This window comes from Lacerta agilis, chromosome 8 (assembly GCF_009819535.1).
Source record: "Lacerta agilis isolate rLacAgi1 chromosome 8, rLacAgi1.pri, whole genome shotgun sequence".
Taxonomy (NCBI): domain Eukaryota; kingdom Metazoa; phylum Chordata; class Lepidosauria; order Squamata; family Lacertidae; genus Lacerta; species Lacerta agilis.
This window is the reverse complement of record NC_046319.1, coordinates 70,147,902-70,259,573: the sequence shown is the minus strand read 5'-3', so window position 1 is coordinate 70,259,573 and position 111,672 is coordinate 70,147,902. Positions and strand designations below refer to the sequence as shown.

At 44.2% G+C, this 111,672-nt stretch overlaps 2 protein-coding genes and 5 long non-coding RNA genes across 8 annotated transcripts; 5 read left to right on the top strand and 2 right to left on the bottom strand.

The window, feature by feature from the left end:
• Positions 1–12,324: 12,324 nt before the first annotated feature.
• On the bottom strand, positions 12,325–34,062 carry USF2 (upstream transcription factor 2, c-fos interacting). Of its 2 annotated transcripts, none has more exons than XM_033158191.1 (10): positions 33,699–34,062; positions 24,378–24,424; positions 22,491–22,663; positions 21,072–21,191; positions 17,570–17,723; positions 16,357–16,444; positions 15,635–15,693; positions 14,102–14,196; positions 13,698–13,826; positions 12,325–12,713 (listed from the first exon to the last, which is right to left on the bottom strand). In XM_033158191.1, exons 1-10 carry the CDS (start codon positions 33,749–33,751, stop codon positions 12,624–12,626), a joined length of 1,008 nt encoding a protein of 335 aa, XP_033014082.1. In that variant the 5' UTR covers positions 33,752–34,062; the 3' UTR covers positions 12,325–12,623. The 2 variants fall into 2 exon arrangements, with proteins under 2 accessions (XP_033014082.1, XP_033014083.1); XM_033158192.1 differs by having other exon boundaries at positions 22,548–22,663.
• Positions 34,063–39,310: 5,248 nt separating this feature from the next.
• LOC117051626 lies at positions 39,311–42,324 on the bottom strand. The gene is made up of 2 exons (XM_033158190.1): positions 42,230–42,324; positions 39,311–40,318 (listed from the first exon to the last, which is right to left on the bottom strand). The coding sequence occupies exons 1-2, from the start codon at positions 42,276–42,278 to the stop codon at positions 39,483–39,485; spliced, it is 885 nt and encodes a 294-aa protein (XP_033014081.1). The 5' UTR covers positions 42,279–42,324; the 3' UTR covers positions 39,311–39,482.
• An 8,827-nt stretch (positions 42,325–51,151) lies between these two features.
• LOC117050586 lies at positions 51,152–52,069 on the top strand. Its single transcript, XR_004427107.1, has 3 exons — positions 51,152–51,182; positions 51,403–51,459; positions 52,047–52,069. It is a non-coding gene; the product is annotated as an uncharacterized LOC117050586 (long non-coding RNA).
• A 2,832-nt stretch (positions 52,070–54,901) lies between these two features.
• Positions 54,902–57,080, top strand: LOC117051102. Its single transcript, XR_004427149.1, has 3 exons — positions 54,902–54,958; positions 55,697–55,729; positions 57,004–57,080. It is a non-coding gene; the product is annotated as an uncharacterized LOC117051102 (long non-coding RNA).
• Positions 57,081–57,486: 406 nt separating this feature from the next.
• On the top strand, positions 57,487–70,543 carry LOC117052351. Its single transcript, XR_004427249.1, has 12 exons — positions 57,487–57,535; positions 58,230–58,256; positions 59,209–59,232; positions 60,340–60,369; positions 61,466–61,498; positions 62,488–62,514; positions 64,032–64,058; positions 65,644–65,667; positions 67,193–67,213; positions 68,809–68,832; positions 69,501–69,524; positions 70,501–70,543. It is a non-coding gene; the product is annotated as an uncharacterized LOC117052351 (long non-coding RNA).
• Positions 70,544–73,143: 2,600 nt separating this feature from the next.
• LOC117051625 lies at positions 73,144–74,272 on the top strand. The gene is made up of 4 exons (XR_004427198.1): positions 73,144–73,170; positions 73,942–73,992; positions 74,078–74,116; positions 74,194–74,272. It is a non-coding gene; the product is annotated as an uncharacterized LOC117051625 (long non-coding RNA).
• Positions 74,273–107,763: 33,491 nt separating this feature from the next.
• LOC117051624 lies at positions 107,764–110,333 on the top strand. The gene is made up of 3 exons (XR_004427197.1): positions 107,764–107,907; positions 108,619–108,636; positions 110,316–110,333. It is a non-coding gene; the product is annotated as an uncharacterized LOC117051624 (long non-coding RNA).
• The last annotated feature ends 1,339 nt before the right edge of the window (positions 110,334–111,672 follow it).

The following is a 111,672-nucleotide window of genomic DNA, read 5'->3' as shown; positions in this document are numbered from 1 at the left end:
ATAACAGACATAGGAAGAACACAATTTGGATTCAGATTTCTAAAGTCGATGCACCTTGACAGATTTCAATGCAAATTGATTTCAGCTCAATGAACTAGCAGTTGGTGTCAATCTATTTAAGATCCGTTGCGGCTTACGGTACAATTGTGAAGTCGGATCCAATTCATTGAGTGTCATCTACAATTATTAATTGGGCTGTGAATTCTCAGAAATTAAAGAAAGAAGTGAACAATGACATTTTAAAATTATTAGCTGCACCTTTACTTCTGGATAATTTTGTGCCACCCTAGGAGATAATGTGTTTGCTATTTTGAATCACAGGGGTTTGAAACAAACAAACAAACAAATAAATAAATAATCATCTTCCCCCCTTTTTTAGTTAATGAAAACAACCTATTAGCTGCCAGTGAAGGAAGAAAGGAACAGTGAAAGTGCAAGACATGAGTGTAAAAACTATTTAATTAAAAGTATCAAAATCCCAGCAATTTTGAATGGATTTGGGAAAATCTGAGGAAATCTTTAAAAAAAGCAAACAGTAAAATAAAATAAAATAAAATAAAATAAAATAAAATAAAATAAAATAAAATAAAATAAAATAAAATAAAATAACAACAACAACAACAACAACACATGGCTATAGTGTGTTCACATACCATTTCAGAGTCTTTGAGTTTGTCCATGTTCCAAAGGTTGCAAAGCCCTCATAACTTATAGGAACTGGAAATCAAATAATCTGTTGTTTCAAATCCAGTCAGAATGAGAATTAAAATGCATAGGTTTTATGATACACATCAAGGATCTCCCTGTGAGCCAAACAAAATTTGCAGGGGGACATTCCCAAGTAAATGATCTCAGCTTGCATTTGTTTGCATCATATTCATAGTTTATACTCCCCCTCCTCAGTCTTCCTAACAATTAATTATTAATATTTTAATAACTGTTTTTATAGTGCCCCTCAATCATATTCCCAGTACAGTTTACAAAAAGAAAATAATAATTATAATTGTGGTTCTGCTGCTGCTGCTGCTACTACCACCACTACAACTACAAGGAGGAGAAATAAATCTGCAAGAGATTCTCAATTAGAAGTTTTGTTTTATTTTTAAAAGAAGCAAATATTGGGTTTAGTAAGGCAGTAATTTACTGCATTAGAATTCACCCATGCAAGCTTTTCTTTTTTCTTTTTAAGGTATTAATCAAAGCTGAATTTCAAATGCTAAATCTGCAAACACTCAAAATTTCAGAGATCAGATATGAACCCCAGGACTGTGCAAATTTTAAATGGGTAGAAAATTTCCCTTTCAACTCTTTATTCAGACAACCTCTGTAAATGTGTCCTGTTAGTTTGATGCCTGCTTCATAAATTGAAACTCGTCAACAGATTAAAAGATTCTAGTTCATTGACAATCTTAGTCATTCCATTTGTTAAATTTATATATATCTGCAGATTGCTCAAACCGCAATGTCTGTGTCTTCTTGAGGTACTGAAAAAAAGACAACAATTTAATAAATAAGACTTACTGTTTATAGTGAAAAGTAAAGGGCAACTTTGCTGTTCCCTTTTGCACTAAACAAAACCAAAAAAGCAAGATATAGAGAAGCATGCACTTAATTTGCAACTCCAAATAATCAGCTACAGCTTCAGTTGGCTAATAATATTGCTAATTATTGTCACCATATACAGCACAACCCATTCTGAAATCTTGTCTAGCATTCATAAATTCTGTCTGTTCATTTTAATGTCATGATTCTGTTGAGTTCTGTTACAAGACCGATGCCAGTGTGGTGTAGCGGTTAAGAGCGGTGGACTTGTAATCTGGTGAACCGGATTCGCGTCTCCGCTCCTCCACATGCAGCTACTGGGTGACCTTGGGCTAGTCACACTTCTCTGAAGTCTCAGCCCCACTCACCTCACAGAGTGTTTGTTGTGGGGGAGGAAGGGAAAGGAGAATGTTAGCCGCTTTGAGACTCCTTCAAGTAGTGATAAAGTGGGATATCAAATCCAAACTCCTCCTCCTCTTCTTCTTCTTTAGAACTGATTTAACTTCAGTCACTAAATATTTCTTGTGTTGTTGTTTTTAATCCATACAAAAATCAGCGCAGGTAGTTGTAGTTTTTTTTTATTTTGAGTTTCTAAATAATAAATAGTAGAAGTAGAAATGAATCAGTTTGTTCTGAGCTCAGGCAAGCTTTTATGGATTTAGTAAATTATATAAATGGGGTTTTCAATTTATTTGGGTCCCAGAACAAAATGCTGAAGCAATAATTATTTAGATAACACGAACTAAATTTATTAATACTCATTTATTTTGGTGTTGTAAATATGCTGATCATAAGTTTAAGTTGTTCCATGTTTATTCTCAGAATCTTTTTATATGTAATATTTTCATTCCTTCTGAGGTTTTTTTTCTGAATAAGATTTGTTACTTTTAAAAAGCATTATCCCTGAATCTGAAGGATTCTACTGAATCCTTCAGATGCTACTGAAGGATTTTTTAATTTTTTATTTTGTAAGAGGTCTGAATATCATTATGACGGTACGCTTCACTGGTTGCTGGGTTCATAATTGACAGATATTAAAAATCATGTATTTCCTTCTTTCTTATTTTTTTGAAAATGTAAATTGAAAATGAAGCCAAATTAAACAGCTACAAAAGGTGAGTTATTAATACAGCAGGCTTAAAGCAGCTCAATAGCGCGCGCGCGCGCAAGAAAGAGATGAATTTCAGAGCTGGAATATGTATGTAATAGGGTTTCCTTACTATGTTTATCTTTATAAGATTTTAAATCAATATAAAGAAAAAAATCCTGATTAAAAATAATGTAAAGAAATTTTTTTTTAATGGTTTAGGCAGAGCAATACAAACTATGGGGACCTGGCATAAGTTGTGCCTGCCAGATATATGCTAGTTTAAAATACACTATCCAAATTCTCTCCAGCCTGGTGTTTCTGGGGTTTGGATTTAAAAAAGTATAGGTTCTCAGGAGGTTAGTGAAAACAACTGAATGGCATTCCTTTCTTATGTATTGATTTAAAAACAAAAGAAATGGATACTTTTTTATGGAATACAAAGGCTGAATTAGTATTTAAATTATAATAAAATATTTGTCCCTTCCAGTATTCATCCTGGACCCATTGAAAAATAATGGACGTGTCTAACTTGGGTCAATTCACTTCAGTGCTTCTGCTCTGGGTGTTACTTACAGATACAACCCTTAGCTATTACGAGATTTTCATGTAAATGATAAAATGTGGATCAAGTTTGGCTACCACTGATTTATTATATGAACTCGAATATGAATCTGGTTATATTTTTGCAACGGGCACAACTTATATCTGTCCCATTTCTGAATGTGCAGGTTGTTGCAAACTGTTTATTAACTATGTCCTTTATTGACTGAGGCTGTACCGACTTACCCACAGAATTCAGAGTGAGCTATTTCTGCAAATACATGCATTGGATTGTACTATTAGAAACTGTTGCTGCTGTTGTTTAATTAGTGCTTAAAAAAAAACTCTTAGGAGGTGGAATCTGTGCATTTAGAATTTATTTACTGCATTAATCAGTACTGCAAAACCTCCCAAATTCCATCAATTTCAGAATGATATATAAAAATAATAATAGCAAAGCATTCTTTATTAAATTATTTTTCAAGAAGCTATCATAGAAATTGAATTAATCAATTTATTCAGTTAGGGTTTGTAAATTATTAAAACAATAATTATTTAGATAAGGCATAACTATATGTTTAATTGGCATCTCCTGATTTACCCATTTATTTTTGGTGTTATCAGTATGCTGATCATGTTTTAAGTTTTCTCATATTCATTCTCTGTATATTATATGTAATATTTTCATAAACACACACACACACACCCCTATTATAGTTGCTCTGGAAGCTACATTTTAACATTCTTCAAAAATAAATCAGCCAACTTGCCTCTTAGAGCAATTAGTAAAATTGTTCACAAAGATAAACAGGTAAACTGATTTGAGCCTGTGATGGGGTTTATTTTCAAATGCACTTCATTTATGTGTTTAAAAACACAAATCTGAAAAGCTCCATATGGGTAACATCAATATATTAGAAAAGCAGAATCATAACCAAAAATACTTCCATCTAGCAATTTGGAAACTTCCATTTAGGATTTGAGAATGTAAATCTAGGGCACTTTGATGAGCTTTCAATGGAATTTAATTCAGGCTAGTTTGTAACAATGCTGCTGCTGCTGCTGCTGTTGTTGCTGCTGCTATGTTATGCTTTAATATTTCATCTGGATTATCTGCTAAATGCAAACTGCCTTGAATATCATTCATTTATATAAAAATGAATGGGAAAAAATTGTACAAACAGGCATATGTATATTGCTAAAAATGACATACAAAAAAGCCATTATATTAGGCAAGTTTGCTTTGCAAAAATGTGCACATTAGGCAAAACTGCACACCAAAAATATTTATGTTTAGGATAAATTCAATGAACTGTCATGAGAACTTTGAAAAATTGCAAACAGATGTGAAATATAGGGAGCTGAACTTAAGACTGGAAACTTGAAATTGACAGATTCACCTGTTGCCGTTTTTCAGCTACTGAAAAATCCATACACAGATGAGTTTGCTGTTAGTGCGCACAATGACAAGAACCGATGTGCTATCTGCATGTGTGTTAACGGGGAAAAAATATCCCCCCCCCCCGGCCTTGGTGCTCTGAGTTCAGTGACAGACGTTCCCCTTCCAGGCAGAGAGAGGGGTCTGCTTTGCGCCGAGGTGCCACCCTCTTGGCTGAACGTGTTTGCTCAGAGCCCAGAGGAGACAAGTTTGTTTGCCATTTCTCCACTTTGCTTGCATCCCTAGTGGGATTTGGCTGGGCTCCAGCCGACCTGGCTCCTCTGCGTCGGCCAAGTGCAGACCCAAAGGCGCCAGGCAGCACACCTTCCTTTCCACGCAGTTTGCCCAGGACCAGCGGCCTTGGGAACAATGCTTCCCAGCAGCCCTCTCTGAGCTGAGGACAAGGGAAAGGGCCACAGTCAGAGTTCAGGAGATGTTTATGCCGCACTTGAGCTCCTGGGATAAAAATGAAACGTGCCTCCCATCTACTAATGCATACCCTCCAACATTTCTCTGATGAAAACAGGGACATCCTACTCTATAATAATATATTGCTTTCTTTTTTACTATTTATACCCCACCCATCTGACTGGGTTGCCACTCTGGGCAGCTTCCAACATATATAAAATCATTGTTGTTGTTGTTGTTGTTGTTCAGTTGTTCAGTCGTGTCCGACTCTTCGTGACCCCATGGACCAGAGCACGCCAGGCACGCCTATCCTTCACTGCCTCCCGCAGTTTGGCCAAACTCATGTTAGTAGCTTCAAGAACACTGTCCAACCATCTCATCCTCTGTCGTCCCCTTCTCCTTGTGCCCTCCATCTTTCCCAACATCAGGGTCTTTTCCAGGGAGTCTTCTCTTCTCATGAGGTGGCCAAAGTACTGGAGCCTCAACTTCAGGATCTGTCCTTCTAGTGAGCACTCAGGGCCGATTCCCTTGAGAATGGATAGGTTTGATCTTCTTGCAGTCCATGGGACTCTCAAGAGTCTCCTCCCTATACAGATGACTCAGGGTCAGATAACTCCATACTCTCCAACATTTCTCCGATGAAAATAGGACATTTCTCCGATGAAAATAGGAAAAGCAGGACATTCTGGTATCAAATCAGAAACTGGGACGGCTTCTGTAAATCTGGGACACCCCTGGAAAATAGGGACACTTGGAGTGTCTGCTAATATCCAACTTATTATCAGAGCGTGCATCTTGTAGCCAAAAATGGCACAACCTGTGCATAAGAGCAGAGTTTAGGGACCCGCATAAAGTTTTGTGGAGGTACTATTGTTTTGGGGAAAAGAACCCACTAAGTTGGTGGCAGGACTCTAAAACAGCCCAGTGAGGACTGAGCATGCACAGTGACCACAGATGATGAATGTGATGTCCACTACTATGTGCAAATGTTGTCAACAAGGGACCTGCCAGCAGGCTTCCACCCTAACTCCATCCTAACAAAAACAAGCCTGTGATGGGTGTCCTGTTCATAACCTAATTTATTAATTGTGGAAATCTATGCATTCCTACTCAGAACTGAGTCCCAGTTGAGCCCAATAGTACTTACTTCCAGGGGGTGGCTGAAAATGTTGATTTCAGTTTCTCTCAGTTTCTCATTTTCCTAATCTTAAATCTGGTTCTTCGGATTTCTACATGGCTTTGTATTTTCCCCCCTTTTTTAAGTCCTGAAAATTCACCAGGGTTTAGTGTGAATGTATCGCAGAAGGAAAGCAGTGCCCAACCTGGAGGTAACAGAATAAACGATGCAAGGAGGGAGCTGCAGCTCAAGATAGGAAGAGAGGTGGTAAGGAAATGCCTGGATACTTAAAAGGAATTCAAATCTACAGGACCTGATGAGCCCCATCCAAGAGTACTAAAGGAGCTTGCAACTTCAGAGTCTCTGTCTATATTTTTTGAGATGTTTTGGAGAACAAGCACAAAACTAAGCTGGATGGACCAACGGTAAGACACCTTGAAGTCAGGGAGGCATCCCCCACAGAGGACGGCCCCTCATGTCCAAATTCCCCCCCCCCCCCAATCTAGAGCCAAAAAGCAAAATTGCCTCGTCTTCAGATCACACGGCTGTGAAGGATGTGCGAGGAAACTGGCTATTCTTATTTGGTGCACTTGCTTTTCTGTCACTGTCATTTCCCCCAATTTCTGCAAACCCCAAGTCTCAATATAAGCAATGCTTTCCTTTCCTTCTGTTCCTTCTCTTCTTAGGGATCATCAGTTACGTGCACCATTCCCTCCAGACTGTCAGGTGTTTTGCAGGTGCGATTCATAGCACTTACACGGAAATTCTGGCTGCAAACACACCACACATTTCTAAAGTGTGTCCTCTTCCAAATAATCCAGGGAGCTGTAGTTTTTTTGCTGGAAGCCTCCCAGAGTTGCTGGGGCAACCCAGTCAGATGGGCTGGGTACAAATACTATTATGATTATTGAAATTGTAGCTCTGTGAGGGGCAAGCACAACCTTGAGCCTGTGCAATCGAAGCAGATTAAAGGGTGCTGCCACCCGAGCACAATAAATCCACTTTTTTTAAAGGGCTTTTGACAGCTAGGAAAGTGATGGAAAAATGCACTGAATAATGCAGAATGAACGAATGATTGACAAGAAGACATCTAATCACCCTGCAAGGAAATCAGGATGGATTCTCACTGTCACATGACCTCCCTGCAAACCAATGTATAGGGAGTTGTAGCTGTTAGCATGTTGGACCAAGTTGAAATCTCCACTAGGCCAGGAAGCTCACCAGGTGACCTAGTCCCTTCCTCTTAAGTCCAACTTCACAGGGGATGGGATACCATGTACCCCACCTTGAGGCCCTTGGAGGAAAAGGTGAGTTATAAATGCAAAGAACAAATAAAGCAAATAAAATCAGAAAAAATGCCCAAGACCAGATATAACCTGATCTCTACAAAAGCTTTGCGTCAGCAAATGAGGATGATGCTCAGCAAATAAATAGGTCATGTGGAGGAGCCTTTAGAATTTTTTTTTGGGGGGGGGCGCACATTGTAGGTAGCGGTGAGGCTGTATGCCCAAGTCCCTTTTACCGTATTTACTTGAGCCTAATGCACCATCGAATCTAATACACGCCTCAATTTCAGAACTTTGAAACCAAAAAAAGGATTTGCTAGCGGGTGTCAATTGTGCCATCGAATCTAATGCGCACCTTAATTTTCACAATGTAAATTGATCAAAAAAGGGTAAGCATTAGGTTTGAGGAGATACGGTAATTCCTGGATCCAGCAAGGATTCGGTTATTGGAATAGCCAGGCCAGTGTCTTGGTAATGGCCTAATTACAGTGGTACCTCTGGTTAAGTACTTAATTCGTTCCGGAGGTCCGTTTTTAACCTGAAGCACCACTTTAGCTAATGGGACCTCCCGCTGCCGCTGAGCCGCCAGAGCACGATTTCTGTTCTTATCCTTGAAGCAAAGTTCTTAACCTGAAGCGTTATTTCTGGGTTAGCGGAGTATGTAACCTGAAGCATATGTAACCTGAGGTACCACTGTATGGGTTGTTAGGGTATCAAAGGAAGTGGCTATGTGCCAGACGGAAAACAGTTGGTGCAGTCTCCCTCAACTGGCTGGTAGTTAGGAGGAGAAATGCAAGAGTTGAAAGTTGTGTGTGAGCTGAGCTAGGAGCAGGCTGCAGGCAGAAGCCTGAGAGGGAGAGACATGCTTGATTTCTGCTTGAATCCAAGGCTGTGGCTATGGGAGAGGCAAGACCTTTTTGGGGTGCTCGTGCTGTGAGCCCCTTCATCGTGGGCTCAGGTTGTACATATGCGTAAATAAGCTATAGATCTTAAAGTCTCCGCTGTCCTTCATCCCGAGGAAACTGAACTCTGGGAAAGTGCCCTCGCAGACTGCTTATTCCAAACCCTGCGGGCTGACAGGATTCTTTTTGCCTCTCACTTTTTGGCCATCTTGGGGAGACTTGGCCTAGGTACCCCCATTCAACTGCAGCTGATCCCTGCACTGTGGGATCCTTTGGAGCATCTTCTCTAGGGACCCAGATCTAAAACCATTTGCCAAGTTGCAGGTCAGAGGACACCACTGCATGATGCTCAATCTGCAAACAAGCCAGAGAGCATTGCAACATAACCCTGTTTGCCCTCCTGGCATCTCCCTCTCCCTCTCCCCCCTCCTGCCCCTAAATTCTGGGACATGGACAGCAACAGCCAAGATCACAGGTTACGAGTGGCGACAGGCACAGAAACGGACAGGCGACAGGCAGGCTGGCCAAGCGGCTTGCAAGCCCCACCGTTCCCCTGGGCAAGCTGTCCTGTTGCACCCTGCGCAGGGCAGGGCTGTCAACAAAGTTGTTGTCAGAGCAGCTCAAGGACGCTGCTACTACAGGCTGGGGCTGGCGTCCAGGAAGGAGGGGGTCGACAAGGGAGGGCAAATGCAGAGGGATTGGAGGAAAACAGAAGTCCACCTCCACCCCATTTCACGGGAACTCTTTGAGGGTGCAGGTTTTTAAATAAATAAAAAAAATACTAAAGTGCCTCAAGGAAGTGCTAATGCGGTTCTGAGCCAAAACACTCCATTCCAGAAGACCTCAATGGTCCATCCCTGTTGAGGATTGGCCTTCGGTACACACTGGGCTGGTGGCTTTTCAGTAGCCTGCTTTTAACATCCAGAGAAGCCACTGGACCCATGGATTGTTGGGGGTTTAACCAGGTTGGAATGCCACCATCTTCAGTATGAATGCACCAATGCAAGATTTTAAATTTCCACCGCATAGCTAGGTAATTTAGACTAGAGACATGGAAGCTGTGGTCCTCCTGATGTTGTGGCACTCCATCTCCCATTTTGGCTAAACATTGGCCACGTTGGCTGCGGTCGAAGGGGTGATGTTCTCCAAGGAATGCTAGACTGGAAGATCCCAAGGTCCTTTCCAACTTGAGGATTCTAGTTTTGTATTAAGAGGGAGACATGCTATTTTTATCCAGCTGTTCTAGGGCAGAGTTGGGCAGCCTGATGCCCTCTAGACATTGTTGGACTCCCACAGTACCATCTCCTCCAACCAGAGGATGCCCATAAATCAGGGATTCTAGGACTTGTGATCCAACAGCAATTGCAGGGAGACAGGTTTCCCAACCTTATCTAGGAGCAAAGACAGGCTTGTCCGGGGGGCGAGTCGGGGTCCACATCTATGCAAACTGGATTGGGTCCCAAACTAGATCACAGGGGCCAGGCACAGCCCTAGCCTATGTGCCAGCCTGGGGGAACGTGTGGTCCTTCAGCTATTTTTGGACTCAAGACTCCCATCAACCCCAGCCAGCATGGTCAGGGGTCCTGTGCGTCCCAGGAATGGGATGCCAGCTCTCTCCCCTTGCTGGGGCTTCAAAGGAGTAGACTCCTTTGAAAGTAACGGCTCCATTTAGCAGGATACAACTTTGCATCTTCTACCCAAGGCACAGGACTGATGCCATGTTTGCCTTCATAACAGCGGCGCAAATATCTCAAACTTCTGAACTTACACAGCGGCAATGCTTCTGAATGCCAGTTGCTGGAAACCACAGGAGAAGAGACTGTGCTTGTGCTCTTAATTCTGCTTACTGGGTTTCTTGCAGGCACCTGGCTGGCCGACTAGGATAGGAGGATGCTCACACATATGTGCCACTGGCCTGATCCAGCAGGCTGCTCTTAAGGTAATCTCCTGTTGGAGATACAGGGTACCACAAACTCTGGACAGGAAGTTGTGGGGATTTGTCTCAATGAGCCTGCAGCTGGAAAAAGGCCTAATGGACCAAGGCTATAACTGTAGGCAGGTCTAAGGGGCACTAGCAGACCGAGTGTGTCTTCCATCAACTGCTCACAATGATTATGTGGCATAGAGGCACTAGGACTGTGGGAAGCCATCTCATTTGCTGGGCGACCCTGGGCCAGCTGCATTCTCTCGGCTTAACCTATCGCACAGAGTTCTTGTGGCAGAAGGTGATGCCATCCCCTCAGAGATTCTTGGGAGGAAGCCTTGGGATTGGGAGACAGTGTGGTGTAGTGGTGAGTGTTTTAGGCCGAGACCTGGGAGATCGGAGTTCCTGCCCCAACTCGGCCACGAAGTGACTTTGGGGTCAGTCCCTCTCTCACGGGGTTGTTGTGAGGATGGAATAGGGAGAGGTAGACCTATGTAAAGCACCTTGCACGCCCCCTGCAAGAAAGGTGGGATATAAATGCAACAAATAAACAACATATTAAGATCTGGGGAGCTCCCCACCCCACCCCACGGTTGCTACTGCAACTGAGCTGAAAACCCCTGGTTGTCAAAGTGGGGTCTTTGGGTTTAAGAAAAGGGAACCGCCAAACAATTTTGTTCTATCCCCGCAGGTAGCCACAAACGCCGTCAAAGCACAAAATGATTTGATACAATATTATTTCTGTGCAGGTTTTTCTTTTTTGCTTTTATATATAAACAGAATTTCTTCCTACTTTCCAACGATCAAACTCTGCAAGCCAACTCCCCCCCTTTTTTGATATACCATTTGTTTCCCCCAACCCCCTCGATTTAACCCCTCTTCATCTCTTCCTCCTCACATTCATAGAGGGTTGGAGCAAGACTGATATTTGGGTACAAATATTACCACAAATCCAGTTACAATCCTGGATATATGTATTTTTTCTTTCTCCAGGAGGGCTGGTATATAGAGATATAAAATTAAACAAAAAAAAAATCAAACCTAAGGAACTTGCTATTACAATAATAATATTTTATAATTTTTAGGAACCATTTATCTTCTTTTCTTAAAAAAAAATCTGTGTGAAAGCAGGGGGCGGGGTAGGAAACCCAAAATATAGGAGATTGCTTCTTTTCTTTAAAAAAAAAATCCATCTCCTGATTATTATTATTTTCTTAACCTGAAATCTAAAACACTGCTGAAGTTTAATTAAAAAATTATATAATATCAAAAAACACACACAAAAGCAACCCTGTTGTCAATTCAATCCACCACTAAAAAAACCTCTTTCTAATGGCCTGGGTTTCAGCTATCATACAAACACCGTACCTCTATACAAACGCGCTTGGGAACTAATAAAATAAGAGATTACTTACAAGAAGGAAAGAAGGAAGGAAAGAAAGAAAGAAAGAGAAGGAAGGAAAGGAAGGAAGGAAATAAAGGGAAGGAGGGAAAGAAGGAGACAGTACTAAGATTTAGGAATGAACTCCGCTGTGCCTTAAACATTATTATTATACAAGTTTTGGAGTGGTGGGAAAACAGAGGGGTAGAGTTAGTGGAAATAGCCGGAGAGGCAAAACTGAACTGCAACCTCCCCCTGGCTCATGGCACAAGGCTTACTCCATAAAATAATCTATTGGCCTGATTGCAAGTCAAATTCCAACTGAACTGCTGAGTTTCACCTGAAGAGCATTCATTTCAGGGCACCTCAAAAGCAGGGGTGGGGTGTCAACTTAACCTGCGGATCGTGTCCAAACCGCGTGTGTGTGTGGGGGGGGTCAACCTCACCCACTCGGGCTAGCAGCCAAATCTGAGAAACCCAATCCCCTACTCCCCCCCCCCCGGCCAAATCAAAACGACGGGTTCGCCCTCGAACCGGCAAGACGGTCAGAAGAAAGAAGATGGAATCTGATAGCTTTTGAAACAGCCCATCTCAGAGGAGGGGGAAATGTCCCCACCCCACAGATCCAGCGGAGGAGAAAAGGGGAGGCAATTGGAAACTGGCTAACCTGTGTTAAAAATCTACTATAAAAAAATGCATGTTTTGTCTGTTTAATCTTAACGTATCCTAAGGAGAGGAAAGAAGTCGGGAGGGGAAGACAAGAGGAAGTGAGGTTGGGGGGGGGGGGAGAAGGCTGGCGTGGCTGGGCTGACGAGCCCCTCTTCCATCCCCACTCCCTGGATTTTTTTGCCGCTCCCCTCGGTTTACCCCCAACACGAGGGGAAGGGAGGCAACGTTCGTTCAGAGTAGAGGGGGTTCTCTATACAAAAGGATGAGTAGAACTGGAGGCTGAGATCCTGTGTAAAGAGGCAGTGGCAAAGTGGGCAACTGGGGGGCTACTGCCCAGAGGCATCTCCCACAATCTCGATCCCATGTTGCTGCAGCTGTGCTCTGAGAAGGGCGTTTTCGTTCTTCAGCTCCTCAATCTGTGGGGCGGGAGAGATAAGAGAGGTAATTGTTTTTTTAAAAAAATATATTTATACAGTGGTACCTTAGTTCTCAAATGCTTTGGTACTCAACTTGGAACCCAAACAAAAAAAAGGGAGGTCGGCGGTTCAAATCCCCATGACAGGGTGAGCTCCCATTTTTCAGTCCCTGCTCCTGCCCACCTAGCAGTTCGAAAGCACATCAAAGTGCAAGTAGATAAATAGGTACCGCTCCGGCGGGAAGGTAAACGGCATTTCCGTGTCCTGCTCTGGTTCGCCAGAAGCGGCTTAGTCATGCTGGCCACATGACCCGGAAGCTGTCTGCGGACAAACGCCGGCTCCCTTGGCCTATAGAGCGAGATGAACGCAGCAACCACCGAGTTGTCCGCGACTGGACCTAACGGTCAGGGTACCTTTACCTTTGTTCTCAAATGCCTTGGTACTCAAATTGGAATCCAAACACTGCAAACCCAGAAGTGTCCTGGTTTGCAAACTTTCTTCAGAAGCCGAACGTGCTCCGTTTTGAGTGCCACACTTCCGTTTTGAATGTTAAGCTGATGTCTGTCTGTTTTTGCTATTTATTTTGCATTTTTGCTGTGGTTTTTGTTTTGTTTTTGTGGCTGTGTGGAACCCAGTTCAGCTACTGATTGTGTGACTGCAGTGTTTATTGCTTTCATTTTATGGATCAATGGTTTCGTTAGATAGTAAAATTCATGTTAAACTGCTGTTTTAGGGGTTGTTTTTAAAAGTCTGGAACGGATTAATCCATTTTGCATTACTTTCTATGGGAAAGCACACTTTGGTTTTGGAACGCTTTGGTATTCGAACGGACTTTTGGAACAGATTAAGTTTGAGAACCACTTTATACCACTTTCCCCCTCCAAGGAGGTCATGTCAAAGTGGTGTGCATCGCGTCTCCCATTTCATCATCACAACAACCCTGAGTCTGTTATTGGGGAGGGCAGGTTTGGAGGGCTCAGGTACCTGCTGCCGTAGCAAGTCGTTGTCCATCTGCAGCCGCTCGGCTTCTTTGAAAGTCTCTTGCATGTGCTGGTTTGTCTGCCGCAGTTCGCGGATGTAGTCGCAGGCTTTAGACAGAATGCCTCCTTTGCTCTGTAGGACACACAGAACACATTTCCTAAATGCCATGCCATGCTCAGAACAGGTAAAATTGCCCGCTGCAATAGAATAATCTGACAGCCGGGGGGTGGGGGACGTTACACCCCTCAAACAGCCAATTCCCAATATAAACTGTCCCAAGAAGAACGAGGCAACTCAGCCTCCTTCGGAAGAATGAGCCAAGCCTGCCAACCGCAGCAGCAGTCAGCAACTCCTCCCAAACCCACAACCCTCCCGGCATTCATGTCCTGCCCAGAAGTTGCCCTCACCGCCCCCGTCTTGCTGTTGTCTGTATTGCAGTCTGGAATGATTTTTGACAGCTGGACAATCCAGTTGTTGATTTTGTCCCGCCTCCTCCGTTCAACTAGAGAGGGGGAGGCAAAGAGAAAACAGGGAACTGATTAGACAAGGGAATTTTTTCTAAAAAACAAACAAACAGTGGGTACCTTGGCACTCAAACAACTTGGCAAACACTGCAAACCCGGAACTGTTCTGGTTTGTGAAATTTCTTCGGAAGCCGAACGTGCTCCGTTTTGAGTGTTACGCTTCCATTTTGAGTGCCATGCTTCTGTTTTGAGTGTTACGCTGAGATCTGTTTTTGCTATTTCTTTTGCTTTTTTTGTGTGACTCTGTGGAACCCAGTTCAGCTACTGATTGATTGATTGATTGATTGTGTGACTGCAGTACATTGTTTATTGCTTTCATTTTATGGAGCAATGGTCTCGTTAGATAGTAAAATTCATGTTAAATTTCTGTTTTAGGGGTTGTATTTTAAAACGTCTGGAACGGATTAATCCATTTTGCATTACTTTCTATGGGAAAGTGCGCCTTGGTTTTGGAACGATTTGGTTTTGGAACAGACTACCGGAATGGATTGAGTTTGAGAACCAAGGTACCACTGTACCTTTTTGGGACCATTGCCACCCCCTTCCCCACCCCCAAAAATCAGGGGCCACAGCAAATCACCCGACCCAATCTGCTCATTCAAAGGAGAAGAGAGCTTTGGAAGTGCACCTCGGCGCAGCTGAAATCCAACCTTTCAACACATCCAAAATTATTTTAATTATTAAGCCACAAGCCACAGCTGGGCTGCCGGCTACAAGGTTCCCCACTGCTGGGTGAAACACCTGAGCAATCTCCCCCAAGCTGCGGATGATGTTGGCATACTGTGTCGATCATTCCTGACCCTCGGGCATATTGGTAGGGGCTGGCAAAAGTTGCAGACCAAAGCCTATGGAGGGTACCAGCTTGGTTGGGGTGTTTGGGTGGGAATGACACCTCCATGAAGAACTGAGCTAACTCAAATCCACCACAGTTATTAGCAGGTGCTTGTGAAGAGCGTCAGCCCCTGGTAATTAAGGAAGGGTGGGCAAAGAGGGGCACAGCTTTGATGGGAAGTGAGAAAAACAGGGAGCCCCCCCCCAAGCACCCTGCAGCAAAAAAAAAAAGAGCTTTAAACATTCCAGGAGACGCTCAGGAAAGGCAGCCAGCAGTGTGGGTGTCCCTGCAAGCATGAAACAGAGGCTTATTTGACATGGAGGTTGCCAGAGCAGATCACTCCATGCCGGCAGGGCGCCTGACATTTTATTGATCTTGAGAGACCACCTTCACACACACACACCCCACACCCAATAAACAGGTACAGGGGCAGCAGTAACATCGCAGCTAGAAGAGTGGAGGGAGAGGAGAGTAAAAACCCCTCTCCTGGGGTTCTGTGGCCCCAGAGGGCAAGAAAACCCAGAACGAACTGAATGTGTTGTTTTTTAAAGGGATGCTTCAGGCTGTTTGCCAGTTCTGCGCACCTTCGTTGTGCTGGGCTCGTCTCCTCTCGTCCCGTGGCGTCCGCGTCCCGTCCATTTTCCTAGGTTTTCAAAGCAAAGGCATGGGGGGGAAATCAGGAGGTGGGCAGGGAAGGGTGCACAGACCCTGCTCACGTCTTGGAAGCAGCGGTGCCATGATGTGAATATGAAAGGGGCAAGGAAAATGTTCCAAATCTCCCTTCCCATCGGCAGAGCGAGGGCCACGGGAACAATGCACCGCCCCCCGCCCTTTAAAAGGGGTGCAAACATTCTTTCTGGGGTCTGTTAAGCAGAGCTGCATCCCAAACTGTAGATCAGCAGAAAGTCCCAGCTTCAATCCTCAGAATCTCCAGTTAAGGCTGGGAGAGACTGTTGCCCCAAACCCGACAGCAGTGCTTCTCAAACTTGGGTCCACGGCTGGTGGTGGACTACAACTCCCATCATCCACTGCTACCTGGGGATGATGGGAGTTGTAGTCCAGTAACAGATGGACTACAGTTTGAGAAGCACTGCCTGCCTAGTGCAGGCAGTACTGTGCTGGATGGGCTGACTCAGCACTCTGACTCAGCGTAACACAGCTTCCAATTCTCATAGTTCGGCTTCCTGGCTCCCCGCTTCCTTGGCCCTTCGGGAACAGCCACCATTGGGGGTCAGGGAACTAGACAGCCGTGCTCCTGACTCATCAACCCTCCCTCTCTTTGATCTCTTCCCGGAGCCATACATACGGGGAATAGGGGTGGGTTCGAGGGGCGATGGTACGTTGTGTCCCTGTCTGCAGCACGTCCTGTGGGGTCATCATCACGTAGAATTGGCCTATGGGGAGCAACACAGAAGAGAAAATAAGTTTGCTATTTTGAAAGGAACAGCAAGAGGGAGGGAGAGCCAGCTGGTGGCGGAGAAACCCTAGCCACCCAGGCGCCTTCAATTTTAGGACTGGGATGAGCCAGGATCAACTCTCCACTCACATATACATGAACCGTGTGCTGGATGCCTTTGGGCCAGTCACTCCCTCCACCTGACCTACCTTACAGGGCTGTTGTAGAATCACAGAATCATAGAGTTGGAAGAGACCACAAGGGCCATCCAGTCCAACCTCCTGCCAAGCAGGAAACCAACAGGAGCAGTGGAAGGGCACCCAGCATATGCTGCCTTGAGCTCAATGCAAGGAAAGTGTAGTGGTTCAGTGTTGGACTAGGGGCCTGGGACATCTGGGTTCAAATCCCAACTCAGCCATGAAGCTCACTGGGTAACCTTAGGCAAGTCACATTCTCTCGGCCTAACCTACCTCACAGGGTCATAGAATCGGGAGAGTTGGAAGGGACCCCGAGGGTCCTCTATTCCAACCCCTTGCAATGCAGGAATCTCAACTAAAGCGTCCATGACAGAGGACCACCCAACCTCTGTTTAAAATCCCCCCACTGTCGAACAGCTCTTCCTGTGTTTAGTTGGAATCGCCTTCCTTGTAACACGAAGCCATTGGTTCAGGCCCTGCCCTCCTCCAGAGCAGGAGAAAACAAGCTTGCTCCATCTCCCGTGTGATATTTGAAGATGGCTCCAAATACAGTCATGGCAAGGATAAAGTGATGAGAGGGAGAACCTTGTACGACCACCTCGAAAGGTGTTGGGAGTTGTAGGGCGACCCCTATTCTCCTCAGAGCTACATTTCCTGGGACTGTTAAACCGCTCTGGGAATTCTAGCTCGGGGGGGGGGGATAGAGGTCCTCCTAAAAACTTCTCAGCACCTTTCACAAACCAGAGTCTTTGTGGGAAGCCATGGCTGTTAAAAGTGGTACAATCCTGCTTTAAATGTATGGTGTGGCAGGTCCTGAGTCTGTGGAGATGGCCCCCTGTGCAAATTGCCCCCTGCGGACCAGACTTCAGGATTCCGCTCCAGAATGAAGAGGCGGAGAGGTGGCTCGGCCCTTCTCACTTTCCTACCTCCGGCCTGCGTCAGAGACTGATCTGTCGTCTGCACCGACACCGCTGTGGCGTCCCCCACCGTGGAGGCAGGGAAGTACGCAAACCGGGCCTCGCCACTGACAGCGTCTGCGGCCGGGCTCCCGCCATTGCTGAAGGGATTCTGTATCACAGCCTGGAAACAAGAGACAGAAGAAAACTAAAACCATTTGTCTACCGCCCCTTCATCCGAAGAGTGTGGGGTAGGCCGCAGAAAAAAAACACCCAGCCACATAGGTAATAAAAGCAAGGACAAGAACCAAACAAAACACACACCCCTCTCACAACACATTCAACAAGGCCTTGGATGTCAATGAGGCAAAGGCCTGGTTACAGAGGAACAGTTTCACCTGGCACCTACAAGTGTACACACACACACACACACACACACACACACAACTACTCTCTATTCCAAATGGAGAGCGTAACGCTGGTGGTGAACAAAAGAGGTTTAAAGTCTGTCTTAAGGTAAATCTTAAAAAAAAAAATGTAGTATAACCACCAACAACTGGGAAACATTGGCCTGCGAGAGCTCCAGCTGGAGAACAGCCTTTACCAAAGGTGTAATGGACTTTGAAGACACTCGAACTCCGGACACAAGGGAGAAACGTGCTAAGAGGAAGGCACGCTTGGCAAATCCACACCATGATCAACTCCCACCCGGGAACCAATGTCCCCAGTGTGGAAGGATGTGTGGGTCCAGAATTGGCCTCCACAGTCACTTACGAACTCCTTGTTAAAATCGTGTTTATGGATCGCCAAAGAAGAAGAAGAAGGCAGGTGTATAAGTAAGGCACCAGGTGAACCTCCCCGGGGAGAGCATTCCACTAACAGGGAGCCACCACAGAAAAGGCCCATTCTCGTGTTACCACCCTCTAAACCTCACATGGAGGAGGCACACGAAGAGGGCCCCAAAAGATGATCTCAGGGTCTGGGTAGGTTCATATGGAGAGAGGCGGTCCTTGAGCCATTTAAGGCTTTTTAGGTCAAAACCAGCACTCTTTGACTGTGGTTCTTTCTTTCTTTCTTTCTTTCTTTCTTTCTTTCTTTCTTTCTTTCTCTTTCCAATTATTTTTATTGATTTCCCAATTTTAACCCAATTATACCAATTATTTCCAAATTATCACAACTTCGTTTAATTGTTTTCCCGCGTGCCATTCTCGATGCTTCCTTATCATCTTATATTACTGCGTTTCATATTCTTATTTACTTCTACAGTAGTTTCATTCCATATTACAAAATCATCACTTAGTCAACAGCTGCACTCTTAATGATTGCTATTCGTGTTATCCTATTATTTAACCTTTCATAAAACTTGTAAGTGAGGAACAACAGATAGCTCTTTTCTTTTCAGCCTGGATTTATTAGACCTTGACGCACATTGTTTTAAAAAGAAGGTGTACATTTTTGGGGTGATCATTTGAATGTCACTTTTTTATTTTATTTTTGTTAGCTGCTTAGATGTTTTCTCTATGACCAAGAGGTATATACGGGTTATGAGATAAATAAGAAATAATACAAATGCTTTCATAGATGAAAAAAAAAGAACAAATACATTTATACTCTATGGTTGCAATCTGCCCCACCCTCCGCCAAGAAACCCGCTCCACGCTCCTCTTAATACATACAAGCTCTTTGGAATCTTCTGTATGCAAAGTACACGTTATACAACAGATCTAACTTAGAACCATAGAAAGCTGCCATATACCACACTGGCCATTGGTTTATGTAGGTCAATATTTCTGTACTAACTGGCAGAAGCACTGCTGACTCGGCCCAGTATACCTGAAGGAGCATCTCGACCCCCAACGTCCAGCCCAGACACTGAGGTCCAGCTCCGAGGGCCTTCTGGCAGTTCCCTCACTGCGAGAAGTGAGGTTATAGGGAAGCAGGCAGAGGGCCTTCTCGGTAGTGGGGCCCGCCCTGTGGAACGCCCTCGCATCAGATGTCAAGGAAATAAACAACTACCTGTCTGTGGGGCACAAAGCCACCAAGAATATCACTACATAAAATGCAACTCCCAACAAAGGAAGGCGGCTTTGGGCTCCCAAATCTGGAATCATACCACCAGGCTTACTTGCTGAGTCAGACTAATTATTGGAGAGCTAGCAAGAATCCCATTTGGGCTTCTCTCGAATATAGTTTCTTTGAATCTCTTGTAGGGTGTCAAGGAAATAAACAACTACCTGACTTTTAGAAGACATCTGAAGGCAGCCCTGTTTAGGAAAGTTTTAAATGTTTGATGTTTTATTGTGCTTTTAATATTCTGTTGGGAACCGCCCAGAGTGGCTGGGGAGGCCCGGCCAGATGGGCGGGGTAGATGTAATAAAATTATTGCTTATTATTATTATGGTCTCTCTCATCCCAACCTGGAGATGCCGGGGATTGAACCAGGAAAGCAAAGCAGATGTTCTACCACTAAGCCCTGCTAACAATTTCTAGTTGCACTATTTTAAAGTGCTGATGAGCCACTGAGCACATTCCTTAGGGTAATGGGCCAAGGCAGGTGGCTACAGATTTCTGTATAAAAACACAGGCGTGCAGGAAAGGTTTTTTGGTTTGGGGCACTGGGGAGAGTAGTTGCGTCCTGCCACCAGTTGCCGAACTATATCCTAATGCAAATGGGACAGAGTGCACAGTCCTCTTGGGACAAAGCTGGCACATGAACCAAAAAATCTCAATGCCAGAGTGCAATCTGAGAAAGTCAGAAAGCCGCAGAGCGAGGTTTCACTGGGATGCTCCAGGTTCGCACTGCCCTCTTGTGGTCAATGAGTGGGAAATCCTTTCAAAATAGTAAAAAGTAGGCCAGTCCTGGAGAGGCTAAAAGGAATTTCGATTATTTGAGGCAAGTGATAAGGGATGTCACGTTAAATCTTCACCCAGCAAAGCTAAACACAAGACATAGGGAGTCATGGGGCTGAGGAGGAGGGAGATGGAAACATTGGAATGAACAGAGGAGCAGAAGGATGTGTGAGAAGGAGAAGTATCACGCGAGAGATCAGTTCTCTGGAGAGGAGAGATCTATTCCTACCCCAGGAACCCACTGCACAGGGAGGAAAAGGGGAAAACACTTGCTCACTTTTGTCTCCCCACCCCCGTACAAGTGCAACCTTCAAGAAATCCCCCCCCCCCCGAAGAAACATGGACCTCAACGGACGTCAGTTATCCTTTTGTAGCCAAAATGGAGGCATGCAGTCACGAGAACAGAGGTTATCAGCTGGCAGGTGAGGAACCCACGGTTTACAGAAGAACAGCAAAAAATGCAACGATGCAACGTAACAAAGCACTCCTACCTGCTAATGAGAAATTTGATCATCTGTGTCCTATTTTAATGTGCTATCTGATGCACGCCGTTCTTATTGTGAAGTCTGCTGACTAGAGCAACAACTTGATTGATGGACTGAATTGGACGGAAGGAGTACGCATCACTAAAAAGCAAGGCAACTGGTGTCACCTCTGGGGCCCAATAAACCTTCTCTCTCACCTGAGCAACAGCTTGCTGGCCACTGGTGAAAGCTGCCGTGGAGACCACGCTGACTGCCCCCGTCGCATCTGCCTGTCCATCCAGCTGACTGTCCGTCACCTGAACGACTCTGTATGTCACCTGGCAGCAGCAAGGAAGCAAAATAGAAGTCAGTCTTTCAGCAGAATTTTGACAAGGAGGAAGACAGTCCCACAGAGAAGTCAAATCAAAGCATGTCTGTATTGTGACCATTCCTGGTGTGAAACGAGGGTCCTCAGCTGGCGAAACAGTAAGATGGAGAATGGCACAGAATATAGCATCCCAGAGTATTTCAGTGGTCGATATCCAACGAACAAATCCTGCCAGCGCAAGGATTTATGCTTGTGCCACGGAACATCCTCCCCGCTTCCGCCACCGTGCCCCCTAAGTCTGTTCTGGGTTTCCCCCAGCCCTCCAGAGTAGACTTGAGGAGGGTGTGACGTGTGAGGTGGGGTAGAAGTTCTGCTGTTCCAGTGGAAATCCTTGCGCTGTTGGGACACATAAGTTGGACACTGGCCAAACTGAATGACAGCAAAAAACAACAACACACAAATACAACGTTCTAGTTCTTAAGGTTATGGCAACATCTGCGAAAATCTCTGGAAGCCAGAGGAGATTTACTCAGAGGAGAGAAGAAACACACTGCTACAAGCCCTCCAGGGATTCTCCCGGGTGATAATAAATGAAGAAGACCAACCGTTTCCTCACGTGAAAACAAGCACAGAATTCTGCATACAGAAAGTTAGCATGTCAGGGAAAGTAGAACCATTGCTTGAGAGCTACCGGGGGGGGGGTCCCCTCCTTTTGTGATGCGTGTTTGTCCCCCATCTTTCGTAATGGTTCTTGGAATGTTCCCGAGGCATATTATTGAGACACTTTCATTTCCCAAAATGTGGAAGAGGCAACAAGGGGATCATCTATCTTGGGCTTGATCTTCACCAACAGGGAGGAACTGATTGGGGAAGTACTGGGAACCTTGGGAGGAAGTGATCATGTCCTTCTGGTCCTCACGATACAGAGGCAAGGGGTGGCTGTCTGTCATGGATGCTTTAGCCGAGATTCCTGCATTGGACTAGATGACTGTCGGGGTCCCTTCCAACTCTGCAATTTTACGAGTCTGTGATTTGGCTAAACTGGAGTGGGGGGGGGGTTTTGAGAATAAACGGTTGGAGCTTGTGGATTTTATAAGGACCTCCCACCCCACCTCCAATAATGTGAGCAATGCTGCAACTAGACATTTGGGGAATATATTCAATCATGCAATGACACGCGCAAACACCCCCGATCATGAAATGGTGCGGTCCCACAAGCGCCACACCATGTGACTCCTCGGAACGTGACTGGCCAGTCGGCAGCAGGAAGCCGCCCAGGGGCCAATGCCCTTGCGCCTTAAGCTCTTACCCCTTCCGCCGTACCCACGCAGTTAAAAGCCAAGCTCCCTGACGAGGGTTCTGCTACCTGTCCTCCATTGTTCTCTGTGCGGAACTGGTACTGGATATTATGGTCTGTGAAGGCTGCTTGCTGGACGCTGGCGATGGCCACTGCAGTCTGCTCATCCGCATTTGTGCCGTCTCCTGGGAGAGAGAGAAAGGAAATCGATTACTGCCAGCTTTGGGCACACCAGCCTCATCGACACAGGTGTTGTTGTTGTTGTTGTTGCTGCTGCTGCAGGGGTTTGCCAGCCTTTTGGGGGCTAACAGGCACATTTGCGACCTGGAATGGGCCTTTTCAGTGGTGGCTCCCCAACTGCGAAATGCTGTCCCCTGGCAACATCAGGATTAACCTTTAAGTGCCAAAGGTGTTCCCGTTTACCCAAACGTAATTGGGGTCACAGGGTATGATGATATCCCAGCGTGCATCGGTGCTAATCATTTAGTAGGGTGGGTCCTTTTTATGCTATTGAGAGATAAACACTTTCAGTCGGTTCAATTAAGGTTCTTTTATTTTTCTGGTGCCGTTTAAATCTTCTATAGTGTACGGTTTTTGTAATCATTGCTTCGAGACATTTTTGTGGTAAGCGACAAATCACAGAGTTGGGTGGGACCACAAGGGTCATTTAGTCCAAACCATGAATCTTTTTTCCCAATGTGGGGCTCAAACTCCCAACCCTGAGATTAAGAGTCTTATGCTCTACTGACTGAGCTATCCCAGACTTCCTGATAATAATAATGATATTAACAACATCAGCTGTTGTGGGCATCAACTCTCACACCACAGCCTATTCCCCTGGCTATAATCAATGCCTTTTTCGAACTGAACTTGGTGGAGGTGTCACTCTGGCGACTGCGGCTCTGCTTGGTTACCGGGGTGCCCTCCCACAGGGGAACCCACCGGATTTGGGAGAGGGGGGGTGCAACAGTCCAGGCCACACAACACACTCTTGAACTCAGTCACGTAGTGGGTTTATTTATACAACCTGCCACTCCGGAATTTAAAACCCTGAACTACCTTCAACCTCTCATTCATTTACGTAGTTCTAGAAACCTTCATCCTGTCTGCTAAATGTGCCTTAGTGCAGACTGCTACTTAGCACACGGTCACTACCTTGTGGAAAGGACAGCTATTTTGATAAAATTAAATATCCACCAAAGTCCGAGGAGTCTAAACTGTGGAGAATACAAAGGAGCAAAGAGTATGTAGAGGCTGGGCTCATACAACTTCTATGAAGTGACCTCAGGCCACCCACCCTCTCAACCGAACCTACCTCACAGGGTTGTTGTGATGACAAAAGTGTGTTTGTCTGTGCAAAAGGGAGAGGGGGAGGGAGGGGGAGAGAGAGATAGAGAGAGAGGAACCCCTGTGTATGCTTCCCTGAACATCTTGAAGGAAAAGGAGAGAAATAACAGCAAGGTGGTGGTTGACTGAAACCTCTCTGGGGCAGGGACCTTTATTTCTTGCTAGCAAAACGCTGTAAAGAGCAAATGCACAAGGACGAATCCTGACGTACGAATGACAGCAAAGGGTTTGCTTGCTTCCCTCCTCTTTCCCTCGTCACACATCTTGTGCATGATGCGTCTGAGTGAAGGACAAGATGCTACAGGGGCTCTAGAGCTGTGTGTGTCTGCAGGGGGTCGGGGAGCTTTGGGGTTCCAGCTGCCAACACACTGCCCCCGTGGGATCCAGACAGGAGGAGGCCAGAGATTCAGCTTTGTTCACAGACAGACATTTCGTACGCCTTACTTATCGGGCGGTGCCCTGGCGGTAGAAATCCCTCCCCGAGCGGGGGCTACAACTTGCTCACGCAGGTTGGCTGGGCATTTTCTGGGCCAGCCCAGGACCCCTCCTCACCTTCCTGCAGCTCGACTCCCTCTTCACCTTCTTGACCTTTCTCGTGGCTATAACACAAAAGGGTGGGTGGGGGGAGAGAGAGAGAAAAGAAAAGAACCGTCAGCCGAGATGGAATCTAAGCCTGCAGAGGTCAGCTCTTGGCCTTGTTCCCTTCCGAAAGCTCATTCGGAGGAACTGTAGTCCACATTCACACCATACCTTTATAGCACTATGACAGTACTTTGAACAATCATGGCTTTCCCCAAATAAATAATGGGGAGCATAGTTTAATAAGGGTGTTTTTAGGAGACCTCTATTCCCTTTGCAGAGCTACCCGTCCCAGAGTAGTTGAAAAATCAACCCCTCTTCGCGGGGTACTCTGAGAATGTTAGCTCTGTGGTTGGGGGATGCATGACACCTCCTTAGGATTATTTGGAGAGAGTTGTGATAGTTTAAAGTTGCATGGTGCTGCTTTAAATGTCAAGCACAGATGGGAGCAGAGGAAAAAGTAGGAGCAAGAATTGTGCTTTTATTCCCGCAAGATTGAATATAATGCCTTTGGCTGTACTCGGGGGGATGATTCCAAAAAATTCCACTCGAAAAACGGTTATGTCCCCTGTGGAGATGGCAGCACTGAATCGGTGGCGCACGTCCTTCTGGCCTGTACTCTTTATAAAGATTTGAGGAGTGAGGTTATCACCCCTCTATTATTGTCCACTCCGGGTTGCCCAACCACTGTTACAGTGTCCTTTATCTTTGCAGATAAAGATGAGCAGGTGACAGCAAAGGTTGCAAGGGTTTTAGCCAGGGCAATCAGAACAAGATCCATTATTTGACTAGTGACCCAAACCCCCAATATGCATTTTATATAACTGACTTTTTATCTTTATCCTCTGTATACTGCATTTTGATTATTGCTATGGCTGGTGGCTGATGCAAATAAAGATTCATTCATTCATTCCCAATTGCAGAATAGAATTGCATAAAATAAAAGGAACAGAATTACATAAATTAAGAGGAATTCTGTGCCGACGAGACCAACTTTCATTTGCACAAGACGCTCCAGAATTCCACTGCCCTCCGCAACAAAATACCCCTAAAAGGTCCCCTGCCAAGCTCTTCTCCCACTGATTTAACAGCCCCTGCTTTGCCCGATACAAACCTCTCACTGTGCAGAGCCTAGAGAAACCCAGCCCCGTTCCCTGGAGTGGGCAGCAACACAGCCTCACTTCCTGCTCGCTATCAGTGACAAGGAACCTTGATATTCAGCCCGCGCATTCCTGAAAGCCAGAGATCCCTGCGCTGATGTCTGCCACGAGGGTTCGGCATTAATATCCTCTTATTGCTTTGTCGGAGACAGGATAAAGGAAGGCACACACCGCCCGGCCTTGCAGCTATGGAGGCGCTGTGAAGCATTTGGCTATCTTAATTCTTCGCGCTGGCAGAGGGAGATAAGGCTCGTATCTCGGCAGGACGTTGGCGCAGAGCAGGAACGGCACCGAGACACCAAGGGAAGGTGCCCAACGCAGAGGAGAAAGGCTGAGTTAAAGAGCTCAGAAGCTTTTCAGAGGATGCCACCTCCATATCCTTCTTAAGGGTTAGGGTTGTGTTGTAGGTATACCATGGACGTGGTCCAGGGAGGTGCTTAGGGGCCAGTGACTCCCAGACCATTGAATGCCAGGACATGGTGTTGTTTTTCCTAGACTCCACCTCCCATCAGTCCCAGTCAGCATGGGCAATGCTCATTGGAATGTGGAAACTCAACGCTTGAAACGAAAAGGGTCTACAGAACGGCAGACACGAGATGGAAGTGTGTGGTGGGCCTTCCTAGGAAGGGAGTGCGAAAACAGTAGCCTAGTATGGAACCTGCAACCCTGCCCAGATCCCATCATCCCCAACCACAGGGATGATCATGACTGCCAGGATCTTGTTGGGATGCCAGAGGGGGCCTTCTCTATGGCAGAGTCTAGGCCAGGACTAGCCAACAGGGCGCCCTTTAGACAACAACTTCCACCAGTTGTGAAGGACAATGAAGTTGAAGACCAACAACACCTGGAGGGTCAAGTTTGCAGGACCCAAACTAGCAGGTCCAATGTTCAGGGATAATGGGAACTGTAGTCCCAAAACAGTTGGAGATCCAAGTTTGGGAAACTCTGCTCTAAAGCCTGGATGAAGGGTAGCAAATGTGGTACCTTCCAGATGTTGTGGACTACAGCTCCCATCATCCCTGGGCCACTGGTCAGGCTGGCCGGGGCAGATGGGAGATGGATTCTGCAATGCCTGGAAACCACCATGGTAGCTAGTCCCAGCCCAGACTCTGCCATGGAGAAGGTCCTTTCTGGCAGCCCAGGAATGCAGCTCAGATGGACAACCAAGGAGATTCTCAAGGAGCAGATGGTACTCTGGCCTTGCCTTCCTTGCTCTCAGATCCCAAGATGCTCTTAGAATGATAGAATTGTGGGGTTGGAAGGGACCCGAGGGTCATCTAGTATGACTCCCTGCAATGCAGGAATTCCGCTCACAACCATCCCATGGTGGGGTCAAATATCAACCTTCTGGTTAACAGTCAAACACACTGACCCACTGTGCCACAGAGGGGGCACCAGCAGAGCTGGGCAAGGGCAACAGTTACCGTAAATCCCCTTCCTCCTGGGTGAGCCATAATCACCAGGCACCCAGCTATTGTAAGCTGCTTGTAGAGAAAGCCCAAGACCCCAGGCAAAATGGGTAGGAGATGTTTTCTCCACTTGTTTGGTGAGAAACTAGCCTAGCAGCTCATGCCTTTCAGTGTTTCTAGCCAATGAACAAAGCCACACCAACTACTGATGTTTTATGAAAAGGAGATCTAGACAATAAAGAGGAGTGACATATCCATTGCATGGAACTTCTTGGTTCATTCAAAAATCTTATATTTTGGTTCTTCGCCACTGGAGAAGTGATTTGCTACTAACCATCTCCCTGCCACCCCAAAACTCCAACTATTATGATATCCAGGAATTCATTGTAGGTGTTGCAGTGTACCCACATAAACACAATGGGTAGCAGGAAAGGCAGGAGTTATTTTTAATTCTAATTTCCCCACCTGAGCAGGATGCTGGAACACTCACCTGGTCCAGCACGCTCTTTACCTGTCCCCCAACTGGCATCCCTCCGCATGTTGCTGGACCATAACTCCCATCACCCCCGACCACGCCTGCAAGGGCTGTTGGGAACTGAGAGTTCAAAATGTTTGGCAGCCACCATCCTGGAGAAGCTGTCCTGCATTGCAGGGGGTTGGACTAGAGGATCCCTGGAGTCCCTCTTCCAACTCTACAATTCTATGATTCATTTGAGCTTCACTGAGACATCATGGAACCTGGGCCTCTATTCCGTCACCCACCCCTACCCCTGGGGGCCCCTGCCTTTCCACTTCATCCCATCCCCAATATGCTCAGCTGAAAGCATGTAGGGCACACTAGACACAAAGGTGTTTTTTAAAATAATAAAAAAGGATTCCATAATAGATGGAGCACTTCATTTTATTACTGCCTAGTACACAAAAGGGTTCTAATTATTCTCACCTCCTGTGGGGATAGCAGCTGAGTTTGAGGAGGCGGTGGCGGGTGGGGTGGGGTGGGGTGGGGTGGGGTGGGATAAGCAATGTCTGGGGATAAGATGTGGGAACTCGAGTACAGAAAAGAGAAAGGCAGTTCCAGTTTATGGGAGGTCTCAATAAAATTGGGTTTATGTGACTGGCATGCACTTCTGGGAAGACCATTGATGCAGAGCTGACAATGATGTCAATCTTGACTAGCCATGGAAACTCAGAGACCAGATGTTGGGGGCAAACCACAGGGATTGTTCTCTTTCTGCCCTGCATCAGGGCTGACCCTCTAGATGCCCCCTGGACTGCAGCTCAAAGCTGCCTGGCACTGTCCAGGGCTGTAGCTAGGGGGTTGTGAGGTGGGCCCCCGCCAGGGACGCAGGTGATGGGGGGGGACCCAAACTTGGCTAAAATATGTCCATAAATATATATATTGATTATTGCCTCATAAGAAATGGTTTTAAATAGAGGGTGAACTGAATGGGTGGAGGGGCGGGGTTCAAGGAGAGGCTGAAAGAAGAGCTAATTTGTCCGTGGCTAGGGGGCGCAATCTGGACAGTTCTGCCAGGGGCGCAAGATCACCTATCTACGGCTCTGGCACTGTCTATAGAGTATGCTCGTCTGGGCCTACAGGGGGGTCCATCAGGTAAGATTTTGCCCAGAGCCCCCCTCCCCAAACTTGGCCAACCCCTCCCCAATACACTGAGCACTAGAACTCGTAAGACTCTTCATCCCCACCTCCCTTTATTGCCTCCTCGATCTCATAAGAGCAGTCCCTCTCCTTGCTTTCACGCCGTATGGCCTTTTCTGGGAAAGGTCACAGGTCAGTGGTAGAGCACATATTTTCCATGCAAACGGTGCCAAGCTCAATCCCTGGCCTCCCCAGATAGTTTTAAGGGGAGAGAATGCCTGCCTAAAACCCGAGAGAGCTGCTGCCAGTCAGTGTGGAACAGATATGCTTCTCAGATGCATTCCACTCTCTATGCACCATTCCAGGCACGAAAGAGGCATCACTGGATCCCAAGGACCCATTCCTTGGGTAAGAACACCCACAGAGGGTGCAAAGCAGGGCTCGTGAGGAGGGTGGCATCCTGGGGAGAATCCCGAAGAGGGCTGGAAGGAGGCATTTCCCCTCCCCACCAAGGCCTGAGGCTTCCCCACCCCTGACACTACATAAGCAGAGCGCAAGGCAGCTTCCAATGGTTCTCCTGGCATCACCAACAATCACATGAGATAACTCTGGCATCTGTTCCCCGTCAAGTCATACTCCTCTCTGTTCGCAACAGGGCCCACCCCTGCCTAGGAGGTTTCTCTCTCCTTATTTAAACCCCAGTAAATGCCCCCAATCAATTCCAGGAGTTTAAGAAATGTACCGGCAAAGATGGGAAGGGGAGGAAGAAGAATCTGGGGTAGCAACCCCTATTGCGTTTTCTCTTATGTCTCACCGACAGGGCTAAGTAAGCCTCACCTCTGTTGACAGCATATTAGAGATGCCCGCCTGTCTGTTCACCTTCCACTGCCGCCAAGAGCTGAGGAAGCACAGAGGTGGCTCACCTGGGTCCCTCCAGGTAATGGTGGGAGTCTCAAATCCCAGCAGCCTCAGCCGACATGACCAGTGGTCAAGGGTGATGGGAGCTGGGCCTGAGCAACATCTGCACAAATCTGCCAACACTCAGGTCTAGGAGTGGCTAACACTGTGATTTTTGAGCCTGAAAGTCAGTATGTATATACATAAAGGTAAAGGTAAAGGGACCCCTGACCACCAGGTCCAGTCGTGTCCGACTCTGGGGTTGCGGCGCTCATCTCGCTCTATAGGCCGAGGGAGCCGGCGTTTGTCCGCAGACAGCTTCCAGGTCATGTGGCCAGCATGACAAAGCCGCTTCTGGCGAACCAGAGCATCGCACGGAAACACCGTTTACCTTCCCGCTGGAGCGGTCCCTATTTATCTACTTGCACTTTGACGTGCTTTCAAACTGCTAGGTGGGCAGGAGCTGGGACCGAGCAACGGGAGCTCACCCCGTGGCAGGGATTCGAACCGCCGACCTTCTGATCAGCAAGCCCTAGACTCTGTGGTTTAACCCACAGCGCCACATGTACACACGCAATAAGCCTTATAAATAACATCACAAAAATGACAAATCTGCAAGCACACACGCCTGACACGGGAGCAAGAAGCACCCTGCCCCTCTTTCTCCAGCCCAACTATTCACTTGCATGGAGTTCCATGGATCACCTACGTGCAATTCCTGGTCACCTATGGCAACCAGCCTAGTATTTGGCTGAATTAATTTGTGTTGTGGCTTTAAAAAAAATCTTACTCTTCCTTCAGGGCTTAGGGAAGTTAATGCAGTCCTTCCCCACTCCACTCTTACTCTCTTCACCGTGCCTTGGGGTAGATTGAGTAGACCAGGGGTCCCCAAACTAAGGCACGGGGGCCCAATCGCCTTCTAAATCTGGCCCGCAGACGGTCTGGGAATCAGCGTGTTTTTACATGAGTAGAATGTGTCCTTTTATTTAAAATGCATCTCTGGGTTATTTGTGGGGCACAAGAATTCGTTCATATTTTTTTTCCAAAATATAGTTCGGCCCCCCACAAGGTCTGGGGGACAGTGGACCGGCCCCCTGCTGAAAAAGTTTGCTGACCCCTGGAGTAGACCAAAAGGGACTGGCCCAAAGGTCACTCAGTGAATTTCGAGACTGAGCGATGATCTGAGCCCAGGTATCTCTCCAGGTCCAGTCTAATGTCCTGAACAACAAACCGAGAAAAAGCCGCTTTTCCTCAAGGAAGCTGTTATCCTGCCAGCCTCTGTGGATCTTTCTCCCAGTGTTCCCCCACCCACCCCGACGCAATATTCTCGGAACGCACATGATGCAGCAAATATTGCTGAAGGCCTGTGCTTGGATGGGAGAAAGGTCCAGGAAACTCTATAAAGAGAGAGAGAGAGACAGACAGAAAGAGATCTACTGAAGGAAAGCTCTCTAGGAAGAAGTCATGGGTGTTATCAAGCGAATGAACACATTACATCAGGGATAGTGAGGTGAAGAATATCAACCAATCTATACAGGTCAATTATAAAGCAAGATGTTGAGCACCTCCCCGCCCCCCGAAAAAAAAATGTTTTGGTGCTTTTCTTGGATTTACTAAGCATTAAAAATACTAATAATAATCGCCCTACTTGCCATACGTCCGGGTTTTTCTGGACATGTTGCCGTTTCAGCAAAACTCCGCCCAGATGCCATTCTGCAGCCCGATTCCCAGATGTGTCTGGAAAAACCTGGATATATGATGGCAGCCCTAGATAAGGCTGATCTGCATGTGCAGTAGATCAGCAAAGAATTCCAACTCCCAATGGTTTAACAATTGCAACAACAAAAAAACTAGGCAGCTGAAATGAAGAGAGCTTGGATTCCCAGGGTTCATTTGATGGACCACTCCTTTCCATATGAACCCTCTCCTCACACAGTCCCAATAATCATCTAGGGACTCTACCTTTTTACCCTCCCAAATGCGTTCACCCAGGAGGCAAATTCCAGGATGCTAATGTAACCACCCATGCTTCTCCATGAAACAACTCAGTCTTGCAAATCAATTCACAAATGTTACTGCCTAGATGCGGGTGGTGCTGTGGGTTAAACCACAGAGCCTGGGGCTTGCCGATCAGAAGGTCGGCGGTTCGAATCCCCACGACGGGGTGAGCTCCCATTGCTGGGTCCCAGCTCCTGCCAACCTAGCAGTTCGAAAGCATGTCAAAGTGCAAGTAGATAAATAGGTAACGCTCCAGCGGGAAGGTAAACGGCGTTTCCGTGCGCTGCTCTGGTTCACCAGAAGCGGCTTAGTCATGCTGGCCACATGACCTGGAAGTTGTACGCCGGCTCCCTCGGCCAGTAAAGTGAGATGAGTGCCGCAACCCTAGAGTCGTATGCGACTGGACCTAATGGTCAGGGGTCCCTTTACCTTTACCTTTACAGTAGCTCTTACCAGCCTAACACATAGCTCATGTTAGTCATTTGTGGCATACCCATGGTTAAGCCCTCTCTCTTCTAAATTATGGAACTTTCACTGCCTGGTCACCCAGAGTCCAGTTTTGCTCACCATAGGCGAACGGAGCCCTTTACGAGCCCAGGGAGAGGAGTGCCAAGGCACAGCACAATTCTGCACTGGCTGTTCTGCCCAACTGCCACAGAGTAGACGGCTCTCCTTGAAGCAGCACTGCAACCAGGAAGGAAACAAAGACTATTCCTAGGGTGGCCGTCCTCAACCTGGTGCCTTCCAGATGTTTAGGACTACAACTCCCATCAGCACCAGGCAGCATGGTCATTGCTCGGGGAGGATGGCAGCTGCAGTCCCACAAGCGCAGGAGGTCACCAGGTTGGGGAAGGTTGTCCCAATACAGACCGCATTGCACTACGGTCTGTATTGGGACAACCAGGTGTGCATCTTTCTCAAGGAAACGCAGCAGCCAATCCCAGTTCTCCAATAATGTATGCACCATGCACAATGGCCACAACGGCATGTTGTACGTGCTCACTTGATGAACGTTAGGTGTTCACACAACACCCTCAAGAAACAGCAACGGGTGAAGAGGTGTTTGGTCCTCTGCTTGCAGTGAAGGAACCATGTTGCTAAGCCCGCCAGGCCCTTTTCTTACTTTGTTCACCCTTCTACTGAGGCAAGGCTGGGGAACATCTGACCCTTGGGCTGCTGTGATTGACAACTCCCAGCACCCCTCTCTCCAGCAGCCACAGTCCCATTAGCCCTGTCAGCTGGCTGTGCTCGCTGGGGATGATGGGTGCTGCAGCCCAAAGGCTACACATTCCCCATGCCTGCACCAAGGAGCTTGGGGAGAAGAATGAGGAATGCAATGTGTACTCCCCCCCCCAACATTTTAATCCTACCAACAAACCTGTGGTGTAGGGTTAGGCAGCAAGAGCATGCATGGGGGTGTCACTCCAGAACATTCAGGGCAACGTAGGGATTTAACCCTGAGTCTCTCACCACTACAACACGCTGCTGAGTCCACTTAACACCCTCTCCTCACCCCTCATCACCTTAACACCCTCTCCTCACCCCCATCACTCCCTCTCCTTTGCAGCCCCACAATCGCACCCCCACTTTTTCTGATCACCCTGGCAGCCTCCTCCCTGCACAGTCACTTACCCTCGTTCCCAGCCCTTGCCTGCCAATCAGTGTTTTGTGTCCTCCCCCCCCCAAAAAAAAACATTGAAAGCTTTCCCCAACCCCCACCCCTCTCCAAATGCACACAAACCCAAGATTTATCTTCCCCTTCCCCAGCCCTCCTGACAATGCATTTCAGATCTTGGACAGTGCATGTGCGAGTGTGAGTTTTTGTTTTTTGTTTTGGTGGTGGTGGTGGGGGGTGTCCCGTTGCTTCTCACCCTACAATGACACGGAGTCCTCCTGATCACAACCTCTCCTTTCTCCCCCCCCCTACACTTTCCCTTTTATTCCAGACACCCAGTTCTCAGCCCCAGGTCACGTCCCCTGGAATTGCCGTGTCCCCCCACCCTCGTCCAACTTCCTCCGTCCCGGAGAGCCTAAGCTCTGCCTTGTCCTCCATTTTGTTCTCCCCCACTCTCTCTGCGCCGCCGCCGCTGCTGCCGCCGCAGGAGGATCATGGCTGGTTCCCTCTCCCCTCCCCCACCCTCGCTAGGCCCGAGGAGAGAGAGAAGGCTGGGTGCCGTAGGGCCCCCCCCCCCACTCTGCTAAATGGGGGTGTCGTGGGATCTTTCCCCCTTACCTGGATGCAGCGGAGGCGGTGGCTGTGTCCAGGCCGGGATCCAGCATGTCCATGGGGGGAGAAGGGAAGGGGGGGAAGGGAGGGGGGAGGGAGGGAGAGGGGGTGGGGGAAAGACCCCCGCAGCACCAGGGGGAGAAGGGGGCGGGAGGGGAGGAGGGAGGGGACGAAGTTTAAATCTCACGCCGGATGGAGGTAGAGGGGACGCGGAGGAGACACGGGAGCCGAGGCGCTGATCACGGGGACAAACACTCGGGTCATGTGAGGAGGAAAGAGAGCGAGAGATTCTCTCTCTCCCCTCCTTCCCCAGCTGGGAGCCCGGGACACGTGAGGGGGGAAGAGACGGGAGAGCTTGGAAGCCGGAGCCGGAGGATGCGGATTGAAAGAAAGGGGGAAAGGGCGGAAAAGGGGAGCTGCTGCTGCTGCTGGCTGCCGATCGAACGTCCGCGGCCTGCTTTGGAACGTCGGCGAGCAAGCAGCGGATGGAACGTTGCAACGATCTGGAGAGGGAGAGGGAGGAGGGGGAGGGGATAGAACGCTGCGACGATCCGGGGCGGGGGAAGAAAGAGGCGGCGGCGGCGGTGGAGGAGGGGTGGAATAGAACGTTGCAAACAAGCGGCCGCGGCGGATAGAACGTTGCGGGCTTCGATCGAACGTTGCGGCAGCGTGGGAGGGCGGTGCGGTGTGTGTGTGGAAGCGTTCTTTGTTTTAGAACGTTGGGTGATTGCGGGGGGAATCTTGCAACGGCGGAGCTGCAAGAAAGGGATCGCGCGCGGTGGTGGTGGTGGGGGTAAAACGGCATCTACGCGCGATCGGATACTTTTAAGATCGTAACCCCCCAGCTATTGCGGTCCCCAGGGCGCATGCGTACATACTCAAGGCTAGAGGCAGCTGGGGTGTGCTTGGGACGGGAGTGGTGACAGCTCAAACGGTAGAAGGAGCTCCCTGAATACTGTACTACTTGACTGGCGGGGCGGATGTGGGGCGGGAGAGAGCAGATAGGAGCCCGGTTCGATGAACCGCTTAGCTCGGCGCAACAACTCGAAGCTGCGCCTGCAAGGCTGCCATCTCAAGCGCGGTTTGCTAAGAAGCAAGGGCCATTGTACTCGGTAGGACTTAAGGAGTAAACAAGCGAAGGCTCCGGCTCCCCTCCCACCCTTTCCTGCTGCCACTGAGCATGCTCTACGGAGAATATTTGCTTGAGCTGCCAGCCTGTGGACGCTTAATCTGGGCGCGGGCCCCGCTGGGCAGAGTCGGAGTTGCTTCCGAGTTAGCAACCGTGGGGTGGCGGGCTCTGTGCGTGTATACTCGGAAAAGCAGCGTCCACTGCGTTAGGTGCGGGCTTGCTCCAACCCGCCATCCATGACTAGCTCCTGGGATCTGGTACCCAGACGCTGTTTTAGTCTACTAAAATGGAATTATCAGCGGAAAAGCCGTGTCTTGACCTACTTTCCACAAATTAATACGCTGTTACGTCGCGTGAGCCGTCAGCAAAACTCTTTTGTCCCAGATCGGAGTAGGGAGAGATCTCCCCAGATACTCTTGAAGGGTTGCAGGTTCCCCGTCCCTAATTTAAGGCCAGAGAGCGAGCATGATCCCATTCCACTAAAAAGCTCGCGCGGGTTGTTTGTGTGTGTGTGTGAATGACGCAGAGAGGCGAGGCTTGCTTCTTTTTTGCATGTTTACTTAGCAGTCGATTCTGTTAAATTGTAATACAGTAAGTCCCTTTCCTAAGGAAGCGGGCAGGCGGGCGGGCGTGCCTGCCTTGTTAGGATTGCAGCTTTCCTTCGAGCGATCTCAGGCGGCTCAGCTAGTAGATCCTGTAGCTTGACATCCAAAAAGCCTGGTTTTATTTTTTTCTTTGGTGAAGCGGGCGGTGCAGTTGTCAAAGGGCTACAAACCAACCAGCGAGGGGGGGGGGGAAAGGCCTCTCTTGAGCCGTGGTAGGCCAGAAGAAGTCACGCGATTAAGACGCATTAACCAATAAAGGCTTCCGGGGGCGGGCTTACTCTAGTGGCAGGAGGAAGGAATTCTTGTTTGCTTGTTTTCAGGCATGGTGAGAGCCAAATTGTGAGCGGAGTGAGGAGGGAAACTCCATGCAAAACTGCATGTCAATCACGCGGGGCTGCGACGGAAATGAGCAAACAGCCAACCAACAGCCCTGCTAACAGGAGATTGATGGAGAGGCTGGGGCCACCGTGTGGATATTCTGTTTAGCTGTGCCAATCCTTGATGCCAGAGTGAAACCTCATAATAGCTTGTTGCAAAGTAGACCAAAAGCTTGTTTTAGGTCACACATTGTTGCAGTGCACGGTTAAACTGTGCAACTTTCTCCTGCAGGAGGCAGTAATGGTCACGAACTTGGACAACTTTAAAAGAGGACTGGGCAAATTGCATAGGGGGGGCTGGTTGTTAGGCACATTAACCACTCAATTTACGCTATTGTTTATTTATTTTTACCCCAGAGGGAGCGAGTCTGGCTTCTCCAGGGAGGGAGTTCCAGAGTCTGGGAGCAGGCACTGATTACCCCATACTGTATAGATAAACAAGTGTTTACATTATTTTTCTTCAGTGGAACTTGAGGCAAGGTACATAGAATATGCAGGTAGTTTTCTTCCAGGCACAAACCCAACTCCGGCCGTGCTTAGCTTAAGCAACCTTAGTGTAGGATTGGAGTGGGGAACATTAGGCCAGCGGGGGTGGGGGTGGGGGTGGGGGTGGGGAAATGTGACCTTCCAGGTCTCTTACCTGGCTCAAGCCACGTCCCTTGTTGGCTGTGCTCTGCTCCCTTATTGAGTGCTCTTGCTAGGCTGGAATGTGTTATTGAACTCTGATCCTTTCTAAGAGTTAACTATTGGGGGAGCTTCTTAATTATTTTTCTCTGTTATTGCATGGTTATTATGGGAAGCTGTCTTACTGAGTCAGACCATTAGTCCCTTCTGACCCCTGGTCCTGTAAGCTAGGGATGATGGGAGTTGTAGTCCAATAAAAGTCGAACTAGTTGAGAAACACTGCTCTGGGTCAATATTGTCCACACTGACTGGAAGCAGCTCTTTGGAGACATTCACACCTTTACCTGGAGATGCCAGGGATTGAACCTGGGACCTTTGAGACGCTCTACCGCTAAGCTACAGTGCCAGTGGGTCAAGACTGGCAGCCTTGTGACATCATCTGCTCTTTTTGGCCTAGTAGATTTGCATATCCTAATCTGCTCATGTGACTTCACATTTCCTTGGTTCCATAGTAGTTCTGACTTTCAGGTCCCTCATGAGACCAGCTCCAAAGTGATTGCTTTGAATAATGTTTAGATCAGGGATGGAGACCATGTAGCTTTCCAGGTGTTGAACTGCAGCTCCATTCATCCCTGACTATTGGCCAAGCTTTGGGAGGTGATGGGAGTTGTAGTCCCAAAGTCTGGGTGGGTCCCAGGCTGCAGAAGGCTGCCGTACATTGTAGAAACAATTGCAGCAAATTAAAATAACTTCCCTTTCCGTCACTGTGTCTCCTGTCAGGAGTAAGCCAGCAGTAAATCACAGTGGCAAGTTGGAGTTAACTCTTTACAGGTCTTAGCAAAAACATGATCTGCACAGGAGTGTCAGGCCTAATGAGCACAACAACACATCTGGTGCAGGTCTTGCTCTCCACAAAGCAGTTGCTGAGACTGAAGGTGCCCACCTTCCCATAGGTGCCTAAGTCCGCCTCTTCTCTTCCCCAAGCAATTGGAGACTATATATGTGCGTCACCAATATCTCCTCTGCCCTTTTCATGCCTCTCCGGGTTCTGGGAGACCAAAGGGGAGGGAGGTTTGTTGAAGCAAACCCATCTCTGCCTCTTGGCCTCTCTCCTGCCTGCTTCCCTGCTTCAGCTTCTGCCCCTCATTCTGGACTGCTCTCTGCCAAAGACTCCCCCCTGCTCACTAAGCCCTGTTACCCCTTCAGCTTCTGACAACTCCTCTTCCCAATCTTCTCTCTCTTCTCCCTCTGACCACTCATTGCTGTCCCACCACTACTTCCCGGGCTCTGAGCCTTCTTCCCTTGGTGGTTCCCCAGCCGGTTCCTCCCACTGATCCTTTGCATCCAACCCGTCTTTGACGCCATCCAGTTTTCCCAAGCAGAGCTTGTCTTGGGCTGTAACATCTTATTCCAAAGACGAAAGCATTCTCTGCAGCCCATGCTGACCACTTTGCCAAACATTGTGGGAATCAGATCACTCCCATCTGCTACAGCTTGGAATCCACAGTGCAAATCTAGAAGGGATGTCTAACTTTAGTGGATACATTTAATCAGTTGTGTGACGATAAGGACTGAAGAACAAAGAGGATCTACTTACCTGCCCACCCACCCTCAAAGCACTTCTGAATTTTTAAATTTATTTTAAATGTTTGTTAGTTGCTTTTCTACAAAGCACTCATGGTGATGTGCAACAAAGCTAAACAAAAATGACCTATGAAAGAAAGAGAAAACCATTTACAAAAAAACAAAATCCAGCACAGCAAGGAAATTATTGATAAGAGCTGGAGCTAAAACAACAACAAACAAGCAAACACAAATCAACAGGCACTTAGTCTGTGGAGGGGCTGGAAAACAGGATTGTCTTCATCTTCTGGTAAAACATGAATAGTAAAGAGAACAAGTGCTCTTCTCTGGGAAGATTCTTCCATAATATAGGTTCTACCACGAGAAGACCCCCCACCATTCAATGAAGCCACACACTTCAGAGAGAAGATTGAGAAGCAGGAGGGGGGAGGGGTAACGGGGTATATGAAGATTTAAAAAGTTGGTATATGTATTAGATGATTTACCTGTCAGTTATGTTTTGTTTTGTAAGTTATGTTTTAAGTTAAGTCCTGTTAACTTATTTTGTGTTTTGTAATAATATGAAAAATTAATAAAGTTTTCTATTTAAAAAAAAAAAATGAAGCCACACACTTTCCTAAAGGTTGTTACAGTTGCTCAGGTTTCATAGAATTGTAGAGTTTGAGGGGACTCGAAGGGTCATCTAGGTGACAGGACCATCCAAGCTCTGCTTAAAAGCCTCAAATGAAGGAGAGTCCATAACCTCCTAAGGGCGACTCTTCCACTGTCCCTGGACCTGAGAGCAAGGGTAGGAAGAAGTGGGAGGATGTTCTCCCTAAGGCATGCTGGGCTCAAAACTGCTTAGGGTTTAAAGGTAATTACAACCACCTTGAATTGGGTCCAGTAGCTTGGTGGCATCCTGGACAGCTGTGGCAATACAAATACCTTCTTTTTGTCGTCTTTTCTGTTGGAACAATCAGGCCACAAAATCCTATACCAGCTGCCCGTCTTCAAGGGCAGCCCCGGCGTAGAGCACATTGCAGTAGTCCAGTCTACAGATTGGTGCATAAGTATTTTTAATTAGAAAGCAAGTGACTATTGGACAGCGCCTGCCCCATCCCAATGATCTCAACACCAAAGCTCTACGGAGTAGAAGAAAGAAAGCTTTTTTTATTAACGTCCTCTCTAGGGAGTCGGACTCGGGTTGCAAGGTATGCGAAGTTTAGCAGCTCAGCTGGTAGCCTCAGTTAGATGGTCAGAGCACCAATGCTGGGAAGAGCTGGGATGAAGGTGTTGGGTCTTTTTTTAAAGAGCCTTAAAAATACATCCTGCTTGGGGACTATTGCTAACATCTGGAATAGTGGTGGCCAACATGATGCCCTGCAGATGTTTCCATCACCCCTGACTAATATCCAAGCTGCAAGGGCTGATGGGAGCTCAAAACCTGGAGAGCATCAGGTTGCCTTCCTTTGATCTAGAATGTCCAAGAGGACTAAAACTGCCCATGGTGCGTGGGGCTCATGAACTGAAGGTTGATCGACTGCATTGGTGCTGAACTTGGGATAGCTATTGGGGCAGGTTGGATGTTCCTGTGGCCTTTGCCGTCCTGCAGGAGGAAAGGCGGCTCGCCGGGAGCCGCCGCAGCAGCCACGCACGGCATGCTGGTGATGACCATGATGTCCGGCCGCAAGGTGGGACTCGTTTCTTGCGGCGTGGGCAGCCCAGGAGCGCCGGTGAGGGACGCTTTGCTGGCGTAACTGAGAGCTAGTTGCTCCAAACGCCTCTTCTTGAAGAATGCCTGGGTGGTGGCATGCAGCGGCTGGAGGAGGTGAGGGACCGGTTGCCCTGGGTGCAGGAAGAAATCGAAGCCAGAGCAGTCCGATGGGTCGTACGCCAGCTGCCGGGACGCCTCACCCTTGCTGGGCCAGGCGAAAGGGAACGGGAGGGTGAAATCTTCAGTGAGCACCCGGATCGCAAAGTCATCCTCTTTGCCAAACTCTTTGTAGGCTCTCTGGATGCTGCGGAAATGGTCCTCCCACCTCTTCATGTCTCCGTCGTAGATATCAGGGAAGGAGCCCGGGAGAGTTTGGACCAGCCTCGGGGGTGATGAGGTCATTGCTGCGGTGGAGCCCGGCAGGCTGTAGACAACTCCGGTAGAGGTGTTGTGCGGAGCCGCCTGGCTAAAGAGATGGGGCGGTGGCAGAAGAGGTGGAGGAAGCAGGAAGTCTTGCGAGGTGTTCCCTCCCCCAGGCTTGGTACCACTTCCTGCAATGGGGAGTGGCTTGCCCTGTTGCAGCGGGGCAGGGAGACCTGGGATCCCTTCATCACCTGTGAGTGTACAACCCAAAGGATTAGGATCAAATGGCAGCAAATCCACTCATTCGCTTGCTGGAGACAAGTTGCTCTTGAGTCTCTGGTGAGCAGGATGCCCAAGATACTACAGATAATCACCCCGGCGATCTCATTGGTGCTGTGATTTGGAGTAGGTAAGAAACAGCGGAGAGCCCCCTTTGAACAGTGGGAGAGATTCTCACTTTTGCTGACTTTCTCCATACCCTAGCACAAATGAGATAAGCCCCCCCCCCCAGTGGTGTAGGGAGCCGCTTTGCCGCCCGGAGCGGCAAATGTGGGGGCACCCCCCGGGGGTGGGGTGCTGCTCCCTAGCGTGCGCCCTGACGGCACAACGCATGTGCAGCATCTAGGGTGGAGTGTGCATGTGCGGACATGCGCACTCCACCCAAGATGCCGAGCGTGAGCGGCCAGCACCCCTTCCGTGTGGGCACAGCCTTCAAAGTTGCCCCCACCACACAGGAGGGGTGCCGAGAGGCGACTTGGGAGGGGGGGGTGGCGCCAAGTGTCACCCTCCCTCCAGGCTGGCACCTGGGGCGCTCCACCCCCATCGCCCCCCCCCAGTACGCCACTGCCCCCCCAACTCTCCCCCCTAAGTCCAGGGGACTTGGTGACAACCCAAGAGAATGACTGTCACAACGGAACACCCTGACGAGTTCCAGAGTGCATGGAAGTGCCAATTACCTTCCCGCCACAGCAGTACCTATTTATCTACTCGCACTGGTGTGCTTTCGAACTGCTAGGTTGGCAGGAGCTGGGGCAGAGCAACTGAAGCTCACTCCATCGTGGGGATTCGTACCGCCGAGCTTCCGATCAGCAAGCCCAAGAGGCTCAGTGGTTTAGACTAACTAGTAAGCTAAACTTATCACCTGTAGACCTCCAGCTAGATTTGGCAGTAGTTTTTCAAAAGAGAAAAAGGAAGATCCACACATAGGTTTTTCAATAGTGGCACCTATTCTACCCAACAGTTATTACTCCCCACCTTTCCAATAAAATTTACTGATAGGTCCAAGACCTTTTCATTTACCAAGGCCTTTTAAAGGTGAACTGGATGAATGATGGGCTTTTTCTTACTGCTTTTCTTCTTGTGCTTTATCCTTGAATTATTTGGGGTGTGGGTTTTTTTTAATAGCAGGGTGATTTTTTTTGGAGGGTTGCATTGGTGTGTATAAGCTGGGGTTGGTCCTATTGGGCAAAGCAGCTCTCTAAGGGTACTAATAAGCCAGCCAATAAGCTGGTTTCATTCAACCGTGACCTCAAGAGAGTCAGGATGTGTAAGCCTGGAAGTCGATTTGGCAAATGAAAGTGGGGGGAAAGATGATGACTGTCAAAAATAAAGGGATGGATGGATAAAGGAACTGAGAGGATGTGACAGATGGAGAGTGACTGATAGGCAGCAAATAAGCTGATGAGAAAGGTGAAAAACTTTGATAGTGTACATGGGTCCAGTTTTCTTATGAGTGGCATTGATTTGTGGAGTCCATCAGCCTTTGCAGGCCTGGACCATTCCAGATGTTTTGGACTGGCACTGGAGCTGCTGGGAGTTGTTGAACAAACCATCTGCAAAGCTCCAGATTGGCAAAAGTGGGTCTCCATCATTCCACACTATACTTCATTTCAGCTACTAGTTCTCCATGAAGATCACATAGTGTTCAACCAGGCCCCTCCTTCTCAAAGTGCTCCACCAAGGGCTTCCATTTTGAGAGCCGCCACACGTTCCTCTGGGTTGTCAGTTTAGGGTCAGCCAGCACAATTTAGGAGGCTGAATTGGGCCATGGAACTCCCGGTTCCCGGTCTCAACTCTGCACCCTTCCTTTTCGTTTTTCCTAGAACTAGTTAGGCTCTTGCTTTCCCTCCCAGACCCCGCAGTATGCTTCCCAGATCCATCACCTGAAGGCTGAGGTGGGTTATCCAAAGTCTCTGGTACTAAGGAAGCCATTGTAACTTATGAGAGGTGGATACGGAACGGGGTTGGGGGAACAATTGTTGACTATTGTCACCTAGGAAACTACAATGGCTCTATGATGACATCACAACAGATGAATGGGGGTGAAGGGGGCAGCATAGTGATGCAAACAATGAGTGCTGAATAGGGGGAAATGGCTCTTTGTTTTATTATGGTGGGGGGGAAATAAATAAAAAATAATGAGGACTGTTGATGTGTGTGTGGGGGGGGGGTGTACGGGTGGAGGAATTAACGAAGGGGTGCACGCAAGCGTTAATTTTATTATATTATTTAATTTATAACAATTTTTATTAATCACCAACTCATAAAAAATAACACGGCTGGGCACCATGAAAGCACTAAAACATCTTAAAATAAAGAACAAATGGCCAGCACTGAACTGGATTTATTATCTTAATTGTATATATAAACAATAATGAATATTATCTCTGCAGTCTTCCTCAACCTAGTACTCTCAAGATGTTTGGACTAGAACTCCCAGCACCCCAGACTGGGGGCACCGGCATGAGAGTGTGGGGCATATTTTAATTGTTCTCTAGCTGGAGGGGAAGAAAAGGGTGTAGGAAGTGGAATAAGATACAGGATATTTCCAAGCCCTTATCAATATCCTACAGTCAGCTAAAGACAACCAAACATGCCCTGCCCTCCGCCCCAACCTCCCTCACTGCCAAGGGAAAATAAAAAAATGAATAGAAAGAGAACCTACCCAAGTGATGCTGACACAAAAACCTCCCACATACACTAAGTAAAATAAAACGTTTACTATCCCCCTCTCCCCCCACCTCTCTTCTCCATAAACCTTATACAGTACGGTATACATCATTGTAATCTCACCTGGCATCACCATGACCTGTGCCTGACAGCATAACATGTCCTTTTCACAGTTAAAGATAAAGGACCCCTGGATGGCAAAGCCTTATTCCACCTGCCTTGCCCCACCCCCTGGCCCTGGGTCTCTTCATAAGGGAGCTGTTCCTGAAGGAAGAACTGTGAGGGGAGAGACTCCATCAGGCAAGGCCTCCTTCCACCTGCCTTGCTCCACCCTCTACTCTTTGCTTCTCAATTTGTATTGTATTATTTTATGTACTGTGGCTTGCCGTTATTTTATTGATTGGTTTAGAAATTGTTTATTGTAAATGCTGAGTGGATTTCTGTTTAACTTTTATATGTTGATATTATTTTATATTACTCTAATAATTGTTGAATGTTACTTTTTGATGTAGGTTGCTTATTTTAAAGTTTTGTTTTATTATCACATTTTTGTATTGCATTAGATTGTTATAAGATGTACATTTTTTGTTTCTTCTGCTTGTAAACCGCCTTGAGTATCATAAGATAGAACAGTGTTTTTCAACCACTGTTCCGCGGCACACTAGTGTGCCGCGAGATGTTGCCTGGTGTGCCGTGGGAAAAATTTGTTTATTTGATTCCTATTCAAGAGAATTACTTTATATATAGTCAATATAGGCACAGAGTTAATTTTTTTAACATTTTCTAATGGTGGTGTGCCTCATGATTTTTTTCATGAAACAAGTGTGCCTTTGCCCAAAAAAGGTTGAAAAGCACTGAGATAGAAAGGCAGTATACAAATAAAAAATTATTATTATTATTATTATTATTATTATTATTATTATTATTATTATTAAGTCCAGTCACAGGCGACTATGGGGTTGCGGCGCTCATCTTGCTTTCAGGCTGAGGGAGACGGCTTTTGTCCACAGACAGCTTTCCGGGTCATGTGGCCAGCATGACTAAACTGCCTCTGGCGCAATGGGACACCGTGATGGAAACCAGAGCACACAGAAACATCGTTTACCTTCCCACCGCACCTGTACCTATTTACTTGCACTGGCATGCTTTCAAACTGCTAGGTTGGCAGGAGCTGGGACAGAGCAACAGGAGCTCACCCCGTTGTGCGGATTCGAACCGCCAACCTTCCGCAAACAAGATGAATTTTAACAGGGAGAAATGTAAAGTACTACACTTGGGCAAAAAAATTGAAAGGCACAAATACAGGATTGGTGACACCTGGCTTGAGAGCAGTAAATGTGAAAAGGATCTAGGAATCTTGGTAGACCATAAACTTGACATGAGTCAACAGTGTGATGCAGCAGCTAAAAAAGCCAATGCAATTCTGGGCTGCATCAATAGGAGTATAGCATCTAGATCAAGGGAAGTAATAGTACCACTATATTCCGCTCTGGTCAGACCTCACCTGGAATACTGTGTCCAGTTCTGGGCACCACAGTTCAAGAAGGATACTGACAAGCTGGAACGTGTCCAGAGGAGGGCAACCAAAATTGTCAAAGGCCTGGAAACGATGCCTTATGAGGAATAGCTTAGGGAGCTGGGTATGTTTAGCCTGGAGAAGAGAAGGTTAAGGGGTGATATGATAGCCATGTTCAAATATATCAAAGGATGTCATATAGAGGAGGGAGAAAGGTTGTTTTCTGCTGCTCCAGAGAAGCGGACACAGGGCAATGGATTCAAACTACAAGAAAGAAGATTCCACCTAAAGTCCTAAACATTAGGAAGAACTTCCTGACAGTAAGAGCTGTTAGACAGTGGAATTTGCTGCCAAGGAGTGTGGTGGAGTCTCCTTCTTTGGAGGTCTTTAAGCGGAGGCTTGACAGCCATCTGTCAGGAATGCTTTGATGGTGTTTCCTGCTTGGCAGGGGGTTGGACTGGATGGGCCTTGTGGTCTCTTCCAACTCTGATTCTATGATTCCAATTGGCAAGCCCAAGAGGCTCAGTGGTTTAGACTGCAGCGACACTTGCATCCCAACTGCTTTTCACGGAGGTTGAGTTAAACTGATCCTGTAGAACGGAGATACTTTTCTGGCTCAGGCATAGCCTTTAGTTCCATCATTTAACATGGGACCCAGCTTTAATTTTTTTTTAATAATAAGTGTGCCTTTTCTCTCTAATTTTTCTCCCTTTAGGAGTTAGAGCACCTGCTTTGCATGCTAAAGAGCCCAGGTAAAACCTCTGGCATCTCCAACCTCTGGAAAGAGTTTTATCCAAAACCTTTTAAAGTTGCTGGTTGGGCCAGTGGTCTGACTCAGTTTATGCCAGCTCCTCAGGTTCCCTTCCTTGCCTGCTGTGGACACTGCACAAGCACGTTGCTGTGCAGTTGTAGACCCTTTCACCCTGAAATTTTCATGCCTCCTTTTCTTGATTACATCTCTGAACCCTAAAAAATAAAAATAAAACGTCAATTGAAGACCAATGACTTAGAAGAACAAGTAGCATCTTGCCAATCTATCCACTAGGTGGCAGTCATAGACCTCTATTTTGCCTCTCCTTTGGGAGTCTTCGATTTATAAAGTGAGTCTGACAGCTCCGTTGTCCAAATATGAGACATCTATTTAAATTTGCTCTGTTTCCCAAGCAAAAAGGCGATGTAAAGAAAACTGTTCCTTCTCTTCTAAATCAGACTTTGATTTCTGGTGGGAAAAGTCATTAAAAAAAAATCCCATGTAACATAAATTTAAGCACAACCCGCTGTTTGCCTCACACTGGGGCAGCATACGGCCAAGTGTGACTTACAGGAGATAGGAGATGAGGCTGGGATGGTGGTTTCCAGCAACTCTTGAGATGCCCAGGGTGGCTTGAGCCGTGTCCTGCTGCTGCCTGGCCATGGTTTAGATCAGCAGTTGCTAAAGTGGGCAGTACCACCCCCTGGGGTGCACTAAAAGGACAAGGGGTGGAAAACTTGAGAGAACAGCTGCTGCCAACAGGGTTCTCAAAATTTAGCAGGCAGAGGCGTGGTGCTGTGGTGTAAACCACTGAGCCTCTTGGACTTGCCAGTCAGGTTGGCGGTTCAAATCCCCATGATAGGGTGAGCTCCCGTTGCTCTGTCCCAGCTCCTGCCAACCTAGCAGTTTGAAAGCATGTCAGTGCAAGTAGATAAATAGGTACCACTGTGGCAGGAATGTAAACAGAGTTTCTATGCGCCATTGGGATGAGAAAGTTTGGACTTGGCGGGTTCTTGGTTGGGCGTTTCTGGCTGAGCCAGGGCTACGCCAGCAAAAGCCCCTCTCCTTGGCTGAGCCAGAGATCTGCTGGCATAACTCCCTCATCCTGCATCAGAACAGAAGCCGGTATAAGTCCCCAAAGGGGGCATCCTGGCATGTGTGGTGGAGGTGGCCCAAGGACAGGAGAAACTTACACCTGTTCCAACCCTACCAGCTTGGTTATGTGATCTGCCAAACCAGAGAAATGATGCAGGTGAAAAGGGCAGTGTAAATCAAGCTCCTCGTGAACGGAGTTTGGAAGTGGAGTAAGTTAACCCAACATGACACAGCAGCAGCAAAAGTTGTGGCAGCTTTCTATTGTTAGGATTGTTCTGTGAATGTTTAAAGGAATGTATTTGGCCTGGCTTTTTGCTGATGGTGGCATTGTGTGAACACTGCTGGGGGACGGGGACGGGACCTGTGTACATGAGTACAGTCGTACCTTGGTTCACGAATGCCTTGCGACTCAAACGTTTTGGCACAATCGAATCACACCTGAAGCACCCTTAGCCTTCAAGAAACCACAAGACCCCATTGCACCAACTTCCAGATGATGGACACTAGCTTTTAATTTAACTAACTAACTAACTAACTAAATAAATAAATAAATAGATACTGCAAATCTTAAAGCTGCTCATCCCTGGATTAGATTAGACTAGGCCTGTGAGTTACTTTGTTAGCTGTTAGCTAATAAATGAGCACAGTTGTGCAGGCATGTGTGCAAATTTTTTGGCCGGTTTTGTAGTTCTTTTGAATGGGTCCAGTATTAAGAGTTTCCAATCTGGAACCAATCCCAGGTGGTGTCCTTTTAAAAGAAGATTGCTTTTCAAGTCTTGGTGGGTGATAAGGTCTAGTTTCATTCCAGGAAGAAAAGTCACTGCTGATTTGTGCAGATGACATCTATGATAAGCACATACAAGGCCAGTTACCCAGATTCCACCCCTGCTCAGTTGGCACGGCTATCTAGATTCCGCTGAAGCAATCAGCATTCAGTGGAACAGGCCCTGTTAACAGGTGTCACATAATACTTTCCCTGCTTTTGTAAAGAAATAATAGAATCATGGAATCAAAGAATTGTAGAGTTGGAAGGGACCCTGAGGATCATTTAGTCCAACCCCCTGTAATGCAGGTGCCACTGTGGTCTAAACCAATGAGCCGCTTGGGCTTGCCAATCAGAAGGTTGGCAGTTCGAATCCCCGCAACAGATTGAGCTCCTGTTTTTCAATCCCAGCTCCTGCTAACCTAGCAGTTCAAAAGCATGCCAGTGCAAGTAGGTAAATAGGTACTGCTGCAGCGGGAAGGTAAATGGTGTTTCCATGCACTCTGGTTTCCACCATGGTGTTCCATTGTGCCAGAAGCGATTTATTCATGCTGGCCACATGACCTGGAAAGCTGTCTGCAGACAAACGCCGTCTCCCTCAGCCTGAAAGTGAGATGAGTGCCCAACCCCAGTCACCTTTGACTGGACCTAACCGTCCAGGGGTCCTTTACCTTTTTTACCTATGTAGCAATGCAGGAATATGCAGCTGTCTCATATGGGGGATCAAACCTGCAACTGATCTTTCTGTGTGGCAGCACCTAATTCATACTATGATAATCATAGAATCATAGAGTTGGACAGGACCAAGAGGATCAGCTAGATCAAACCCTTGCAATGAGGAGTTTTTGCCCAATATGTGGCTCAAACCCACGATCCTGAGATTAAGAGCCTCATGCTCTACCAAAACAATACAAGACATCCTTTGAAACTCACTTTTCTCTGAATAAACTCATGTGGAGCGTGGAATCTCAGCCAGCTTGGATTAATCTCACATTTCTTTATAGAGAATCAAATTTCTGTTAGTTATGTATGAAGTCGGCTTTCCTTCTTTTTCTTTGTCTTCAGACTGCCAGTCTGTGTGCAATAGGGATTCCAGGGCATACCGGAAAGTTACTTTTGCACAATTAAAGTGCGTTACAGCACTCTGTTACCCTAGCACAAGAAATCCACTTCAAAACAAAACAAAAACCCTGTCATTTTATGGTAAGGAAAGCGAGTAGTGTGGACTAAACAAAGGATTTGCAGGAAGATGTATAAGATCCACACAAGCAAAGTATTGTAGTATTGCCCCGCAAGCAAATGAGAATGAATTCTCAAGGAAGACCAAACATAACAGGGGCAGCATTTCCTGTTTCACCACTTGAAGTGGAACAGGAAGTGCCATCCCACCCTGTCGCTATCACACTTCCTGTGCCACTGCCTCCACCACTGTTGACGGTGGTGTCGGCATTGGTGCCAATTTCCGATTTCACAAAATCTCATGAGACCTTGCCAAACTCTCATGAGATATTGTGGAGTGCATGAGATCTCACAAGATCTTGGTGAGATCTTGCTGGAAATCAGTGTGGCTTTTCTGCGAGTGGTAGAGGAGGCAGGGTGTGTTGTGCCTTGGGCGTCCTGCTTTGGGGGCTTCCAATGCCCATAGCGGCTGCTTCACCCCATTTCATGGGTGGGCCAGCCCTGTGACATAGTGTAAGCTTTGTGCAAGTTTCCATACAGAATTCAAAGTGCTGGCTATGACCTATAAAGCCCTATATGGCTTGGGCCCAGGCTGCCGAAAAGAATCCTAAATTCTGAGTGGAATGTCCATAATAAAGGGTATCCAAAAATCCTTAAAGTTTCTGTCTGGGGTTTTCAGCAAATTAACAACTTCACCAAACTAAGTCGTTTATCTTGCTAATCATAAGCTTGGTTGAGTTTCCAGTTTTTATGCCGTTGCAAGTATTAGGTAAGGTAAAAGTAAATGACCCCTGGATGGTTAAGTCCAGTCAAAGGTGACTATTGGGTGCAGTGCCCACCTCGCTTCAGGCCAAGGGAGCCGGCATTTGTCCACAGACAGCTTTCCGGGTCATGTGGCTAGCATGACTAAGCTGCTTCTGGTGCAACGGAACACCGTGACGGAAACCAGAGCGCACGGAAAAACTGTTTTCCTTCCTGCCACAGTGGTACCTGTTTATCTACTTGAACTGGCATGCTTTCGAACTGCTAGATTGGCAGGAGCTGGGACAGAACAATGGCAGCTCACCCCGTCTCAGGGATTTGAACCACTGATCTTCTGATTGGCAAGCCCAAGAGACTCTGTGGTTTACACCACAGTGCCACCTGCATCCCTTTTGCAGGTATTAACTATGCTATGGTTAAAACGCTTAAAACACGGTCTTGAAAATCAACAAAATGTATCTGTCCCACATAATGAATTCAAAATATTAATATTTCATTACAGAGGTGTTTAAGAGTCCACGTAGCTGTTGGCTCTGGAAGCAGAGTGTCCTTTCTGCAATAGTGTCCCTGTGATGAATCAGTTCCTCTGACCTTTCCTTCCAGATAAGGTAATTTGGCGACACTCTCAATGGATGCTTTAAGTTTGGGCAGTGTGGCTTGTGGAGATGGGTCAATAAATAGCAGCTTCCGAGCCAGCACTTAACACCTTTGAACGATTTCGCACCCGGGACGGAAGCCTGATCCCAGGCTAAAATGAAGCTCTTGGTTGTAGCCGCCGTTCTTTTAATCTCTGCACTTTGTGCAAGAGAAACGGATGCACAGGTGAGATGGAAACGGACTTCTAGGAGAAATGCAGCACCAGCTTTTAATTGGATGCTAGTTGGAGTGGGGTGGGGTGGGAAACTTAAACCAATGTGAATCAAAAGTGTCATGTTCTTTATTGTCCAGAAGCCCCGTACCCAGCACTGCTCGGGAATTATTAAAAAATAAAAATTGAAACTAGTGGTTAAAATCAGGACAGTTTTTAAAGGTTCCGTTTGCCTTCTTGATTAAAAATGTCATCTGGTCCAAAAATAGATGAAAACCTGCTCCTTTACCTCAGGCACCATCATGCAAGATTTAGTTATGGTAGCTTAAGAATTTTCCAAATGCACAGCGAACAAACATTTTTCCAAAATAATTTGTAGATACCTGTGCCTTCCTTCAGAGATGGAAGTCAAGGCACTGTTTATAAAAAAACCAGAGAGTTTTGAGAGGGCATCTTGCCTGTAAGAAGAAGCAGGGGAGGCCAGTGTGGTAACAGCAGCCCCATCCCATTGCTGTGTTAGTTGACTTATCTCAGTTTCTCATTTCTCTTTAGCACAGTTCTCCACGTAGATTGCATTAAAGAAAAAGTAATTCTGAAAATTCATCAGCATTTCAGTACGAATTTCTCCTAAGTTTTATTTGTTTGCATGCAATTTCCCCTAATATACACATTTCTGCAAGGCAGTACCCATTAATGTAATACATTTTGTATGCTATTTTCACTAATGCTCACACTTTACTTTACCCTGGTATTGCGCATGCATGTTTGTACACATTACCTGGCTGGTAATTTGGAAAGGTGGCTGCAATTCAGTTTGCACATTGTTTCGGAAAGGGCAGATTAGGATAGTTCACTTTTAAATACAACCGAGTTGAACTTCTTCCCCACTCCTTGCAACATGGAAGGTGACTGTCTGAAGTGGGGAGCTTTGGGTTAAAACCTTGCTTTCCCGTACTGTATGTTCATGTCTCCCAACTGCGGACAGGGCTTGAGTCCATATACAGTGCTTCCAGAGAACGCAACAAACCCTTTCATACTCGGATATAAGAGAGTGACTAAGGCAGAACTCCTATGCACACTTACCAGGGCGTAAGTCCCATTGAACTCAATGGAAGTTACTTCTGACTCTGAATAGGAATGAATAGGATTGTACTGTGAATCCTGCTTGCAAATAATGGCTTATGTCACAGAGTCTATTTCAAATTAAATTCATGGAAGCTAACAGCATCGTTTCAATTGTCTGTGTTTTTTAATCGCAGTGGAATCCCAGCGGTGCTGGTTTTGGTGCCTCCGTAAGTATGATACATTTTGTCCATCTGCTTTTGTTAAGGGCTTTTCCTGGAATGATCAGTTTGTGTGCCACATGGAGGCAGCCAAGGGCTATAGATAGGGATGGAATTTCCTGCAAATCTCAACAGCAAGCCTATCCACACTGATTTTTGGTTTTGTTGTGAGGATGTGAGATGGGCAAGAAAAAGGACTGAACCACCTTTGTGTCTTGATCTTTTACAGGTTAGTTATTCGGGCCCAAATGTACCTCCTCCACCTCCGCCTCAGCCTCCTCCTCCAGTAAGTAGGAGAAAGTTTTCTTTGGATCATTGTGACTCTGTGCTATGGGGTATTAAGCTACATAGCTCAATATAGCAATTGGTAGTATAATTATTCAGGGGAGGGTGTTTATCAGAGGGTGCAGCTGGAGCAAGGTCCGAGGTGGTCTCTGTCTTCATTCTGCTCTTTGTTCTCTTAGGTTGCTTATACACCATGCATATAAAGCAAATTTAAAGCTCACACAACCCCCAAACCTTGGGAATTGCAGTATGTTATGGGTGCTGGGAATTGTAGCTCAGTGAAGGGTAAATTACAGTTCCCAGGGTTCTTGGGTGGTGTTGGGGAATGTATGTTTATGCAGCCTTAATTTTTTAATGTTGAGGGTGTATGCAGCAAAATTTTTTTTGAATAATATTTGAACAGGGAGGGCATTCTGGGACAGGGAGCCACCACCGAAAAGGCTCTCTCTCTCTCTCTCTCTCTCTCTCTCTCTCTCTCTCTCTCTCTCTCTCTCTGGTCTTCACTTGGTGGTTCTGCTTGGCATCATTGTAATTTCATTGTGAAGATGTGAGCGTGGCAAATAAGCTATGCATCTCAATCTTTTTCAGGGTTCTTACGATGGCCAAAATTCAGTAAGTATGAGAAACACTTCTTTGGACGATTCAGAGTATGGGGTATCAGACAATTTCGCTCGATTTATGCACCCTCTGATAGCTACTGAAAAGGTTTTCTCTCTGACCTCCTGGAGAACGACCTTTTCCAAGCCCTGCTTAGGGTTGGCATACGTCCAGAATTTCTCGGACATAATTGGAATACTGCAGTCAGAAGCAGTGCCTCTGCGGAAATTGGATAAAATGTCCTGGAAAATCCAGATGCATGGCAACCCATGTCGGCAGTGTTGTTTTTGCCTAATTTCCTTAAAAATAGCTAAAATATGTCAAAAACTTTTTTGGCGATTTTGCCAGAAAAACTCAACAAATCTAAAAAAAATGCTCAGCAACTGTGCCCCCCTCAACAACTCTTGTATCTGGATTTTCACTTTTTGAAATATGGCAACCCTATGCCTGGTTTAACTTTGACCAGAGCCAGCCTCAGTCAGGGCCGGCCCACTCATAAGGCAAGTTGAGGCAACTGCCTTGGGCAGAAGAATCCATGGGGGCAGCAGATCCAGGACCAAGGAACACACATCCTGCTGCCACTGCTGTGGCCGGCTCCTTGGAGGCTGGATTTTCTGCCTCCACAGCAGCACCCCTAATGCCACCTCTACAGTAGTCTCTCTGTGACTAGGAAATGCTGCTAGTCTCCTCCCACCCCTAGGATGATGGGGGTTGCCCTCTGCATCTCCCCAGCATGATTCAGAACCGGCTCCTTTCCTCCCTGCGACAGCCTTTGATTCCCAATTCTACCATCGGGCAAGGTTGATTTGATTCCCCACCTCGTTCCCAATCTTTATTCCCCTCTTGTTCCTGATGTAGATCTTTATTTCTCCCTTGCTTGTGATGTTGATCTTCACCCACCCCTTCTTCCCTGGTAGGGCAGGTGGGCCATTTTGTGGTTTGGCTCAGGTGGCAAAATGTCTTGGGCCGACCCTGGCTCCAGAGCACACATAATGCTGAATTATAGCTGTTTGTGGCTCCCTGCCATTGCATGGATGTGCCAGTACTGACAGTGGCTGGCCCTAGTTTTTTAAGGACCTGGACTTGGCTCGTCAATATGTGCTGTGGTTCTGCTTGGTTTCCATTGTGCTTCTGTAGTGGTGATGTCTGGTGGGCAAGAGACAGGACTCAGCAACTTGCTTACGTATCTTGGTCTTTTTCAGGCTTATCTCGGTGTCCAAGCCCAACCTTGGCAGCCTCCACCTCCCTCAGTAAGTATGAGAGACTCTTCTTTGGATGATTCTAGGTTCTTTGATATGGGGCGTTAGACTAGGCAGCTTGGTTTAGATATCACTTAGTAGTACATGGCTCAGAAACTGAGCATTGAGAAATCAGTTGGAGCAGACTCTGAGGCAGCCTTCACTTGTATCCCTCTCTTTGCTCTCTTAGTTCTTCAGAGTTTTGGGTAATAATGGTAATGAAGGCACCAGGAGGACCTCCCTGGAGAAGGCAGGGAGTCACCATCAAAAAGGTTCTTTCTCTGGTCTACATCCAGGGGATGGAGGGATTGTCCAGAGAAACGTCTTAAGGTGACAATCTCAGTTGATACAAGAGAAGGCAGGCAAGCAGGTATTTGGGTTAGTGCTTTTAAGGATAAGAAAAGCACTTTGAATTAAGCTTGGAAACTCATTTTAAATGGAGCGGAAATATGTAAGGATGCTTAAAACAGAGTTCACAGACCTTTTTGCGTGTGAGGGCCACATTCCCTGTTTATCAGCCCTATGAGGGCCACATGCCAGTGGTGGGCGTGGCCAAAATGAAACCCACACAGGTGCTCCAGATTTCCTTGCTTATTTGGTTTATTTATATTGTATCCAAGGCACTGATACCCCCAGCTTTTATTCAAAAAGAGTGACATGCAGAAATCTCCTTCAAAGGCAGTCCCTGCTCCCAGACTCACAATCTAAAAAGACATGGCACGTGAGGAAAGAGGACTGGGGAGGGAGGAGGTAAAAGCAAGCTGAAGCACTAGTTCTTCAAGTTACAGTTTGTATAGTTCTGCCCATGATGCTATCTCAGATGCACCAGTAAAGACAGATGTCACATTTCCTCCGTATAGTGTTGTTTCATTTATTTAACAACCAGAGGATGGTTTTCATATTTATTTAAACACAGCCCTGTTCTGTGCTAGCTGCCTCACGCACAACTCACACATGCAGTCTGCTTCTAGCTGAGCAACAGCCTCCTGCATATACCGCACGACAGGTTTTCCTCTGAAATATAAGAAACCTCTTAAAGGACTAACACCACACTCCCTAGGCGCAGAGTCTATCTGTCTAGAAGAGCACCAATTCCTCTCCGAGGTCCCTAACAAGAAGACCCTGTGAAGAGCCTGCTGGATCAGGCCCATCTAGTCCAACATCCTGTTCTCACCAGATTCCTGTGGGAAACCTGCAAGCAGGATTTGAGCTCAAGAGCTCTCTCCATTCCTGTAGTTTCCGGGAATTGGTATTCAGGAGCAGTTTATGGTGATGATGTGTGTCGGGCCAGAACTGAGTAACCTGTGCATCTTGATCTTTTCCAGAATTACAGTGGTGGCCCAAAGGGTTGCCATCTTGTGGTTTGGCTCAGGTGGCAAAATGTCTTGGGCCAACCCTGACTCCAGAGCACACATAATGCTGAATTATAGCTGTTTGTGGCTCCCTGCCATTGCATGGATGTGCCAGTACTGACAGTGGCTGGCCCCAGTTTTTTAAGGACCTGGACTTGGCTCGTCAATACGTGCTGTGGTTCTGCTTGGTTTCCATTGTGCTTCTGTAGTGGTGATGTCTGGTGGGCAAGAGACAGGACTCAGCAACTTGCTTATGTATCTTGGTCTTTTTCAGGGTTATCAAGCCCCACCTTGGCAGCCTCCACCTTCTGCAGTAAGTATGAGAAACTCACCTAAGTTCTTTGATACGGGGCATCAGATTACATGGCCCAGTTTAGTAGTTCATGGTTTGGGGTGGTCAGGAAATGTGGGTGCAGGTGGTCTTCCCCTCTCTTTGCTGTTAGTTCTCAAATGCATTTGCATGTCTCCTGTATGATATTAATAATGGTGCCAGGTGAGCCCCCCCCCCTTTAAAATGTGCTGGGGAGGGGAGATTATTGGGTTGCTCTTGTTTTATTTTGATTATGTGTTTTGTTTTTTTATATTGTGATTTTATGTTGAGAAACGCCCTGGGACCTGCAAGCATATGGTGGCATATAAATAATAATAATAATAATAATAATAATAATAATAATAATAATAATAATAATGGTATTCCAAGGTGAGGAGCTGCCACTGAGGCCTCCAGTAACAGTATTGGATCCAGGCCATGAGACTGTTCTTTCAACGGAGAACAAGCCTACAGGGTCTCCCTCTTCTCAGGATTCAGCTTCACCCTGTTGTTTGTCATCTAGCCCAAAACTAAACCCAGGACACCAGTCCAGGGTTTGACCTGTGGACCTCATCCCTACCATATATATTTATTTTTATTTCACAACGTTTATGGGACTCTTTTGATTGTCGTAAAACCTCTAGGCAGCTTGCAAACCTTAGGGAAGGCTTGTCCATATATTCAGTTCTGATTGCTGTGGTGGAAAGCAGGACCAGTGAATTTATGTTTTATTTTCCATAGCAGGTGGGCTTGTATGTTGGCTCCCCTGGCCCGGTGAGTATGACCACGTCTTTGGCCTCCTTGTGCAATATCCCCCTTTTAACTTATCTCAGCTGGGTGGATACACTCACGAGATCTTGCTCAATTTTCTTGGGAGCTAGAGCTTTCTGACTGTCTTTAACAATTTCCCCTCCCCCCCCCCAAGTCCAGAAGAATCTGCTTGAGACTATATTCCTTGTGCAGGAATGAAATTTGTGCAGCGGGAATCGGGAATCGGTGTGACCCAGCACCTCCGTTGAAATGCCTAGATTCGTGAAAACACCACACAAAATACATTCTGTTAAGCAAAATTGTACGCAGATGTGTACATCCAGAGGACTAGCACTAACATACTGATTCATTTCCATGAGGACTTTTTTCGGAAATTGCAAATGTTCAGAACTGAAGTTTCAAAAAATGACAAGCTGATATTGACAGATTTGCCTATCCCGAACTACAAATCCTCCCTAACATGAATAGGGGCTGGGTTATTTATTTATCATCCAAAACATTTATACCCTGCTTTTCCTGATTGGATAAACTCAAAAGCTGGGCTTGGGAAGGGAAATGTGTTGGCAACGTCAGGGGACGTTCAGGTTGGCCGTGGTCAACGGCAAAGCCAGGCGTCTCCCAGCCTTGCTGCCTTCCCTCGTCTCACCCCACCCAACAAGGCCACTGCCTTCACCCCACCTCTCACAAGCCACTTCTGCATGCTGGCTTGGGCTGATGGGAGTTGGAGTCAAACAACATCTGGAGGTCGCAGCTTCCCCATTCCCGCTGGGCCCTCTTTGTTGTAATAGTTCGGTAATAAACCAATCTCTTCGGAGAATCTGCGGTCACTCAAGTGTTGTCCACTGTAAGCCCCACCATCCCTGGCCATTGGCCATGCTGAATGGGGCTGCCAGAAGTGAGAGACCAACAAAATTCGGAGGACCACAGCTTCCCTATCCTTTGGCACAGGTGGAAGCACACCTGTCCACCAATGATTTGAGTGTCATGGGACACCTGCAACAACTTGGGTTTCTGTTAACGTGCTTCTTTTTAATTTGAAAAGGGAAAGAGTATAAATTACAATTAGAGGGAGGAAGATGTGTTTCTCTCATCCATCCCAAACACGTTTTATACACAAACACCCCATCACTGATATTTAAAAAAAAAAAATTTAAAAACTGGGAAGAGAAGGTGCCATTTGTTTTCTAAAAAGAAATTTGTAGAAACAAAACCAACAATTCTTTCTTTCTTTCTTTCTTTCTTTCTTTCTTTCTTTCTTTCTTTCTTTCTTTCTGTAGCAGGGCTCTGGCTACCCTGGCAGTCCAGGGGCTCGTCCTTACCCTCCTCCTCCTCCACCCCGCAATGGCTACCCTGGCTCGGTGAGTATGAGTAGTCTTTTTCTTTCTTCCCTATCTTTTCATAGAAACCATGTGAGCCGTCTGATCCTAGTCCTACCAATTTCCATGTCATCCCTCTGTCCAAACAAAGCTTTGGGCAAGGGTAAATCATATAGGCTCACCAATCAGTGATCCACTGGGTTGCCAGGCCAGAAGTATCCCAGACCCCGAGACTTCAGGCCCCAAACCTGAAACCTAGGGGTGATGAAATATTGCTTGAGGAATTCCATGTCAGCTACAACCCCCAAACAGATCTACCTGAAACCAACATGCACGTTTAATATGCATAGGGATTACTTCCAAGAATAAGACTGTGTTTAAGGTTCAGGGCACCTAAACCAGTTTCATTTCTGATGCGGAAACAAACAAGACCAGATGACATTTTTTATTTGTATTTTTCTAGGATGGCGGTGAAGGGACAGCTGATGCATGGGTAAAATAACCTTTATTTACATGAAGTTGTGAATTCTCCTTGTGCCGGGTCTCAAACGGATGTTTAGGTCTGTCCACCAGTCACAGCTGAGTCCTGAACGAATTCAAGGGGAACTGGGAGTTGCTTGAGGTGGGCTGAAATAGGCCTATGGACTGTGGACCTGTCTGGGTAGCAGGGACATAGCAGGGGGGGGGGGCTATTTTCGGCACTGCCGGGGTGGAGCTGCAGGGGCGGCCAGCGAGGAGGGGTGTCACCCCCCTCGCTGGCCGCCCTTGCGGCTCCGCCCTGGCAGTCCCAAAAATAGTCCCCCCCTTCCAGTGGCTTTTTTCGCCGCGGCATAGAGGCAAGGTGCGGGCCAGGGAGGAGGGGTGACACCCCTCCTCGCTGGCCCGCCCCTCTCCCTGCCCCGACTTGCGCTCTGCCGAGGGAGCCCAGGCAGCAGCAGAGACTCCCGAAGCCGCCGCCCGGCACCCCTTCGTACAGCGGCTGCTCGCCCCCAGGGGTTCCTCTTGGCTTCCCGCCCTGGGCAGCCAAGGGGCTAGAAACGCCCCTGCTGGGTAGCTCAAAGCAATCTGGAGCTGTCAGGGGGCAGGCATCAAGTGGGAAGCAGGTGCAAGCATTGGGCAGGGAACTGGCTGGATTTTCCTGGGAGAAGGTGGCCTCTTTGAATAACCAGTGTCTCTTTCCTTTCTAGTGGGAAGAGCTCATCAACAGTGTAGAAGTAAGTATCGAGAAGGGTCTTCCTCCTCTGGCTTTTTCATACAATCTCAGTGCTGAGAAAGAGGTTAGCTAAAAACAAAGAGAAGTGAAGTTGGCTATTGGGTTGGATTAAAAAAAAAAATGGAGCCACTTCCGTTTAGCAGGGAGCATGCCAATACTTGTATCAAGATTACCTGGGTTCAGATCTCAGCCAGAAAATTCCCTGTGTGACCTCTTGCTCAGCTGGGTCTACCTCATAGGGTTGACATGATGATTAATGGGGAGGATTAGTTAGCCTGGCCTGAGCTTTTTGAAGGAAGGCAGGATGAAATGGAATCTTCATCTTCTTCTTCTTCTTCTTCTTCTTCTTCTTCTTCTTCTTCTTCTTCTTCTTCTTCTTCTTCTTCTTCTATCACTTGTAGCCAAGTAAGATTGTCTTAAACACGGTTTTAAAAGTGAGTCCGTAAGTGACTGTGGAGGCCAATCCTGGATCTACACATCCTTCCACAGTAAGGAAATAGGTTTCTGGACGGGAGTTGATCATGGTGAGGGTTTGCCAAGCGTGCCTTCCTCTTAGCATGTTTCTCCCTTTCATCCTGTATTCGAGCGTCTTCAAAACCCATGACACCTTTGGTAAAGGCTGTTCTCCAATTGGAGTGCTCACAGGCCAGTGTTTCCCAGTTGAAATGGAATATAAGTGTATGGAAACCATCCCTTTATAGTACTGCTGTTCAGACTTCCTTGGAGCTGTTATTTACATAAGAAAAGACCATGGGCTTCAAGAGCATTTGTGCAATTAGTATTTTGTCCAGTCTCTGGCCAAGGCCCTTCGATTCCACAAGCAATTCTTTCTGGGGGTATTTGCACATGAGCCTGAGCTTCTCATTTCTCTTGTGAAGCCAACAGAAACAAACGATGAATTTTTACATGATGACTACTACTAATACTACTAATACTGCTATTATTATTTGTAGAATGAGTTTGGCGGCAAAAGACAAGTGAGTATAAATCTCATTTCTCCAGTTGTGAAAGCTGTAACTTGGGGAGGAAAAATTGTGCATATAAGTAAAATGTCCTAAGACTTTATCGGGCTCGTAAGGGACTAAACATTAAATGAAAAATAATGGAATGGGAATCTTGATGGACTCCCCTGCTCAGCGCCTGAGGGCCCCAGTCTTGCCACTCACCACCTGGCCTAGGGAGGGGCCTGGTGGGCTCTATAAAGGATTGCTGTCGCCGCTGCTGCTGCTGGGCAGAGAGGGCTCCGTTGTTGTTGTCTTCTTTTTGTTTAAATTGCTGTGTTTTTTTTACCTATGTCATTTTAAACTGTGATATTAATGCTGTATTCTTAGTTTTAGTTTTTGATTTATGTGGAAATTGTTTTCCATTTGGTTGTGTATTTTTTGTGGTGGTTTATTTATTGTTTGTGACTTTTGTAATTATGTAAATCTTGTCATGTTGTAAGCCGCCTTGAGCATTGTTTTTAACTGTGGAAAGGTAGCGTACAAATAAAAAATGATGATGATGATGATGGTGATGATGATGATGTGGCTGGATGACTTGCAGCCTTCCTTAGATTTGGATGCTGCTCCTAAACTGGAGCTTTGTGCAAATGGCCAGTGTGGTGTAGTGGTTAAGAGTGCTAGACTTGTAATCTGGTGAACCGGGTTCGCATCTCCGCTCCTCCACATGCAGTTGCTGGGTGACCTTGGGCTAGTCACACTTCTTTGAAGTCTCTCAGCCCCACTCACCTCACAGAGTGTTTGTTATAGGTGAGGAAGGGAAAGGAGAATGTTAGCAGCTTTGAGTGATAAAGCGGGATATGAAATCCAAACTCTTCTTCTTCAACAGAAAGTGTTTGGGCATGTCAACACTTTTTTGGGGGGGAGGGGGATAATGCACCTCAGACATATTTTCAGAAAATGCATCTTCTGATATATTCTGTCCCAGTTCTATGACCTAAACTTGAAACTCAAAAGCCCATTTACCTTTCAGTGTGCTTAAGAATCAGTGTGTGCTAAGGAGTCTGGGCTCCTAGGCAGGTTCTTTTCTCATACTGAAACAAACAAGATCAAATAACATTTTGCATTTTTTACTTTTTGTAGAGTTCTTCGAAGCAATCAAGCCCAGGACTGGTAAAATACATTTTGTTCAATTAAGGTTGTGATTTCTGTATCAAGCTGGCACTAAGATTGTGGTCCCCTTGATTCTAATTCAGCCCCCAAGCTTAGAATTTTGCTCTAACAATGCAATCCTATGCATAACCTGAGAAGCAAGGCTGTCTGCACACTGCACCTTTAAAGCCCATTCAAAGCACCTTCTTTTCCTCAAGGAATTCTGAGCACTGTACTTGGTTAATGCCTTGCTGGGAATTGCATTTCTGTGAACGGCAAACTACGGTCCGTTGAGTGTGCTTTACAGATATAGTTTGCAAACAGCCTAAGTCCCATCATGTTCAGTGGAGCTTATACTCAGGTTAGTGTCCATAGGATTCTAGGCTAAACATACATCCCAATGCACAATCCTGAGCATGCCTATTCAGATGTAAGACCAGTTGAATTCAATGGACCTTGTTCCCAGGAAATTGAGTACAGGAATTCACCCACAGAGCATCGAAGGAAAGTTGCAAGAGGGAAGTATGACTAGTGATCTATTGTGGGGGGAGAGATGGAGTAGGTACACACATAAAAGACCCATGGGTACAACCCAACAATAATTTGGGATGAATCCCCATTGAAAAAGTTCTATATACAAATACCTAAGAGTCCTTTGGTTTCAACGGGTCTTAGTTGTGTCACAGTTGCTGGGCTGTGGCATTAACTATTTTAATTATTGTCACAGTTTTGTGTTCTTGTTCTTGCAAGGGGGCAATTTGGGGAAGGGTTGCTGGGACAAACATAAAGAAATGCATTTACATCTGGGATCTACCTGACCCCAGGACCCTTCCACTGACATTCTAAATAGGGCAACTGACCCCTGCCCTCGCCTCTGCATGCAGCTTGCTAGGTGAGTGTGGAACCATGTGATACTCATGTGGAAATTGGTGCTGTGAACCAATGCTGTCTGGCCAGTTCAGGTGTTGGATTTGTACACATATAGCGCTCATGAGATCTCTGACCATTGAGCCAACTGACTCCTTTCAGGAGGAGGCTGAATTCAGCTTCTTCTTTTGCTGGGGCCGGAGAAAAAGATCCAGTCTCTTTGAATAACCAATGTCCCTTTCCCTTCTAGCTTGGAGGATTTTTGGGAGGCAGAAGAAAACAAGTAAGTATGGAAGCAGCTCCCCCCCCCCTTTGGCTATTTTGAATAATCTCAGTATCTAGTGAAACAGGGGTTAGCTGATGGAACTTAAGTGCACACAAACCATCGCTTTTTACTTGGGGCCTGCTTAAACATTCAGCGGGATCAAGGTCACAGGCATTAATTGCATTTGTGCAATTAATACCATGTCTTAGAATCCTAGATTTGTAGAGCTGGAAGAGGCCCCAAGGATCATCCACCCCCTGCAATACAGGAATATGCAGCTGTCCCATACGAGAATCGAACTTGCAACCTTGGCACTATCAGCACCATGCTCTAATCAACTGAGCTATCCAGTCTTGTTTGGGGCTATGTCCCTCAGATGCTCAGGCAATTCTTGCTGGGGATATGTGTTTACCAGCCTGAGATTCTGTGCCATTTATCATATGGAAGCCAACAGGAATGAATCTTGATTCTGTTGAATGGATAAACAGGCCCTGACTAGGGGTGATGATGAGCGATAGAAGCTTCCTTTTTCTCAATTGCGAAAGGTGTAATTTTTGGAGGGGGAAGTGTGCATATAAACGTGTTGAAATGTATAAAGATTACATCAGGCTAGTAAGGGCTAAACATTTAAATGAAGCATAATGGGATAAGACTTTTGGCTTGAACTGACTGTATGTATCCTTCCTTAGAGTAGCAGGCTGATACTAAACTATGTGAAGATGGCAACTTGATATAGAGTAGGGAGACAAATTTACAAAGTGGCCTTCTTTTTCAAGGATGTGTGTGTGAGAGTAAATGATAAATCTCAAAAAAACCCAACAACATGATAAATCCCCCCCCCCCCGGCAAGGAACTCTGCCTCGGCTTTGTGACCTAAACAGATTTACTTGGAAGTAATAAGCCTATTTGATTACAAAATATAAATTTGTGCTTAAAGGTCTGTGCAGTTTCTTTTCCCGTCTGGACACAAACAAGATCAAATAATATTTTTATTTTTATTTTTGTAGAGTTCTTCAAAAGGAACACAAGGATGGGTAAAATAACTTTTGTTTTCCTGAGGCTGTGATTTCTGTGTCAAAATGCCACTGAGATCCTAGTTCCCTTGATTCCGATGCAACTTCAAAGGCATGTGTGCTTCATAGATTTCAACCTTCCCTTTTTTTGCGGGAAATTCCCCTATCAGTACTATACTATAGACTATAGTACTGATAGGGGAATTACCCGCAAAAAAGGGAAGGTTGACAGGTATGGTGTGCTTAGAACCACTCTCTAACAATGCTATCTTGTGCATATCTCCTTGGAATTACTGTAAGTCCTATTGTGTTCAGCAGGGCTTATTCCCAGGTAAGCATAGGATTGCATCCTTAATATATGAATTGCTGCACAATCCTATGCCCGGGTGCCTACACAGACCAAAGGCTGCGTACACACCATATACTTAAAGCACATTCAAACCACATCTCTCCCTCTCAAAGAATCCTGGGAATTGTAGGATTAAGTTTTACTGGGAATTGTAGCTATGTGCGAAGTAAAGTTTTGTTCCCTGGGGGGAAGTGTGCTTTAAATGTATGGTGTTCAATGGGACAGCAAATGGGGGTATAGAATTTCACCCTCAGAGCATCAATGGAAAACCTCAAGAGAGAAACATAAAGGCTAGTGGTCGGTAGAGGGGAAGAGATGTGTTAGGCACAGGCAAGAAAGACCCAGAGTGCACATACATCATGAGAAGTAGTGGATACAACACATCATAAGAAATAACAGGTACAATGCTTCATGAAGAGCTCCCCTTGTAAAAAAAAGAGCAAAATGTGAGCTTCCTATCACTTAACAGATAAACTGATTTCCATGGGACTTAGCTATGATTTCATTCTGATGGATTTAACTTGCCTTAACTCCTTTAATGATTGCTGCGGTATTAAGTGTTCTACCCATCCTATAAGGCTTCCCCTCTTTGCCCAACGGTAGGGCCGGCCCTGGCTATTGAATACAAAGTGGGAAAGCTGCACGGATTGAGGCAGGATGGTGGGGGTGGGGCAGGGGCAGGGGCACCAACTTGAATAAAATATTGTGGGGACCCAGGTAAACCCCGCCCCACATTTTCACATGATGCACTGCACACAAATCATTTGAATGGGAATGCCCATCAACTTTGTGGGGCCCCCGGCCCCTTCAAATATTTTATGGTGGGGAATGAAGCCCCCCACAGCCCCTAGGAGTTGGTTCCTAGAGTGTGGGGTGTGTGTGTGTGGGGTGTGTTTTCCCACTGCACTTTAGGATATCCATGCCCAAGTGGTTCTTAAATCTATGTGTGAAACCCCAAAGCAAGAAAAGCAGGGGTGGGGGATTTGCAAGGAAAAGTGGGGGCAGCAAATAAATGAAAATTTCCCCGTTTCCTTGGAAGAAGTTGCCATAGAGGTTCCAATGTATGTGGTTGTGTGCAGCATTCCCCATCTATATGGCACCTGCTGTTACAAATAAATTGTGAAGCGGTTTACGAAAACACCCCCCCCAAAAAAACTTTTAGAATAATCTATGTTTTTTCCCCTTCTAGTGGAATGATTTTTGGGGAGGCACACCAGTAAGTATACAAAAGGGACTTTCTTCTCTGGGTGTTTCCTATCACCTCAATATCTAATATTGAAACGGCTCAGCTGAATGAAAAGATGTGATGAAAGGATGGAGTTTCCTGCTTGGCAGGGGGTTGGACTGGATGGCCCTTGTGGTCTCTTCCAACTCTATGATTCTATGATTGGGCCAAATTACTAGCATGTCACGACTTGAAGCAAGAAATTGCAAAACATGTCACATGTAAGCCGTTTTGGTTAGAAGATGATGATGAATGTTACTAAATGTATTACCACCCATCACCAGCCAGTAGGGGCGTAGGAAGGGGGATGTGAGGGGTGCGGCCCACCCCGTGTATAATCCCTGAGGGGGTGACAAAATGGCACACCGCGGGGGGCAGCACTTACCGTGGGGCCTGGCCTGCAGTGCATCCGAGCCATGCATATCTCCTGGGAGTGATGCGGTGGCTCAGGGCCCTGTGCTGCCCGAAATGGCAGTGTGGGGCTTGTGCCCATCAAGCGAACTCTGTGGGCGGCTTGTAGCGCTGCCCCCCTGGGTGGCTTGCCCTGTCCTTGCTGCTCCAGGTGTCAGAGCAGCTAGCTATGCCCCTGCCAGCCAGTCCCTGAATTTAAATTTCAAAACTTAAAAGCAATTAAACTACTGTACAGTATAGAATGAGTCCTGAAAGCACACATCTCAAGGGTCAAAATGCCGAGACGAAGAGATGCATGATTCATCTCAACTTATGTGAACATTAAGAGGGAAGCTTTGCTCCTGTTTGGCTTTGGAATAGGACATTCCTGGACCAAATCAGACTAGGACATTTTTTTCCTCCTTGGTTGATTGAAGGTGAAGAGAGAAGAAAATGATGTTCTTTGCTCTTCAATTAGGATGTTGTTCATCATGCCACAAGCCGTAATAAAAAATCAGCATCATAAATGAATTAGGCAGGATTCTTTGAGAAACAGAGAGTTAAAATTGGAATGATTCTCTAACTCAAGGAATTGGCAGACTTTAGGCTTGTGGGACCTACTTTGTTTTTACTAGAATCACAGGAGCCACCAAACAGAACCAAGGCACAAAAGACATGCACTTAGAATTAAATAATTCTCAGAATTGGTTCCGAGCAGTAGTGGTCTGTGAGGAGAGGCAAGGGCACTTACCCAACCTCTTATCACCAGTGTCCCTGCACCTTACTTGGAGAGAGAGACTGCAAGGGAGAGGGGAGAACTGTGTGATGCAAACACACCAGCTGAGCAAGTTTCTGCCAACCTCCCTGGCTCCTCAACCCTCTCCCCTCGGGGTAAGAGTCAGCAATGCCATTGGCAGGAGGTCCAGTAAGCACTGTTCTGCCTCCACTCTGGCTCCTCCCAGTTCTAACTGTGCTCACAAATCCATCACTGGTCCCCCAGCTCCAGGTTTCTTCATTTCAGCAGTATAAGCCAAGTGACTGTGATAAGTTTCTTTTTCTCTCTCTCTTCTGATTGTGAAACTGTATGTTTTGTAGGAAAATGTGCAAAGGTTGTATCAGTTTAATTGCTCATGTGGAAGCAAATAGGAAAAAATAACATCTATTCCCCCCCCCCCCCTTCTTGTAGTTTGGTTTGTTCGGCAGAAGGAATGTGAGTATAACAGGTTTCATTTCTGATTGTAATCTCTTCTCCTTTTCCTTTCTTTGGGCCAGCACCTTGAATATGTGGGCTTATGATCCACCCCTTCCATATTCATGCACATGGACACACAGAGAGAATTATTGTCAGGATACAGTGGTGCTTCCCACGAGTAATGACTCTTGACTCCCGATCTGTATATTTACATGGCTTTATTATACAGATGTGTACAAGTCAGAGCTAAGGTTCTAGTGTCCATTCAGTCACTTTCAGATTCCGGAAGTGGTGCTCGGCGGGAACGCCTCCAACACAGTAGTTGGGGAACCCCAAATCTCCTCCTCTCTTCCTTCCATTTGATTCCCCTACGTTGTTGAGGTGACGGGGCTGCCACCTCCCCCTCTGTTCCCGAGCTGCTCAGTTGGCTGCTCAGGTGGCGTTCGGGCTCTTTAGAGTCTGACAGCCCCTCCACCATGCCGCCCTGTTCCTGCTCGTCACTGTTGCCTGCCGTGCTCGGACTCTCAAGGCGTTGCTCGGAAACCTCAGCATCCGACACCCCTCTCACCCCCTCATCATGCGCTCTGATGATCCCCGGTGGTCCCCTGACAATTATTGCGTCCTTTTTTCCCCTCTTCAATTATTGGATCTAAGTTAAGCATTGGAACTTTGCCTTGTGCTACTTACATATCACCAAAAAGAGAGAGCAGAAGATGATACAGACCTGCATAATTTAGTTGTAGAGTTGGAAATTAGAGATAATTTATATAATTTAAATAGAACACAGTACATCTTACCCTCATGGAAGAAGATTGTGACCAGGTGGCTGGTGTGTCTGCTCAGTCTGTTGTCTGGGCCACTTCAAAACATCTGCTTTCCCTTTTAACAGTACGTTTTCTTTAAACTGGACTGGTTCCTGAGTCCCTCAAACAGAAGATTGAAAGGCAACAACACAGCAAAAATACACATTCTGTAGTTTTAAAAGAAGTTGTATAGAACATATTGGTCACTATATAAGTCAAGTTAATTGTGCCCCCCCCTTTTATATAAAATAACCAAAAACTCTGGAAATGTAATTTTGGAAAGTGAAAGAGTATATACTAAAGAGAATGTGCAAAGATCATATCAGGCTAGTAACATGCGAAACAATAAATGAAATACAATGGGATGAGATTGAAGGGGATGGACTTACTTGTAGGCCTTCCTTAGATGCTAAATTAGAGTTGTGTGCAGATGGCCTCTCTTGAGCGTGTGCAGAAAATTCTACAAAATTGCCTACTTTTTCTGAGCTTGGGTGGGTGAGAAAAAATAAATCTCAAAAATGTTCTTGGAAAAAGAACCTTATGAGGAATTCTGGCTCAGCTCTATGACTGAAACAGATTTACTCAAAACTAAGAAGCTCTTTTAATTGTATTGGGGGTTGCTTCCAACAACTAAGAGTGTGCTTAAAGATCTGTACACATAAGCAGTTTCATCTTTTATGTGGAAAGCAACAAGATCAAGTAACTTCTCCTTTCTTTCTTTTCTTTTTCCTTTTTTGCAGACTGACGACTCCCCAAATTGGGTAAAATGCTTAAATATATATATATGTACCTGACATTGTGATTTCTGCATTAAGTTGACACTTATATCCCAGTCCCCTTGATTTCAATGCAGCTCCCAAGTTATATGTGCCTATAATCACACTTATAACAATGGAATCCTACGTATTCCTTCTCAGGATACAAATGCAATAAATAGATAAACAAAGTAAGCCCCACTGACTTCAATGTAACTTAGTCCAAAAAGACATTGGGTATAAAATTTCACCCTCGGAGTGTCCCAGAAGGAAATTTTCTAGGCTAGTGGTCTGTTGGCAGATGAGATAGGCACAGAATGCACATATACCTTAAGAAAGAGTGGGTACATCACAATGAGGTGTGACAAATTCCCATTTAAAAAGCCATAACGTGGGCTTTCTAAATATGAATATTCAAAAATTCCATTGATTTAAAAGAAACTCAGGCTGTGTACACATTGCCATTTATTCTGGCTTGACTGCACTCCCGCTGCTGGTTTTTGACATTAGCCACAACCCAATATCTGTCCTGTAGCTTCTTGGGACATACTGCCATTTGACGTACCTCCCCTCAAACCAGCTTCTATCCGATTTGAAAATGGCAGCCACATGCCCTTTGCACCTGAGTTGGGCTGTTTAGATTTGGGGCAGCTGTTATGAATGCACAGATGACAGCTTCGTGAATAGGAGTTTGGGAGTGGGCTTAAAGCAGCAGGGACGCCAAACAAAGAATGCACATTGGGTGAAGACATCCCGGCCTCCTCTTTAGCGTGTACAGCAACGTGCTAATTTGACTTGAAACAGAGTGGGTGGGTGGGAGGGAATAGCCTTGCTGCATTTTAAGTCACTAACGTGTACGAAGCAGGAGTTGTTACTTCCTTCTCTGGTGGGTCATGGCGCTATTTGTTTTCACGATTGCCACAGTTTTAAGCTCATCGTTATTCTTGCAGGGCTGCTTGGAGAGAGTTGTTGAGACAAACATGGGATCTACCCGGCCCCCAACACCCTTCTGCTGAAATTCTAAATGGGGGAGCTGACCCTTGCCTTCCTTCAGGGATGTCCTAGGAGGGGCATCTACCTGCACCTTGCTAGCTCAGTGTATGGAAGCACGCGATACTTACGTGGGAATGGGTGCTGTGCACAACGCACACGGCTGATTCCACATATGTAGCCTCCTTGATCCTTAGAGCCAACTGGCAGCTTGGGAGATGGAGAGGCTAAACTGAGGTTCTCCTTTCTCATATTGTTGAAGATCCCACCTGGCTTGCAGGTGTGCATTGCAGCCATTGCTGTACAAGCAGCTAGATCGGGGCCTTAGGCAGGGCTTGCTTTAGACATTTTCCTGGCTGAGGCAGAGCACCAGGTGTGTCTCTCTCCTTCCTCTACCAACAATTTCTACCTTTTCATGACACCCAAGACCTGATGTCTGAAGTGGCTACCTCACTTTGCCTAAAGCTATGAATGGCCTGGCCGTAGAACACAGACTGGGTGGGTGAGGCAGGTCCCCAAGCTGCATTTTTGGTTCTGGGTGTGAGTTTACCATCTTAACCCCATGTCTGGAATCTCTCCTCTTTGAATAACCTACATTATTTCCCCTCCAGATGAAAAGATTAATGGAGATGCCGGTGAGTAAATGGAAAGGTTTTTCTTCTCTGGTTGTTTCATATAATCTTAGTGCCCAATATTGAGATGTGTTAAGCTGAATGAAAAGTTGCAAAGACAGCTACTGGGCTAAATGTAATATAAGTAGATATAAACCACCCCTTATCTCTCTTCCCACCACCTGCCCCGGGACAGTTTATACATTCAGTGGAATCAAATAGGGCTGTACCACTTTAGGCTACAAGTGGTGGGTGGAGTAGTTTACATCTGAATGCTCCTCTAACTCAGACATGGCTTTGCTTCCGCTAGAATCCCAAGACCCACCAAGCAGAACTAGGTGCAAAAGACACAGACTTGGAGTTAAGTAATTCCAAACCCAATAATTTGTTCTGAGAAGTAGGGCTCAGCTATTGTGCATAGATGTTAAAAAAATTGGAGACCACCGTAAAATCCTGAAATTCCCCATTGTATAATGGAATTCCTCAGTAACTCCTCAGTGTTGCCTTCTGGGATATGTTATCTACGTTGGAGTAGGATGGCTGAAATACAGTACCCCTAATCCCCAAAGACCCTCTATCTAGAAGGTAACCATATTTAGTGATAACAAAATCCACCAAGGGATCCAGAAGGATGTCTTGTTTGCTCTTACAAAGTTAAGAACTCTGAATAATTTATTCCTTTTTCCTTATAGATGACTCTCTTAGAAAGAGTGAAAGTAAGTACAGTATATGGAAAATGCTTTCTGTATTAACAGATTCATATAATTTCAGTGTCTCATCCTGAGCCAAGGGTTTCAGTAATGGAGAGTGTGTGTGTGTGTGTGTGTGTGTGTGTGTGTGTGTGTAAAGATTGGTATTGGTTTGGATTTTAGCCAGTGTGATATAGAGAATGACAGAACTGGAGTGGTGAAACCTTGATTTAAAGCTCTGATTAGCCTTGTATGTACCCATGTAAACTTTTGGGTCAAAGATAAAATACTCAGAAATACCGGTAACCTATTTTCCACATTGTATTTGTCCTGTAACACAGCTGATCAAAAACCACAACAAAAACTAACAATGGCAGACACAAATCATACACACATACATACGTCAAATTATTTATGCAATTTTGTAACTTGAAATTAATGTTAAGATCCACTGAGTTCAATGAGACTGACTCCCAGGTTTGCATGTATAAGATTTTTAGCTAAATCTACAAAAGTTAAGCATTTCTAGCAACCTACTGAAATTAAACCAGTCATTCCAGTACATAAATATGGCTGTGCTGGCAGAGGCTGATGGGAGTTGTAGTTCAACAGGTCTTAATGTTACCACATTGGGAAAGGGGTAGCACACAAAACCCCATGTCTCCAACACAACCAGACTGATGTTTCCAGCTTAGGCAAAATTCCTGAGTAGAGTTATTGAACCATGGGTGGTGTTTGTTCTCAGAAAATATGACAGGTTTATTTCTTATCATTGAGGGCCCATCCACACTTTCATTTGTCCCATGATTTCAAGTCACAAATTTGAGATGTGGTTGTTTGTTGTTTTTGTTCCACCGCTTTCCCTGGGGAAACCTCCTGCTGAATCGGAACAAATAGAACCCACAGAAAACCCAATGGGCCCTGAAATAATGGGCACCTTTCTGCTACTTTAGGAATCATTTTCATAAAGTAACTCCTACTACCCCCTCTTTTTATTTTATAGGAAGCATTTTCTAGAAAGAATTCTCAAAACGTGAGTACAATGGGCGGCGGGGTGGGGGGTGGGGAGGATGCTAACAATTCTGCTATTCCAAAGGGAAGCAAGGTTTGGCATGAATGTGAAGAGCCTTCCAGTTCTCTTCTTAAGTTTGCAAAATAATTTCCCCCCCTTCCAGTAGCACCTTAGAGACCAACTAAGTTTGTTATTGGTATGAGCTTTCGTGTGCATGCACACTTCTTCAGATACATGAAAGCTCATACCAATAACACAAAAGCTCATACCAATAACAAACTTAGTTGGTCTCTAAGGTGCTTCTGGAAGGAATTTTCTTTAAATTTTCTTTTGACTACAGCAGACCAACACGGCTACCTACCTGTAACTTAAGTTTGCAGCTAGAGCAATTCCACAGCTTTTTGTCCCAGAAAATGAAAAGGTCACATACTGCCAGGGTCACCAGATGTGTTGGATTTGTCAGGTTGACTTTGATACTCCTGGGCACGGTCAATGAATTGGCTGCAAGCAAAGGAATTGGGCATTTGCGTCTTTCTAAAAGAATAGAGGGAATCAGTTTAGATGTTACTGTGTCTATGTTGCAGTACAATCTTTGTATAAAAGACTGGCAATCACTGACAAGGTACCGTATATGGCAAGATTGGTGCATTTCCCCTAGAAAAATAGGTGCTGGTACTCACCCCAAAGTTGTTCCAGTATGTGTCACGCTTTTTAACAACAACAAAAAGATGTACCATTGAGTACCCCCTGAAAAAAAAAAGGCACTGGGCAAAATGATAGCAAGAGGAGGCAAGGTACTATACCAGTCTGTGATACAAATATTGTACTGTAACAATACTGTCTGAACTGAAATAAATCACAATCAATGAGTATTTTTAAAAATATGGGAAGACAATAGGTGGTTAAAATGTTTCAGGCCAGCATTGTTTGGATTTTCCAGAATACCTGAGAGAACAAATGGTACCAATTCAGGGGTGAAATGGCTATAAAAGCCTTGGTGAGGAACTCAGGTTTACCAATGCACAATGGGTAAAATAACCCAATTTAATGAAAGCAACGATGAAGAAAATTATTTATTACCTGCCCTCCAACCCAAGGTCCCAGGACAGGTCCCAGCAATTGGAAAAAAGTCAAAAACAATTTAAAACAAATTACAATCATAATGATAGGGTGGGCCCCAAAAATATACATCTCAAGTGTCCAAGGCAAGCATAGAATGAAGTGTCTCCAGGATTCTTCAAAAACTGCTTAGTGAAGGCACCAGATGCATCTCTGTGGGGAAGGAATTTCAGAACTTAGGGGCTGCCATGGTCTGAGAACGCCTTTTCTCACCCATCTCCACTGAGCTTCTGAAGGTGATGAAACTACCAAGAGGTCTCCCTCTGCAGAACTTGAGAGGGACTGTAAGGAAGAAGGTGCTCTTTCAGATATTTGGGGCCCAAGTTCTTTAGGGCATTAAACAGTAGCATGAGCATCTTCGTTTGGGCCTGGGAACAAACTGGCAACCAATGCAGCTGTTGTACAACAGGGCTCATATCTAAATGAAACCCCAGCCAGCAATCTGGCTTCATTTTGAACCAACTGAAGTCGTCTTCAAAGGCAGCCCCACCTAGATCACATCACAATAGTCCAGTTTGGAAGTTAACGGAGTACATAGCACAGTGGGCCAAAAGGGGCCCGAGCTGGGGAACCAGCTGGAGCTGGAAAAAGGCAATCCTAGCCAATGGGGCCACCTGAGCCTCTGGTGAGAGTGTTAGATACAAGAGAACAGCCAAACTATGGACTTGTTGCTTGTAGGAGAGTGCAACCTTGTCTAGAACAGCCCATCTCTCCACCTCCTGCATTTGAGAACTCAGGACACAGAATACCACCATCTTTTCATAATAGCTCTCTTAAGGAACTGAAGTAATTAACTCTTCATTTCTTTCTTATCTCCCCCCCCCCCAAGAATAACCAATATCAATGGCCGTTTCATGTAAGTAGTGCCAATTTTCTTTCCTGATTTCCTGAGATCTTTTGATGAAGGGTGGTATATAAATTTGACTAATAATAATAATAATAATTGCATTAAAGTAAACATTTGTGCATAAAGCACAACAAGCAACTCCTGGCTTCTTTGTTTATTACTTTTCTTATGGCCAGTTCACATGTACTGTATGTACATTGTTAGGGACAAAATGTAGGAGTTGGTTTTTTTATTATTATTATCTTATGCATGAGAAGATCATTCAAGAGGCCACCACTGCCTTATACTGATTCAGATAATGTGCACCTACAATATGCCTGCAAATTCCATCTGCTGCCTTGAAAGGGGGTGAATATATATATATATATATATATATATATATAGAGAGAGAGAGAGAGAGAGAGAGAGAGAGCTGATTTTAGATTCCCCATTACAGTGAATGGGGGAAAGTTGGGCCTTGCTTTTAACAGACTGTATTTGGTCCTGATCCCAAGTTGAATTATAAAGATGCTGAAACAGATCAAGCTGCTTCCCAAAGATACAAGGCATATCTTGTCGTTGGCACACTCGCCTAATGCCTATATAAGTCTGGACTTCTGCCATGCTTTTTTTAAAAAATATGTTTATTAAAAAAACTAACAATTTTTTAAAAATTACTATTTCTGTAGAGTAACGCTGGTACTTACCAACAACCGGTGAGTATGACAAATTTGGTTTGCCTTCTTGTTTCATATCCTATGATAGCTAAGTGAGCTACCATATATATATAAGTCATAGAGTTATAGAGCTGCACATGATCCAAAGAGTTGAAAAGCTATTTCCATGTGCCTAAGAGGCCGTTGGACTTGTTAGGCAGCAATCCATCACTTCCTCATGCCTCAGGATATTTCATTTTTGGAGTAAAAAGTGTGTTATATGGCAAAGGAATCCAGTGGGGTGAATCCAAATTTTCTCTGGGTGCTTATACTTAGACTGGGCTTGCCTAAAGTATATATTTGGACTCACATGCTCCTATTGCCTCTAATAAGCAGGTATGCCCCCTACTTTCTGGTACGTCACGGGCAACCCCTCACTTTACAAACTCTTGCATGATACCCGTGTTCTTCACAGAACTCATCACTAAAAAAGCTGTTATTGCATCATCTTTTTTTAAAAAAATCAAGACTTTATTATGAAGCTAAAATAACAATCCAGTAAGAAATATGAAGTAAAGGAAAATGAAAACAAAAAAACAGGGTTCACAGAGATTACACAGTGAATCTGAAATAGTAAAAAACAAATGTTATGAACACAAAGTAAAGCCGTATTTCATTGGGACTTGCCTTCCGCATGTTTGGCCTATCATGTAAGTAACAAATGGCAGTCAAATGGAGGTAAAATCCATAGGTTTAGCTGCACCCTTAATTTATACACCGGTTTCTCAGAAATGAAAATAATGCAAACGGTTCATTCCTTTTCTTCTTCAGCCTCCCCCACCACCTCAGCAGTATCCAGGAGCAGGTGTATATTTATATGCTGTGAGTATTAATTTACTACCAAAAGGATTTCACATCATTTGGATTGTTTTTTAAATGTAAGCATTTACCTCCCTTTCTCATTTAGCCCGCTCCTCCACCACCAAATCAAGGAAATGGACAGCCTGTAAGTATTAGTTTCTTAGAACAAGATTTAAGTAATTTTATTTTATATGCAAGCATTTACTTTACTTTTTCTTTCAGGGTTCTCAGCCATATGCAGGATATCGACAGCCTGTAAGTATTAGGCCACTTCCAGACTGATGCTATTTTTGGATGGGGTTCACTCAGAAACCAGAAAATTCAGGTTGAACAGTTAAAGCTGATTTGAATCCCTTGCACAACATTCCTTCCTCCACCCTTCTGCAAATTAGACTGTTTGCAATAAGGAAAGTAACAGGAAAAGTGTGGGATGACTCTAGCTTGACACACTATTTTATAACCTCCCAGCAAACAAACCATAATGAATGTCCAAAAACCCAGTCCTTCCTTCTCTTTCAGTCTCCCCCACAATTTTCAGGATATGCACCACCTGTGAGTATCAATTTCCTAGAAACAAGATTCTGCATGATTTGCATTGTTTTTGAAATGGAAGCATTTTCTTCCTTTTCTCTTCCAGCCTCCTCCTCCACCCAGTGGAAGTGATCAACCTGTGAGTATTAATTTTCTACAAGCAGGATTCTATATATTTTGCCCTCTGTTGCTATAGCACAAGTAATCCACTTTATAAAAGAATTTGAGGCTGTGTCCACATTTCCATTGATCATACATTCACTGCATTTCCAGTACTGTTGTTTTTTTTATTCCATATTCACATGACATTATATTAGATGCATGGGCACCCTGTAATTTATTGTGAAATATTACCATTTGTTGCATTGTTTCAGGATGATTGGATTAAGCCAGCCATTCCTATAACACTAAGCCATGCTCATGTCAACAGCCAGATGGAAAGTGCTGTGAAATGCTTTGAGGTGGTAATGTGAACATACCCCGACTCTTTATGTTTTGGAAAGTGAAATGCAATGAAAAAATGATTAATGGGAAGATTTTTTTTTTAAAAAAAAGCAAACCAGGATATATGCAGGACGGATGTTCATTATCATTTAATTACCCTACAGACAAATCAGAACAAATGCTCAATAAAGGCCAGGCACAATTTGCAAAAGCTTTGAAGAAGCAAATCAGGATGAACACTCAATAAAAAAGTCATCTGGAGGAGCACTTGATTTCCTACAAAAAGTATTTTATATTTGTGTATTGTTTTAGAATGCAAATGTTTTCTTCCTTCTTTCTTTCAGTCATCGGTATCATTTGGAATATATGGACAACCTGTGAGTATTATTTTCCTACCAACATGATTTTACATCATTTGCATTGTTTTTGAAATAGAAACATTTCCTTCCCTTTCGCTTTTAGCCTCCTCCCCCACCAAATCAAGGAAATGGACAGCCTGTGAGTATTACCGGTAGTTTCTTAGAACAAGATTTTAAGTCCTTGTTATTGTATTGGAATGCAAGCATTTTCTTCCCTTTCTCTTTCTGGGTCCTCAGCCATATCCAGCATATGGACAGCCTGTAAGTATTTGGCCACTTCCAGACTGATGCTATTTTTGAATGGGGTTCAGTCACATACCGTCAAGTTCAGGTTGCACAATTAAAATGATTTGATGCCCTTGCACAACATTCCTTCCTCCACCCCTCTGCAAATTGGTCTGTTTGCAATAAGGAAATAACAGGAAAAGTGTGGGATGACACTAGCCTAACACACTGTTTAATAACCTCCCGGCAAACAAACCATAATGAATGCCCAAAAAACAGTCCTTCCTTCTCTTTCAGCCTCCCCCACCATATGCAGCATATGGACCACCTGTGAGTATCAATTTCCTAGAAACAAGATTCTGCATGATTTGCATTGTTTTTGAAATGGAAGTATTTTCTTCCTTTTCTCTTCCAGCCTCCTCCTCCACCCAGTGGAAATGATCAACCTGTGAGTATTAATTTCCTACAAACAGGAATAAACAACTGATGTTGTTTTCCAACCTCCACACAATTTTCCTGCAAATTGTTTAGGTTGAATGTTAAATAAGGAGGCTGGCTGCAACCTTAACTCCTTACAAATCAGTTTTGCAGTCATTCCCATCCCCTTCTCTTTCACCTCTTCTGTATTAGGGTGCCTCTGGATTGTCAGTATTTTTCAGGAGGGATTCAGGCACATAGCATAACTTTAGCTTAGAGCAATTAAAGTAGATTAAAGGCATCTGTTGCTATAGCACAACAAATCCACTTTATAAAATAATTTGAGGCTGTATCCATACTTTCGTGTATCATACATTCACTTCATTTCCAGTGCTGGTTTTTCATTCCATATTCACATGACATTATATTAAATGCATGGGCACCCTGTGATTTCAAATGTGGAACCTTGGGTGTTGAACGTAATCCATTCTGAAAGACCATTCGACTTCCGAAGCATTCGACAACTGAGGCACAATGGGCGGTCGGCAATTTCAATGGAGAAAATTGAGAAATGTGCCTCGGAAGCTGTTCGATAATGGAAGCAATTACTTCCGGGTTTTCGGCGTTCGAAAACCGAAACCTTTGGCTTCAGAGACACTTGAAAACTGAGGTTCCACTGTATTACCGTTTGATGCATTATTTCTCAAACCCATTTCAGGACGATTGGATTAAGCCATTCCTACGACACTAAGCCATGCTCATGTCAACAGCTAGATGGAAAGTGCTGTCAAATACTTTCAGGGGGTAATGTGAACACACCCTGACTCTTTGTGGTTTGGAAAACGAAATGCAATGAAAACTGATTAATGGGAAAATGAAAAAAACAAGCAAGCTAATTGGGATGATTGCAGGATGAATGCTCATTATCATTTAATTGCCCTACAGACAAATCAGAACTAATGCTCAGTAAAGGCCAGACGCAGTTCACAAAAGGCTTGAAGAAGCAAATCAGGATGAACATTCAATAAATAAGTCATCTGGAGGAGCACTTGATTTCTTACAAAAAGTATTTTATATTTGTTTATTGTTTTGGAATGTAAACGTTTCCTTCCTTCTTTGTTTCAGTCTGCGGCATCAGTAGGAATATATGGACCATATGTGAGTATTATTTTCCTACCAGTGTGGTTTTACATCATTTGCATCATTTGTTTTTGAAATACAGTGGTACTCTGGTTACGAACTTAATTCGTTCCGGAGGTCCATTCTTAAGCTGAAACTGTTCTTATCCTGAGGCGCGCTTTTGCTAATTGGGTCTCCTGCTGCGCGTGCGCCTCTGGTGCATGATTTCCATTTGCATCCTGGGGCAAAGTTTGCAACCAGGAGCAGCTACTTCCGGGTTAATGGAGTTCGTAACCTGAAGCATTCGTAACCAGAAGCATTCATAACCAGAGGTACCACTGTAGAAGCATTTCCTTCCCTTTCTCTTTCAGGATCCTCAGCCATATGCAGGATATGGACAGCCAGTAAGTATTAGGCCACTTGCGTGTAGAGGTCCCCAAGACCACCCCCTGAATAACCCACACAGCACACAGGAATTTTGTTTAAGGTTATTGGCATAATTTTGGCCACAACATTTTTTAATTAAATTACAACATGTGAGTGGTTGCTTAGGCATTGGTTCAACTATCTGTCCCCTCCTGGGGACAGGCTGACTTCCGCCCACTTAGTGGAAGTCAGCAAAGGGAAAACACATTGGGGAGAGAATTGGGGTTGGGGTGGCCAGGACCCTCACCTCTCCCCTAATGTTCCCAGGGGCTCTTGTGTGGCCCTAGCCCCTGACCAGGGGAACGGACAAAAGCATGGAGAGCCCCTGGATTCCTTTAATGGAATTCCCCGCGCAGCAGCAGCATTGAAGGGGCAGGCACAGCCAACCACTTCCCCTCCACCAACCAACGTAATAACCAATGCCTAACCGCCAACCTTACAAGTTGTGACTAATTGCTACACAGTAGGCGAAAACCAAATGGCCACAGCCAATCAGCCAGATGGAAAAATTCCTACCAGGCCCCTGCCTCAAAGCAGATGACCCCATGACAGGCATAGCAAGGTCAACGCACAAGCCTAATTAACGGGGTGGTGGTGGTGGTGGTGGTGGTGGTGGTGGGGGTGATCCGGTGCACGCAGCAAAGAGGGGCTGACGATGTGAGCACCAAGAATATATAACCCCTGAACTGTCTATCAACATTTGCAACATACAAATCTCCCCAACGACCCAAAAGCCCCTATCGGGTGCCCTGGCTATCTAACTGAGTCCCGCCCCAAATACAGAGGGGTGTCTTGCTAGGCCCCAACCGCAACACGTGTTCTCTATGAGGGAGAACTCGCTTTCCAGACAGATGCTAAATGGGGTTCACTCACATACTGACAAGTTCAGGTGGCACAAATTGATTTTGATGCCCTTGCACACAAATCCTTCCCCCACTGCTCTGCAAACTGGACTTTTTGCAATAAGGAAAGTAACAGGAAAAGTGTGGGATGACACTTCCTTGACCCAATGTTTTATAACCTCTCAGAAAACAAATCAGAATGAATGCCCAATAAACATTTCTTTCCCTTTATCTTTCAGCTTCCACCAGCTGGTGAAAATCAGCAACCTGTGAGTATTAATTTCCCATATGCAGGAATTTACAGCTTTTGTGTTGTTTTGAAAAGTAAACATTTCCTTCTTTTTCTCTTTCAGCCTCCCCCACAATTTACAGGATATGGACCACCTGTGAGTATCAATTTCCTAGAAACAAGATTCTGCATGATTTGCATTGTTTTTGAAATTGAAGCATTTTCTTCCTTTTCTCTTCCAGCCTCCTCCTCCAGCCAGTGGAAATGATCAACCTGTAAGTATTAATTTCCTACAAACAGGAATTTACGGCTTTTGTCTTGGTCTGAAAGGCAAACTTCTCCCTTTTCTCTTTCAGCCTCCCCCACCATATGCAGGATATGAACCACCTGTGAGTATCAATTTCCTAGAAACAGGATTCTGCATGATTTGCATTGTTTTTTGAAATGGAAGCATTTTCTTCCTTTTCTCTTCCAGCCACCTCCTCCACCCAGTGGAACTGATCAACCTGTAAGTATTAATTTCCTACAAGCAGGATTCTACATGTTTTTCCCAATGAACAACTGATGTTGTTTTCCAACCTCCACACGAATTTTCTGCAAGTGGTTCAGGTTGAATGTTAAATAAGGAGGCTGGCTGCAACCTTAACTTCCAACAAATCAGATTTGCAAGCATTCCCATCCCCTTCTCTTTCACCTCTTGTGAAAGGTGCCTCTGGTCTGTCAATATTTTACAGGAGAGATTCAGGCATATAGTGGAATTTTAGCTTAGAGGAATTAAAGTACATTAAAGGCATCTGTTTCTATAGCACAACAAATCCAATTTATAAAAAAAATGAGCCTGTGTCCACACTTCCATTTATCATACATCCACTGCATTTCCAGTGCTGGTTTTTTTATTCCATATTCACATGACATTATATGAATTTATTATTTTGGTCACAGACCAGTTCCAGCCCACATACAATATCAAGGAAGTCAATAAACACGATAGGGATACATTTTATTTTATAATTAGGTATAACAGTGATGATAAACATGGACAACACCATTACTCGACCCAACAACATCAAACATATCATCTCAGGACTATTTAATTACTCATCTTCTAACATTGTGTATGTAATCAAATGCCAACAGTGCCCTTCAGCTCTCTATATTGGACAAACAGGTCAAACCCTACGCCAAAGGATAAATGGACATAAATCTGATATCAGGAATCACAAGACAGAAAAACCAGTAGGAGAACACTTTAATCTCCCAGGACATTCTATAAAAGATCTCAAAGTAGCTGTCTTAATACAAAGGAATTTCAGAAATAGACTGGAAAGAGAAGTGGCTGAATTGCAACTAATCACCAAACTTAAAACCATGGAGAAACCTGGTCTGAACAAAGACATTGGATTCTTATCTCATTATACATGACAAAGTATCTTTAGCCATCTCACCCCTTGCCTGTAAAAAACCCCTGTAAGACCCTGTAAAAATTGCAGTCGTTAACAGGTTTTCCACACCTATCAGCTGCTCACCCATTCCCACCACCCTTCTGAGTAATAGCCCTCCCCACTCCCTCACTATATATAAGGGTCTTGGTGACTTCTGTTTCAGTGTATCTGAAGAAGTATGCATGCACACGAAAGCTCATACCAAGAACAAACTTAGTTGGTCTCTAAGGTGCTACTGGAAGGAATTTTTTATTTTATTTTGTTTTGACTATGGCAGACCAACACGGCTACCTACCTGTAACAGTGACGATACAGATATAGCAACAGTTAAATATATATATATAAATTAAAACTTAGTCACTAACATATAACCTAAAATTGTCACATGACATTATATTAAATGCATGGGCACCCTGTAATTTGTTGTGAAATATTACCATTTGATGCATTGTTTCTCAAACCAGTTTCAGGACGATTGAATTAAGCCAGCCATTCCTATGACACTAAGCCATGCTCATGTCAACAGCCAGATGGAAAGTGCTGTGAAATGCTTTAAGGTGGTAATGTGAGCACACCCTGACTCTTTGTGGTTTGGAAAGTGAAATGCAAGGAAGAAATGATAAATGGGAAGATGAAGGGGTTGAGGGTGGGGATGCAAACCAGGATAAATGCAGGATGAATGCCCATTATCATTTAACTGCCCTACAGACAAATCAGAACAAATGCTCAATAAAGGCCAGGCACAGTTCGCAAAAGCTTTGAAGAAGCAAATCAGGATGAACACTTGATAAATAAGTCATCTGGAGGAGCACTTGATTTCTTACAAAAAGTATTTTATATTTGTGTATTGTTTTGGAATGCAAATGTTCTCTCCCTTAATTTCAGACTTCGGTATCAGTTGGCATAAATGGATCACCTGTGAGTATCAATTTCCTAGAAACAAGATTTTATATCATTCAACTTGTTTTTGAAATAAAAGCATTTCCTTCCTTTTCTCTTTCAGCCTCCACCACCACCTGGCGGAAGTCAACCTGTGAGTATCAATTTCCTACAAACAGGATTCTAAATTATTTTGCATTGTTTTGAAATAGAAGCATTTCCTTCCTTTTCCCTTTCAGCCTCCTCCACCACCTGGCGGAAGTCCTTCTGTGAGTATCAGTTTCCTAGAAACAGGATTCTACATCTCTTGCATTGCATTGAAATAGAACCATTTACTTCCTTTTCTCTTTCAGCCTCCTCCACCACCTGGTGAAAGTCAGGAACCTGTGAGTATTAATTTCCTAGAAGCAGTATTTTGCATCCTGGTTGAACAGTCCAATGAGGAAGGAGGAATCTGTGCTGGTAGTACCAGCAAATCCTGAGCCCTGCCAGTCTTGCCCCAGTCAGCACAGCTAGAGCTCAGAACAATTTCTGTATTAGGCACTGTACTAAAATGTACATAAGTTGATTTAATCATTTTTATACTTCTTATTGGCTACCACTTATATATTTAATTTTTAAATTCTTGCATATATAGGTGAAAGAAATATACCATGTTAAGACTTCAATCAGTTTTTTTTGCATTTAGTGATTGGTCAGGAATTATATCCTCTAAGTTTGGTCTTCTTACTCAGGAAAAGAAGTATACCAACTTTAGGGTTGTGTTATGTCTTGCCTGTTTCAGAGATCTTCAGGGTCTCTGTTCCCCCACAGAACATTCTTAGTAATACGATGCTTCTTGTCAGTTTTAAGAATGCCTCCTATGAATAAGCAATGGCAGAAACTAAGCAGAATCGTTTTAATTAATTTCAACCATTAATTAATGTTTTTTCATTGCTTTCACATAGAAACAAGTTAGACATAAACAGGAGTGCATTCTTTTCATTTTTCATCAATTCAGAAACGAAAGCGCACTTGTTTAGTTTTCTTTTCCTTCACCTCTTATGCAGAGTTGAAGTACATTAATACAAGGAAAAGCTCAGTACAATGCACTTTTATAGCTTTCAGCAAACAGCCATTGTAACTTTCCAGAGAACACAAAGTTAAATTTCAGAAGTATAAATTCAGTTTTTTTACTGGGAGAGAAACTTCCCCTTTCCAACTGCAAGGACTGTGCAGCCAACAAAGAGATACAAGTGATCTGGATGTTGTTCAGTTACCCCTTAGGTGAGCTGGCAGGCACAGCTACTAACAGCATAAGTTGGAAGACTGGATGCTCATGGTTCAAGTAGCCCTGTGAATATGAGCACTGAAAGAGAGCTATACAAATGACAGCTTCCAGTGGGTTAGTAAGCTGTGTTAGCTTGTTGCAACGTATACAACAAGTCTTTAAAAGAGTATGGGAACTAAGCAAATCAGAATGATTAAAAAAAAAAAAGCTGTGGAAGTGACCCACAAGATTAATCGTGGCACAAGTTTTCACTGGTTAGAGTCACTCCACTTTAGCAAATGCATGGTTATCTTCCAGGTGCACTAACTCTAGGGGGCCAAGGCGTCTTCAGCCCCCTCAATATTTGTTATAAGGGGCCCAATCCCTATGTTGAGGGACCCCAGCACACACACACGTGTGTGTGTGTGTGTGTGTGTGTGTGTGTGTGTGACAGCTTCAGTGCTCAGCTCCTCCAGACGTCACATGCGTGATGCACCCCAGACCCCCTAAAACTTGGGGGGCAACGTGGTGCCTCTGTTATCTTCAGTTGGCAGTTACATATGTGGCAATAAGGGGAAGGGGATATGGGAAATATAGCCACATGACAATGAAATGCAAAAAAGGAGCAGTCTGCAACGATTCAATATAAAACCTGATGAACAAAATGGTCACTCACAGCAGCTGTAATTGTGAACACAGTCACCCCTGCTCTGCTGTGGGGCAGGAAGTTATTAATATTACATCTTCAGTGGTTACGGAAAAGAAGTGTTTTGGAGTACAAAATAAGGCTTTGTGTTTTGAAAGATCCGTCTGTTTCAAGCTCCCTTTAAATCTTTATGAAATAAAGCTTGAAATAGATGGATATTTTGAAATGATCTTATAATATACCCAAATACTTTATTGGCTTTTAAAAAAGCAAGCTTCCCCTTCAAACTGAAGCACTCGGCAAAAGATTGCTGACACCCACTCAAAATAGAAACAGCAGATTCTCCTCAGATCCAGTTGTTTCTTATTATAATGTGTACTTTCCCTGTTTTACAACATGCGTATATGCAGTAAGCCCATGCCCTTATTGCCCTATCCATTCCTCCTTAGAAGCCTAGCTTGAGTATTTCCTGTACCTTTTCAGGATGCAATCATTTGTAGGATCCACTTGATGTCATCACTAGCCTCTTATTTAATCTTTTCAAGTGCTTTCTAAAATAGTGACTTAATGATGCACCCTCACCCACTCCTTCTAGCAATTACATGATGATTTTTTCCCCGTGAGTTCAAGCGCATCAACGTTCTTGTTGTTTTGCACTTGGTCTGAGATGGTTGCCTGCATTTTGTTTTTCCAGCTACCATAAACTTGACCATTCAACCTGGGAAATACACTCAGGTAAGTACAGAGGGTGCTGCCTTCGCACCAAGAGAGACTATACTATGCTACCGTATTTTTCGCTCCATAAGACATACTTTTTCCCTCCTAAAAAGTAAGGGGAAAATACCTGTGCGTCTTATGGAGTGAATGGTGGTCCCTGGAGCTGAATTGCCCAGGGGCCAAAAGCAGATTGTGCTTTTTATTTTACAAAGAGAAAAGGGAGTGTTGAAAGGACCCCGCTCAGCTGATCTGGAAGAAATCGGGAGAGAGATAAAGAGTCCCAGCTCCCTTTCAGCCCCGCCCTCCTTTGTTGAATGTGCTGCAGAGGGAGGTTGTTTGTTTCCCCAGGACATGTGTCTGGCTGATTAGATTATCTGTCTGGAAACAGTAGAAAGGCTCCCTTTCCTTAAGATTTTTCAGAAATGTGAGTTAAACCCCATAAAAATAGGGCTTTTCCTCTTTGCTTTTCCCCCTTTGCAAAGGGGGAAAAGCAAAGAGGAAAAGCCCTATTTTTATGGGGTTTAACTCACATTTCTGAAAAAAAGCTGCAAAACCTTTAACTGATCCTCAACCCCCTCCCCTAAAAAACCCCCAGGGCTTTTCCCTTTGCAAAAAAGCTGCAAAACTTGTTTCCTCCTCTAAAAATGAGGTGCACCCTATGGTCTGGTGCATCCTATGGAGCAAAAAATACGGTAATTTGTCCAAAGATGTTAGTATATGGGTTACCTTGGGATGTGTGTATAGGACTGTTGGCAATGAATGTAAGAAGTGGAATGCAAAATGTGAAATACCAGCTGCTTAATATAGATGGCTATTTGCAATATGCATCTTTTAAAACTTGAGTTGAAGAATAATCTTCAGAGCATCAGTATCCATATTAAGATGATCCCATATTTCAGATAGCTATAGCTCCAAAGAACAAATAGAAACCATATATTTGTTGTTAGCCATACCTTGTTCTCTGTTCCAGAAGTTTCTATCAAGCATTTAGGTGTGAATCCTAAATGCTACCTGGAGGGTGTCATGGTGGGTTATACTGTTGTGAACCTAATAAGAAAACCTCCACCTATAGTATCCTATTCTCTTGTCTGTATTTCCTTGTAGCTTTTTAAATATTGTATTTTTTGTTGTTTTAACCCACCCAGGGACTTCATGGTGAAGGGCGGGCAAGAAAATAATGGGAATAATATTATTACACATATCCCCATCTCCTCTTGGGTCAGGTTTGATGTCAAGATGACAGCCTTCTGATCCTGAATTTTTACTGCATGTCTATAAGTGCTGTGGGGCTTAAACATTGTGCAAAGCAATGTTTTAACACACAGAGGGAAATATTTATATGTATAAGAGTAACACTAGTTAATTCCCCCCACCCACAAACCTGAATAGATAATGATATAAAAAGCATAAGCAAAGTTATATATCTGAATCTTGTCAAGACACAACGTCTATCTGATTTCCAGTTACTGACTTCCACAGGAATTATTGACAACGAAGAAGTCTTGATTTGGGGATCATGTGTTTTATCCAATTTTTTAAATAAAACATTTTGGCCCATTACTATCTACAGTATATACAGTGGTACCTCAGGTTACAGATGCTTCAGGTTACAGACTCCGCTAACCCAGAAATAGTACCTCGGGTTGAGAACTTTGCTTCAGGATGAGGACAGAAATTGTGTGGTGGCAGCACAGGGACAGTGGGAGGCCCCATTAGCTAAAGTGGTACCTCAGGTTAAGAACAGTTTCAGGTTAAGAACAGACCTCCAGAACGAATTAAGTCCTTAACCCGAGGTACCACTGTATACACGCATAACAAATTCTGGCCCCAGAGACCAGAATTAGGGAGAGGGAAACACACTAGTATGCTTTTTCTAACTAAGGTGGGTACCGTTGGGTACTATAAACCTTGAATTGGGGAGGAATTCCATTTGCTGCTCTGCCTCAGGCAACAAAAAATGTATGCACAAGACCAGCCTGCTTTTCCTGTCGCCTCCCTAAATATTTGTATGCATCTTACAACACATATGCCCATGTCTCTTCAGATATTTGAAAAATATATAACTTGGAAATGTAGATAATTCTGTTTCAAAAGAAGAGACGTGCAGATAAAGTGCAGTACAATCCTGTATCTTGTTTCCTCAGAAGAAATTTCTGCCATGTTCATTGAGTCCCATTCCCTACTTAGGATGTTGAGGAATTAAGGCTGAGTCTCTGTGAAAGACAAGCATTTTATTCAATGTGTAGTGCAGCCGCCTCACCTCTTATGTTAACACTTATGTGGTGTTCTTGTGCTGCAGTCATTAACAACGAACAAGGTGAAATTTATGTATGCACGTGTAGGAAATACTCAACCCTATTTCAATCATTTTTTATTACTGTTTTCAGATTGGCAAGCTGGATCCACTGAGAACAGTCTTCAGTGCCTGCTGTTATGCTTTCCTTCTACAAATTTCACAACTTTATTACCAATCAGGTTCCATAATGCGAACCGCAACTTCCTTTTAACCGGGGTCTGCTAACTGTAGTTCTTTCTGTTGATTTTGGGTGCCTTTACTGTAACCCAGGGTAAGGGAGGACTTGTGAACACTGGTTGCTTTGCCATAAAATAAAAAAATACGTTATCACATTGCAACACTTTGCCTTTTTAATTGTATTGCTGCAAAATTAATTGATTCGCAAGTTGAAGACATTATGCACCCCGTTCTAATGCCATGGCCTTTCTGTCAGGTAGAAACTCACCACTCTGAAAAAAAAGCCATACATATTTTGAAGCTCTTACTCCCACCATCCTTTCCCCCCAGGTCTCTTGTTATCATTTAGGGAAAAAAATATAAGGAATCATTACACATGACACAATACCATTGGCTTAAGGAAATAACAACAAATCACAATTGCATCCTATATGGCTTCCCTCAGATCTTACATCAAATTGCCAAAATGTCTATAAGGCCTTCTCTCCAACTATATTCTGTGCAGCATGAGCCCATTTAAATTGGTCTAACTTTGAGTACAACCCATGATTTCTTTCCGCAAATGTTTTGAATGCAGCAATCTTTATTATTATTTCTATATTGCCATAAACCCACCGACCTCACAACATAAAATCACAATATAAAAACAACAACAACAACATATCAGTTTATTGTGAGGACCATGCCTTTACACAAATATCTACACAACAATGTTTAAATTCATTGCATACTGTCCCAGCAAAACCCTCATCACACAAAACAGAAAGGATAGTACAACAAGAACGAGTTAAGAAGACGATGAAGGGGTCTTTTCTTTGTCATCCAGAAATCTTTCCCTGGCTTTCATGGCCTTCATCACAAAAACCACTACCACGTGGGAAATCAACTAACAAAAATTTTACTCGATCTTCAGGGTTATTTATTGAATTGGGTATGATTTGCAAAGTCGCACCTCAGATGGGCGGGGTACAAATAAATTATTATTATTATTATTATTATTATTATTATTATTATTATTATTAAGCCCGAGTAAATAGGACAATGAAAAAGATAATCTATGAGGTCCTCTTTAGTTCTCATAGGGCAAGGGCACAAGCGGTGCTCTACTGGGATTCTTGCAAATCTGCCAGTCAGGTATGCAGTAGGTAATGTTTGAAACCGGGCCAAAGTAAAAGCTCTCTGAAGGGTGGGATCAGTGATGTCACCCAGGTAGTTGGCACAAATTTTGACTGCTTTTACTCAGGGAAACCAGTAGGAAAACCCAGAATTTTTTATCCTCGTGATGTCTAAAGGGGCGTCTCTATCAAGGATCCATTCTCGAACTTTATCAGGGCTCCACAATTTAAGAATATTAAAGTCGGGTAGAGTATATCTGGATAGGATATCTAAGAGGTTTTGGCGCCAAGTAGGGTTATATTGAAGAGATGCATAGGCTTGTTTAGCCAATAAGGTGTTTGAGGCATTTGCGAGATTGATGAAGAAACGCAAAAATCTTAGGTGGGCCCTGGCAGACACAGAAGGTAATCCTACTTCCACTCTTAGGAAAGCTGCTGGAGTTCTTTTAGGAAAGCTGCTAGGATTCTTTTAAGAATTTTTTTTTTGTAAGATTTTGAGCCGTTCTAGCAGCTTCTGATTCCACCCCCAGAGTTCTACCCCATATAACACCTGAGGAATCACTTTTCCAACAAAAACCTTTAGTGCCGGGATCACCAGTTGTCCTCCCCTCGTATAAAAGAAACTCAGCAATGCACCAATGGTCCTACAAGTTAGAAGGGTTACAACCTTGAAGTGGGCAAGCCAGCTAGATGTAGCCTGGAAAGTGACACCAAGATATTTAAAAGAAGGACACTGTTCAATTGTTTGTTCGTCTAAGGACCATCTGAAAGTGTGACGAGCTCTAGTAAAAACCTCAATTTTTGTTTTGTCATAGTTTATCTTTAATGAATTGTGGGAGCAGTAAGCTGTGAGCCCCTCCAGCATGCTGTGTAGACCCCTTCGGGTGATTGCCATGATAGCCATGTCATCGGCATATAGCAATATATTCAGATGTTTGCCTTCAAGGGCGGGAGCAGATGACTTGTACTTCACCATATGCTGGACAATGTCGTTAATATAAAAATTAAATAGAAACGGCGCTAACAGGCAACCCTGTTTCACCCCTTTCCCCAGTGGCAATAGATCAGTATAATTGCATGACAGCCCAGTTTTGATTTTAACTGTGGTATCTGTATGTAACTCTCCAAGTATTTTAAAAAGTCGTCTGTTTCGTGTAATTTTTGCCATAAATTATCTCTACAAATTGAGTCGAAGGCAGATGTAAGATCTACAAACCCACCGGCCTCACAACTTAAAATCACAATATAAAAACAAAAAAATACATAATAAAAATAAACAAGAACAACCCAATAATCCTCCCTTCTGTCATACATTTTTAAAGGGTATCAGATATCAATCAGCCAAAGGCCTTGTTAAAGATAGTTTTCGCCTGGTGTCAAAATATATAATGAAGGCGCCAGCTGAACCTCTCTGGAGAGACCATTCCATGTCTCTATTTATTTACTAGTACATTAACCCCGTTAAATGAACGGGCGCTAGAACATATGTGGTAAAACTGTTGCCCTAGCAACGTCGGGGACATGCGCAGAGCTGACTGAGCGGCTCTCGCTTATCTCGTTTTTTTTCCTAACAACGTGAGAGCCGCATGACGTAGCCAGCTCTGCGCATAGCGTCCCTGTTGCCCTAGCAACATCGGGAACACGCGCAGAGCGTCTGCGCTCCAAGTCCCATCAGCTGTCCGTGGGGCACATGCGCAGTAGCGCAATCCCACGGACACAGGGACTGGACGCAGAGACACTTGCACTTTATTATAGGTGATTATACAGTGATACCTTGGTTTACAACGATAATCCGTTCCGGAGGTCTGTTTGTAAACCAAAACAGGTTGTAACCCAAGGTGCGCTTTCGCCAATGGGGCCTCCCAAAAAAAAAATTGTTCGTAATCCCAAAAAATTGGGTTGTAATCCAAAAAAAGTTTGCAAACCGGGACACACACTTCCAGGTTTGACATGTTTGTAATCCAGCACGTATGCAAACCAGACTGTAGACCAAGGTACCACTGTATTTCTATACTGCATTCACCAGAAATGGTTTCAGAGTGATGGACAACAAAATTAGGCAATACATACAAGTGAAGATAACATAAGGAAGAAACATTCTCACAAATTACGCAAATGATGATGTTACATTGTTTTACAGCCAAGTGACTCAAAATGGCTCACATGGTAAAAACAAAAGAACAAATAACACAAACAAATAACCCCCCCCCCAAAAAAAACCTGACAGAAAAAGTGTTGTTGTTGTTTTTAAATCTGGTGTCTCAATGAATATAAAGTGAGGGAGAGGTGTGCGTCTATTTTAAGACACGGACCACTAGCCTACGAGCCTCAGCTGTTGAGCTTAATTTTGTTGATAATAATTTTATTTCATGGATTTATTTCACACTTCTCATCCAAAGTAGTCAAAAGAGCTTGTGGTTAAAATTGACAAAAACGCTCATGTGGCTCAGCTGCTTGTGAGGGGCCTGCTGCAACTGCAGAAGAGGGTTGAGGGAAGGCTTCTCTCAGAAGATTTTGGAGGGAATCCTGAGGAGATTATGAGGAGACTTGAAGGTCCGAGAGAGAGGTGAGAGCCTGAGAAGATTCCAAAGAGGGAAGGAAGGGAAAGGAAACATCTAGGAAGGGCCATGGAGGAGAGAGTAGCCTCCATCCTCTGCCCTGTCTCCCTCAGTGGCCAGGGAGTGCAACAGAGCTTGGGGCTGAGACTGTGTGGAGCCAGAAACAAGTCTGAGAGAGACTTTTAATGGCTCAAGTTTGACATAGCTACATTATTGCAGTCAGTCCACATCTGTTGCTTCAAGACTTCCCAGGCTCTTAGGGGGGGGGGGCAGGGGATTTTTTTTACATTTTACATGAAATGTCCAGGTTTTTGTGGTTGGTTGGTTTATTTTATTTTATTTTTTACATTTTTTGGCTGTGCCAAAGCGGAAGGGCCTTTGGCGGACTGGATCCTTTTGAGTGAGGGATCAGGCACTTCTTGTGCCCAGATTATTTATACTTCTTGAAATATGGCAACCCTATTTAATGTGATAAATTATATATAAAAACATATTCCTCTTGCTTCCTATCCTCTTTTCCCCTTTCCCAATTGAATACATCCTAGTTCACATCTCCCTCTGAGGGGTTAGGAGGTTGGAAGCAAAGCTCTGTTGAGGGAGAGAAATAGAATTTGTTGCTCTCTCTCCTCCCATTTATTTATTTATTTATTTATTTATTTATTTGAATAAATACTTTCTGCACCAAGTAAAGTATTTTTAAGCCCTCAGTTGCCCCCTCACCAACCTGTCCTTTATTTTGCCTGCCAAATAAAGCACTAAAAGGCAAAACAGATATTTAGAGCTCCGTGGATTACTATCGCCTAGTGTCCAAAATAAATACTCATCAGTAGCACCTCTGAATTCGCTCATTGGTTAAAGACAGTGAAAGGCAAGGTGAAGCAAGTCTGCATCCTGGCTCCCACTTAAAAAAAAAACTTTTATAGTAATGATTTGGTAGTGGTGCCCTCCCATCAGATGTCAAGGAAATAAACAACTATCTGACTTTTAGAAGACATCTGAAGGCAACCCTGTTTAGGGAGGTTTTTAATCTTTGATGTTTCATCACTTTTTATCATTATTATTAATATTCTGTTGGGAGCCGCCCAGAGTAGCTGGGGAAACCCAGCCAGATGGGCTAGGTATAAGTAAACGATGATGATGATGATGATGATGAAAATTTCACCTCTCCAGTAATTAGGAACAGAAAGATCTAAATCTTGATGTATGCAGATGAATTAGTGCTCCTCTCCCTTTCCCAGCTAGACCTCAAAAAAACACTTGGAGCTGATCAGCACATGCTGTAAACAGGAAAATGTTCTCTAGTGAAATCCTCTCTTGGAATTGTCATATTTGGGCATTGAAAGTCAAAGCACAGAAAACTATAGGGGCACTGATGAAGTTCTATTACAATAAGGAAGGACAGCTGATTGAACATGCCCTAAAGATAATTGGTAGCAAAGTGCTTACTCAAATACTCCATGGCAGAGGTTTTCAACCTTTTTGAGTCCACGGCTCCCTTGATCAAGTGTCTTCTTTCTGCAGCACCCCTGTGAGACTCAGGAGCCCAGTCATGTCACCCCTTGCCTGCAGAGCTGACAGCCTCTCACCCTTTTTCAATCACCCTCCCTTGTGGAGTCTTCCCTCAGCCTCCTCTCTTCTCCCCTCTCTTTCAGAGTCCTCTGGGAAGCCGCTGCTGCCCCCCAGTCTTTGAGCTGCCCCCCTGCCCCAAAGAGAGGTGCCTCCTCACACTGCCCCACAGGGGCCTGGGAAGCACCCCCTGGCCAGCCCCAGAAGCACCATTCGCCTGGTGAGCTTGTAGCCAGGGCTGCTGCAACAAACAGCTGCACAAGCCTTTGGGGGCAGAGATGTGAGAGGGCATCAGAGGAGGGAGGGAAGGAAGAGGGACAGAGGCCAGTGTTGCCCACAGCCCCCCCACCATCATTCAAGGCACCCCAGGGTGCCACGGCACACTGGTTGAAAACCACTACTCTATGGTGTTGAAATCTGGGGCTGTGAGTCCAACTCCATTAAAGCTACAGGACTTAGATGCTGCCACACCATTCAATTCTCATGCAGTTCCACCTCAGTTTAATAATCTCAGCTTCTACTGTGTGGCATGTAATGCAGGAAATTATTGCCCAAGTACTTTCTTTGATGTTTGTGCTATAATTACAGGCTTGCTTATGCAAAACCATGTTTTTCTTTAAAGATAGATACTGCCCAGTTGCTTTTCTAGTATCATCGATATGCATAGTTTTGTTTATTTATTATTTACAGAATGCGGAGCCCAACCCCCATCACTAATTATCTCTGTGCACAACACAACAATTTAAAATGCCATTACCAGTGAAGACCAAAAGTAAAATGCAGCTAAGATAATGCTCACCAATCTATCTGTTAAATATTATAAAGAGCATGGCTACATTGCCCCATGCATAACATACATATGCACAACCAATTCAGAAGGCATGGCAGGAAGATGCAAGAGGACAAATTTTAGCCCCAAGGCATATGCAATCTAAATTTTAACACATGGGGGGGGGGAAACAAAGGAAGGGGTACATAGAGAAGCAATGTGTAGTTGTTTCAGTTACTCATCTTAGGTTTTTAGGGATGAGGATAGGTGGATGCAAACACAATTTCACAATATGGTTATTGCCAGTTCTTGTTGCAAGTCTTCTCCTTCACCATGTGAGTACCCAGCTGCATAGATACAACTGCACATTTCAAAATTAAACAATCCTAAAAGATGTTTATCTGGTAGAAGGACTATTTCATTTGAGAGGTAGGAAGTGAAATGAATATATTAGTGGAACAGCTGAATGCTTAAGAGAATTTCATTGTCAGTTGAATTCCTTGGCAGACACGGTACTGAGGCAGCAGTGACCTCTGCCACCTCATTTAGCTCATGTATGGTCACACCAAATACTTTGCTTTAATTTTAAAATTTGTCCAGTTATGTAAAGCCAATAATCTCAGGTTAAGATAAACCACTATTGCCTCTTCAAAGTATAATGAAAGATGTGTTGGGCAGAGATCCAATCATGTTCACTTTACAAATTTTTTTTTTTTAAAAAAAACATTTTCTGTCCTAGGCTTTTAGGACATTGTACCTGATAGATATATAATAGTGTGACTGTAAATATGGCAACCACATGGAGATGTTTTCAGAGTTGGGAGGTTTGGAGTGGCAAGGAAACCAACCTTGTAAAGTGTAAAAACTGCTCCACCCACTGGTGTGAACAGACAGCACTCAATGTGGAAACATATAAAAGTGTACCAATGTGTATAATATGGAGCAATTTGTATTTGAAATGCTGCAGGGGGTGTGTGTCTGTGTGTGAGACTTTTCAACATTTCAAGCCAGTTATGTGTACGAAACCACTGTCTTTTAACCTAAACAACCTCACAGGGTTGTTTGTGGATAAATTGGGACGAGGGGAGAACCATGTACAGCAACTTGAGCTACTTAGGAGAAAACGGGATATAAACATAATAATAAATAATAAAATAAATAACCAAGACAACAAATGCCAGTTGAAGCTGTAGAAGTATAGATTGACACGAAAATGTGGATTGTAGAAATACACAGATACATTTTTACAATATGGTGTAGTAGCATGAATAAAAGAATCAAAAGAGAGCCAAGAATTAAATACACCCCCAAAGTTATTCACTTGAGGAAAAAGACATTGTAGCATAACACAGGCCCCTTTCAGGTGTTCAAAGGAGCACAATGAACACATGATATGCTGCTTAAAGAGTTTATAATGAATATGTATAGGGTAGGACAGAGGTCCACACTTGCATTCATTGTACCCAACAACCCTCACCCCCCAAAACCCTCACACGATAAAGAAAAAGAAGGTGAAATAGCTTGAGCACCTACTTAAGATAGCTTACCAGCTTTATAAATGCTTAGCATAAGAAAATGAAAAGAAAGGCAAGGGAAAACAGCTATCTTATATCAAGACAGGAAAATTGAATGAAAGAAAGATCTGTAACTGAGAGGCAGAGAGGTATAAATCACATGCGTAAAAGTGAGACGTTATCTTAAATAAATGAATCGCTCTAGCTAAAGCGGAAAGATAAGCAGAGAAAAACCTGACATAGCCAACTGCAATATTATTCTTACCTGTACTGGCACTGGTGGGCAAAAACTGGGCACCCATGCCAGATCAATTATACATAGAATGAGCCACTCTAAAAAATGACCTTGATTATCATTTTCAATATCACACACCACTGCATGGCAAGGTTTAGCATTCGATTCGGGTAAATTGTTGCAGTTCTGAAAGTAACAAACTGATTTGGGCATAATTATGCATCACAATGAAGGTAAAGAGATGGGCTACCAAACATAAGCAGAGTCTGCTGGAGCAGACCAAAGGCCCACCAAGTCCAACATCTTGTTCTCATGGTGGTCAATCAGATGCAAGCTGGACCTAAGCACAAGAGCACTCTCCCCTTCTGTGGCTTCCAACAACTAATATGTGGAAACTTACAGCCTCTGAACGTGGAAGCAGAGCAGAGCTACCATGGCCAGTAGTCATTGATAGAATTCACCTCCATTAGGGGGTAGAGAACAGGTTCGGGTGGCACGCCACCTGTGGTACAATAAGGTGGAAGTACACAAAGGTTTTCTTAACCATACAATCAGAAAACCACTTTACCAGGTGTGGAGTAGGTATAAGGATTGGTTTGAAAAAAACAACTCCAGGTTGGGTGTCACCACAAGAGGCATTTACAATTAAAAAACCTAATATGGAAGCCAGATGGCTGACATATAGAGAACTCCTGTCAGAGGAAGATAATACTGTGGCGATCACCCAAACTTAGGAATGGCATAGAAGGAGTTAAAAGGAATAACCAGTAAGAACCTTTGGGGGGCGGAGTTATGTGGGCTATATAAACCCCTCTCTGGGAAGGAAGGGGGTCTTTTGGTCTTTTGTCTTTTGTCAGGGTCTTGGTCTTTGTCTGGGGACCTGTTGTGGGTATTGAGAGGCTGGAAGGAGGGTGGCAAGGGAAGGAGTAGGAACAAGGGCGGGAGAAATTGTTGGGCACTGTTGTTAACAAGAACACAACCAAGAAAGAACTGTTTATTCAGAAACCACATGCTTATGTACTAAACTTCAAATAAAATAGTTTTGTTCCAATATTCTCCTTGACTGAACTGAGTGAAGTAAATACCAGACAGACTGGTTGGTGGCAGTGGTTAATTAACAAAGTGGTGAGCGCAGGTATCAACGGACCGTTAAACGTCTGGGGGACCTGTGCAGGTTGAGCGAACTGCCACAAATACAATGTCAATAAAACCTTTTGAGGAAATAAAAGATAGAGTAACAGGGTGTCTAAAATATCACCAACCGTATAGTATATTTGTAAAAGACAAAAAAATGAAGGGTTTTGATCAAGAGAAATCATGGATAGAGAAGGAGATATTACAAAACAACATCAAAACATTATCAAAGGTGTATGACTTTCTGCTTGAATGGAATATGAAAGATGAAGAGATCAATAGTGTCATGATAAGATGGGCAATGGACATCGGGTATAACATCAAATTTGACAAATGGTTGAAGCTTTGGAATAATGGGATGAAATTCACAGCATGTACATCACTGAAAGAAAATTTGTATAAAATGATGTATCGTTGGCATCTCACCCCTATTAAATTGACAAAGTTGTATAAAATAGGAAACAAAATATGCTGGAAATGTGGGGTGAAGAACGGCGAGTTCTTTCATATGTGGTGGTTATGTGACCCGGTAAAACAATATTGGAAAATATATACAACGAATTGAAAAAAATATTTAGATACACGTTTAAGAAAAAACCGGAGGCATTCCTGCTAGGAATAGTAGGAGCAGAGATAAGGAAATGTGACCAAAAAAAATTCATGTACACCACGGCTGGGACGAGACTCTTGCTGGCACAGGTCTGGAAACAAAAAACAATATCAACGGTGCAGCAATGGCAACAAAAAATTACGGAATATATGGAAATTGCAAAAATGACAACAGGGAGATGAAACATTTAGTAACAAATGGGGAAGGTTTAGAGAATATCTAGACAAGGTGTGTAAATCGTAAAAGAATGACGTAGATCTCATAGGGTGAAAGAACAGTTATGTTATATTGAATAAAATTAAAATGATAGATAATATTTTTGTTAAAATTTTAGAGAAAAATGAATTTAGAAGGTGATGAAATGAATCAATTGTGTGGAATATAAGAATGATGTAAAGAAGACATAGTAAGGAAGAAGGGAAGTCGATTAGTTTGGATTTTTTTGTGTTATGTTATATCTATGTATGTGTTTTATTTAAAATCAATAAAAATTATCTGCAAAAAAAGGAATTCACCTCCATCAATTCCTCTAATCCTCTTTTGAAGCTTATACAACAACTGCAATATTAATAACTTCTATTCATGTTGACACATTAAATGATTTATAAAACTTGAAGTGAGAAACTCAAACTATATCCTTGTTCTTCCTGTGTGTGGCAATCATTCTGTACATGGTGTTTTTTCTTGTCCTTGTAAGATGTTATATCTTTCTTTCTCCCGATTGTTGCTGTTATCCATCATGTCTTGGGTGGATCTGATATACCATTGTTGTCGTTCACAGACTCCTTTCATCCTTCCTTCCTGCTGAAGATATATAGTCAATTATCCTTCCAATTAAATTAAATTCCAAGTCCTCTTAGTGTTATTCAGTTCATTTCATAGATAATAAAGGATGGGGAAGACTCAGCTCTAAGTTTCCATTGTAAACCTTTTGCAAAATAAAGCTTCCCTTTCTTTTTGCTTTTTTTTTTTACACACACATTTCTGTTTGATGTTATATTCCATATAATCCAATTTCTTCCATCCTCACTTGTAGAAGGAGAAGAGTTTGGATTTGATATCCCGCTTTATCACTACCTGAAGGAGTCTCAAAGCGGCTAACATTCTCCTTTCCCTTCCTCCCCCACAACAAACACTCTGTGAGGTGAGTGGGGCTGAGAGACTTCAAAGACGTGTGACTAGCCCAATTTCACCCAGCAGCTGCATGTGGAGGAGCGGAGACGTGAATCTGGTTCCCCAGATTATGAGTCTACCGCTCTTAACCACTACACCACACTGTACAAATTTAATTTGGACTAACATTCAGATGAGGGTACATTGTAAATGTAGAGAATAAAACTTTAAATAAAGAAATCATAGGCTCCCCTCCACCCCACTTTTTTCTGCACCGAATGAAGTCTTATCCCAAATTCAAACCTTAAAGTCCTTGTAGTTGATTTGTTCCAAGGTTTGTGATCTCACCTCTTCTAACACGTTCCTGTGCTTTCATCCAATTAAGCTCTAATTAACAGGAGAACCTCTGCTTCTTAATGGTGGCATTGGAGGGTTTTTACCAGGGGAGGTGCTTTTGCACTCAGCGCCTGCCCGCCCCCCTGCATTCTATGTTGGAGTGGGAGCCAGGTACCAAGACGAACTGTGAGTGAAGCCCATTCCCCCTGTCCTTGGGGGAAATTTGCAAGGATGATTTACCCTCAATCATCCTTGTTCTTCCTTTGCCTATGATCTCCCACTGTCATGGGGGCTGCCTCCATTGAGGCAGAGTGGAACCGGAAGCCAATATTTTAGAATGTTTTAGAAATAAAAGTGGTGGTTGAAATTTTGAGTGGGCCATTAGAATGTATCCAATTTCACCTTGCACCTCTTAGGTATGTGACAAGGCAGTCAGGCGGATAATAAGTGAATCAGTTTGAACACAAAGCTTCAGTAGGTACATGGAAAATTGTATTATACTGAGACAGACCATTGGTCCATGTAGCTCGGTAGTGTCTATTCTGGTTAATGGTGGCTTTTGGGGTTTCCATATAGGAGTTTTCCCCCAGCCTTACCTGGAGATGCTGGAGATTGAATTTAGGGCCTGAGTGCAAAGCATGTGTGCTACCTTCTGTAGCCTATAGGTATGAGCTGGAGGACTTGTGGATACTCTTTGGAAGTTTTTGTCATCCAGGGAGCACAGGCACATGAACTGCAAGGTGGGGACGGGGACTGGGACCCTGTCTTTGGCACATAGCCTTCTTTGATAATGAATTATCAGGTGATGTCTGGACAACTTGTTCTGACATTCAGATGCTAATCTGCAATGTGCCTTGGTTTGACAGGTATTTTGTTTTTGTTTATGGAAAAAGAAACATACTTGCATTTCTCAGGAAATGGAAGCTGCATCAAAGGCCTGTTATCTGTTGCAATAAATGCTATCAAAACTTATTGCTGAAGCAGAAGAATGGGACATGCTGAGACACAAAGTTCCTAGAAAAATTGTTCTATCATGGGCAATGGCAGAAACCCAAAAATGACCCAGGCAACTGATAAAAAACTTACAATTGTAAGTTTGTAACATTTACTTGCCCTTTGCTGTGCTGGCAAGTTATGTTCTGATTAGTACGCATAAACATATGTAGAAAGGTTAGGTAGAGGACAAGCGTAAGATGGTTAATGGCTGGTTTGTATGTAGGTGATGGGTAGAGGGTGTTCTGTGACGTAAAATCATAGGGAAGTTGCAACATATTGACCCGTGACTCTAGAACAGACCTAGAACAAAAAAATTATCTATCCCATGCTACGTCCAGAACACAAGTTACCAGCTGTTTTGCTTTTCTAGTGTAGCAAGCCCCCTGCCACCAACCTAACCCATTTCATAGTGACACTATCATCTCCCAGGCTGTGAAGCCCAAATAGGCTCCTAACTGGAGCTTGTCTAAAGTCTGGGGTAGGAGTCCTTGGTTGTCTGGGAGACACAAGGTGTTATTGGCATGACAGCGTAAGTCTGGCAGGCCCAGAGCAAGTGTACCAGGCTGCCCCACTGCTTTGTATAGGACTGCTTGTAGACCACCTTATTTCTTTGAATTTGCTTAAGAATTGCCACCTCAGAAATTCATTCCACCTTTGTAAGGGTCTCCTTAATTATACTCAGAAATGTAGACATTATCCATGCCACAAATAAGTTCTGGCACATCCCTCATTGCACATATTTAGAAAAGGTCAAGTTGGGCCATTTTAACACCTAAGTTAGGAAGAATAATGCAGCCTATTCTTTGTTGCCAAGTTGGCCCCTGGTGTTTGGAGCCAACCACTACCTTCCATGTGATGATAGTTATGATGAGTTGACCTTTCCTTATTGACAAAAGTCATAGGTTCCCTTGACAATAGAGGTATTACATTTGGTCAACCAGGCTTGAAAATTGAGGATGAATTATAGTATAAATACAGCAGGTAAAACTGCTCATTCTTCACCTCGGTGACTTCACTCCTGAAAGACACCAACGCAAAGCCAAGATGCATCTCCAGGTTGTGACCACTGCTCTTCTTGTCTTTCTCTTTTGTCCACATGGGAGCATCTCGGTAAGTCTGTTTTTGCACTTAAGGGAGCCATGTAGAATATTTCAATACTGCTTAGCTAGGCATTCAGTGAGCTGCAGGTGCATGTTTTTGTAGGACATAAATGGTCCTTGAGGCAAGATCGTATGAAAACTCTCTGTGTTTAGGGGCTATTCTACACATGGGATCTAAAATCCTATAATTAAACTTAATGGATCAATTTAATTGTAAATGGTTTCCATTTGGGTAAAAATGAAGGGAAATTCACTTCCTTTTAGGGTTCTACACTATGGAAAAATAGAAGGACCTGAAACTAGAAACTATAGCTTCCCAAATCCAAAGGATAACAATGGTAGCACAAGCCTGTTTTGTTTTGTTTACTAGGAAGTAAGTCCCATTAAGTTTAAGAGGACATATTATCATGTAGTATGCATCGGATTGCATCCATAGTGACAAAATGTGTTTTTCACACATAAGGAACTTTATTCAGATAAGTTTAATCTCCAAGTCTAGTGTTTCATCCTTCTTTGTGCTAACAAAATCGAGAAATTGAATTCATATAGCAAAATGTTTCAAGCCTCCCAAAGGCAGAAGCTGAAATGTTCTGCATATATGAATTCAATATCTCTGTTTTGTTTGATGCACATACTCACACACATGAGCTGGGAAAATCTCCTGTTTGAAACCCTGGAGAGCTGCGACCAGTCAGTGTAGACAATACTGACATGTATGGGGCAGTGATATGGCTCAGTATAAGGCAGCTTCCTATGATCCCATGGCTCTAAGATCAGTCTCAGAGGCCTTCTCATTGGCTTGACCTTGAGAATGAATATGTTGGTGGGTTCTAGGCACACAGCTTTCTTGGTGGTGGAACTTCCCCCCAACAGAACATTTTTTATTTTTTTTTTGCTTTCTGAGCCCAGATCTTTAAGTGACCCCCAGAGATCTCTCCATTTTGCAATGCCTTTGAGCGAACTGTTGCTGGCTTCGATCTTTTTTATATATTGCAGCTGGTTCTAATAATTTATTTTATGGATTTGCTGTATTCTTTGTTTAAAAAAATAATAATTTTGTCCCAGAAACGCAGCCAGACCAGCTGAGCCACCACTTGAATCAGCTTTTGTTGAAGGGGTGGAGGGGGGGGGGGTCTGATGGTATTTTATTTGTCTTAAGAGGCTTACAGACAAATCAATCTAATTGCTGTTTTTCTTTTTAAACTTAGGCTCCTCAGCTTGTAAGTATTACAAATCTTTTGTGCATTGAGAAAACTGAATATCTAAAAGAAATCCCCTTTAGCTAAAAATGGATGGCATTTTCATGTTTCCAGTGGATAAATAAAAGGGTTTCCAAGATTCCTGCATACTTGGGAACATCTGGATAATGGCTAGGATCCATGTTGGCTTCAACACACACCCTCTAATTTTCAAAATAGTTTTCAGGTCTAATAAAGTGTTTAAAAATAAAATAAAATGAGAATTTGCATATGGGCCTATAAATGGATATCTGTAGTTTTAAAATGTTCTACATTAAGGATGAGGGGCCATACTGAGAGGTGATCAAGCATTTGACTTTCAGGATCATAAGAACACAAAAAGAGCTCTGCTGGATGAGGCCAGCATTATGGTCTCATAGTGGCCAACTAGATCCATATAGGAACCCTGCAAGCCAAACTTAAAACATAGTGTGGTGGAGGTGACTTGCATATCTTCTCTGTGTTGTCTGAATGGTCTGCAGTTTCTTTTCATGAGGGGCCTTGGTCTTTTATTGCCTGGTTTTGCACACAAGTTTTTAGAAAAACCACACAGAAGTGTCAGACGAGAGCCACAGAGAAGTACTCAGGCTCTGTTCACGGCAAGGGTGGTGCAAGATTTTGAAAATTTGTTCATTGAAGTGTCCCTCAGTATTGGCTGATTAGAGCCCTGCCACAATATTGCTGTGTAGGTGAAATGGTTAAACTCGTTAAAGCACCTTTGCTGCATGACATGGCCCTAATACTTACAAAAACAAATACTTTACACAAAGTATAAGAAGTTTTGATTTATGGAATTTTAAAGTATCTTTTTGATAAGTCTAAGATTTAAAGTCTGGGCAAATTTTAAGGACTGTAATGGGACGTTTAGGATTGACCTGGCTGTGGTCATTAGTGTCAGTAGCAAATACAATGCTGAAGCCGCAGGGAGGTTGACTGTTCTTCTTGGCTGTACCTTTAAGCGTTGCTGGTGGTGCCACTTTCACTGAGACTACAGTGAAGGGTAAAGAACAACTGTTTCCCCCTGAATACCATGGTTGTAGTACTTGAAGGTATTTAAAACACATATTTGATTTAAATGATATAGGGCATTGCAACCATTTTACTGTTATGGCCTTTTACTAAAAGAGTTACGGGAACACTCCTGAGAAGGAGATATTTATGCCAGAAGTGCGCCCAATTTTCTATACTCCCACAAGGGTATTAAAGGTTGTTAACTTATGATAAATTGTTTAAAGTGGCTGGGGAAACTCAGCCAGATGGGCGGGGTACAAATAATACATTATTATATAAAAGAGATGTTGATTGTAGCAAAATCAATTTCCTCCTTTGTGTTTCAGCTTGGTGGTTTACTAGGCGTAAGTACTGCAGATCATTTTTAACTGGAATATCATGAAATTTATTTATTTTTGGAAACAACAATATTGAGCAATCAAATCAACTGCATGTTATAATTGCCCACAACTGTTTATCCCAGATGCCAGTTGCCTCTCGTTTCTATCAATCACAATCTGTCTTTTAGGATCAGGCAGCCGTGCAAAGTGACATGAGTTAGATAAGGATTGCTGGCATGATGCATCAAGGAGGATGGTGCCACTGACAATATCAGAGGGGGGAACGAGCCAATATTTATTCTGTTCATGTTCAGAAAACATGTGTGCCTGACTCTGTATACTCCCAATGTTGGTTGTAGAAGTATTTATTTCATCCTTTCTGTTTCAGAGTGGTGGTTTACTAAGTGTGAATTTAGTATATTAGATCTATCTATCTATCTATCTATCTATGAAGGTATTTCACACACACACACACCAAACCCAGGGAGAACGAGAGAGATTAAATGTGACTGTGGCTTTAACATAGAGAGTAGTTTGTCCTGGAGCAGCATCATAGCAGGTGAAGGGTGAGTTGCAGTGGCTGCAAAATGCAAAGCATTCCTAAAGGTACAAGTTCCAAAGTTGCTTTGAGAAATGTTGTTGGCTTCAAAGCTCTGTCATCATTCCAACAAGATTCAACAGCTCTAGGAGTCATTTGGTAGGTATATCATGCTTCAAAGTTCTGAATGCTGTTTCAGTGATGGCCAGATTTACACCAGATAAAGGATCTTTTATACAGCCTGCTTGCTCCCTTGCATATACTCATAACAGTACCATGGTTGTGATCCTTGAAGGTAGTTAAAACACACACACACCCCAAAACACACAAAGATAGATGAAATGTGCCTGTGGCTTTAACATAAGGAGTAGGTTGCCCTGGACTAGCATTCTTACACTTGAAAGATCAATTCAATAGCAATGACTGCAAAATTCAAACCAGTCAAAACTTCAGAAGTTGCAAGGTCAGTAGGACGTCCAGACAATGATGTTTTCTAAACATTGAAGAAATTTCACATAAGTGAGACCTATATAGAACAAGCAGCAAGTCCAGTTTGCCAGTGTGAAATAACCAAAATATTCACTATGTTTTTCACGTTCATGTTCATGAAACATGATGGAATAACTTATTTCTTTATCTTGTTTAGGGACGTGCTGGCAAAAATGTGAGTATTGGAAATCCTCTATGTAATGCTTAACGATCCACAACATCCTTCACTGGGGGAGGGGGCTTGTTATTTATTGCAAGATTTTGCTGATTAGTTCATTGAAGTGTCTGTCAATATTGGCTGCTGAGATTCATGCCACAATACTGCTGCTAAAGCATGTTGGCTGCATTACATGGCCCTAATACTCGCAAAACGAAATACCCAAACAAAAGCTTACAAAAACATAATACATAAACAAAATAAACCTGTTAGGTATGTTATTTTTGATACTGGCTGCATGACATGGCCCTTAGGCTTGCAAAAACAAATACGTAAATAAAAGTATTGGGTGAAAGCATATTACATTATACAAGAAAACAAAAAAAACCTGTTAGGGAGGAAAGGCATAGCCATTCTCTGCATACCATGATCAGACTTCTTGTTGTTTTTTAAAGACTTTTTGAATTATATGTCAGATACCATCTGGATGTGTGGTCACAGGTGGAAGTTTACATTGGTTTCAAAGTTTTGCATGCAGTTACAGTGATGTCTAGGTTTACTCCAGATGAAACTTTGCTTAGAAGAGATATTGATTGTTTAAAAAAATGATTTCCTCCTTCCTATTTCAGGGTGGTGTCGGTGGTTTACTAGGCGTGAGTATTGCATATTACTTTTAATTGGAACATCATTAATTGTCACTGGGGGTCAACAGGGGAGGAAAGGCATAGCCATTCTCTGCATGCCATGATCAGACTTCTTGTTGTTTTTAAAGACTTTTTGAATTATATGTCAGATATAATCTGGATGTGTGGTCACAGGTGGAAGTCTGACATTGGCCTCAAAGTTCTGCATGCTCCTTTCTCCTTTCTGTCTCATAGTAATGGTTTACTAAGTGTGAGTATTTTGTATTACTTTTAATTAGAGAGATAGAAATACCTTCTACCTTGGAAGGTATTTAACACACACAAACAGAGAGAATGAGAGTAATTAAATGTGACTGTGGCTTTAACATAAGGAGTAGTTTGTCCTGGAGCAGCATTCTAACAGGTGAAGGGTCAGTAGGAAAGGCTGCAAAATGCAAAGATTCCCAATAGCAGAAGTTGAAAAGTTGATTTGAGAAATGCTGTTCTATTGAAACTTCAAGACTCCTTGGCTGCAAAACTCTGTCATCAGGTCCAATAAGAGTCAACAGATCTAGGAGTTATTGGGTAGGTCTCTCAGGCTTCAAAGTTCTGCATGTTTTTACGGTGCCACCTGGGTTTACACCTTGTATACAGTTTTCATTCTCCCTTGTATACTCACAGCAGTACCATGGCTGCAATCCTTGAAGGTAGTTAACACACACACACACACACACACACAACCTCCAACACACAAAGATAGATATGTTCCTATGGCTTTAACATAAGGAGTAGGTTGCCCTGGACTAGCATCCTAAGTGGGGAAAGATCATTAACAATGGGTGCAAAATTCAAACCAGTCAGAACTGTAGAAGTTGGCAGGTCAGTAGGACGTCCAGGCAATGATACCTTCCAACCATTGAAGAAATCTGACATAAACGAGACCTATGTAGAACAGGTAGCAAGTCCATATTTGCCAGTGTGAAATAATCAAAATGTTCACTATATTTATCATGTTCATAAAACAGGGACTAACGTATTTCTTTATCTTCTTCAGGGCCTTACTGACGGAGCTGTGAGTATTGGAAGTCCTCCATGTAATGCCTTAATGATCCACAACATCCTTCACTGGGGGAGGGGCTTGTATTTCCTGCAAGATTTCGCTGAATAGTTCAGTGACGTGTCCCTCAATATTAGCTGAGCAGGTCCCTGCCACAATACTGCCGTGTGATTGAAATGGCTAAGGCATGCATGACATGGCCCTTATACTTGCAAAAAGAAATACGTAAACAAAAGTATTGTGTGAAGGCATATTACATTATACAAAAGAAAAACCAAAGCCTGTTAGGTATCTTACTTTTGATCACCTAGTTAGTGAGTCCTGGGTCTAAAAAAAGGTTGAGGATGCCAGATCTAGATTATCAATGCCAATGCAGCACTTTCCTGATTATGGCCTTTCACGGCACAAACCACACAATTCCTTTGGGAAAGCATTGTTTATGCCAGAAGTGCCTGATTTACTATACTCCCACAAAGGTATTAAAGGGCATTAAAACTAAGGAAACATTGCTTAGAAGAGATGTTGATTGTCTAAAAGTTGATTTCATCCTTCCTATTTCAGGGTGGTGCCGGTGGTTTACTAGGCGTGAGTATTGCATATTACTTTTAATTGGAACATCATTAATTGTCACTGGGGGTCAACAGGGGAGGAAAGGCATAGCCATTCTCTGCATACCATGACCAGACTTGTTGTTGTTTTAAAAGACGTTTTGAATTATATGTCAGATACAATCTGGATGTGTGGTCACAGGTGGAAGTCCGACATTGGCTTCCAAGTTCTACATGCTCCTTTCTCCTTTCTGTCTCATAGTAATGGTTTACTAAGTGTGAGTATTTTATATAACTTGTAATTAGAGAGAAATACCTTCTACCTTGGAAGGTATTTAACACGCACACAAACAGAGAGAGTTAGAGAAATTAAGTGTGGCTGTGGCTTTAACATAAGGAGTAGTTTGCCCTGGAGCAGCATCATAACAGTTGAAGGTTGACTAGCAAAGGCTGCAAAATGCAAAGCAGTCCCAATGGTAGAAGTTGCAAAGTTGCTTTGAGAAATGCTGTTCTATTGAAACTTCAAGACTCCTTGGCTGCAAAACTATGTTACCAGGTCCAACAAGATTCAATAGCTCTTGAATCTTGAATAGTTATTGGGTAGGTCTCTCAGGCTTCAAAGTTCTGCATGCTGTTACGGTGATGCCTAGGTTTACACCTGATAAATGACCTTGTATACAGCCTACTTTCTCCCTTGTATACTCACAGCAGTACCATGGCTGCAATCCTTGAAGGTAGTTAAAACACAAACACACACACACCCTCCAACACACAAAGATAGATGAAATGTGCCTGTGGCTTTAACATAAGGAGTAGGTTGCCCTGGACTAGCATCCTAAATGGGGAAAGATCATTAACAATGGGTGCAAAATTCAAACCAGTCAAAACTGTAGAAGTTGGCAGGTCAGTAGGACGTCCAGGCAATGATGCCTTCTAAACATTGAAGAAATCTGACATAAACAAGACTTATATAGAACAGGCAGCAAGTCCACATTTGCCTGTGTGAAATAATCAAAATGTTCACTATATTTATCATGTTCATAAAATATGGACTAACTTATTTCTTTATCTTCTTCAGGGCCTTACTGGCGGAAATGTGAGTATTGGAAATCCACTATGTAATGCCTTAATGATCCACAACATCCTTCACTGGGGGAGGGGCTTGTGTTTCCTGCAAGATTTTGCTGAATAGTTCATTGACGTGTCCCTCAATATTAGCTGAGCAGGTCCCTGCCACAATACTGCTGTGTGATTGAAATGGCTAAGGCATGCATGACATGGCCCTTATACTTGCAAAAACAAATACATAAAGAAAAGTATTGCGTGAAGGCATATTACATTATACAAAAGCAAAACCAAAGCCTGTTAGGTATCTTACTTTTGATCACCTAGTTAGTGAGTCCTGGGTCTAAAAAAAGTTGAAGATACCTGATCTAGATTATCAATGCCAATGCAGCACTTTCCTGATTATGGCCTTTCACGGCACACACTACACAAATACCTCTGGGAAAGCGTTGTTTATGCCAGAAGTGCCTGATTTTCTATACACCCACAAAGGTATTAAAGGGCATTAAAACTCAGGAAATATTGCTTAAAAGAGATGTTGATTGTCTAAAAGTTGATTTCCTCCTTTCTATTTCAGGATGGTGGTTTACTAGGCGTGAGTATTGCATATTAATTTTAATTGGAACATCATTAATTGTCACTGGGGGTCAACAGGGGAGGAAAGGCATAGCCGTTCTCTGCATACCATGGTCATACTTCTTGTTGTTTTTAAAGACTTTTTGAATTATATGTCAGATACCATCTGGATGTTTGGTCACAGGTGGAAGTCTGACATTGGCTTCCAAGTTCTGCATGCTCCTTTCTCCTTTCTGTCTCATAGTAATGGTTTAGTAAGTGTGAGTATTTTGTATTACTTTTAATTAGAGAGAGAGAAATACCTTCTACCTTGGAAGGTATTTAACACGCACACAAACAGAGAGAGTTAGAGAAATTAAATGTGGCTGTGGCTTTAACATAAGGAGTAGTTTGCCCTGGAGCAGCATCATAACAGTTGAAGGTTGACTAGCAAAGGCTGCAAAATGCAAAGCTGTCCCAATGGTAGAAGTTGCAAAGTTGCTTTGAGAAATGCTGTTCTATTGAAACTTCAAGATTCCTTGGCTGCAAAACTATGTTACCAGGTCCCAACAAGATTCAATAGCTCTAGGCGTAATTGGGTAGGTCTATCAGGCTTCAATGGATGGAGGGCACAAGGAGAAGGGGACGACAGAGGATGAGATGGTTGGACAGTGTTCTTGAAGCTACTAACATGAGTTTGGCCAAACTGCAAGGGCAGTGAAGGATAGGCGTGCCTGGCGTGCTCTGGTCCATGGGGTCACGAAGATTCGGACACGACTGAACGACTGAACAACAACAACAACATCAGACTTCAAAGTTCTGCATGCTGTTACGGTGACGCTTAGGTTTACACCTGATAAATGACCTTGTATACAGCCTACTTTCTCCCTTGTATACTCACAGCAGTACCATGGCTGCAATCCTTGAGGGTAGTTAAAACACACACACACAAACACCCTCCAACACACAAAGATAGATGAAATGTGGCTGTGGCTTTAACAGAAGGAGTAGGTTGCCCTGGATTAGCATTCTAAGAGGGGAAAGATCATTAACAATAGGTGCAAAATTCAAACCAGTGAAAACTGTAGAAGTTGGCAGGTCAGTAGGACGTCCAGGCAATGATGCCTTCTAAACATTGAAAAAATCTGACATAAACAAGACTTATATAGAACAGGCAGCAAGTCCACATTTGCCAGTGTGAAATAATCAAAATGTTCACTATATTTATCATGTTCATAAAATATGGACTAACTTATTTCTTTATCTTCTTCAGGGCCTTACTGGCGGAAATGTGAGTATTGGAAATCCACTATGTAATGCCTTAATGATCCACAATATCCTTCACTGGGGGAGGGGCTTGTGTTTCCTGCAAGATTTTGCTGAATAGTTCATTGACGTGTCCCTCAATATTGGCTGAGCAGGTCCCTGCCACAATACTGCTGTGTGATTGAAATGGCTAAGGCATGCATGACATGGCCCTTATACTTGCAAAAACAAATACGTAAACAAAAGTATTTTGTGAAGTCATATTACATTATACAAAAGCAAAAGCAAAGCCTGTTAGGTATCTTACTTTTGATCACCTAGTTAGTGGGTCCTGGGTGTAAAAAAAGGTTGAGGATACCTGATCTCGATTATCAATGCCAATGCAGCACTTTCCTGATTATGACCATTCACTGCACAAACTACACAAATACTTCTTATGCCAGAAGTTTCCCTGATTTTCTATTCTCCCACAAAGATATTTAAGGGCATTAAACTACGGAAACATTGCTTTAAAGAGATGTTGATTGTCTAAAAGTCTAGATTATCAATGCCAATGCAGCACTTTCCTGATTATGGCCTTTCACAGCATAAACCACACAATTCCTTCTGGGAAAGAGTTGTTTATGCCAGAAGTGCCTGATTTACTATACTCCCACAAAGGGCATTAAAACTCAGCAAACATTGCTTAAAAGAGATGTTGATTGTCTAAAAGTTGATTTCCTCCTTTCTGTTTCAGGATGGTGGTTTACTAGGCGTGAGTATTGCATATTACTTTTAAATGGAACATCATTAATTATCATTGTGGGTGAACAGGGGAGGAGGGGCATAGCCATCCTCTGCATACCATGATCAGACTTCTTGTTATTCAAGAGAGTCTGAATTATATCTCAGATGTTGTCAGGGAAGTGCCACCTGGCCCACTGAGGGGAACAGTGGGTCCGTCAGCAAACAGAGAGCCCCAACGCCAATTCAGCAGCAGCACCTCTTTCAACAGGGAAAGCCGCCACACCTCCAGTGGGGAGGAGAGCGAAGGAACCAGCCAGGCGGGAGAGGGCTTAGGGATGCCATTGAGAGCCCAAGCGCCTCTCCTAGCCTGGAGCCACAAGCAGGAAAACTGGTGGGGAGAGGGCTTGGGGATGTTGCTGAGACCCTGTGCTTACCTCGCCCGGCTGGTCAGGAGGGAGGCACGCCATTTCCGGCACCCCAGTTGCACAGAGGGGTGAAACGCAAGGAGGGTAGGAGGAGACTTGGGATGCTGAAGTTATTATGCTGGGGGAGAAGCTGGAAGGGGCCACTCCCGGATTCTGCCAGTGATTGAGGCAGACATGCTTTTTGTTCCTCTGCACTGTAAATAGTTTGCACAATAAAACTGCAAAAGACTGTTTGGGCTCCTGCTCCATTACTCGTGAAGCACCTTCATGCGAACCTTACAGATGTAATCTGCCTGTATGGTCACAGATGGAAGTTTGACATTGGCTTCAAATTTTTGCATGCAGTTACAGTGATGTCTAGGTTTACTCCAGATGAAGTATCAAATGGGCCACAGAGAATAACAGATTGTACCATCTGGGCTTCTGCAGTGGTCTCTCCAGAAACAGGCCACCATTTGAAGAGTTCCAATTCCAGGCAATGATGCTGTGTAAATAGTTAAGAGATTCAATGTAGGGATGACATATACAGAACAGACAGTAAAGCCCTATTACTTTACACACACACACACACACACACACACACACACACAAAACCCCCCTATTATGTATGTTATATTTGGTCACCTAGTTAAGAAGTGTCCCTCGGTTCCTAGATGTGTTTTGCATGTGACTGAAGAGATCCACCGAGCCATACTATGGCTCCATTGAACTCAAGTGTAGTTAATTGCCGTGTGAATAGTAGAAATCTAGCCTCTCCAGACAGACTTTGATGTGTTCAACTATTCATAAGTTGTGTCAGAGACATGCTGGAGAGTTTTAAATATGATTGTATTATGTCCAGATGATTTTCCATATCCTCACAAATATATTTCGATAAGATAGTTGTCTTTACACAAATGAACAGAGTATTGGAAACAAGCAAGACCAATTGAAGCTTTTAATTAAGGATGGAAAAAATGACCTAGTAGGCAGTACTAAACCCTGGTAGGATAAGGCCCATGACTGGAATGTAGGAACTGAGTGGTATATCCTGTTTAAAAGGAATAGACCAAACAGGAATGGAGAAGGAGTAGCATTATATGTAAAGGATTTGTACACTTTTGAAGAAATCCATGACCTGAAGCATGGAAAGCAGACTGAGAGGATATGGGTAAAATTGTAGGAGAGTGAAACAACAGTGACCTTACTGTGGGGGTCCACCTTTACCAGTGAGAAATAATCAAAATGTTCACTATATATATATCATTCTTGATGGGATAATTGCTTTCTTTATCTTTTTTAGAACCTTCTTGGAGGTGTACAGGTAATGCCTTAATGATCCACAACATCCTTCACTTGGGGGGGGGGCTTGTCTTTACTGCAAGATTTTGCAAATCATTTCATTGAAGTTTTCCCCAGCGATACCTTCTTATGTTGATGAGTTAAATAGTAAATTCATGCTGATTGAAAGAGAAAAGTGGCTGTTGTGATTTAATAGTGCACAACTATTCATATGTGCTCTCAGGAGCTTTGTTCCCCTTAATTCTTGAAAGCAATAGATATATTAGTGTTGGAAAACTTGTCCAGTTTTGCTTCTTTATGTCCGAAATGATGTTTTCACAAAACACACAGTTTTGTATTTTAGGGTGTGCCTGGACTTTCTGTAATTGTTTTGTATTACTTTTCTTGGACATTAATTAACTGTAGGGAGATCTGAAAGAGGTGTGGTGGCACAGTGGTGGTGGCCCCCCATGCCTGCGCCTCTTTCACTGGCTTGGGCTGTCCCCTTTTTTTGCTCTTTAAGATATGGCAACCCCAATTCTAAATACATTCCTTTAGTCTTAAATAGCACACTTCCCCATATACCTCATAGGTTACCATTTCTGTACATGAGATCAAAGAGAGACTTAAAGAAGCTTTTATGACTTCCGATATATATAAAGGTGACTGGGCTTACAGATATTTTTTTTAATTTTTTGTTAGGACTCAGGCTTAAAGTCTTGGGAAATGTTAACGATTGTAATGGGAATGCAAGGATTCCCCTAGTGCTCGGTCATTATGGTTGGTTGTGTTGTGTTAGGAGGTATGAAATACAGACCAGTTCCAATTTCAGCATAGTGACAGATAGGCTACTTTAAGTAGCAAGGTGACACTCCTGTGGACACGGGCTTTGCTGCTCATGGAAGCAGGGATGCAAGGCATGATGCGTCACATATGGGAGGTTCTGGCACTGTAAGCCCATAGCTGCCACCTCTCCCTACCCCTTTCCTTGTCCTGGCACGCACAATGTTGCTGCCATTTAGAGGAAGCCTCTTCACCGCCATCACCTCATGCACAGTTGCTGGGTTTGGCCAAGTGACATGGGGAAAGGGGGCCACTTTCACTGGGCCTACAATGTGGGGAACAGAACAGCCCTTATTGCCTGTAATCCTTGACTGTAGCTGAAACACACACAAACAGACACAAAAACAGAGACAGATTAAATGTGTCTGTGGCTTTAACAAAAGGAGCAATTTTGGCCTGGAGTTGCATCTGTTGGTCTCAGGAGCTTTGTTCCCCTAGATATAGTAGTGTTGGGAAGCTCTTCATTTTAGAAGTATGAAAATGTAGTTCAGGACTCTAATCTTTGCAACTACTTTTTTAAAAAAGCAAATATATAA

Excerpts from the sequence above, each read along its gene's own strand:
- USF2 (XM_033158191.1), bottom strand. The coding sequence starts at position 33,751 with ATGGACATGCTGGATCCCGGCCTGGACACAGCCACCGCCTCCGCTGCA. Across the intron at positions 13,827-14,101 it reads ACAACAGCAAGACGGGGGCG|AGCAAAGGAGGCATTCTGTC; the intron begins GTGAGGGCAACT and ends TGTGTCCTACAG. Across the intron at positions 12,714-13,697 it reads ACGACTTGCTACGGCAGCAG|ATTGAGGAGCTGAAGAACGA; the intron begins GTACCTGAGCCC and ends CCCGCCCCACAG.
- LOC117051626 (XM_033158190.1), bottom strand. The coding sequence starts at position 42,278 with ATGGCTTCCTTAGTACCAGAGACTTTGGATAACCCACCTCAGCCTTCA. Across the intron at positions 40,319-42,229 it reads TAACCCACCTCAGCCTTCAG|GTGATGAAGGGATCCCAGGT; the intron begins GTGATGGATCTG and ends GTACACTCACAG.